Genomic DNA, 144,179 nt, shown 5'->3' with positions numbered 1-144,179 from the left:
CGCATGCGCCAACTATTTCTGATTGCAGATTTTTGTTGTAGTAGACTTGACGTCTCCATTATATAATTTTGTATTAAATAACTTTCCGGGCCGAATAGTTCAACATTCAACCAATATTAAAGACCTAGTAAAACATAACGAATAAATATAAAACACCGAGTTGATTGATGCAAAAATTTTCTATAAGAATTTTTTTTGAGATTTTAGAGATGAAGAGAGATTAAGAGATTTTATGATTTGATTTTATTGATTTCAGTAATACATCCGTAGAATATCATGGTTCTAGCCAAGAAAAAACAATCAAATAACGAATTTGATCTCATGATTTAGTTGCGGTAAGAGAACAAATGTTTTTTGCAAGGAACCGGACAAGCAGTCACAGTTTTCAAGTTCTAACTCTCTGACTTCGACTTGATTGTTGTTGCACAAAATGCCGCGGGGGAAGAGTGAATGAGCACTTCTTGAATAAAGCATGAAGATTGTTTCGGCAGATGGGATAAACCTACCTGCCCAGAACTGTTCCGAGTAAAAATAAATGAAAAATTGGGCTAATCAGTCAAAACGCGTGAGGGATAAAGAGTTCACGGGGAAACAACCGTTCGACAAGTAGTTTTGACCTCCGCAAAATATACAGGATACACCTGAAACATCTGTGTCAAAAGTCACATTCCACGTGGAGCCATTTTGATTGTGGAGTCAGACAATGTCATTGATTATCATCCTTGGCTGGTTTTTGTCGCTCAATTTTGGCCCACTTAAAAGCCTACGGAAATACTCATACAGAAACCTTTTCGAAAAAGAAAATTTCAGAGACATGTCAATGACGAGAGCTTGGTATGTTTTAGACTGAACGCACCGAGAGACAAGACATGCGTAGATTAGCCCGAAATCCTTTTCAATTTGTCCTTTTGTGTCCACGAACTGGACTGTTCAAAAAAGTAGATAGATATCATTTTTGACAAATTCCTAGCCCGTTGATGCTGTCGGGAAACAACAATCTGGTGCAATTGGTGGTTCAACGTTTTGAGCATCAAATCTTCGGCAAACGAAATATTTAACTTTGATGCCTGAAATGGTCGTCCATACTCGAGGAAGCTAATATGCAGTTGCTCTTTCTTGCTCTTTTTATGCAACTCAAAAACTTTGAAATTCACGTTGCTTTATTATCAAAATGGCCAACCAAGAGAACTTTACTACAGGAAACATTTCCGAACTGAAGAAAATTATTGAAAAACTAACAAATACTGTAACAAAGCAAAACCTAGTCATAAAACCTCTGAAGAATTAGTTACTGAAATTTATTCAGTTTCACATTGGCTACAACAAAATAAATTGGATATAAACGAGTCAAAATCTTTTGTTATGAATTTTTTTGAAACTAAAGCAAACACAAACATTCAAAATTGCCCAGTTCAGAAGTGCAATACCTACAAATATCTAGGAGTAACTTTAGACTCGAATTTAACTTTCGAAAAACATGTGGAATCCATTTGTTTAAAACTAAAGAAGTGGATCGGAATAATTGCAAGGCTAAGGAGAACTTGCAGTCGCAACACCGTTTTGATGTTCTACAAAACTACAGTGGTACCAATTTTTGAATATGGACTTCTTATTTATGGTGCAACAACGTTGAATAAGCTTCAAAAAATTGAACGGTTACAAAAGAAAATTTTGAGAATTGTCTTTAGAAAGAAACCAAGTGACTGAATCTTTGATACTTTATTCGAGTTCAAAATTTTGACAATTTGTGAAATGTACATAAAACATCTGCTTTCATTCAGCCTTAAATCATACTTTGGGTTACATTCAAACAAAATGATGAATGAGATTTTGACCGCAAATCAAAATTTTTCGTACAATACTCGAAAACCACTCGCATTATACAAACAAAAGCGTCAAAAAGAATTTCAACTCGGAAATCTCTGGGTTATCGCGGTAGAATTTTGATAAATTTTCTACTGAAACAAAAAATACTACCTCAGCTTGAACAAGAGACCATGTCCTGTACAAAAGTTAAAAAACTAGTCAATGCACTTCAATATAGCTTGATCATTCAAAACGATACGTTAAAAAAACTTATCTTTAAATAAAATCTGGGCGCTTAATTAAGATACGTTAGTATTTGCAAGCGTCCACTCCTGATGAAACTTTTTATTTATGGATTTTTAATAGTGGATTCTGCTGTGTCCACAACTTCTGCGTGCTTTATAAATTAACATGAGAAATTCAAACTAAATTAAATTAAATTAAATATCACTGTTATACAAAAAAATTATATTCGCGAGATCAAATAACAGGGGAATGCAAGTGTTTTGAGCATGCTCAAGATGAAGCCTCAACATTTTCGAATTGCCATACAGTAAAATTGGGCACTTTACATTTTCGAGCATTTCTTGTGCATATTGCTATTGTCACATACGTGGAAGATATAATTTTTTGTCCAAAATTGATTTCCCTGTCAATCGTTTGATTTGGCGTCTAATGTAGAGCTACATTTCAGGGCTTGGAGATTTGGGAGGAAAAATTTCTTCTAAGACATTTTCATCAGAAGACTTATAGCAAGCACAATGTCGTCTGTTGTGTATTGTTGGCTTATTCTCGGCTGCTTCTTTTTCACCAAAAAGATGAAACTCAGTTGCTAAGATAAAACTTAATTCCGTCGAGATTAAATAACGTGTCGGTTCAATCGATTTTGCGAGTCGAATTTTCCGAGCAAAAGTCTCTGATTTTCATTTAAGTTCCTTCATGTGTCAGAAGGAAACTCAGCCGTTTCTCAAGGTTTTTAAAAGGGTCAGAATTACAAGTGTCCTGATCTGTGAGAGTTTACTTCTGTAGCGATGTGTTTCAACTGAGTTGCTTCAGTTCGGGCAAATATTCAGTTCAAGTCAAAGTCTATTGACTACAAAGCTGGGCTCTTTTTGGTGGAAATTCTCTATTAGTTCTGAGTGCCGTCGGTCGTTCAAAAAATATAGTAAAACAGAAACAGTTTATTTGATTAGTCTATTATATGTCTTGATAATCAATACCGCACAGCGATATTCCAATTAAGTTTACGCTTGGTGAATTTTTATTTTCTGTCTGTTTTTCAAGAGAAGTTATTTTCGGCACAAATTTAAGCTCGACACAAATACCCAATTGGAACGCTTCTAAAATATTAATTCAATAGAAGTTTTAAAAAAATGTAAACGAAGTTAGTTGAAGTAATCTGATTAATACAGCATGTTTTGATAGGCAGAAAATCGACTAAGTTGTTCGGACCACATTGTCTATTGGCAATGTCAATAAACAAAATTTGTAACCAATGAGTCTAAAAAGTCTCGAAACATTTTTGTGTAAACAGTACCTGTTTGGGTGAGCAGAGTTTTTTTTTTTTTAAAAAAGCAAATTCTGCAAGCCAAAAGTTCATTTGAGCTTAAAGTCTCAAAAGGCATTCGCCCTAATTTTTATTATTATCGCCGGTATTAATACTTTGTGCTTCGAAATACTCAAATAATTTTCAGAAAAACCATTTTCGAAAATATTTAAATTGAATTTGGCAGCTTTGTCTGGCTAATATTTTATCATATAAAAGGCATCTAATTGTCCAAATATTTTGCGTCCGTAACTTGGACTAAGGTATACCGTCCAACAAGAAGATTTTAATGTTTCTGAGTACGTTCCAATGATTTCGTATACATAGCTAGTTAGTGAATTTTTTCGTTATGACAAGGGAGTAATGTGTATTTTGTGACCTCCGCAACTTAGAGTCGCGATACGGTCACCATATTCACATTACTCTAATTCCTTTTATATATCCACTACCTTATATTCACTTCTTTTATATTTTAAATCTATCATTTCTTGTCTCACTTAGTGCAATCCACTAGTGTCGAGTTAAGCTGGTAATTATCCATTATCAGACGGATAGTTCAGGTTCTATCCCCACCGACTCCGGAGGACGCATCCCAGATACTAGAATAACACTAGTGAGACCGTTTAAAAGCACGTAGAACCAACTTGCGAAAATTGTTGTAACCACTTCATGGATAACTTGAATAAAAAACCAGCTTAACTCTTTTATAAATTTTAACTTTTTGCTAATATTTTATAAAATTTAATCGTAAAACCTGAATTCACCATTACTATCTCTAATACCTTTATCATCAAATGTATCAATAGCTATTTTATATTGTTCTTTAGTTTCTAAATGATGTTTATTACTATCAATAGTATAATTAGTTACATACTTAGTTTTACCTTCATAAATGACCTTAGTATAATCTTCAATTGTAATCTGTTTTTTAATAGTTGCTTTAGCTATACCTTTTAACTTTTTCTCTTCTTCTCCTTTAACTGTATTATAACAATATGCTTTAGCTTTAAGGAAGCAGGCTTCTATAATAGTATCATTAGGTAATTCATCCTTCATCTTACCTAACTCATTATTATTTAAAATATCTTTTATCTTATTCATTTCAGTTTCTATATTACTATCTAAAGGAACATTTATGTTTATGAAAAAAATTATCAGTATCTGTATAATGATAACTACAATCTAACTCTTTCTCAAAGTAATCATATATAGCTTTATACATGAATAGTTTAGCTTTCTCTAATATAACAAACCCAATAAAATTAAACTTTTCTAACTTAACATTTCCTCTTGTTTTATGTACAGCTACTGGGTCATCATCAAACTCTACAGCATATTTAAAACTAATATTTTCTACTAATTTAATATATCTATCTACTTCATTAACTAACTCTACATCTTGTCTATTATATACATTCTCTATTGTTTTTCCAAAGAAGGCATTATTCATTAACTTAAAAAATACATCCTCAAACTTATCAACCTTAGCTTTAGCTTCTTTTTTTTCTTAATATTAATTTCATTATAAGGTTTTAACCATTCACTCTTACTATATTCTAACTTTTGCTTAATTTTAATATCTTCCAATCTTAAACCATGATCTAAATACCAAACTAATATCTCTCCGTCAATTACAAAATCGTTTTTATCGGTCAACTTCAACATTAACTTCTCATTTGGTTTGTATCCTTTCTTTTTATTTTCATTTTGATAGTCTGTAAACTGATCAATGTTAGCCTTTGTCTTTTCTGGAAAGAATGGATACTTCTTTGTCTTTTGTTTCAACTCATCATTATACTTTACATCAATGGTGTAGATATAACCTTTTGTGGAGCTAGATTGTGTATAATCATTGCCGTAACATACTTTGATCTCACCAGTAGTTAAAGCTTGAACCATAGCAGAAGCGTATAATGAGTTGAAGTCTAAATATTTTAGATAATTCTCTTTACCAGTATACTCAGGATCTATACCTTTATTCATACATTTTACATGACAATCACCTAATACTGAAGCTAACCCACCTCTTATACCATGTTGTATTGTATCATAAATTTTAACTATATTTTCTTTACAATATTAAGGTCTAACATTAGTATATTTTAATCCACACAACCATGTTAATCCAGGAGTAGAATATGTGTAACAAGGATCTATTTCATAATATTCTAAACACTTATCTCTTAACCTTTCAAATACATCTATTGATAATAATACATCTGTTTTAAGATATAACATCATATAGTCTTTTATTGATTTACATCCAGTATTATTCCAACAATCTAACGCTTGATTATATTCTTTATCTGTAATACCGCTTTGTTTCAACTTAAAAAAGAATGCTTCCTTAGGTGGTAATGTTGTTTCATGTTGTTTATCTATACTATCAAACCATTCATATGGGCATATACCTTTACGTCTCTCTAACCCAAATTTGTTCAATGTTGTACACTCTTCATTACTCAATGCTTTACTTATAGGATCTAAGCTAAGTGGATGGAAGAACCTAAACATATCTAATGCTTTAGCATAACCCATATCAATACTAAATAAATTCTCATCAGTTTTAGTTAATACTTTAAGTCTAATCTTTTTTGCTAGTTTAGTTATAAAAAAGTGATTATCATAATTAGTAGAATTAAATGCATACATTGGTACGAATTTATTGGCATTGCCACCGCTTCGCGGATTCTTAGCTTGAGGGTTACACTTATTGCGAGCATATCCTCTAAATTTACCATTTAGATGATCATGATCTCTAACAATATCTGCGAGGCCAGTTCCTGGATCTTTACTCAAGTTTTCTCTACAATAGAAACACTCAGTAGTAAGTGGAATAATAGTATCTTCATTAAGTGGAATATTAATTTCAAATATATCTTTAAATAATTTATTATAATAACTTACTCTACTTATAAACCAATCAACTATATCTTCACCGGAATAACTTTCGTGATTATCTTCTAATATATCAGGATAGTCACTTTTTATATATAAACCACAAGCAATAGGTAAGTGTTTACTATCTTTTATTATACATTCAAAATCATAATATATAGCAAATGGTACTCTGTTTTTATAATGAAACTTATCAAACTTTAGATATTCATTTTTATGGAATGTTCTTCTTCCCACATGTTTCTGTGTATTACATAAATCCAAATGTTTATTTAATGCATCTTCTGTTCTAAATGATACACAACATTTTAGACATGGATCATATTTATGTTTTGATGATTTTCTTAATAAGAATGATTCATCGTTACATAGGAAGTAATGATTATCCCGGTATAATATATTACATTCTTTAGGATCATTATGATTAATTAATACAGGATTAATAGTTTTATTTTTATTTAGATTAAACACACTAAATAATATATAATCTTTATTCAGTTCTTGTATTTTCTTTAAGTGATAATAATCAAAAGGAGGTGTAACACCATTTGGTAATTTTATCTCATTAACATATTTTGGTTTCCTATAATTACTAACTCTACTGGGATTTTGTGGAGCAGGATGTAGATAAGCAATTAGACACCATCGTAAACATTTATTATCACTATTATGTATATAAAGTATATATATAGATGTGAATGGTAACTCAGTATCACATCCACCACTAGGATAAAACCTATGTAGATACATTGTTCTTTCAATAAATCGTTGCATACTCCATCCAGATTGATTCATTTCTTGTTCCTGCATTCTTGTCTATAGTTCCCCATTCAATAAATCCAAGTCATATGCACCATTATACTGCCTGGTCATTAACCTAAATGTAAGTTCATTTTCCTCTAACTTATCCTCTGTAGGTTTTGTATACTTAACTACATCATAGGTGTTAAACCTAATATGGGGATGTATGTTACGCAATGACGCCAGTATATTCAAGAATTTAGGATATTCATAATTACTACTAGTTATTATTATTTGATTATGCTTCATGTTATGATCCAATCCTAACTAATTAACTTTATCTCGCCATTTATTATCAACAAATTTTTTCTGATTATTATTTTCTTTATGTTCTTCTGATTCATTGTGTTCATTTTTATTATTATATCTGGTATTACATATATTGCAATAATTTGAAGCATCCTTAGTTATATCCTTATCAGTGAAACTGCTTTGCAGATTGGTGTAACCACTTTGTGAATCCTTATCCTTATCAGTTAAACTGCTTCGCAGATCCTTTCCCTCTACATTATCTAGATGCATCTTTGTTTTCAAATGTTGATCCACACTATATTGACTTAGAGAAGTCTTACATGTTACACAATCAAATCTACTTCCATTCTTTATTATTTCCCCATTAACTAGTCTTACTTTATTCCTATGTTTTAATGTTGTCACTTGATTATTATGAGCGGTATTATCATTTAGATATATCTCACAACTATCACAATACTTTATTCATTCTTCTAGATACTGCTCATCTAACTTTTGTTCTATATCTTTATTAGTAACTTTTGTTCCCTCATCCTTAGCTTCCTCAATAAATTTGTTTCTATTATATAATCGCTCATTCTTTTTATGTTTAAGTGATTGAATGTGACGGTTATAATTCTTTAGAGTTATTTCTTCATTACATTCTTCACACTTAAACTTATTTGTTTTAGGCTTTTGGACATATACCAAATCATCAGATGAAGATGATTCTCTATCTGAGTCTAAATCTTAATCCTTCTCCTTATCAGAATCTACATCCTTATCCTTATCAGAACCTAACTCCTTATCCTTATCGGAACCTAAATCCTTATCTAAATCTGGATAATATTTTGCTTCAACCTTTCGCAATGACTCACGCATATCTTCTTCTCGTTGCTTTAATTTAGTAACCTTTTTATCATGCGACTCTTTTATTTCTTCATTTATTTGATTAAACCTTCTGATTGATTCTAAAGATTTTTCTAATTCTACCTTTTGTCTTTCCTTATCTACTGGTTTGATTTCTTCTCTTACTTTGTTTTTATTTTTTAACATTTGGTCCGCCATGCTAGTAAAACTAGATGGAGCTTGTCCATGAGATTGAGCTTGTCCATGAGATTGAGCTCGCTCACTTGCAGATTGGATTTGTCCATGATATTGGGCTTGACCTCTTCCAGTTAGAATGTTCCCGTTGTTTTCCTGCAAATTCATTTTTATATGCCAATTTTTGAAAAAATATTATTTATATACCTTTTCAATACTATAAAATGATTAGTACCAAATGCGATAAATGTAAAAATAAAGCTTGGTGTTGAAGTTGTGATGAATGCCGAAGTAAACCTTTATCATGTTTTGTGTGTGATGAAATTATAACATATAGAGAAAGACATAATCACATGAGTAAGCATTATAATGATCCAGATCAATATTTAGTATGTAAAAAGTGCAATGTAAATAAACATATCTCTCACTATAGAATCAAACATTACACCTAAAGATATGCTTTTATCTCAATAGATATAGATTTGGTCACACTAAAGGAAGATTTAAAGAACATGCAAAGAAATATAATATCCATGAAGGTGGTTCCCAGATCAGCGAAGCTGGTTTCCAGATCAAAGTTTAATCCTATCAAAATGTTACTTGCGTTCCTGTTATTTATTATATTGCTATTTATTATTTTAATTGCTTATTGGAATTATGATAAATATTCTGATTTAAGGAAGAGACTCAAAGGATAAAGGAATGTTTTACCAGAACCATTTGAATTTAAAAAACATAACTTTATTATTTATGGTCCATCTAATTCTGGTAAAAACAACTTTTATAAAAGATTATTGCGGTTTGTATGATACTGTTAATGTATTCTGTGTTGATGGTAGTGAGTGGAAGGGATATAATGTATACGGCGTTGATGATTTAAAATTATTAGATAATTTAGATAGTTTTGCTAATAGTCTTATTATATTTGATGGTATGGGAGAAAACATTAGATTACCAGCTATAGACTCATTGTATTCTAAAGGTAGACATCACAATATTAATATAATATTTGTAGGTCATACTGTAACAGATTTAAATACAAAAGCAAGAGATAACACCCCAGCTATATATATATATATATATATATATATATATATATATATATATATATAGATTACTTTAAATAGTTCACAACAATTCTTTGAAAGAGTACAAGAGAAGTGTATAATTTATTCTAATCTATATAGATTTTAACATTTTAACTATGGTGTAATAAATTATAAAACTATTAGCGACTATTATATTGTATTAGATAAAGATAAAAATGTTGTATATGATTCTAGAATAGGTGATCTTGATATTGAGAAATATGTTGATTATACAGACTTTAAGGAAAAGGAACGTAATATACTAAGTAATTATTTGACAGATAGAATGATAGAAAAATCACATATTAAACCAAAGGAGTGAATGTTCTATTTTGAAGAATATTTAGAATTTAAGGGAATACATAAATCAATTAATTTATATAAATTATATACAAATATAAAGAGTGTACTTAGTGAGATACATATTGGATATATAGTTTTGGGTGGTGCAATTAGTTTGTTTGGAATTGGATATAGTTACTTTCAAACTAATGGTAATAATAAGGATAAAAATATTAATGGTTTAGATATAATGAATATAGATAAGGCAAAAATTAAATTAAAAAATGGTAAGAATATGTTAATTGGTTATGGTAAGTCCGATAAAAAGAAAAATTGATCTCAATGATCAATTTACTATAGTAAGTGCTTTAGCTAGTTTTCTTGTAGGTGTTTATGCAACTCATAATCTTATTAATTTTAAATCTAGAAATGAGGGTTATATGTAGAGAATGTAATAATAAAATTGATACTAGTAGTGATTATCCAGAACATGAACTAATGGATCATTATAATATTTTTCATAAAAATATAATGGGAAGATGTATGAAATGTATTTATAAAACATATAGTGTTTATCACTTTTTCGATAGTTGTAAAGTTAATAGAACAGGCTTTATATCATCAGTACATAGTTATATTGACTATACTGATATTAATGATAGTGATAGTGATGATAATATTGATAACAATAAAGATAAAGATAAGAATTAAATAAGGTTTTAAATGAATCAGAAGATAATATTAAAGAAGATTTAAAAGAATATATTTTGACTAATTTAAAACAAGAGATCATTAATGAATTAAAACTAGAGATTAAAAATGAAATAAAAAAGAACTTAAAAATGAAATAGAAGGAGGCGCTATAATTAATTTAAAGGATGATGTTAAAATTAAGAATCCATCTAAAGAAATTAAATCAACTAGGACTTGTTGTTTTTGCAAAGTTGAAAAGAATAAAGATAGTTTTTATAAGACTGGAGGTTTATGTAAAGAGTGTTCCTCTGAAAAGGTTCCATGTCCAATGTGTAACATTTTTCTAAATAGGTCTTCCATTAGAAAACATATGAAGAGACCACATATAAAATAGAAATATAATTCTTAATAAAAAAAATTAATTATAAGCCACATATTTATGAGATAATTCTCTCATTATACCTTTTACTTTGTTAATTACAAATTACACAGAATAACACAGAATAACAGGGATAACTAGAGTTATGGATTAAATTAGAATCTTAGTAATTCCGCACGAGTGAGAAGGTTTTAAACTATTAGTACTAGGTTTTGAAAATTAGATTATGACGGTTTATTGATTTATTTTTAGCCAGATCACCTACCGAATTGGCAATAATTGCGTACCCTACTACAAAGCGAGGTTTTCAGATTGAACGTTTGGGCGCTGTTTTTAAAAAAATCTGTTTCCCGGCTTTGGTTTATCTTGAATGAAAAAAATGAATAACCTGCCTTCGCATAAAATGGAGCAGTACATAGAACAAACAACGCATAGCATAAATTAAATTAAAATGAGCAAGAAAACTTCTTTAAGCAATTCTTTGATTATCCGAGTTATTGTTCTTTGGTTTTCTCTTTAAATTCTCATTTGGTCATGTGTGTTCTCCAGAATTTTTTTGAAAGTAATACATGCAATATAATGGCTTCATTGATCCTATCTGAAATATTAGTTAGGGAGCTATAATGTACTGTCTTTTATTTGTTTTCGAAACAAAACAATTATTTTTAGACATAACTCATTTCTTAGCCCTAATTTATCTCTAATTTAGCCCTTTTATTTTTTAGCCCTAATTCATTGTTTTTATTGTTCGGCCTGAGAACTATTAATGACATGTCTGTTTTTTAGACCATATCTTATTTATTTCCTTTTGCACCAGCATGGTTCTGATGATACGTCATTTAATGTTTTTTGTAAAGATTTCAAATGATTCATTGAAATATGAATAAACGACACCTCAGGGTTTTCCAATGCTATGTGTTTGGTGCATGTGAAAAAAATTTTAATTGCTTTTGACTCCAAAAATATAGTTTAAGTAATTATTCAACATTTAATTTTTGTTTTACGATTGTTGGCATTTGCGTTTTGAACTCTATTAAACAACCATTTTCTTCCGAGTCCTTAGGCGTTTTGTTTTACGAAATGGGTTTTGAACCATCGTGTATTTAGCTGTTGATTGACCATTTTGTGAAAACACTTGCTTTCAGAACGATTTTGAGTCTGGGAATAAAACTTTCAATTGTTGTCTGTTTTTAAATTTCATCCCGATTAGTTTTGTCAAATTTTGATAACCTTTCTGAAAATTAAATCATCAGTTAAAATTATTCAATGTGTAGTAGTGCTACAAAATAAATTTGGAACTTCTTGCCAATGAGAAAATTAAATTTGTGAGATTCTCTAGCAGCTTTTTCTCTTCATTTTACTTGGTTCCAGCGTCTATTTACTGTCAAGTCACTTGTCTTTGAAAAAAAAATGATTGAAAATGGACCTCAGATTTCTAGAGTATTCATTTTTTCATTAGTCAATGTTTTATTGTAACTTTGAAACTTTCATTCTGAAACAAGGTTTTCACAACTATTTTTTATCAGTTTCGCAAAACAATTGTGAACCTGATAAGAAATGTGTATCATTTCTTTTCGTGTCTCTTGTCACATACATTTGCTAGATCTTAATGTTTCTGTTAAAAAGCAATTAAACTTGTAGTTGGACCATCAGGCAATATAGCGTAGTTTCTTTCGCGCCTCGTCTTATTTGTTTTTTTTTTATTTGTTTTTGTATGTTTTTCTTTCAAAAAAATGACAAAATGAACATGTTAAACAGGTAATTTTTTAAGAATGTCTCCAACATACTTTCAAAACAATTATTGATTTTGAATGTTTTTTCCACTTGGCTGTTTTTTTTGTTTGTTAGTTGGTTGTTTATGGGAGTTTTTTGCAGCATGCTGAATTTGTTCGATTTCCTGGCATCAGTTTTAAGACCGACAGAAGCCCTTCTTTGTACTTTTTTAGAAACGAATACCAACAGTTACGTTCATAATTGACAAAAACGGACGCTAAGTTTTTAAATTCGACAAAAACGACGTTCCTTTGGTTCTAATTCGAAGAAAACAGAAAAAAAACAAAAGGGCTCTAATCCGTTTCGCCGCAAAAAAACCGACAACTTCTTAAATTTACTTTGACCCAAAAAAATCTCTGTATTTTTTTGATAGCCTTTTAATCCTGGGTTTAATTCGCATGCGCGAACTATTTCTGATTGCAGATTTTTGTTGTAGTAGACTTGACGTCTCCATTGTATAATTTTGTATTAAATAATTTTTCGGACCGAATAGTTAAACAAACATTCAACCAATATTAAAGACCTAGTAAAACATAACGAATCAACATAAAACACCGACTTGATTGATGCAAAATTTTTCTATAAAATTTTATTTTCGAGATTGCACGCAATAGAAATGAATGTTCATGATCAAGTGTTATAAAAGTGAAAGGGAACTCAATCTGTCAGTCAAAATGTAAAAGCCACGATAGAACTGTTTTGGCAGAGATTTAATGATGAATGATTTTATTGATTTCAGTAATACATCCGTAGAATATCATGGTTCTAGCCAGGAAGAAACAATCAAATAACCAATTTGATCTCATAATTTAGTTGTGGTAAGAGAACAAATGTTTTTTTTTTGCGAGGAACCGGACAAGCAGTCACAGTTTTCAAGTTTTAACTCTCTGACTTCGACTTGATCGTTGTTGCACAAAATGCCGCGGGGGGAAGAGTGAATGAGCACTTCTTGAAAAAAGCATGAAGATTGTTTCGGCAGATGGGATAAACCTACCTGCCCAGAACTGTTCCGAGTAAAAATAAATGAAAAATTGGGCTAATCAGTCAAAACGCGTTAGGGAAAAAGAGTTCACGGGGAAACAACCGTTCGACAAGTAGTTTTGACCTCCGCAAAATATACAGGATACACCTGAAACATCTGTGTCAAAAGTCACATTCCACGTGGAGCCATTTTGATTGTGGAGTCAGACAATGTCATTGATTATCATCCTTGGCTGGTTGTTGTCGCTCAATTTTGGCCAACTTAAAAGCCTACGGAAATACTCATTCAGAAACCTTTTCGAAAAAGAAAATTTCAGAGACATGTCAATGACGAGAGCTTGGTATATTTTAAACTGAACGCACCGAGAGACAAGACATGCGTAGATTAGCCCGAAATCCTTTTCAATTTGTCCTTTTGTGTCCACGAACTGGACTGTTCAAAAAAGTAGATATCATTTTTGACAAATTCCTAGCCCGTTGAGGCTGTCGGGAAACAACAATCTGGTGCAATTGGTGGTTCAACGTTTTGAGCATCAAATCTTCGGCAAACGAAATATTTAACTTTGATGCCTGAAATGGTCGTCGATACTCGAGGAAGCTAATATGCAGTTGCTCTTTCTTGCTCTTTTTATGCAACTCAAAAACTTTGAAATTCACGTTGCTTTATTATCAAAATGGCCAACCAAGAGAACTTTACTACAGGAAACATTTCCGAACTGAAGAAAATTTTTGAAAAACTTACAAATACTGTAACAAAGCAAAACCTAGTCATACAAAATCTTACGGATCGTCTCGAAAAACTTGAGAATAACCAAATTACTTCAGAAAACAACATTTATCAGTTAGAAAAACGATTAACAGCATTAGAAAGATATCAAAACAGACCGTTTCTTATTTTTACTAACATCGACATCCCAGCTGATGGTAATGTACTCGCACCAAATTTACAAATAGTAAACAACATCTTACAGGTTAGTTTGAATCCCGACGAAATCTCGATTGCCCACCCACTAAAAAATGGAAACATTGCGCCTATTATTGTTCAATTTTTGTATTTGCAACAAAGGGACATAATTCTGAAAAGTGCTTCATGGTTAAGAGGTCTGAGAAATTTGATGGGGAATCCTATTTTCATTCATGAACGACTGGCGAAAAAGGATGTTGTCATTGAGAAAAAAGCTCGAGAACTGGATATTCACTATAAGATTAAGAAATCACACTTATGGGCTTTTGATGGTGAAAGATATCAACCAGTTGATGACATCAGCGAGCTCCCGGATTATCAAAGGAGACAACAAAAGAGTTTGCAAACTGTACAAAATGGTACTCCATTCATGAATAACAAAAGAACCTGTGCTTTGTCGCCTGATATGGACGCAACAAACAATGGAAATGATATACCAATGAACAAAAAACAAAATATGTACGGTGTTTCATTTCAGCAAAACAAAAGTTATGCATCAAAACACTAACAATCACAGACTTGCTTGTCAATATCCAGTCTCTAAACAAACACCTTGAGGAACTTCAGTTTTTTTGCAAGCATTTGAGTCCCTACCAACTGTGATTTGTCTTGTTGAAATTTGGATACAAGAGGGTTCTCATGAAGAACACTTCAGTATATCAGGTTATCAGAAAATAATTGCTAACAACAGGGTGGGAATTGGTGGAGGAGTAGCCATGTTTTGCAGGGAGGATATTCTTCTGTTAGATCGCTTTCCAACGAACTATGATGAGAGCCTAGGTATAAAAATTAGAAGAAATAACAAAAACTATACTTTGATTACTTACTATGTTCCCCCTGGGTTCAATAAAAATCAGTTCTTGACTGAATTTGACAGCTATCTTGAGACTATGGTGGATGCGAACCAAAATCTTATTATATGTGGAGACTTCAATTTAGATTAGCTATCTCTGACTCCAATAAAAAAAAGAGATTTGAAGATGTTATCTCTAGTAACGGTATAAACCTAATGGATTCGGGTATAACTAGAGAAACGTCGACAACAAAGTCATCCCTCGATTTATTTCTGACAAATATCAACAAAAATCAATGCATAGTAGATTCTATCAGTTACGCCAACACAGATCATTATCAAGTGTTTTTCAGTCTAACAAAAAGTATGATTAATCCCAAGATAAAAGCATCTAAACGTCGCAGTATGTCTGCCTTCAACAACAAAATACCGTTTGAAAAATACAAAAAGGAACTGGAAAACAATTCAATCATATTTCAGAACAACAATACGGATCAATCTTTCAACGAATTTTGTAACTGTTTACTTTTTGTAGTCGACAAACAGCAGCCTTTGGTTGAAATAAAACAAAAGAAAAATAGGAATCAATGGGTCACAAATCGACTAAAAAATCTTTTTGCGAAGAGAAACAATGCAAGAACAAAATGGTTGAGAACAGAAAACAACATCGATAAAAATAGATATATTCAACTGAAAAGCAAGAGCACTCAAATCATGAACGACACAAAAAAATTTTTCATACAAAACAAAATTCAAAATTGTGGTAGGGACTCGAGGAAAATGTACAAAATCATAAACAAATTGATAGATAGGAACAGAAGAAGTGATGTGAGTTATATCCTTGTTTTACATAATATTAGAACTGATGACCCCAGTAGCATAGCTGATTATTTCAATGAACATTTTGTAATTGTTGCAGATGAAATAGTAAGCAAATTACCTCAAATAAGCTTTCCTTCATCTAATTGTTCTGAAGAACAATCTATGATGCCACATGAAAAAAATGTAGTAGAAGTGCTTTCACAAATAGCCAGCCTACAAAATTCTTTTGTGCATGGTGTAGATCTGATCACTAACACCTTCATTAAGAGATTTGACAGAACTTTAGCCCCATTTTTAGTTAATTATATCAACGAATCTTTTTTGAGCAGAGTTTTCCCAAATAGCCTAAAACGAGCAACTATCCAGCCGCATTTCAAAACGGGATCAAAAACTGATGCCAATAGCTACCGACCAAATTTCGATTTTGACGTCTTTTGGAAAAGTATTTGAAAAAATGATGAAAATAAAAATTCTCATTTACAAAGAGAAATTCAAAATTCTTGGTGAAAATCAGTTTGGTTTCCGTAATCGGAGATCAACAGTTGATGCACTCGTAAATGTAGTGGAAAACATAAGGTTGGAAAAATAAAAAGGGAACAATAGCACCACGGTCTTCCTAGATTTGAAAAAGGCATTCGACACTGTTAATCACTCGCCGCTGTTGAAAAAATTAGAAAACTTTGGAATAAGGGGACAAGCTTTAAGCTGGTTTTCTTCATATCTCAAATCAAGAACACAGTGTGTTATTTGGAAAAAAGAATATCGAAAGAACTAATAGTAAAAAATGGAGTTCCTCAAGGTTCTGTTCTGGGTCCTGTATTATTTATACTGTACTTTAATGACTTTGTGGACGCTCGTAAATTTTCCACCCCGTATTTTTTTGCCGATGATACAAGCCTCCTTTTCAAAAACAAACCAACTTCTGAAGAAGTAATTAGTGAAATCAATTCAGTTTCACATTGGCTACATCAAAATAATTGGATTTAAACGAGTCAAAAACTTTTGTAATGAATTTTTTTGAAACTAAAGCAAACACAAACATTCAAAATTGCCCAGTTCAGAAGTGCAATACCTACAAATATCTAGGAGTAACTTTAGACTCGAATTTAACTTTCGAAAAACATGTGGAATCCATTTGTTTAAAACTAAAGAAGTGGATCGGAATAATTGCAAGGCTAAGGAGAACTTGCAGTCGCAACACCGTTTTGATGTTCTACAAAACTACAGTGGTACCAATTTTTGAATATGGACTTCTTATTTATGGTGCAACAACGTTGAATAAGCTTCAAAAAATTGAACGGTTACAAAAGAAAATTTTGAGAATTGTCTTTAGAAAGAAACCAAGTGACTGAATCTTTGATACTTTATTCGAGTTCAAAATTTTGACAATTTGTGAAATGTACATAAAACATCTGCTTTCATTCAGCCTTAAATCATACTTTGGGTTACATTCAAACAAAATGATGAATGAGATTTTGACCGCAAATCAAAATTTTTCGTACAATACTCGAAAATCACTCGCATTATACAAACAAAAGCGTCAAAAAGAATTTCAACTCGGACATCTCTGGGTTATCGCGGTAGAATTTTGATAAATTTTCTACTGAAACAAAAAATACTACCTCAGCTTGAACAAGAGACCATGTCCTGTACCAAAGTTAAAAAACTAAACAATGCACTTCAATATAGCTTGATCATTCAAAACGATACGTTAAAAAAACTTATCTTTAAATAAAATCTGGGCGCTTAATTAAGATACGTTAGTATTTGCAAGCGTCCACTCCTGATGAAATTTTGGATTTATGGATTTTTAATAGTGGATTCTGCTGTGTCCACAACTTCTGCGTGCTTTATATTCGCGAGATCAAATAACAGGTGAATGCAAGTGTTTTGAGCATGCTCAAGATGAAGCCTCGACATTTTCGAATTTCCATACAGTAAAATTGGGCACGTTACATTTTCGAGCATTTCTTGTGCATATTGCTATTGTCACATACCTGGAAGATATAATTTTTGTCCAAAATTGATTTCCCTGTCGATCGTTTGATTTGGCGTCTAATGTAGAGCTACATTTCAGGGCTTGGAGATTTGGGAGGAAAAATTTCTTCTAAGACATTTTCATCAGAAGAGTTATAGCAAGCACAATGTCGTCTGTTGTATATTGTTGGCCTTTTGGCGGCTGGTTTTTTTTCCACTAAAAAGATGAAACTCAGTTGCTACGATAAAACTTAATTCCGTCGAGATTAAATAACGTGTCGGTTCAATCGATGTTGCTACGGGTTTAAAATTCTGAGGTCGAATTTTCCGAGCAAAATATCTGATTTTCATTTAAGTTCCTTCATGTGTCAGAAGGAAACTCAGCCCTTTCTCAAGGTTTTTAAAAGGGTCAGAATTACGTGTGTCCTGATCAGTGAGAGTTTACTTCTGTAGCGATGTGTTTCAACTGAGTTGCTTCAGTTCGGGCAAATATTCAGTTCAAGTCAAAGTCTATTGACTACAAAGCTGGGCTCTTTTTGGTGGAAATTCTCTATTAGTTCTGAGTGCCGTCGGTCGTTCAAAAAATATAGTAAAACAGAAACAATTTATTAGATTAGTCTATTCTATGCATTGATAATCAATACTGCACAGCGATATTCCAATTAAGTTTACGCTTGGTGAATTTTTATTTTCTGTCTGTTTTTCAAGAGAAGTTATTTTCGGCACAAATTTAAGCTCGACACAAATACCCAATTGGAACGCTTCTAAAATATTAATTCAATAGAAGTTTTTAAAAAAATGTAAACGAAGTTAGTTGAAGTAATCTGATTAATAAATACAGCATGTTTTGATAGGCAGAAAATCGACTAAGTTGTTCAGACCATATTGTCTATTGGCAATGTCAATAAACAAAATTTGTAACCAATGAGTCTAAAAAGTCTCAAAACATTTTTGTGTAAACAGTACTTGTTTGGGTGAGCAGAGTTTTTTTTTAAAAAAAAAGCAAATTCTGCAAGCCAAAAGCTGATTTGAGCTTAAAGTCTCAAAAGGCATTCGCCCTAATTTTTATTATTATCGCCGGTATTAATACTTTGTGCTTCGAAATACTCAAATCATTTTCAGAAAAACCATTTTCGAAAATGTTTAAATTGAATTTGGCAGCTTTGTCTGGCTAATATTTTATCATATAAAAGGCATCTAATTGTCCAAATATTTTGCGTCCGTAACTTGGACTAAGGTATACCGTCCAACAAGAAGATTTTAATGTTTCTGAGTACGTTCCAATGATTTCGTATACATAGCTAGTTAGTGAATTTTTTCGTTATGACAAGGGAGTAATATGTATTTTGTGACCTCCGCAACTTAGAGTCGCGATACGGTCACCATATTCACATTACTCTAATTCCTTTTATATATCCACTACCTTATATTCACTTCTTTTATATTTTAAATCTATCATTTCTTGTCTCACTTAGTGCAATCCACTAGTGTCGAGTTAAGCTGGTAATTATCCATTATCAGACGGATAGTTCAGGTTCTATCCCCACCGACTCCGGAGGACGCATCCCAGATACTAGTATAAAACTAGTGAGACCGTTTAAAAGCACGTAGAACCAACTTGCGAAAATTGTTGTAACCACTTCATGGATAACTTGAATAAATTTACGGGAATATCATTTACATTTTTGTAACCTATATCGCTTAATTAAAAAATTTGAGAAGACTGTCTGAAATCATCTCGAGTTCAGCGAACCGTGGTAAAAACTTGATGAAAGTTTTTTTTTCTGCTTTGTTGTTGTTCTGCATGGCTTTCATTGCCGCCAACAATAAAAATCAACACAATTTTGTCGTTTCGTCTCCCAAAAAGACAAAATTTTTAAATTTTTACCATCAAATTGAGCTTTTTTGTCCGGGACCATTTTGTGGAATTTTTTCTCTTGCTAGTTCAATTTGACAATCTTTTGTTTCGGCCATTTTTTTTAGCTCAGCAACTTTAGTTAGGGGCAAACCAATAGTGCTAAAGAATATCCATTTTGAATCTCGGATTTTTATAATATCTGGGCCAGTTTATATTTCTCCCACTTATCATGACAGCTGTCGACCCAATTTCTTTTTAGGATACGTTGTGTTGTTTAAAGATTGCAATTCATCTCCAAAAATCATTCCAAAAAATAAAGTTGATAATGTCAACATATTGTGAAATAGTCAGATGATCCAGATTATATAAGATATACGGCATCAAGAGAAAAACGTAAAGCAAAGAAAACGAGTCTGCTTAGTTAAGGGAAAAACAAGAGGCATTGTTGAGAGTTTTTGAGTTTTTAAGAAGTCAAAATCAAAACTTTATTATTTTTAATAAGATCTGCTGCTTTTAGAAGCCCAAGATTTTTATGTATACTTTTTACCGATGCACTGATTGGACTGCAAAATGAGATTAAAAACATCCAAGAAAAAATTACAGAGGTTGAAAGATATACTTGGAAAGTTACTATTTTTGTTTGCACTTTACCCAAATTGTTAAATAAGGATGTAACGGGAACGTTGTTTAGTTCATAAGAAATGAGTAGGTTACATCAGGGGCCACAGGAGCTCAAAACGCAAACAAACAGTAGTCAACTGCAAAATTTGATAAAAGATGGTGAAATACTACGACGGATTAAACTGAATAGTGAAAAAGATGACGATGATTCCCAGATAGAAAACAGAAGTATCCTCAGAACAGAGAAAACAAATCTGCAAAGCAAAAAAGCTACTTAGGTTTTCTGGGAGCTACATGTCACTGGCGCGACAGCCAGAAAACAGACAAGAGGCTGAAAAATTCCGGTTTTGAGTACTGATATTAATAAACATTTTTGCCTGTTGTTTGGTGACAAAATAAAAAGGAACGGATTGATTCAAGTCCTATTAAACTCATTGGAATAAACTGCAACATAATTCAACGAAATGAAGTTAAATATTATTTCTAATACTCACACAGATGACAAGAGATGAGGTTGCAGCCATCAATATAAATCAACACAATTTTGTCGTTTCGTCTCCTAAAGAAAAAATTTTAAAAATTTTACCATCAATTTAAGCTTTTTTGTCCGGGACCATTTTGTGGAACTTTTTCTCTTGCTATTTCAATTTGACAATCTTTTGTTTCGGCCATTTTTTTAGCTCAGCAACGTTAGTTAGGGGCAAACCAATAGTTCTAAAGAATATCCATTTCTAATCTCGGATTTTTATAATGTCTGGGCCAGTTTACTTTTCTCCCACTTATCATGGCAGCTCTCGGCCCAATTTCATTTTAGGATACGTTGGGTTGTTTAAAGATTGCAATTCATCTCCAAAAATCATTCCAAAAAAAAGTTGATAATCTCAGCATATTGCGAAATAGTCAGATAATCCAGATTATAAAAAACATCCGGCATCAAGAGAAAAACGTAAAGCAAAGAAAACGAGTCTGCTTAGTTAAGGGAAAAACAAGAGGCTTTGTTGAGAGTTTTTGAGTTTTTAACAAGTCCAAATCAAAACTTTATTATTTTTAATAAGATCTGCTGCTTTTAGAAGCCCATGATTTTTATGTATACTTTTTACCGATGCACCGATGCAAAATGAGATTAAAAACATCAAAGAAAAAATTACAGAGGTTGAAAGATATACTTCAAAAGTTACTTTTTTGTTTGCACTTTACCTAAATTGTTAAATTAGAATGAAACGGGAACGTTGTTTAGTTCATACGAAATGAGTAGGTTACATCAGGGGCCACAGGAGCTCAAAACGCAAACAAACAGTAGTCAACTGCAAAATTTGATAAAAGATGGTGAAAAACTACGACGGATTAAACTGAATAGTGAAAAAGACGACGATGATTCCCAGATAGTAAACAAAAGTATCCTCAGAACAGAAAAAGCAAATCTGCAACGCAGAAAAGCTACTTAGGTTTTCTGGGAGCTACATGTCACTGGCGCGACAGCCAGAAAACAGACAAGAGGCTGAAAAATTCCGGTTTTGAGTACTGATATTAATAAATATTTTTGCCTGTTGTTTGGTGACAAAATAAAAAGGAACGGATTGATTCAAGTCCTATTAAACTCATTGGAATAAACTGCAACATAATTCAACGAAATGAAGTTAAATATGATTTCTAATACTCACACAGATGACAAGAGATGAGATTGCCGCCATCAATATAAATCAACACAATTTTGTCGCTTCGTCTCCTAAAGAAACAATTTTTAAGTTTTTACTATCAAATTGAGCTTTTTTGACCGGGACCATTTTGTGGAACTTTTTCTCTTGCTATTTCAATTTGACAATCTTTTGTTTCGGCCATTTTTTTTAGCTCAGCAACTTTAGTTAGGGGCAAACCAATAGTGCTAAAGAATATCGATTTCTAATCTCGGATTTTTATAATATCAGAGCCGGTTTATTTTTCTCCCACTTATCATGGCAGCTCTCGACCCAATTTCATTTTAGGATACGTTGGGTTGTTTAAAGATTGCAATTCATCCCCAAAAATCTTTCCGAAAAAATAAAGTTGATAATCTCAACATATTGTGAAATAGTCAGATGATCCAGATTATAAAAAAACATCCGGCATCAAGAGAAAATTGTAAAGCAAAGAAAACGAGTCTGCTTAGTTAAAGGAAAAACAAGAAGCACTGTTGAGAGTTTTTGGGTTTTTAAGAAGTCAAAATCAAAATTTTATTATTTTAGTAAAATCTGCTGCCTTTAGAAGCACATGATTTTTATGCATACTTTTTACTTATGCTCTGATTCGACTGCAAAATGAGATTAAAAACATCCAAGAAAAATTCACAGAGGTTGAAAGATATACTTCGAAAATTATTATTTTTGCTTGCACTTTACCTAAATTGTCAAATTAGGATGTAACAGGAACGTTGTTTAGTTCATACGAAAAGAGTAGGTTACATCAGGGGCCCCAGGAAATCAAAACAAAAACAAACAGTAGTCAACTGTAAAATTTGATAAAAGGTGGTGAAATAATACGACCGATTAAACTGAATAGTAGATAAGATGAAGATGACTCCCAGATATTAAACAAAAGTATCCTCAGAACAGATAAAGGAAATCTGCAACGCAAAAAAGCTACTTTGGTTTTCTGGGAGCTACATATCACTGGCGCGACAATCAGAAAACAGAAAAGAAGAGGCTGAAAAATTCCGGTTTTGGGTACTAATATTAATAAACAATTTTGCCTTTTGTCGGGTGATGAAATAAAAAGGAACGGATTGATTGAAGTCCTATTAAACTCATTGGAATAATTCAACAAAATGAAGGTCAACATGATTTCTAATACTCAAAAAGATGAAAAGAGATGAGAGATACCTGAATCTGTTAACAACAAATCCTATTTGTGAGAAAAGTTCTCTTCGCACGTTCATAATCTTATATACGTATAATGAGGTATATATGGAGTAGATCGAATCAGAAGAACTCATTGAAGCTGTTTTTCGGTTTTTTGGATATCAGAACGCTGCGACGACCTCCGGACTAGTTGAAATGTTTTTTTAGAAAGACTCTCGGCCAAGCCTTTAGTATTTCCATTATTGCATTCTGTGAGACAAGAGTGACGGATATTGACCCCACCACATTTTGCAAACTATTATTTTTTTAAAAAGTAACGAACAATAGTAGCAGGTATTGCCAGGGGGATAAGTTTCATGTTATAAAAATTTTCATTTACTACTCAGCTAATTTTGGCATGACAAGTTTTCTGGAACAAACTGAAAATCATTTGGCTACTGTCGATCTTCTCAAAAGTAATGGTTTTGTTTGACGAGATTTGGTTATTAATTTTTAGGGTTCTCTTACTAATCGATGCTATAGTTTTGTATACTCTAAAATTGAATCACCAGAGAAACTTTAAAACTAGCATATACTAACAGTGAAATTGATTTGATTAGATCTTCAGTAATAAATTTGTTAGACGGAACTCAATTAGATCTGGCATTTCAAACACTTATGCTCAATTGATCAGTGCTAAGAAAGATGTTAAAAAACTGTATTTCAAAATTGTTCTGCAAAAAAATTAACTAATTTTTAAAAACTAAACATTTTTAATAAATTGTTTGTTTTCAATTAAAAATTGAAATGAAAATTAGCGACAATGATCTAGGTAGCTGAACAGGTTAGGTTTTCAACAAAACAATTCTTTGAAAATTTTTTCAAAAAAAATTGCATTTCGGAGATGTTTGAGAATAAAACAAAAATGTCAACGAATGACCAATCGAAAGCAAAAAGTAAAAAGAGAAATGATTGTTTAAAGAACTGGTTGAAAAAAATCCTCAGAGCAAAAACATAGAAGTTACTGGCAACAGCGCAATCTTGAGATGAAAGCTAACAAAAACGCAGTTCTAAGTTATTCCAAAAACTTCACTCAGAAAAAAGAGAAAACGACCCAAATCCTTTTTGCTACGTCCAGTAACTTCCCGCTGACACTACAATCGTCAAGTTAAACACCAATCCAGAGACTAAGACCCAAAACTTTTTGGTGGCATATGCAAAATTTTATATTCTCGATTCAAGGGAACTAATGCTGCCCCTAAGAGGTTAAGTGTCAATAGCTCTGTTTATAGTTTTTGCGACCTGTTAAGGAAAAATGAGTTCCAGACACTATCACGATATTGCAAATTTAATAATCGCCTGGTCATGAGGGCCTTGGTAACAAATTTTCTTTCTCAGTAATTCCACATCCATTAACAACCTTATTTAATGAATTGATTACACTTGTTTATTTTCATTCAACATCACAATTGATCATCAGTCTCTTATGCTCGCTATCAAATGTTTTGGTGAAATGAAAATTCAATCGAATGATGTATTTCATTCAGAAAGTTTAAACAAGTCGATATAAATCAGTTTGGTTTTCGGTAATATGCGAATATTTGATCTCTCTTAACGAATTTTTTTTCGCAGCCAGTAGATGGAAGATTAACGGGCTAATTTTATCCTCTTTCCTCAATCTGCAAAAACACTTTGATGATATGTCAAAAAAAATATTAAAAAATAAAAAAAGTACGGCTTCCGGTGAACTTTCCGGTGAACAAACAAATTTTTGTTGAAAAATTTTCAAAATTGCCACCAGTAGGTTGAATAAAACAATTCTATCCAAAATTGAACTATGGCGCTCAACAAGTGTCTGCGCTTGGTCCACTTTCACACTTCACACAAAAAATGTCACGCAAAATTTTGTAATTTAACTAGAATTAGGTCTGTTTGCACATATACTATAATTTATTCGGCTACAAAGCTGAACACTGGTTTTCTCTTACGAAATTAACCAGGCAAATAGATGTTGTGACAAATTAGATGTTGTGACAAATTAGGACAAAAGTTTTTGGGACTTCACAAATCGTGAATATATGAACAAAATTATTTTAGATGCAAATATTAAAAAAATAAGTTACGTTCCTAAGCATTGATATAGACGACCGGAAAAGGGGATTACAAATCTCATGTGAAAAAAACCAAGTGTGGAAGAGCAGATTCTGTGGAGTTTTGCGCAAAGCGAGGTCTTACTTTATAACAGATCAATTAATAGTTTTCTTTGGAATCCATGCCATGTCTGCAATAACATATGGTCTCATTGCTTAGCATTTAAAGAAAAAAAATTGAACGAAATTTCTAATTTTCAAACGAAAACTTCGAACAATTTTTTCAATTGGAGTTTTATTCCGTTCTATCAATAATGAGAAACTTCAAATTGCGCAACTTGTTTGATCTCTATTGGCTCATAATTATGCAGCTGAAACCAACCTTCGCCGGAAAAAATTGCTAAAATAAACCGCCACCAGTTAAATATTTTTTACTGAAAACATTACTTGTCTATACAGTATTGAAAATCAAAACTTATTAGATTGATTTTTTGACATGTGATAGGTCTCTTTCAATAAACTTCTGAGCTACATACACGACAAGACTGAAGTCTTTTTGGGATTCTTGGCAGGCGGTAATATCTTATTTTTTCTACAACTTTTGTTGCTGTTGTGGTGAAATTCAAAATTTAAAATCAAAATGAACAGGTTGAGAACTCTAAAAATACTACTCGGCAAAAAGTCTTTTGTCAGTCAAGTCGCATTTTTTGACAGGCTTTACCAAGCAAGTTTGTTAAGCTGGCATTTTTGCAATTGCTAACACAGGCAGCTATGAAATACAAAAAATTTTTGCAGCAGTAGGATCCTACTGCTGCCAAAACTTTTGTATTTCTTAGCTGCTGGTGTTTGAAATAGCAAAAATACCAGCCTAATAAACTTGGTTATGCCTGTCAAAAAATGCGACTAGTAGTATTTTAAGAGTTCTCAACTTGTTCATTTTGAATTTAAAATTTGAATTTCACCGGAACAGCAACAGATCAGGAGATGCAATCCGTTCCGATGAAATCATTCCTATTAACTTTGCGCACTTTGAAACAAAATGACTGACTATACAAGGAAAGTTAAAATCGTATACTTGAGATACGAAGCACTTCCGAAGATGGTCGCCAAAATCGGAGCCTGAAAAGAATTAATTCAACTCGGCTGAAAAAATGCTCTGAATCGTTCAAACTTCCCCGAGCAAGCACAATTATTTCAAGGGGCAGTGAATTCCGCTCCCATTGAACTATTCGTTAACTTTAGTTTAAGCTTTAAATTCAGATGTAATTGAAATTAATATCTGTACGTGTAAAGAGAAGCATACCTATGCTCAGAGATTTTGTTAGGAATGTTGCATTGGTCAGGGCATGCTGAAAATACAACGAGGTAAATCACGTTTCAAACCGATATTTGGTTGCAGAAAGCTAAGTCAATGCTGGCTACTTCTCTATTTTGCCTCCGTCATGACAAGAAGTGTAATATTAGAATTGATTCACATACAAAAAGTGAGACCTCCAATTTTTCAGACAAATTTGCCTTTAAAGCATTAGACACAAAAACGAAAGCATTCTATCTTCATATCGCTAGCTTGTTTTATCTAATAAAAACGCCCACTGTTTTGTTTAGAAAAGAAAGCAAACAATTAAATAAGGAACAGTAGTCTGAGATTTGATGGAGAACAATGCAAAAGCTTATTTCTTCTGACTCTTTGTCTTCAATCTATGAGATCAGAGCAATCCTCACAAAAAAGCTGCAGAATAGCTGTACGAAATATAACAGAAATATGACAAAATTTCTAAACTAAGGAAACGTCTAAATAAACAAAGCGCTCTGAGGTCTTGAACCCCGCGAACCGACTCAATTTCCCCAATAATGTCTCCCTGATACCGGATTCCCTACACAAGAAGGATCAATGCGTTAATATTGGTCCTAGAGAAAATCTGGGGAGTAGACATTTCCTATTATCTCTGTCATGGAGATTTGGAACAACGCACATTTTCAATTAAAAGAATTGACAAAATTGGTAAATTTGCAATCGAACTAAAATCATCATAAATCAATATACGAACAAAAATTACAAAATAACTTCCAAATCACATTATGCAACAGTAAGTTTTGATTGTACTAAGATAGTAGCTTAGAAATGAAAATTAGGACATTTACATTTTAGCATATTGATGAATATTGGCTGTAAATTAGCTTCCTTAGCAGCACGCAGGATTACACTTGAGCAACTCGGCTTTCATGGACAGAGGAATCTGCTGATTTTGCACCTTTAATTACATGTTTTGAATTCCCATTAGTATGACGCTCAAGACTGCTCTTTACGTCTTTGCACAGATCTGGAGCGTCCAGATTTTGATTAGCCACTTGGCGATTGCCACCATTCAAGGTCCCGTTATTTGGTCCACGAAACGAGTTGTCATTTGGAAGGTTCCAGCGCTCATGGCCCGCCAAAGGTGGAACCAGAACCTGGGTACCGGGGGGTCTGGAAGCTGTATTAGGGAGGTTTTTAGGGTGTTCGGGATCTCGAGGTCGAGGGGGGACTTCGGGCGAGATGTCGTCTGTCTCGCTGAAGGTGGAGTTGACGGGCGATGGTTGTTTTTGTTGCTTCATAGGGCTGGATGGACTCACATTGGAACTCGGGGCGGGTGGTTTGCCGATGTGAAGCAAGCCAGGCGCTGGTCGACCTGGATCACACGCAGATTTGGTAAGAGTTCTTAGTGTTAGGTGTGATTAGTGATTATGTGGCTATAAGCTTTGTTACACTAAATTGAAATCGTTTTTGATTGGAACACGGTGCAGGCAGAGATTGTTGTTAAAACACTGACGTCAATAAGTACAAGAACAAGTTATGAGGTACTCCGACAAATGAAACCAATCAGGGACAAGTTTGATCATCACTAGGTGGTGTTTTAAATTTGTGTTGTTTAATTAATAGGAAATCAACAAATCAACTCAAAAGCATCACTTCAAAAACACTACTCTACATGTATGTATTGTATCATAACTTAATCATATCAGTAGTCGTTGACTCACATCACATACCCGCTCATGTAACTGTCTCCTCGTGTCATACTCGCCAGAGCAGGACACGGAGGACAGACAGACAGACAGACAGACTTATACTGAAATATGGAACACTCACACAGACACGGCATGTACAAATTGTAATTGTGAACAATGATGGTAAGAGTGAGGGAAATTGCATTGAAGTTTCTACTCGTTGACTGTTTTTCATTATTTTGAATTGATTTATAATCGAAAACATAGCGAGAACATCCACACTCTGACAAATTTATCAATTTTCGATCTCTTTTGAAACTCGAACAAACTACTCAACAACTGCTCAAAAGTATAACTGGAGCTGCTCAGCTTATCTGTGACAAATTGAAAATTTTTATTTGATTTTTCTGGACTAAAATGGGACTCAATTGGCATTGGAATTTCGGATCTGTTTTGTTTCGGCCCCGTGTTTTTACGCCCCCAGTTACAAATTATATGATGTTATATAGCACATTACTATGTAAACAATAGCACGTGCGCCAGGTCTAAAACCAACATTTCATGGTAAATCATGATAACATCTTGGTAAGATTTTACCAAGATAAACCAAAAAAATTTCTTGACAGCTCTTGATAAAATCTTTTTGGTCCAGTTGGGTCCAGTTGATGACAACTAATCTTTTTGAAAATTCAACTTTTCGAAAATTGGATATTTTTATTTTTTGTTGCTCTTTGTAATTCCACCAGCTGTAACAAATGCATGAATTGTGATTTATTAAAATTTCGGTCGGAATTAAAAAATTGCGAAAAAAGTTGTAAAATTTTTAAGGTAAAACCGTTTTTGAATAAAAATACTTTTCGTCAGTTTAGTGTACTGTACTTGCTATAAAAGCTTAATTGTTCCTCAAAAAGGGATTCGAAACAATATTTTAGTGATTTTGTAATTTTCTGTGATGTTGATATATTTTGTAGATTTTTAAAGGTTTTTCATGGGACCTTATTGAGTACTTCCCGGTGGCGGTCCTGTATAAGGTGTGTACTATGTACATACCGAGTCTGCACCCACTTAAAAATTTTATTTTACTGAAAAAAAGAAGGTTAATTATTCTTTAATAAAATAACAGTAGCTGAATTTTCCGACGATTCTAGATCATTTTTGATAAATCTTGATATTTCGTGCTTATTCATATGAATTTGTGCTAAATCTTGTTTAAAGATGCTTTTTAATTTTTACAACTTGATATGTCTTGTCATGGTTAATCTTTCTAAGTTATCTTGCAAAGATCTTGTTTCTTGATACTCATGAAAAGATCTAGCAAGCTCTTACAAAAATTGATATTTTCATGGCAAGTGCCATGTCAAGATTCACCATTTTTTGGCATTTTGCTATCAGGGTTTATCCAGTTTCGGTTCGCTGGGGATAAAAACTGCGTGCAAAAATGTTTTCAGAACTTTGTTTTATATTGACAAATGTAACATCTGCATTTTCTCTGCTTGAACGTTACGAGGAAAACGTACACGACGAATGTTGAAAAAGCTGTTGGTTATAACAATTATCCCACTAAATGTTTAATTGCAACTAATTGATCTCAAAATTCATGGAAACAAAATTTTTAATACATTTAATTCAATTTTGGCATCGCACCGATGTTGAATTTTACCTAAATGTTGGAGAAAAGCATGTTGCTTACTTCATTAATTGATGAGCACTTATTCACTTTGAATCAATAAATTGGTCAAAAGCAATAATTTTTACAATTCTCTAAAGCAAGTCTCCCTCTTAGGTTCCCTGGCTCTCTACCTCTCACTCTATCACAGACAAAAGGCCAAGGTTGTAACTGTCACACGCTTGTTTATCTATTGTTGTTTACAAAACAAAGCCCCGCGCATTTTATGCACCTTCAACAGACGCTTGGCTTGGACTAAGTAGATTTTTGTGGAATTGGTATTGGTGGTGGTGGTACACATATATACACATACACACCTTGGGGCGAGTTGTCATCTATGTGATTGTTGGTCCACTTATTGTGCTTATTTGCATTGGCGTTGTTGTTGCTGTTACGGCCTGCAGTCCCGTACATATTCTGCATTGCATGATCTCCATCTGATAGACTCCTATTCGGGTGGAAGGTCTGAAAAAAGAGCATCATTCCTTGCATTTCTCCCAAATCTAGCGATACGTATGCTAAGAATATTAGATAAGGCAATTAAAGGATTTGTTAACCTGGGTAACTCCATCAAGCCACACAATGGACAGCAACTTTGTGAAAAACGGGACCTCTTTGCATATAAAATTCACGGTTTTTACTAACCGAAAAACTCTGAATCGGTCCAACTAAACTTCCTGCTCAGAAATATTTTCAAAAACTCTGTCATTACACCAAAAGAGAAAATCAAACTGATTGCAACTCCACAATTGAAAACATTTTCTAAAATAATTACTTGAAGAATGTCGCTGATGTTATATTTCTCACAAAAAAGCCAACAAGGTCGTTAAAGTATTTTTTATCGATAATGCTACCCTAACGACCTATCAATAATGATAATTTCTACGCTGGGAGCAAATGAGAAAATGACTAAAGGAACTGGTCAAAATATCTCAAGAATGGAAATGAAATGAATATCTTCAGTTGAAGCTCCAAAAAGTACATTTTCTGCACCTATTTATTTCGGGAATGATGATAGCAAAGGAAGTTTCATAGTAACGTGCTCAGTTGGTTTACAAAAGGAAAGAAATGAAAATGTTAAGCAAAACTTCTACTTTCGGATTCTTCACCTAAGAAACGTTGGCAACCAGTTTTTGAACAATGAGAATAGCATTTCATATACCACAAAAAATGCAGGCACAACCCAAACTCTAATTAATTTTATTCACAGTTTGTGGCAATAAAAGCATTGCATAAATGCATTACATAAATGCATTTCATAAATTCAATACATAAGAATTCCTGAAAAACTATTGGGAAAAAGCTCAAAGCATCTAAAATCTATTTTTTTAGTAATTAAAATGCTTTGGCAGGCTGCAATAGCAATCAGCGCCGACTTAGTGTAATTTTTATGGAGGATATCAACTACAGGGAAAAAAAACTTCTGTTTCAGTTTTTTGCTTATATCTGTTTTCGCAAAAAATTTTTAGTTTCCGAAAAAAGTTGATTGAAAATGAGAAAATGGAAAATGTTCGGGGTACCGAATCATTCAAGTAAGTTGCAACTGTTCCATCTGGCTACAACTTTAAATTTGATCCAAAAAACTTTTTGATGCGGGGGAGAATATTCAAAAGAGCATCCCCGCCACTCCCCCACCATGTTTTCATCATGTTTTTACCCACCATGTTTTCAAAACATCTTTCCATTGAGAGAATACAGTTTTGCACCTGGTCGTCGGGTTTTGAGATATTTACAAAAAACAGAGAAAAAGCAATTTGGTAGGGCATTGCAAACATTTGGGGGGATGGGGGCTTCAACTACTGTTATTATGTTTCACGAAATGGGTTCAGGAATTCCACCCTAAGCAAAATACTGTGGTTGAATCAACTTTGGACGATTGATAACTCTTTCGGGAAAAACAATTGGGTACAATTAACAAAACCACAAGATACCGAACCAAAATTTGATGAGCACTTCTCAAACAATTGTTGGTCACTCGAAGAAAATTATAAGCTTGAAGAGATGCACTAAGGACACATTAACTGATCTGCTTGAGAGTTAATGTTGCAAGTAAAGACTTCAGTAAAGATTTTTTCTCCAAAAATACACAAGCTTGCTAATGATGGACTTATAACCCCCCTCGACACTATATACGACGAAAAATTGCTTGGCAAAAAATTGGGTGTACTATGCAATTTTATTGCAAGAAAAGAAAGCTGAAACGTGAAAAACGTGATGAAAAGATGAAATAGTCCTTGCAATCTTTTCAATCTAACGTCTTTAATCTGGCTTTAATCTAACTTCGGATGAACTGCTTTCGAACGACAAGCGCGGGGGGGGGGGGGGTGGAAATCATTTAGGGGTCTAGTTTATAAATTTTGGATGTTTCCTATTATAGTCTCCCCATTATGGTATAATTACCATGATTGGGAGGCGGGGGGTAGGTTCTGACCACTAATCTGGTGGGGCTTAAACGGGAAAGACCTGAATTTTTGTATGGGCAAATTCTCTGACCACATTGGGTTTCGAACTCAGGACCTCCAGGATAGCAGTACGACATCAGAACCACTTCGCTACATGGGCTTTGATAATAAAGGGTTTTGAGAATCAACAGCTAAAAAGGCTTTCTATACTAGTGACAAACTTCAATTCAGAATGAGAACAATTGAAATTACTCAAAATGAAGAACTGAAGACTGAAACAGTCACTCATAAATTAAAAAATATTCTAGAACAAAAGCGTCAAGCTAAGACTTTGCATAAAAACATAGCCAGTAGAATACCGGAAACGACTCGAAGTCTCGTGCAACAACACTCAAGGCGGGGTTAGGATGTGGATGTGAGGGTTTAGTTGGGGTGGAGTCTGTAATTTAGATAGGATGGAGGGACGTATATTGGATCAAAACTTCTAAAAATGACCTTTTCATCTGGAATATTATCAACCGTTCCTAATTGCTACATTACAAACTAAGCTACTGTTAATGTGCAATGTTCGTAAACAGAAGTCAACTTTCAAAAAGAAGAACATGTTTGAAAAGCAAGAAGTCAAACCTCAAGTCAGGAACAAACTTGCTTCAACTAAAATACATAGCAGTTCAAGTCCTTACACAACTCAGGGAATTTTTATTGCTTAAACAAAAGACCTAGAATGGACAATAAATGGATTGCAAATATCACTGCAACAAAATCCGATCAAAAAATTGGAAAAATAGAGCAACAATCAAAGTCAGATTACCGCATGTCAATTAAAACTACAATCGAGACAGCGAACTTTTGTTCAAACATTTGTCATTCTACTTTGAAATTGGACAAAAAAATTCACACTGTAAAACGACTTGCATTTTTGCTCCGCTTCCTGTTTCGGCGTGACCAAAATCACGTTTTTGATTTGGCATCAAATATCGTGAAAATTTCTGAACAGATCTTAGAAACAGATAGCGCCCCAATGCAATTCAAATTCTTCTAATTGTAAAAACCTGTAGAATATCAACATTCCTCTTCGAGTTATAAAAACCTGTAGAATATCAATACTCCTCTTCGAGTTGTAAAAAAGACACACACGTTTACAATAATTGCTTCAAACTAAGCTCGGGAGCAAATAAGAAGCCAGAAAAAATATGCATAGAACTCGCACACCAAAAATACACTGGCTTCAATCTGTCCAATTGGGTTTTTAACTACTAATGGTGGCATGTCCCATTTCGCATACGGCCGATTTGGACTGAATGACGCGCTTCACACAATTTTTGTTGACGACGACCATCCCAAGTCCAGATATACCATAGATTTGGTAGACTATGCAAATGTCTGCTCCTGGTAGCAATCTCAATTTATTTGAGTATTTGCTTGAACATTAATTGAATAAAACAGTTTCAACATTTAAGAGAATAATCTAAAGTTGGTAATTTCCCTCTTGCAATTCCTCTTTTTATAAGTGCCCATATATTTGACTAGAACAATAAAAGTTTCCCAAAAATTAGAAGTATAGTAAGCCCAATAGTGAATTATATGCGCACTCCAAAATTGCAAATAGCGCTATGCTAAATCCAGAAGATTTAATCTACAGACACAATTCAAAATAGTGTTCACACATTTTTGGCTGTGGGTCAGAATTTGCGTGTGTTAAGAAAAGGGTATATTTGCAAATAGCTGATAGGGTTGTTGATTATTATTGGGTTTTTGTTTGCTTTCTGATTAAGTGCATTAGAAGACAAGAAGAAGCCTTGGAAGAGAGAAATGAATCATGAACTCACAGAGAACACTCCTGCTAGATCTGTCTCGGGGGGCTAAACACAACCAACCATATATGCTAAAGGCGTCAGGACAAAATATCCAATGCCAAAATATTCAAAGGGGCGAAAATACCCAATGTACAAAAATCCCCGATACACTAAAATGCCCAATGAGCGAAAAAAACCGAAGGTTGCTTAGTATTTGACCCAATAGCCAAAACTATCAGGAAGGCAATTAACCTACACTAGATTACTTATAGTGCATCGCCACGGCTATGACTCTGAGGCTCGTGTAACTTGATATGAAACTATCACAACGGAATATAAGATCCGCGTAAATATGATGAGTATGATAAAAACATGCTTCTAATACCACCATAAATAACATGATGTCTACTACGCGAGACTACCATCTGTTTAGTCAATCAATATGACAGTTTAGCCATAGCATATACTTTTCAAGATCCCAGTTTCAATATCCCTGTCCGTCATAGTGAAACCGCAGTGGATGGATGGGTGGTTTTGGGCAAACATTCCAGTCTTTTAAAGAGGAAATTTGCAAACATATCTCTCATATTTAACACGCCTTTACACACATAAATTTCTCTTTTCTAAAATGGAATAATGATGGTGAAAGCTTTAAGAACATACAAAAAGGTTAAAGTACTTACAGCGTGGTTATTGCGCACAGGTGTCTGTGGATCGTAAGATTGGGGGATGCTGGAAGGTGGGTGTCTGCTGTAGTCATACGGGGCACCAACTCCCCCTCCAATCGCATACCTGTTTTGAAATGCAGAGAGGTCCTCCCCTAAAACATGAAGAATTGAGCGATCAGCGCAATTAACAAATCAATTTCAATATCATCAAGAAAATTTTGAACAATGAAAACACTTCGAACTCGTCAAACTTAAAAGGGGATTATGAACTTATGCTAGTCTAATTTTTACAGTCACTTTGACGTGTCGATAACTCGATCGACAAAAAGAGTGGAGAGACATACAAAAGTGACATTGAAAAGCTCTTAAAAATCCGATTCAAACCTTGAAGAGAATTTTTCAGGGAATTTTTTGTTAATCGAAGAACCGCGAGTCCTGAATTTTGTTAATTTTTTTTCACGACACATTCAGTTATGCACTTAAAAAAATGTACTTATGTATAAACTATACGCAATACTATATGCATGATCAAATTGATAACATACTTTTCAGAAGGAATAATATTCAGTATCTTGAACTGGCAAAACAAAATGGTTACAAAAGTTGCGCAAAATAGCTTTTTTTTCATTTTGACGTCAGAACAAAATAATTGTCAAACAAGATTCGAAAGTTCCAAGAGAACGTATCAAAGAACAGAAATTCTTTAGATTTAATATGAGGACGTTAAACAGTAGTTCAAAAACAAATTTTTTGGGGTTAATAAACCGTTTTTCCCCAACCTTCGAGCTTCAAAAAATCAGCCAAAAATACGAATCGCGACCGATTGCTTATGTAAAGCAGGAGCCGTATCCATATAGGTGTCTGATATTATACAAAACGAATTCGACTGACAAATTTAAAAAATTGCCAAATGGTTCTTCCTTTAATAATTTGGTCTCTACAAAACTAGCTGCCAAAGAAAAAACAGAACACGTGAATTCCTGAAATGACATATAAAATACATCATGCAGGTAGTTTATGTAATCAGTGCTTATTTTTAATCAAAGTTATTAATCAATGCTTATGTTGGCCATAAGAAATGCGGAATGTGACAAATCTTAACAAGGGCAAAGCTTCATTATTTTTTCTCAACTTTGGTATTTTAAGCATTGGAACCTAAATTAAATATCGATCGGTATAATAAAAATTGTTTCTCGGAGTCTATTATTTACTTCTTTACTATAGTTACAGACACGCAGGCAGTAGCACCAAAGAGAGCACCATTAGATCAATTTGTTGCATTTCCAAGCGACTCACTGATCAACAGAAAAATAGAGAACAATTTCCTTGCACAAACAATAAACATCTGTATAGTAAATACATTAGAAAAAACTGGGGGCCATGTTAAGAGCATAGACAGACGGAAACCTAATTTAGGCCATATATTGACTCTATTAAGGTAATCATATCGATGCAAGTAGCTACTTAATTTTTTGTGCACAAAAGTGTTTAACTGATTTCTTATTAGTCTTTTAACCTCATCAACGAAATTGGAATCAGGAATAACAAAAATATTTCTAAATTTGCTGGCCGTACTCGCTGTACTGTTTTGGGAAATCTGGCGTTGAATGGTAGGCTTCATATCCATTTTTAGTAGAATAAATTAGAAACTTCAAATTGGGTCTAAAATAAAATTCCAATCATTTAAGCATTTCTTAAGTAGCTTAAAACGCAGAGGTGAAGCTCCTGGGCTGAAAATATTGTGTAGCAATGGAGAGCTGACAGAGTCAAATTTTGTTTTCAGAAAATTGTTCTCAAAATTCTTGTAATTTTTTTGTTTGATTTCTGGTGACCTGTTGGTAGCTCCGTAGAACAAAACGCCATATTGCACCACTGGTTTAACATCTGATCAACTGTTTACTAGTTATCATTTTTCATAGTTTGGACGAGCTTTTTTTCTACACATGCAGTATATTCAATGAAACTCCACTTCTCATCGATTGTTATACCAAGATAATTAATAAAACTTTTGTTTTCGGGAGGTTTTTCCTTCATAAAGTATTGCACTTCAGGCTTCATGGCAGTTTTGAATAATATCGTTTTACTTTCATCAGTGTTTCTTTCATCAATAATGTGTTTTACTTTCATCAATAATGACATCTAGAATGATATCTTTATATGACAACTAGTAGCAACTTTTCGTTTAAAATTTTCATCAGCCTTTTAAAAAATAGGGTCTAAATCATACGTGAAATACCAATTTATCGCCAAATTCAAAAAAAAAAAATAAGACCACATTTTCTAATATCAGCTGTCTTTTTGCATACTTTTTTTTCTCGCCTTCGAGTTGATCTGACAGTATGCAAGCACAAACTGTTTTTAGCTTTATACTCGAGAAGCAACGAAAAATGAAAAAGAAATTATAAATGGGCAAAAGAATTTTGGTTTGGATATTGCCTTCAGAGACGCAAAAATGACCAAAAACTAGACCTTAAATCAATAAATGCACCCTGAGATTTACTTATTTATCCCCAATCCTTATGGGGGGAAAGTCAAATTTATCCGACAAAAATGCTTCATTCTAAAAACCACATGAAAAAGGGCAGCAAGGTCTCATTAAAGGCATACAAATGACTAGAATGTTGAAATTTCTTTATTTATAAATTTACTCAGTTCAGCTCTCGTTTTCGCAGAAGATTTTAAAAACCAGCTACGACACCACTTCACATTAAATTTTTAATAAAATAATTGACACTACATATCGATCTGTATCATCAAGTCTATCAAAATAATTTTTAATAATTTCAACCTCGGAAACAGTTACGAAAAGATTCATTCAAGTAAATTCAAGAAAAAATATCCGCTCAACTGCTTTATGAACAGATCAAAAGGCATGATTTGCTGACAGAATTTGTTGAAAGAAAAATATGTAGTAAAATAATTTCAATAACCGTTACACAAAAGGAGCAAAGTATAATTTTTGTAAATTCGTCTTAAATGCATGCTAAACCCAAACATGCAAATTCGTCTACATTCCGCTTATCGCTGAGACCCATACGCAGCTGAAAAAGCTTACGCAATCTTGAGAAGCAATAACAAATTTATGAATCATATTATTTTGATAGATCCAAAGGTGGACGTAGCACTATTATTACAAAGAACAGTGTTGTATATCACAAACGCAATTACACAGGACCGATGTACAGAAAGACCTTTTATCCGATCATAAATTAATCCAAGGGCACCCCTCTGTTTATGACTATTGACAAAATAGTGATGGAAAGCTGAGACAATGGGCTGAAAAGAGACACTTCCTTTTTGCATCAAAAGAAGACAACGAGAAAAGAAAAATCGAATCGTATCCTTCGCACACTTTCATCGTATCACATTTCATTCATTATTTGACTTGATTATTATCGGGTTATTGAACCACTAAAACTTTAAATCTCAACCATATCATAATAAAACCAAAAATGCACTTCAAATGAAGATAAACCCAACGTTAAACCACTAAAAATCGAAGTAGGTTTAAATTTATTGCTACGACCCCTCTTGAGGGGGGGGGGGATCTATATACTCAAATGGGCTTTTTTGTTCAGCCAATTTTCGCCGATCGATATATTCATCGTAGAGAGTTGAGACTGGTATCATTAGAAAGCTCGTCCAGCGTAGAATCTGGAATTAAAAAGATTTTTTAATTTTCGTTTTCTACAGGGAGTTATCGAGTGAATTCGTCAACTTTGCTAAAATTTGTTAAAACTTTTAGAAATAGTATTGTTGATTTTATTTTTAAAGACAAACAAGCATTGTTAATTATTCTGATTTAATTTTTGATCAAAAAAACTCTGGATAAATATTTCAAAATTCAGCCTTTTTCATCAAGAACAGCACGAAATAAGCTACTTCAGTCCCCTTTAATTAAATTTGCCTGCAGTACACCCCCAAACAACACTAATAAGATCTTTGTTGACTAAGAAGGGGGCTATTCCTACTTCAACTTCCGCTGAGAGTGCTCTGTAATTAAAACTTTGCCGTTTTTTGCTAACTTTACTCGCTGATTATCAAAAACGCAGAATTTATTTTTGAGTTTTTAACTAACAAATTATCCATATCTACAATATTCGAAAAATCAATTGTTCCTAACGGACAAAAAGCAATAGGAGGGCTAGTTTTTGGCCGATGTTGGACTGTTACAATCTACAAAGAATTCGGATTGTATTCAGTCGGTCTCTTTTTGAAAAAAGACCTTTTTTAATGATAAAGAACAGAACATATCAAATCAAAGCTCAGGAGAGAGAGGTCCAGTTGCATTTCTAAGCAGCTCCAAGCTAATGCATTTAGTTTTTCACTTAAAAGTTTCTGATCGTTTCCACTTTTAAAAATAATTGATTTCTAAATAAAAGAAGGGCTTAATGAACATTTCCTCTATTTTTTTCTTAATTTGGTCAACTTGTAGCTTAGTGTCAGTTTTTTTAATTTTGTCTTTAACTGTCATTTTTACTTTGTCGTTTCGGTCGTATGAAATTTCTTGTATAGTAATAGGTTTCACTGGCACTCCATGGAAGAATAGATGAGCCGATATTCTGATATTAAAAGATAGCTGATGACTCTAATGACTTTGAAAACAATCGTTTTCCAAAACTGAAAAAAAACTTAACTTCGCAAGTTTCTTCTTTTTATTTTTCTTTTTGTTACCTAGTCTGGTTAATTACAGGTAAAATATGACATTATGGGTGTCAAGTGAACGCTTCGAAAGGAATTTATGTCCCAAAATCTATTTTTTTTAAAGAATGCGTCATGACCTTACTGACTTCGACAACGGTTTTTCATAAAAAAGTAAATTATTTTGATTTTTTCATATTTGACGTTCTTGTTGTAGACGCAAGACATATTCCGGATAATTGCAGTTCTCGAAGGCTTCCATTGGATGAATAAACGACCCTATTTAAATATTTTATTTTGTAATTAATGTCTTTCATGTCTTTGGATATAATTTTGTTTCGAAAAAAAAATCAAAATGATTACATACTTTTGCCCTTTCCTCCTTTTTCTCTATTTGTTACCTAGTCTCACTACTAATTGGTCACACACTACATTATCGGAGTTTGAAGAAGGCGTAATCGAATATATTTTGAGGGCCAAAATATGGGTTGACGGTTCTGAGAGCGTTTTCTGGCAAGTTTCAATTGAATTTATTATTGTTGTTTTTTGTTGTTCTTTTTAGCCGCCTAAAAAAATGAATGAGGACAGGTACTAATGCCCTTCTATAGAAACATTGGTATTTGTAAATCTTTGGGATATTTTACTTGAAATCAAATGGTTTTCATTACTTTGAAGTTAATTGTTCTAAAAAAAATAAGCGAATTTTTTAACTTTACTGTTTTTGTTCTTTTTTCTCTAATTGTTACCAAACCTTCTTATGGACTGGTCCATATCTTATCTGGTGATTTTTGAAGTTATTTTGTTTAGTTTTAGGTTTATCTGACGGTTTGTTGACTTTGTTATTAAATTTTGTTTTTTAAAACGGACATAAAGTTTTTGATGTAATTAATGTTTGTTGTTGTTGTTGTTTGATTTTGCTGTTCGTCTTGACCCGCTTTCTTAACATCGGCATATCACAGCAATCTATTGCTTCATTATTTACTCCACTGAGTTATTTGCTTTGGAGGAAATAATCTTATTGGGAATCTTATTGTTCACACACAATTTTTTTGAAAAATACTTGGGCTTTTTTTGGGTTTTTTTGGGATTCCCAAAAAATAATTTTTGGGTTTTTTACTATCTCTTCCTCATTTGGTAGACAATTATGTCAAAATTGTGGATGGGTGGGGTCGGAACTTTATGTGCTATCGCACATTACCGAGCCGCCTTGTATTGTTTGAAGTTTCAAAATAAACAGGCAATCTCGCTAGCTGAGCTCTCCCTCTTAAATGATTCTTACATGCAATGATACCTTGTTGAAATCACTTTTAAAACTAACTCTTAAACTAACATTTTAGAGAATGAAAAGTATTAAGAATCTAAATTTTCATCTAAGCCAATTTTAAAAGTTTTTAAAACCAATTACAAAAACTATTTATTGTGTAGATTATATGGATTCACTTTTATAGGAACTTATCAAAGCTATCATATCTAACAGATAAATGCCTTTCACCTAAAAACAATGTTCAGAATTGACCAGTTTATAGAACTTTCGTGTGACATTACTGAGGCAGCTAAAAATTAAAAAAACTGTAGCCTCTCTCGTTCAATGGCTAATCCAGGATTAAACGGCGGCTTCACTTTCTAAGAAAAAATGTCGAACGGATAGCTTGCTGTCTTGAAATTGTTATAGGCTTTGTTTAATAATACATATCTCAACTTAGACATTGCATCACTAGCAGTCGCACTATCATTTACCTTCATTTTGCGCATTTTGACCATCCTGTAAAGGACGCCTGCGTCAACACGATGTCAAAGAATCATTCAAGCCCGATACTACATTAGGGTGTTTTTGTTGACATTTAATTTGTGAGGAATATGGACAGACTTTGAGTCAGAATGGTCTTTGTTCAACAATTTGAGTGACACTTTGGCATTGAGTGGACCATGACACAAGAGACCACAGCGATTAGCCATTTTTGACTGTTTTATTCAATCTATTCCCATAAATCTATCATGTGTACAAATTTTCCCATATTTAGGGGGCTATTTTATCCACTTAAGCCGAGATCGCGCATTAATTACGCTATAAAAAGGTCGATATTTTTGTGTGACTATTTCTTTTAAAAAGGGGGAAATTTGTAATGAGATGGGTTAAATATTAACTACGTGGTTAACTTTTTGTTCTCGTGATATCATTAACAGCCTTTTCAGAGAGAAAACTCTTCTTTTGAAGAGCTCATTTTCGGGATAATTTAATGCATTTCACAAAAATATCAGAGTGGATTGTTTTGAGACGATTCTTAATTTGTGATGGCCTACTTTTAACCACATACTGCGAAATAACAATGCTAGCTGCAGCTATTCAGTGCATGACTTGGGATCATAATCATCAATTTAGCGTGACTTATGGAGAAAAGCATTTTATGGGAAAAAGAGAGAAAATGTGGCCATGTACATTGACAGGAGCATAGGATGGTAGTCAATCTACGGATAATGTCCGGGAGAGTTAAGCTGATAATTTAATGTATCTGTGTGGAGGATAGAAGATGATTATGATGAAGTATATATCAATATCCGGGTTGTTCCTGCACTAAACCCTCTCTCTCTTTCCCCCTTTCTATGGCCTACCATCCCAGGAACCTTTCAATTGCATTGAGCTCATTCAATTTATTGTAATATCTTTTTGAATATAAAACTCGGGAAATGAGATTTTCAAGAAGAACAACTGATTATAATTTCATGGCAACTTAATTTTCTCATTTTGACACTGAAATGTCACAAACTGCATAAGTCCATCACAAGCGCTCATTGCCTCATCTAATATTAAAACGATCCCTACCTACTTAGGTTTGTTTTCCTGATTGGGAACTGTTTGTTTTGCAGATTAAAAAACTAAGCCGTCCTGGTTAGAACCACCGGGCTGTGAAGCACATCCTACTAAGAAAAAGTGCAGTGAAGACGTAGGAACTCTAATAGTGTCCATTTCACAGGTAAAACAAACAACTATCATTATGGAAAGCGTGAACATTGATATAAAGTTAGCGCATATATATAAATATAACAAACAGTGAGATGTTTGTCAATAATTTTGTTTATGATGCATATTGTAGTAACTTGGCGAGGAGAGAGCAGTTGAGTACAATTACAGTCCCCTCCCCTTTCCCAAGTGCCTTGCATCCAAAAAGTAGGCAATAAATCTCAATTTGAGCTCTGGGAATTCTGTCGTAATAAAGGCTTTCACGCATCATGGGGGATTTCAGCCACCTGAACCAACAACTACATTGGCAAGATAAAGAGGCACAACCTACACAATAGGATATGAAGGAAGAGATTGTGGGCTGCTAGCAAAACAAAAACAATGAGGCAAACAGCTCACGATATCAACTGAAAATCTGGGATTGAAATTAATGCTATTTTAATTTCGCGTTTAGAACACAAAAAGAAACTCATGTTGATAAATAAGTTGTTCTATCTTAAGAATAATTAGAACCAAAAAAACAGTAATCTATAACCACAGGCATTGGTATGAAGTATAGTCACTACTCGGCAACGGGCACTTCTCAAAAAAGTGTAGCATTGCACATTATTATAGTATTAAGCATACTTCTAAGCACTAGTAAAAGTTAGGCATACTAATATAAACCGAGATCAATTAAACTCTAAATCTTTAAAACAAAAAAAAATTTAAGCCACAAAATGTTTCAACCATTATTCGATTAGAAAACGTAGCCAATTAAAAACTGATTGAGATCAAAATTTTACGGATTATCGAAGCACTATCGAACTCCTGTAAAATTTAAATACCAATGAAGTGACGAGCCAATGAAGATAAAGTGGATAAAAAATTATCCGATCATATGCCAAGGTGATAGCACTGTATGCCCACGCTATTGAGTGAAAATTTACAAAGCAGATGTGTTCCGACAGAAGCACTCTCCGTAGTTGCTACAAATTTACCGATTTTCAATTAATTTCAACTTAGTCTTACCGCCTATTTTTCTCGATTTTTTAACCTTAAGAACATAAATAAAAGAAAACAATTCGTCTGCACTATTATCACAAACAAATTTTAAGGGAATCTTCAAAGAATTGAAAACTTACATTTAAGAAGGTATTTTGAACATAGTTTTCAAAGCCGGCATAGTTTTCAAAGCAAGATGCTGAATCAGTTACTTTAAAAGATAGAACTTCAAAAAGTGAAGCTTTATGTTTTCGACTCAATCAAAGTCAAGTATGGGCCTGCAAAAAACATACGTGATAAACAAGCGTTCAGGTAAAGATTTTGAAATTTCGAAATTATTTCAAAAAAATTACTCGGAAATAAAAAATTTCACGAGTATCAGTAAAAAGTTTCACCACAGATTAAATTGACTTTTAGCGGTAGATTTCAAGCTTTTTGAGAGTTTGATTGACCTTGGAATTTTTCAGTCCTTTTGGTTGATTTAGGTTTAACTTTTTGATTAAAAATTACTTGTTTTAAAACCTTCGATGCCATCAGTTGAATCAAACGGACACCAGACCCATTGCGGGATCTTTTCCAGCAGCGCCCCCATCCATTTAAGTACGTTAGGCACCCTGCTATTTATATGTTTAAACATCATGCAGGGTTTGAGTTAAAATGTGTATAGCAATAAGTCACTACATGTAATGTAAACATTCTTCAAAAACATATTCGTATTACATTCTTAGGAATTACGTGCTTTGCAAAGGAGTCTACTAAAATGATTTTGCCCAAAAATATTGCAAAAAATGGTTGTTTATGAATTAATCAGGAACGTATTTATGAAAACAATTAGCTTTAAGGAAGCAAAACGTTATTGATTGGGGGGTGCCTTAATTTCAGCTATATAAGACCGAGGGCTAGGTAAAAATATCAACAGTTACATGACAGAATACCCAAATTGCCCCAATATCACATGCCAAAAAAGAACACAAAATAAAGCCAAGTAAAATTACTAAGTAAGCCAACTCAAAAATTACGTTTTATTAATTTTGTAGTCTTTCAAAGTCAATGCATTGTCCGCCATTACAATCAAGACAACACATAACATTTGCAATTAATATTGTATTCCAATGCACCAAAAGAACAAAATACGTAATTTTTAGGACATCAAGAGCAAGCCTAACCGGACCATCGTGCATGGCCATACCTCTCATCCGCTGTGGGGTGTAATCCGAAACCTGTGGGGCGGTTACCGCGGCGACGCCACGAATATTGCGAAACACGAACATTGGCGCACCAAAGACAACTTATAATACGTAATACCGTTATTTCCCTGGTGTTCCTTTTACTTGACCGACTCAATGTTGAAAACCTAGTTTATTCTCTTTGATCCTTATTTTGATAAATCGATAAATTGCGATTGGTATCACAGGACTGTTTTGTTATACTTAACTGGGTAATTTTATCACGTGCTCGGTAATGATTATTTGGGTCTTTCCCATTATAGCCACCCCCAGCTTAGAGGTCAGATACCCTATAGACCCCAGTCATGGTAAACATACCATAATGGGGGGCTATAATTTCGTGGGGGACTATAATGGGAAAGACCCGATTATTTTATACCGAGTCCCGCGGGCCCCTGAGGCATGTCCAAAAAGCTCATACTATTAAAACTTGAGCTGCCTTTGTCCTACTGTTAAAATTGAATACCTGACGTAACCAAGTTCAAAAATATCTTAAGAATGGTTCAAAAATATCTTATATATAACCCGACTTCTCAAAACAATTTCAAAACTTTGTTACAAAATAGAGTGCTATAGTTTAATTATGAGCAATTGTGTTTGACCGAAAGACAAGACAATTTTACAAAAAAAGCGTAGCCTAATTTCTATGGTAAGAGAAACTTCTCTGAACAAGGCATCAGCGAAAATCACACTAGAAATGCTATTTTTAATCAAGAACTGAGACAACATGACCTCAGACTAACGTCGAAGCAATTGGATCTCGAGATCGGTCAATTAGGTAATGCGTCCCGTTGGCAGCGACAGCCGCCTCATGGAAGAATCATGAAAGAAACTTCAGTTCCTTCTACATCAAACCCTTTGAATAAATTTTAAGATGATACTTTTCTTATTCTATTTTTGGTTGCGGCACGTATCATCAGCAAATGATGCGCCGCTGATCATGATCTAAACTGTGATAGAGTAGACATAAAGCGGGAAACAATGCTTTCTTTCTTTCTCTCTAAGATTCAGTTTGATAGTTTCAATATTTCAAAAATTTAAGTTAGTGAAGTTTCTAGTACCTTGATGGTATGCGTGCGTGGTCGTATTTATATTTTAGACATAGCCTTTGTAGTCTGGCTGTTGCCGCTATTCTATTAGAACAATTCAATATTTTTGCCTTTATGGGCGTGCATTCAATTTTTCAACAGAGCCAGCATTCCGGCATTTGTTTGTCTTATTGCGCTTTATAATATTTCACTCCCCGTCTTAACAAAGCAGCACAGAATTGAACAAAGCCGATTGCTTAAGACGTTTTCCCTTCTTTGAAGTAGCAATTTTCCGCACACATTTAAATGAGAATCCATGCATTTGATCTGAACAAATATGTCTACAACTCAAATGATGGTGAACTTCTTTTCATTCTGTAGTTATGAATATGCAAGTAAATCGCACGTGGATTTGACCCAAAATGGGCAATATTAAAACAAGGCAAGATGATAGCGTGTAGTTATGAATTTTAATTTGCTTTGTTCAGCTAAAAAGCATTAGTAATAGTAACGAGGGCTTAGTTGGAGGTGGTAGCGGTTTTATGTAGCGGCATTTTCTTTTGACATAAATGTCATCTATTTAGAGTAAGAGAGAAAAAGAGAGGTAAAGATAGAAGAAAGTAGGGGGCTAGGCCGGCTCAAGTTGGGTCTTAGGGCTTTTTCTCGAGCTACTACAGCAGCCCTGTTAGTGACGTTAGGAAAAGAGAGAGACAGAGAGAGAAAGACAGGCGGAAACGCATATTCAGCCTTGATTGACACATAATCCACATAAAGAGAGGAAGCACGTGAAAAGATGCTGCTCAACTAATTTATTCACGCAATTTCACCCTCCAGCACACCTCCTTCCATCTCTTTGTTCAACTGTTGTAAAACACACTTAGCCCATTGTAATCCACAATCCCCACCCTCCAACCCACACCAACACATATAACCACACCCCTCCCCCATCACCCTCCCTTTGCCCCTCCCCAACTAAAATTACCCCTCAATACTGCCCTTCTTATTATATCGCTAAACAGAGACAAATGGTGATTATTCAATACAACACAAACTATTTCTAATTGTGTCTATTCTCTATTAACAACCACAGGTCACATCTTTAATTCAGCAAGAGTTGTGTAAAAAGTTGCAGTGAATTCAGGCGTCTCTAACTACAATCAGCATTTGCGATAAACCGACACACTGAACACTTTATCACCACAATTTTTCCAGAGGCATTCCACGCTCAATTTTTTTCAATTTCTTTCCCCAAATTTGCCCTCCGCCTATCTAACACACCTGTTTGATAAGTAAACAACAGGCCCTTGTCGATCAACTGGGATGGGAGAATATCGAGGGAGAAAGAAAGACCCGGTCAAAATTTCAATCATTTAAGTGGGACACTTTACTTCTCTTTGTACACAAGGAAATCTAACTTATTCCTGGCCACAAGTCATCTCAACTGTCATTCAGCCACCAACCAGACCCAGTAAATATGGTCACACCAAATATCCGGACAGGATTAGATTAGTGGGTGAAGTTTAACAGACATTACAGGATCACCAAAAGGGACCCGTACTGTGCACAGCTTCAGAAAACTGTTTTTATTCGAGCTAGAGCTGAAATTGTTGGATGTAAAATATAACTCAGAAAAAAATGCCACCCGAGTATTCCAACCGGTTTAGAAATCAAGTCCTTCAGCATGATTTGCAAGACGATGATTTCATAGCAGATATTGAAATTGCACTGAGCTCTTATATTGAGAAAACAACACAACAATACACGAATTTATGTATATGACACTGCATGTAAAACATAGATTGAGAAACTAAAACGCTCTCAAATCATATAGCACGAGTTTTTTTGAACAACGAAATTTCGAAAAAAAAGAAATAATCAAAAAAAGAATATTAATTAGGAATTAAAGAAATTTTAACTAGTAAAGAACCTCATCTTAGGAACTCAAAGCTTGCCAAAATTCAAGCAGATAGTCAGTAAAAAACTGTTAAAATTGTGTCATAAATCAATTTAAAATTGACACACTGAAGAAGAGTTGCAGAATAAAACTGAAAAAAAATTGTGTATAATTTTTGCTCGATTTATGGAAACTGAAACCACTTAATTCCCTCTTCATTTTAATCAATGTTCAATATTGAAGTGTTTTCCTCCCATGATAACTGAGATGAATAAGTTATCTGTAGCAATATACACGTCAAAAATTGGAAAGTTTCCAGTTTCAACACTAATAAGGGTGCGAAAAACAAGATTGCGGCCCTCACAACAGAGCAACAAATTTTTCTCAGAGCGGTCGAAACGTTTATGAAAATTGTTAGCTAGCATCACATTGTCAAGGTATTGAACACATTCATGTTGATTCAATAAAGAAAAATAATCCGAGCCAAAGTAATGCGTTATCTTTTTCGTGGAAATAAAAAGTGATCGAACAATTCGTGAGCATTAATGCGAGATGCAACCATTCATGGTGCAAAAAATTTTCAGCCTGAAGCCCAATGAATTGCTCTCGAACAAGTGGTAAATGTCTGCCTTTCGTAGTCACTAGCTAAGCTCAGGGAGTCTCTCTTCACTCAATGAGGTATTATAAATGTACAGGGGAGCAAAAAATGGGGGCGGATGTAAGAAGGACTCCGGAACTCTAAAAAATTACCCTTCACTAAATGAATTTATGTTTCTTCAGCTGTTTCGGTGAAACACATACATAACGACCACCGAGGCTCTTCAGTATCACAAAATAACGATATTTGGACAAAGGAAAACAAGACGAGCAGTACAAAAATGCTATTAACTACATTTGAATCTACGCACAACAAACGTTGCCACAAAAAAGTAAACCTGCTTAGTATATAAAAACACGGCAAAACTTTTGAAAAAATTTGTCCTAAATATTGTTCCAATTTGAACACAAGCACAGGTTCATTAGCTCTATAAATCACAAAAAAACCTTGAATTTCCTACACATATTCTTTCACAGATTGGAAGTTTTTTATTTCAAGTGAGTCAGTTTGATCCACAGTCTGCCAACTATGAAGCTACATAATAACTCAAGTAAATTCCTAAATTTTGTTCTGATAATCTGTGGATTTTCTGTGAACATTTTATTTCAAAAACGTACTTTTTTTCGTAAAACTATTGCAGAGCTGCCAAAAAATAGGCAAATATTCCTTGCAATTTAAATACCTGTTAACACTTTGCTCATATATTTGATATTGGGCATATTGTCTGAAATTTTAATTCTGGAAAAAAACATGCAACACCATTTCACAATTGATCGCATTTCTGTCTCCGTGTAACTAACTTCTCTAAACAAAAATGAATTATATCACACACAATAAATCAACAAGGGTTTCAAAATACTTCAAGAATATTTCCACAAAAACCAAAAGTCGAGAAAAAAAAATTGAGAAAAAGCGACCGTCAAAAATCCGCCCTTCCAAAGCATAATATCAAACAAAACGCTTGAAAATAGTTAAATCAGATCAAGAAACAAACAAACAAACCGTGATTCATGTTAAAAGATATCGAAGTAGTGAAAATTGATTCTCTTACTCTGAAACATTTTGGTTGAAACTTTACCTTAACTTTACCTTATTAACTGTTTACCTTAAATCTGTTAAGGTAAAAAATACCTTAACTTTATTTAGTGTGTAAATGGTTAATTCCAATTATATCTTGGCGATGCTAAAGAAATCCCCCTTGAAGATGCAGCAGAATTCTTCATCCATCAAAAAATTACTTTTCCATCCAAATCCCAAATGTTGAAGTTCAGCACCACTGATCGAATGGGGCTGACTTTCGAAAACGGTAGAATATTATAGAATTAGTCATTTCAGAAATCAATTCAAAAGTTTGTTTTCAATGCCAAAGTTAGCTTGAGATGTTAATTCAACACATACTAGAAAACACGATCACCATTACTTAAAAGGGAAAAGAAAAATAACAATCGGTAAATAAACTATTTCAAAGGCGCTTTTCATCTTCTTTTTGAGAGCAACTTTGAGAAGTGGAGAAAATTGAGGGCCTTTGATTGTGATTTCATTATGATTATTGTTATTTTCATCTTTCATAACCTCTTTTCGCCTTTCAGACATGAATATCATTCAGGCCATTTCAATCAATTAAATCTACCTGAACCAAAATTTTATGGGCTGAAAATATTTTTTAGGTTTTATGGTGACTTCAAGTAAGAGCATGCAGCAATATTGGGATAGCATAAATTAAGAATTTTTTAGGAGAACAAACAAGACTGATGAAAAATGAGTAAAAAAGAATAAAGAAAGTTGTTTAACGGCGTGTAAGCCCCATGATTTAAAGACTGACCGCATGTGGCAATGGTCTTTGTGGCTTTTTATTTCCCATTTTATGTGGGTTTCTTGCTTTCTCATTCTTAATTTTAGCCTGTGGGCGGAAATGCACACACACAGAGAATAAACAAGGTGAAAAACGGAGAAATCAAAAGAACAAACAATTTAGAAGCAGAGCAATGCGACCTGGAAATAGCCCTGCAAAGAATAATTAAAAAGTATTATAAACCAAATAGTAAGGCTACAACCTGAATGTTGTTTATGATGGTGAATTGATTCAACTCAGTCATAGATGAAATTAAAAGTGGGTCACCTAAACAGCACGCAGTGCAACAAAAATAGAGCGTGTCTGTGTTTCACTCAAATTACACATCCGCTGTTCTTAAACGTTGTTTGTTCAGCCCAGTTTTTTTCCACTCGCATGTGGAGAAGTCTATAATTACAGATCTCTGTAGAGAATGGAAGCAGGGCGAAATAGTAATCAAGAGAGCAACATCAACCCTAAAATTAGCGGTAAAGATCCAGGTGCTGAGGCAATGATTTCAAATTTGCCGATATCATCATCAAATAACGAATAGAAACCAAAAGAAGTACCAATATTGACCAATTTCAACAGAGCCAATTCGCTTTAAATCATGAAAACGTTACATCATGTTGCCTCTATAGCTTAGCCAGACAAACTTTTTTAAACTAAGAAGTATAAAAATTTAGTTATTAAAAGCAAAAAGTGATGAAAGCACAAAACTTATCAACCGAGAGAAGAAAATAATAACCATAAGCAAAAAAAACGTCAAGCAAGTTGCTTTCGGACGACCAACGGGTGTCTCATTTCAATTCTAGACTGCTTTGGCGGTCGAATACAAGACTAAGTTGACTTATGAGTTTCAAAAAAGATTAATTTTAGAGCACTAATACCTATTGTTGATAATGATAGAGCAATTTAATCAACTCTCGTTAAAATAACCCCAATTGCAAAATTCAACGATAAAATAATACGTTACCATTAAATTAACACTGAAATCTGAATCGGCATTAGACTACGAGTTCATTGCACCATTTTATCACCACTATTACTATATAAAAAGTGGCGATATAAGAGTGATAAACTTGTAGTCTGATCGTGGCACCAGTGTGATAACGCTATACAACTGTTGTATTTCGCCACGCTTGTTGATTAAAAAGTTGATTAAAAACATAACAACACGGTTGTTCTCGCCCTCTCCAAGTAATTCAATAACTCGGCTTCACCTCGTAGGTTGACAACTTCTCGCTAGCAATAACCAGTTGAACAAAAAATTCATCAAGCCAGCCAGAGAGTATTCTGCAAAATTGGCCATGATTGAAGAGACTACAAACATTGCTTCAAACGTTGACTCAGACAAAGCCTCGCGAAATTATATAAATCATTTCAGACGACATCAGTGCGACAGGTTGGTCGACCTACTAGATTTGCACACCAAATGGGCACTTTTGACTAGAAAGGATCCCACATCTAAAAGAAGACTGCTAGATATACATTTGAAGAAAACGGCTCTCAAAATTTTAAAACAAGAAAACACAACGCATCCAAAATGGAACAAAAATGTAGATTTCGTTTATTCAAAATGTTAGGGTTAACTATTTATCTGAAGCATGAGAAAAAATCAAGAAAAATAAAACCACAGAAGTTTTGAATTTATAATGAGATTGGGGAACTAAACAAATTTCAAAGAAAACCTGCGAAAAAAGGGGAAAGCTGCTGTTTACAGCAAAAAACTGTTTCTCTTCAGGTCTGCCAGTATTCAGCAGAAAATGAAAATGGGTAATACATTTTCTACATATTCTATACATAATACCGCCCATCATTAAATAAGTCACGCCGATTTTTTTCCGTATTGTCATCATCACGTGAGCGAAAAATTTATTCTGATTATCCATTTTCGACTACTTTTTAAATGAAAAAAAATTTTCATCAAATTTGTAGTTTCTTGAGTATTTTCTGGTAGCTAATTTGAGTTTTAAAAAATTTGCGGTACGGATATGTAGTTTTAAAAAACCGATAAATTCTAGCTTAAATCATCAGCTCTATCTCTCAATTGATTCAAAAAGTATAAAATGGGTGCGCTACAAACTGAACATAAGCCGACTAACGTTAGATGAGCTGCTCTCGAAAAATAGGCGGGGCAATTCAATTCATAGAGGGTTGTAGAAGATGTGTTAGAAAACTTTTATCTGCGCAAAAAATATGCCCCAAAGGGGTTCGAAACCCAGACGTCCAAGATGTCAGTGCGACATCTTAACCACTAAAACTACAATGTCTTTCCATCTCTTTCAATCACAATAGCATTTATTTTAGCAACAAACTTTATTTCAGAATGAGGGTAACTCAAAAATGAAGCACTCAAGAGTAAAAAAGGTCACTAAAGAAGTCACAGAGTGTTTTACAACAAAAACGCAAAAACGGTCAAGCAACTCTTTTGCATAAAAAGGACGCACAGCTCTACATTAACACCAAACTTTGTTCGAGAGCAATTTATTAAGTTAATAGATTTGAATAGTATTGAAACTACATCCACTGTAGTCGATTGAGTTTGAGATCATTTTTTAAAATGCTGAATAACTGAGTTTTCTTCAGTTTCGGTAAGAAAGACCAAATCGCGACCAGTTGGAACACCATTAAAAGAACAAGTAGGACTCAGCATTACGTTCGTGACGTCGTACGGATATTCTATCAAAACAGCTTTTTGAATACGAAGTACCGCCATCTATCTATCTATCAATTTTCAATACCGAAGAATGACATGACATATAATAAGTTGGATATGGAATTGGCGCCAATCATTTCAACTTGACAGCAGAACGAAGACTTACTTAGAGTACTTAGAGACATATATTTATTGGTAAATATGAAAGCCTATAATATTAAGAGTCCATATTCAGGACAAGTTAATTAACTGTAATTTACACAAAAAATATTAATTTTTGATTCTTGGAACACTGACTCAAAGGTGTTACTGATTCTCAAAGTTCCAAAGACAAGAATTTAATTGAAAGCAGTAGATACTGTATGGGAGTACAACAAATCTTAACAAAACGCAATCATTTGCTTCTTGATGCGTTAATTAAGCGGGAAAAGGATCTAGATTTAAAACAGTGTTTGCAAAGATATTGGCCAGATCGGAAATAAACAAGGCAATACTCAAAATGAGAGCAATCAATCTCATCTCCACGGGCTTTTTATCTTTTCACCCATAATTTGCTGTCAGTCTAAACTCGTATTGGGAAACATTTCCCAATCAATCAATCATCACAAGAACTTTTCAGGTAAATGGTTACATGATTTGTGTGATAAAACGCAATTTGAGGAGTTCAAGTTACAGGTGTTGTTAGTCAATTCAACATAACTTGCAAAACTAGACTGTTTTACTATGCGCATCTCGATAAAGTTCCAAACAATAGCATCTGTTTATCAACAACAGCTGTTTTGCCATAAATCTTTTCACCAGCATTTTTCATTGTAGGTGTGTTTTTACAGTTACAGACACATGTTACAGTTTATAGCATGGATGAGGAACAATAATATTTAAGCTATGGTCATTACCATCCACAGTTAAATGAGGTGCCGATTGATTTCTTCTTTCAATTTGTGTTTAAAACCGTAGAAGTTTACAACACGGATGTTTTTTTAGAAAAGCATAAAAACCAGACATGTTAAAGTAATACAACATACCCTAAGTATAGAGTGCAAATTGCTTCTTAACTTGCTACTTCTCTTGCAGATGATAAGTAGTTCTAAATGTTGCTTTAAAGGGGGAAGGGAGGGGGAGGGTAAGTGTTACAAAAGAGCCTTAATGCAGGCCTGTCAATTAGAAGAGAAACAGTAGCGTGTTTAATCTCCAAATCCGGACATCTTTGTCTGATTAGAACGAGAGAAGAGTGGAAGCAAAAGTAACAGAGCGAGGAAAAGTTAGCAAGAAGAGGTCAATTTTGGACAATTTGTCTTTTCATTATCACTATCAGTGAAACTAACCGCAGTAAATATCCGCGCCGCAAATATTCAAATTCTTGCCGGATCTACTCTGTCCGTCACCCCCCCCCCCCCCCCCCCCGTGTACGACCCCAACTTTCAGATCATAATGAGTTGTTATATAGCACATTACTATGTAAAAAATCCACGTGAGCCAGGGGCGTAAAATTTATATGCCCAGAAAGCTTGGGGGGGGGGGGTTTTTAAGAAACGCAATACTCGGTTTCATAGGAAGACTACACGTTTCATTTGCTCAAACAAGCTGAACATATCAGTTAGCGTGATTATTTGAGGCCTTTGCACTACAGTTAGATACCACAGGTATGACCGCTAGAGGGAAACAGTTTCCTAATTGATGTTTGATTTAAGAATATGAAGAAAATAAACAAGAAGCGTGCTTCTGATTGTACAACTGCACTAGCGCCACTGGCCAAAAAAGAATGCAATATTCTGTTCATTTAAAATCAAGTAGAAAAGAGAATAAAATGGCATATAAAGAATAAAAATATGATGAGGCTTAAATTGTGGTACCTCCTCAGGTTGCGCGAGGCTTTATTCACGCCTTTTCTATCAAAAAGTGTACTCAAGTGAAGCGTCGGCCTGTGCGTCTGTGTTCACACACTTAAAAATGCAGTAGCTACTCTCATTCAAAATTCATTGATTTAGATCTGAACAATAGATCATAAAAAACAGGTGGTTCCAATATTCAACAAATAACACGTTCAAACGTACCATCCACAATGTAGAATGGCTGCTCCAGTCTTTCATCAAAGGAAGCGTTGTGCTTTACGACGTGCAATTATGACACAAGGGGATGAAAAGTGTTATATTTGATGGCAAACATTGACAAATTCTAGTGTTTTACAATTCAGCCTCCCTACAGGATGAAAAGGTTCCTTTCTGTTTATTGTTCACTGCTCTTTCTCTAGCGTCAATATTCACTTTGGTTGTCAAGGTGTGACAATCTACGCACAGCAAAAACAATACTTGAAAATTATATTTAGCAAAAAAATTTCTCAAAGCTCACTTCATTAAAAAAACAAACCAGGATAATTTACTGTCATGGAAAATTTAAAATTGTCATGCAGAGCGTGAATAATTTTTTTTAATGCATAGTCATGTTGATACAATGACGTCAATTAGGATCTTTTTAACAGCCACATTTTCGTGGAAACTTAATTCTCGTCTCCGATTGGACGCTAATTTGCTCGCTTGAATTCCATTGAAGAATACCCTGCCTTTCACAAAACGGGTGGATATACTTGAAAAAAAACTCAAGCGAGCGATTTATCAAAAAAACTAATATCAACCCGTGATTTCTTCATTGCATCCCACTGTGCTCGAAACTCGTGGCCAGGAACAACTGTCCGCTGCTGCGCTTGCATTGATAGTTTGAGAACTGTAAATTATGTGTTAATGTTTAAAATGGTATTGGGGAAGGGAACACGTGAAAGTGAGGGAATGGTCTACTAGGTATCACGGGGCTAACAAGGTTTAAAATTACAAAATCCAAGCAAAACTGCCCCAAAACTGCCGGAAAGTAGCACGTCGGTTTCGTTAAGATTAATTAAGATTGAAAGGAAAACATAACCGACTGCCGTCGGATTAATTGCTCTCCAACGACAAGCTAGGAGTTGTCTTTGGTTGTAGGTAGCTTAATCACGGGGAGGCTAGCCACAGATGGCGAGAAAAAAAGTGCGGGGGGGGGGGTTCAGAATCGACCTTCATTTATCTAATTTCTTTCAACGAAAATTGAATTCACGCAAGTAGAACAAAACGGTCGGGCAAAAAACAGCACGAAAAAAGACACACACATGCTCACAATAATTGCTTAAAAATTCGTTCGAGAGCAATTAAAAAAATAATAATTAACATAGGTACTTCCATCAAGGCTCTTAGTCCTGCTATTTTGCAAAAAATGAAGAAGTGTTTCTGATGCCAAGTAGCAAACTTTAAGGAAACTAGATTACAACTGCTCGTCAAACTAATTTTCACGTAATGAAAAAAAATTTTCCTAAGCACGTAACCTAAAACAAGAAAGTGTAGTCTTCGCAAACAAATCCAATCTCCTTTTCAAGTAATTTAAAATTACTTGAAAATTCGGCCTAGTTTCAAAAAGAGTAGCCACTAAAAGTACAGTTCGCTTTCTAACTCTGTCTGCTGCAGAAGTATTGTAAGAAAGCCCACTTTTTAGGTTCACTTCAATTTATGGCTAGACCAAAAATACCCACTCCACAATCACTCCAATATATCTAGATCTCATCAGTTGTCATTGGTTTTATGTTTTTCTTAATAGCCGATTCTCTTACTGTTTAGAAAGATAAACTCTTTGCCTACGCGATATTTAAATGCAGGAGAAAAAACATGGGTTAAGCAGTTCTAGTAATCCAAGAAATTAACAGTATATCCACCTACCAATATACACCAATCAATGAACAGTATGTCATCCATGTCTCCTTAATTTAAAAGGACAAAAATTCTCTGTACTTAAATTCTTATCGAATTATTAAAACTACTCTAATTATGAACAATAAAACCGTAAAATCCCAATTAAAAGGAAAAAGTTTTCACTGATCTTCTTTACATGATTGAGTCCGTATAAAATTTGGGGAAACTTAAGATCTATAAATATGACCATAAAGGAAAAGAGCGTATATAATTTAGACCCCAATTTATATCTAATGAGTTCTAGTTTACCGGGGTAATTTATTGCCTGTTACAGTTTAATCTTAATTTCGAAGTTTGAGGTGCGTTTGGGTTTCGGCTGCTGGATTTCCTTTTTGTAGGAAATTTGGATGGAAATAAATCTGATAAGTTCAATTCATTCAGTTCGCAACAAGCTATGTTTGTTCATGAGCCATAAATTAAATGAAGTAAGTGGTAGTTCTTTGTCATGTTATGTCCTCAAAGGCCATAAATTCTCCTTGTGACCAAGTTTGTCTTATAGCACGTGGTAACAGGCCCAAAAACAGTTGGGAACTGTTTACACGGTTCGGGATAATAAGGAAAGAGTGGAGAGCGAGTGAAATGTGATAGAGCTGTTGCGTATTGTTTCAATTTGGAAGGCACTTCACCAAACACTTGGTTTGAACAGCGGTTTGTGTGAAATTTGGGACGGTGTTTGATTTGGGCCAATTCACACAGTAAAGCGTAGGCTTATGTTAACGGGAGCGGGAGGCAGGAAATTGTTTATAAATAGAGTAATTACACGGGTCACAGCTTTAAGCCCCACTTGCAAATCCCGAAGGGCTAGCTATCTTCCTTCACAAACCACCATGCATGCATTCACCCTTGCACAAGGACCAAACCCCCCTCCCCCACCTACACCTCGGCCGCCTCCTTTTCGAAGACCAGCAATCACTCGCTCCTTCCCGTGATCGCTTTCCTCTCGTGCGCCAGATCTTGTCCACCAGCAAGTCAAAACGCACACACTCGTATAAACAACCCAAAACGCATGAACAACCCACATTTGCTTCCAATTGAAAGCACAACAGGCTGGCTCTATTGAAATGGCCTTATGGCTAGAAACATTTAACCGGGTCTCAAATAAGCTAGTTTTCTCTGCGGGCAAAATAAAAACACGCCAAGGGAGAGAGGGCCACAAAGAGCCTAACTCACTTCAATATGTTGGCTCTAACTACCTAGAACCCAACGGAAATTAGGTGCGCGAGTTCGGTAAACATTCGTTTCCGACTTTTGTTGGGCATAAAAAGTTGAAAACACTTTAGTATCTGGCCAATAATGGGAAGACTGTTTAGCGTAATCAGGATTGATATTTTGGAAAAGGCAGTAGCGGGTTTGCTTAAGCCGCAGGTATTCCAACAATTTAGTTGCCAAAGTTGGTTCCAATTCAGACCCATTGAGGAACCAACTTTGATAGCAAATCTCAAAACTCATTTATAGCTACACTTTTTATAGTCTGTAGCTTTAATCCAACAAAATGGCCGTTCCGCGTTGGCGGTAATCCCAAAATGTTTATACCCTTACTATCAAAACTACAATTTCAAGACTCATTGGAGACTGAGCACCTATGTCTAATGTATCAACTAACGAAACGTAAAGAAAATAAATCCGTGTCTCCAATCGACTTTCGAAGAATTAAACTCTTCAAGAAGTTTTTATTGCGGGTAACTCAAAAGATGGGAAAACATATTATTGTGTCCACCAAATTCTCAACGAGCACACTTTTAACTCTGATTTTTTGAAAAGAAGAAGTTTTAAAAATTTACTAATGCGACCACAAAAACGATCTGATTACGTGATTGGGTTTTAATATCTTAATGGTCTTAAGATCCTATGATCCTAAGATCCCATATCAAATTGAGTCCCCTGTATACTTTCTCGTGAATCTGAACTAAAATTTGCTTTTTATTACAATAACACACCAAGCTCCGGGAGTATAGAAAAGCGGGTCAAATCTTGAAAAACAAAACATTGATCCACAAAAACTTGACATTTAATTGTTTTTCCAAAACTCATTGCGTGTTAAGAGACGAGACACTGAACAACAAAAAGGTTCTTAATATAGCCTAGAGACTGCCGGAAAACAGCCGGGATTGAAATCTTCGACCTTCATCGGGATTGAAACAAGAAAAGAACAAAAATATTAAAAACTGAAAGCCTATTTCTTCGATTAATCAAAAGGCGACAAATTTGGTGTAAGGTTTTGACATGATCTAAAATATGATCAAGTTTTCAGATTACGGAGATACTGATAAACATTAAGTTTATAGAAAACTAATTAAGAAATAAGAATAAAACTAATTACTGAGTAACGTATAATAAACATAAACACCCTAGCGTCAGATGAATTGCTCCCGAACGACAGACGCGGGCAACTTAATTTAGAGGGAAGGTAGTTTAGAAATGTTTTATGGGTATTAAATATCTACCCCAACGAAGTTCGAACCCTGACCTCCAGGTTGGCAGCCTGACATCTTAACCACGTAGCTTTAAGGGCTTTGGTTTTCTTCCACTCACAATCAGTTGAAGCAGGAAACTTTATTGCAGTATCACTCAAAAATAAAACTAAAGTAAAAAATCACTCGAAAAGTCAAAGATTATTATAAGAATATTTTAGAACAAAAAACGCAAAAGTGTCAAAGAAGATTCCCCTCCTCGCTTACACGAAAAAGCACCTCTAGAAATCACAACGACTAGCAAGAAACAGATCATGCATTATGTTAAACCAAGTGTTACGAACAACTATTAAATCTCTTTCACCAATAAACATCTTTCACCAACTGTTCACAAAAACTGGGATGAAAACAATTTTACTCAACACAGCTCTTCAGTTATATAACAAGAACCAAGAAAAAAAGAAACAAGAAAAAGAGACTATAATTTAAAGTTAAAAACACTGAACTTAAAAATTGAAAACGTTTAAACAAACTTTCGATAACAAATTTATTATCAACTCCATAATTTTGTATTACTCTGAAGGCTCAACTATAAGAAATATTTACAAAAAGCTTAAACAAAAACAGAAAAAAAAGACAAAAGATCCTCAAATCGGTCAATTATACTTACAATACTATGCCGAAAACTGTTTTGAAAACCCCTCCCGCCGGCAAAATTTTGCAAAACCTGCCTTTTACTCAATTTCACTTTTAACTCAAATTTTCACCTGAACATAAAGTAATTCCAGTTGGAATCCAACACTTCTTTTTGGCAAAGAGATCAATGAAATCTTCAGCAAATATTTCGTGGCTACTAATAATGCCCAAAAAGTTTTAAAACATAAAATCAAAGGAGAGGGAATCAATTTGGAAGGGTTATAGGCTAGAGAAACTTTCAGGATGCAAAATCTTCTAACTAAGGAGGGGGTTCGCATCTGTGACCGACGGGATGAGTCCTGGACAGTAACCACTAAGTGGAAAACCAATAATCAAGTTTGTGTACTTCCTGCAAAAGCAACAAGCCTGTGGGACTCAAATGTCCTGATTCAGAGTGGGATCATAAAAGATGAAAACTTTGTTTAAAACTAAAAAAAAGCTAAGAACGATGGTAAAACCAAAACCAGAAAATTCAATTTTGATTATATACAACCATGTATAGCTACAACTGATTTATTGCTTAGCGTTAGATTTGACAATTCGCCAAAAGAGGACACGTTTGAGAGAATTAAAAGTCAGTAACCGCTTCGAGAGCACTCAGTTAAAATTTTCTGCCAGCCATAATTTTTCTAGCCTTCGCTAGCAATTCAGAATTAATAAACCAATATAAAGATTAATATTTGGATGCTAAAATACCATGCCTGCGAAGAAACCAGCCTCATTAGAAGAATGAACCAAAGACAGTGGGTAGTCAGATTGTATGACTTACCGTATGGAGACTGGAAGCCAGGATGTGGAGCTCCAGGTGGAGGGTAGTGGTATCCAATCTGTGGACTGGCGGGTGAGGAGCCCACTGGCATGGGGGCTGATGATGATATTGTATTGGTGCCAGCACTGGTAGGAGGTGACAATGGGTGACAGGAGCGGGCTGGGTAGTGGATCATTGGGGGTGCACCGGGTCCTCCACCAGAGTAGGGATTGGTTTGATGTGGGTTTGCATGACTACGTCTCCGATCAATGGTGCCTCCTCCGTCTATCCCTGGAACATAGTCGAAAACTGTAATTGAAGGCATCAATCAATTAAGAGCAATCATACAATCTTCACCGATTGCGACAACAGCACTAAAAGCTAATATATACTTAGAAACCATAGCAAAAAACCGTGCTGAAATTTAGTTTTACTAAACATAGTAATCTCAAACATTTGACGTTTAATTGGGTTCTTTAGCAACCACTTCTTTTTGTACACGTTGCAACTTTTTAAAAAAAATTCGTGGCAAGATTTTTCAAACTATTCATAAGCGACATGTCAGATTTTTTGAACTACATTTTTATGTTAGCATAAATGATTAGTTTACAGAAATGAAAAGTTGCGTAATTGCGGTTTGTCGATGAATAAAACGTCCTTTTTGTATTGTACTTAATCAAAAACATCAATCAAAATCCTGCAAATTTATTCAGAAATCATTACAACATCAAAAAATTTTCCATTGTTTAACCGCAAAAGTGGCTTTCATTCACCAACACAAAAACTCATTCATCAAATTTTACTGAAGACAGGTTTCAACAATAACGGCTCCGCAATTGTCATCACATCGAAGCATTAGAATTGCACAAGAGACATCAAACGAATTTGAGCTTTAATGAGCGGAAAAATATAACTGGTACATTATGCGCCATTAAACAGAGCATAATGGTGCAGCATACAAATAGCAAACAGTCTGAAACGAAACCTGCTTATCTCTCTCTAATAGACAGGACATCTTATGATCAATCAGCCGCATAGAAGGTTGATAAACAGGATCAGACACAAACAAACGCTTTTTATCTCTCTATCTAATTCACCATGCAAAGTTAGTACAAACAAACAAAGGTCTCTTTAGCTCTTTATCAGCTACGCAGGGGCTCAATTCCAAAGCTTTTCTTTGTACCAATTAGTACAAATTAGCCCCTGTTTTAATTCAGAAATCATGTTTGAATTCTCGTTTTAGCTCAAACGCTCCCTGCCGCTTTTACAGGGCAAACGAACAACCCAAACGAGTGCAATGTTGTTGACTCATTTTAACCACAAGTCAATTAAGCTCGTGTTTGCTTATGTACGTCATTTGAAACTCGGTCACACAAAACAGCAGATCACGAAAAGTAAACATCAAATTCAATTATTAGTACAGTCCAGCCTTTCCTCGAGATATATTCTGGTACGATCAAACAAAATATGGTTCCGACTGCTGAAACCAACAAAATTTTAAATTATTGGCAAAAATATACTACGCTCTTTGCAAAATTGACCTGATCATTTCCGGATCAACGAATATAATTCGATGTTGCATTAAAACGATCTGCTCGATATCCTGAACGTTTGCATTACAACTCGCATGAAGCCCCTCACTTTAATCAAAATGGGTGGGCCTGCCTATCAAATAGGGCGGGCGTAGTCATTATCAGAACTGGGTTTAAAATCTGCAAGCTTAGTTAGATTCGGCACTGCTCCGGCTTCAAATCTCCATAACTCTAAGATATGAAATGATCAATTTTGATCACGCAGCAGGTGTTTCTCTGCAAATATCCTCGTCACTTTGATCCTCGTAACAGACCCCACAACCATTGACAAAATGCCTCAAAAATCACTTAATCATGGTAGTACTCATTACGAACTTTTGAAACCAAAAATAGACTATTTTAAAACCATCCGACTCTTTACAACAACAGTGTTTAGAGACAAGGCTTCATTCCGTGAAAGAAATTTAATCAGTCACAAAAAGATTTTCAAGAATAATTAAAAAGAGGGATTGTATTTTCGATTTAACAGAGCCTATCGGGTAAAACCGCTGTTTCGTTTTTCTTCGACCGCATACATACTCTCGAAAAAACGACAAACAAATTCTCTTATGAATAAGACAAACAATTAAACAGCAATTTCGATTTTTCTTTATAGTTAGATTTAAAACTTCAAAGCTAAGGTGATAATATTTTTCGTCTTAATATGTAACTAACTATTAGCAGCAGTTCTTATTAAACAAATTTTTGTACTTATGGAAATACTTACTGCAATAAACTAATCTTTCATGTTTTTAATAATCTTTCATGCGCTATTGCAACAAATTAATCGTTCATTTTAATCTTTAATTTTTCATGGTAATTGCTTTCTAACTTCTCGGCCATTGCGATTTTAAGCGTCCAATTTTTATGAACAAATAGCAAAAGCAGCTCAACTCAAAATCAAGATTTAGCACAAACGATTAAAAAAACAATAAGAAAAAAGTAACTGTCAAGGCGTCTCCAGCGATGAAATTCTGTCAGCTCTTCAAATAAATGGAACAAGATTTCTTGAAGAAATCTCATTCGGAAAAGCGATCACACGTTTCGAGGTACAATACAATGGACCAAAACTGCTTAGGAGATGTTCAAGTAAGCTGAGGGATCTAACTTATAGCGAATTTTTTCATAAAAAATGACGACCAAAAGTTACAATTTCAAAAGTTTATTTTTGAACAAGATGATGCTCCTGTGCACATTAGAAAAATTGTCATCATTTTGAAAGATTGTCGTCAACATGGTCACAGTAAGGTAGCGGGAAAAACTGGAATGGTCTGCAAACTGTCCTGCTCTGAATCCAATTGATAATTGATGGGCAATTTTGAATTAGCAATCACGAAAACAAACAGTTCCTTAAAAAATTAGTTAGAAAGTGTCAAAAATTTGACCTGAACGTCGTTAGAAAACAAAAAATCTGTACAAACTGTGTACTAGAAAATGACAGCTCAAAACTTAATAACACCTACGAGTGAACTGATTAAGGGGTTATTAAGCAAATCAGCCAGAAAAAAAACACGTTTATTAGCATCACCAAATTCAAATATAAAGAACTGACTAGACCCCGATTTCCCCCACCGGTTTTAACTCAGTTGTATCGTTTGATGTTTGTAAGGCGCTTTTAAAAAAATGTACGGTGTACGTAACTTTTTGGTGACATAGTGCATCACCACAAATTAATCAAGAGAATAATAAAATTTTGCAGTTATTGAAAATTATGTTTTGCAGATATGCAGAGATCTCGGAAATTGCAGCTAATCGCAAATATTGATTGCGACTATTAACCAAGTAAAATTACGAGTAACAGCAAATCAACAAGAAAAAAACACGTTTATTAGCATCACCAAATTCAAATACTGAAGAACTGACAAGACCCCAATTTCCACCACCGTTTTCAAATCAGTTGCATACCCACTAAAAAAAGGCAGACGTGCCATTTTACCGGACCAAAATAAAGTTCGGAGAACTGTAGTTTAGTAAAATATATAATCGCTACTTTTACATTCGCAACCTGTTTGAGGTTGGCGCTCCCTTTCTTCAAGTTTTTGCAGAAGTTGGGTCAATGAATAACCGTATTAAGTGAGAATCACATCTCTTGTAATACAAAAAGAAGATAAATGAAAAAACGATGAAAAACGGAAAAACAATCGTTGTTGAGCGTTTGCACTTAATAGTTAGATACTTCAACTGATATACAATGTTTACAATTTAAGAAAATGAAACCCTTTTCTGGTGAGTTGAACGTAAACTTTATATTAATTCGACGGTCTGCATGGTCCTAGAATGATTGCAGTGGCCTATTTTCAAATATAACTTGACGACCACTTCCAATTAATTTGCAACTCATTCTGGAAATATCTTTTGCTGCAAACTATATCACAAAACTCAGGTTTAAAAAACTTTGCGATTTTTGGCGGCGCTGTTAATACTAAATTATTAAAATTGTCACTAAACCTATTTCTGGTAAGCTAATGGAAGAATGAAAAAATTTCGCGCCAATCGGTTCGATTTCGTAGCTAGGCCCATGCCCGTTTTAAAAAGAGCTTATAAGAATTAGTATCATTAGCGACAATCATCAGACCGATTACTAAGACCGAATTTCAGGAAAGTTCAGACACTAGGCATAAACTGTGGTTTATGGATTTCATTCTTAATTCTCTATTTGATCGCAATTTTCTTTCGATTACTCTGTTCATTTCAGTGGCTTCGCTAAGCGACTGCCCTTTAAACACTGAGCAGAATTAACGAACAAGGGAACAAGCCTAGAGAAAACAAAAAGCCGCGCAAAATGTGAAAAAACCAACAAAACTATTAAATTAAAACGACGAAGTAAAAAACTGCAGGACAAGTGCTGAAGTACAATTTTAAAAAAACGAAAAACAATCAAAACCCCACGGGATCAGCAGATTAATTGAAAATCATGAGCTAAAAAGATAAAGAATTATTTTCACAAAATTAGAAAAATAATAATTTTAAAATATTTTTTGGTGCTCATGTCTCTAAAGAAAATTATTATGTCTATATTCAACCAAGAAGACAAACAAGCTCAAAAGAGGTCTTAATGAACTACATGAACTACACAAAACACCAAAAATTGAAACAACGGGAAAAAATTGAACCAATTTAGTTATTTAAACTTTTATACTCAGCCAAACTTTGACCACTGATGTTTACGCATTAATCTTCAGCAAAACTTATGGTTTTTAAGGGCCCCCTTCTTAAAGTTGAAAAACGTTATAAAATATTTATTTGAAAAAAAATTATTGCAACGTTTTGACTGAAGTTGGCATTACGAAAATATGCACCTGAAAATACTTCAGTCATGAAAATTCTGGCTTGAAAAAGGTGTCTACAGACTGTGAATAACGTCAAGTTTAAGAAAAAAACTTAAAGAATTTAGCGAAAAAAACACTACAATTAATGCTCATTTTTGCTTATTCATTTTAGGCATTCCCATTAACCTCATTGCACTAAGCATTTGCAAGACTACTCAATCCACCTAAGGGAGTGTAATGAAAAATAATATTCACTATGATCTCCTTGTTTATCCAGTTTTAAAAGCTGAAAGTCGTGGAAAAAATTTGTGGACACATCACATCTTACAAAAAAGCACTAATACAATCCCACTACTTTTGATTGAAAAACTTTTAACGCGCAAAATTAGCTCGCTGCGACTGCTGTTTGGAAAAATGTACACAAAATGCTTATAAACTCTGCATAAGAAGCGTGAAAAACTGAAGAATGTGAAAAGCTGATAGCGCTTTGAGCTTCAATTTATCTTCGTGAACCGAAAAAAAATTTGAATTATCTTCATCAATTGAGTCAATTTTTCAAGAGTTTTTCAGTGATACCACTTTTTTAATTCTCCACAAAAGATATTGGTCGGTCGAAACTGCCTAAAAAAGTGGGGCTGGTAAAAAAAAGTTCCTAACCGCCATTTCATACGGGGTCGGAACAAAAATGTCGGAAAATTAGAAAGAGTTAAAAAACTTATATTTGCTTGCTGTAATTAGGGACCTAAAATCAATGATTTTTTCAACATCTTGAGAAAAGTGGAAAGGCTATTGGACCAAATTATCCGCAAATTGTACTCAAAGCTATTGGATCAAATTGTCCTCAAATTGTGTACTATATAACCTCTATAATATAACCAATAGCAACATCGGACATCTTTTGCAGCTTGAAAACCGAAAGAAACAATCAACGAATGTAAGAACCTAGAGCTATAACAAGGTTAGACATTTTGTGCCGCATTGTCTGATGTCATAATCCAACGTTTGCTATTTACAATACAAAATGTTTACAAAAAGCTTACTCACAAACAAAAAGAGTCCACATGGTATGCAAGCAAAAATGCAAACTTGAGGTACGCCACGTCTGGGCCAAAACATTTTCAAAGGATAAAAATTGTTTTCTAATTTAATCAGGAAGTTCATACTCTTTGCTAATGATATTATTTCTCAATGATCAAAAACGATGACGTATTGTCAACTTTTTATACGCCTCAACATATTATCTACATTCACTGTATTATAAAAGTGCAAACTTTTTGTCGCATTACTTTTTTGTCTCTCTTTACGCTATTAGTATTAAATAACGCGTATCATTATGGACGTTCTACATGGATATTTCAACATCGGAACCTTTCAACTATTAAATTTCAACAAATCCAGCAAATTTGATTAAAAATGTGCAAAATGTGCTCCTTCGAAAATGGGCTTCAAATTAAATTTTACTGTATTCACGTGAACACCTATCTGATTCAAATACGTACTATCTTCAACTAATTTTCAAATTGAAGAGCAACATTTACTGATTACTTCTTCAACTGAAGTCGATTTACTGTCTCAAGGAGCAAAATGGAAAAAATGAAGGGGCGCATTAGATATTAGATGAGATACCAATTTGAATATGTGATTCGTGTTACAGCTGCGTTATCTTATCTGACGCCAAAACTAAAATCACGGTTTAGACTTTTGAAATGATGATTTACAAGCATGAAGCACGCGTGCGTCACTATTTGTTGTTTTTATCACTCAATTGCAACAAGACAAAACAAATTAAATTGGGATGGATTTTGAAAAGAGTGTGCGCGCGCGCGTTTGTATGTGGTACTCTTGTCTGATTGTGTGTGTGTACGTGTGGTGATGGCACCTCGGTTGCCAAGAAGGCCTTCAGATACAGACAATTAGATCGCAGATTAGGCGTCTCACTTGAGTGATCGTCAAAAACAACAAACAATTCTATTATCCATCACACACACCTACAGAAGACTACAGAAGTAGAACACGTTCAAATACAATCAGAGAAAGGAAATGAAAGCGGAGCGCGGTGTTCACGCACGGCAGCTAATAAGCAACAACAACATGTGATAATCTGGTTTGGTTATTTCATCGCATCATGATATAACAGAGCACGCGGGGTGTCATCTTTAATGATTCCCTATTTCACCCGTCCACTGAAATTCCTGCCGGCTTCGGGTTGCTAAGTTTAAAAGAGTAGGCGGTAACATTTTGGTAAATTATACATATTCCCAGGCGCGAATTCTTTGTTTGATCACGGCCACTCTTTTAAATAAAATACGTTTGTGCACGCTTCAAGGAAAAATCACGCCCTTATCCGCTCAGTCTGAGATGATCAAAAGAAGCAAATATTTGCCAAGTGAAAATAGGGAAAACTAATGGTCAGTGGATGGAGTATGTTAAATGTAAACAAGTAAACAAAGGTGTGGGATCGTAAGTGAAGCGTACACGAGGGTAGTACAAGGACTAAGATGTTCTTAAGTTTAATTAAACCTCGTTGTAAAGAGGCAATGCGGAAGAATAGAGGAAAGGTCTTCCTGATGGCTTTCGGAGGGAGGGAGAGGACTAGAGAGGGAATGACACTTCAGTCCAAGACAGCTGACGTCAGTTAAATTAATCTCCCCAAACACGTTCACTCTTTAGACATCTTAGTTAACCGGAACAAGGTCGCTACATAATGACATATGCTTTCATGCATTTAGTGCAAAATTTAGGCCAAAATAAAGACTGAATTGAGTGTCATTGACTCATTTCAACTTTCATTCTCTTCGATGTCTCAAAAGCATTGTTCTAGGTATTGGAAATGTTCGGAAGACATCGGGGTTTTATCTTTCGTTAGCAGTCGAATTACCTTGCGTTGCTAAAAAATGGTTACAACACAACTGCCCCCCACCCTTGAGAACACAATTTAAGCTTTATCACTGTTTAACAAATTAACTCGTGGTTTTGCAATAATAATAACGGTTTCTAAAGCCTCAAGGGGTAGCTCGAGCCATAACGACCGTGATATCCCATTATAATAGCACAAAGTATTAAAAGATAGTCACACTTTAACGGGTGAAACAGGAAACAATTACTCAAGTTTATATCTGCGTCAAAAGATGCACATTATGATTCTCCGCAATAAGTATCTTTGGGTATTTTACCTCCTCGCCCTTCGAGGGTGCTGTTGGTGGAGTATTTGCCCCCTCCACCCGGATGGGGACTGAGCCTTCCTCCCCTCTCATTGAAAGTGCTCAGCTGACTGCTATGCAAAGAGCCTCCGCTGGCTACAGTTCCAGTGCCACCTTGGTTACGACTGCTATCGTCCGGACTAGGTGTGCCTCGGGAAATAGTATCCCCGCCGCCACCACCCATGGCCACACATGCGTCTGGGGAGGGATAGGTCTTCATGAATGCGCCCTGATTTGAGCTGTTCATACTTCCACCTTTAAAAAGAAGTAGGAATTTTTCAGATATTTGAGTGTTAATCAGACGCAAGAAATATAGGTTAAACTGGTCTACGCAGTTTCTCGATTCGGAACTTTGATTCAACAAAAGCTCCATGAGTTCAACAAGATCAGTGTAACATACACAAATTTACGATTGTCTGAATGCTATTACCCAGTGGGGATTGGCTCCTTCCAAGGGTGCCATTGAGGGTGTACTGATTGTGGTGAGCCGAATTGTGCCTGTGGATCTGGGCTTCTCCCGCCACTGCACTGTACTGTGCCTTCACAGATGAGGCCAGAGAGGCCCTGGATGAGCGCAGTCGGATCAGCAACACTAGCCAGATGACTATTATGAGAACTACTATCGCTCCAATTGTACATACTGCGTAGATCTAAACGAAGCACTTTAATTCAGGAGGCAATTAGCTAGCGAAGAAAAATAATTTTTTGTACAATTTTTGCGTTGTGTTTGAGAAAAATGTACTTAAAAGCATTCTTTTACTATTAACACAGTAAATTTTTGACACTCCTATTGCTATGAAGTTTGGTCGTAGTCTCCCATATGATTTTAAAATATTCTCCTTGAAGAGCTGAAAATATGGAATTTTTTTTATTATTTAGTTTCATCTATGAGAAAAAATACAACAATAAAAATAACTAAACATAAACAGAGTAAGCGTCGGATGAATTGCTCTCAAACCACAGGCGGGGGCAATTTAATAAAGGAGAGTAGCTTAGAAATTTTTATGAGTTCAAAAAATCCGTCCTCATAGGGGTGCGTACCCGAGACTTCCAGAATAGCCGCCTGATATCTTACCCACTAAGCTACAACGGCGTTGATCCTCAACCACTCACAATCGTTTATATTACCAATAAACAATGAGAGCAATTGAGTTTACTCAAAAATGAAGAGCAATGAACTGCGTTAGAGAGCAATTAAAAATTTTTACAAGACTGCTTTAAATTTAAGTAAAATGTGGGCATTAAAATCTTGGCTATGCGAGTACTCCATAACTATCGCACTAGATCTTGCCACAACTGATTTGATTAGCTTGCTGTCATTTGAAATTAAAAACTAGTGTATAAGTTAAAGAAACCATAACCGGTAAATGATTCATCATCACTCCTTTCTTAATAAGTCTTGTGATAATGAGTTATCGAGTCTTCTTTTTAGTTTATGTTCTCATATACACCTAAATTACTCTTATATCTTTCTCAAGGGACTGTCCTGTTGTCCTTAAAATTTTAATAACAATTTTAAAAAACTTTAGGCTCTTGATTTCTTACAAAAAAATTATCGGAAGTTTAAAATCTGATTGTCAAAACAAAATGAAAGCAATCGTACACAGAATTCTTTCTTGAAATCAGCTGACTTTTTGAGAAATTAATAGCTTAAAGAGGGCTTGATAAAACAATGATTGCTAGTAACGTTGTGTAAAATAACTGCTGCATGAGGCAACCCTATATTTTTTTTACTTGAAATTGAAATACTTCTGTTCTAACTTGCATTTTGGAAAAAAACTTTTGTTAAAACGACAACATCTAATATTCTTAAAAAGGTGGAATTATTTTCAATTTGAGCTATTTGAATTCGTAACCTGTAGAATAATTCGCTACGACGGCACCATCAACCATTAGGTTTCAAAAAATGTCAACAAAATTTTTTTCAGGCGGTTTTTGGACTCGCTCAAATCTTCCTACAACTTCAGGTAGTCTACAATTCGCAATTCTTTAATTGATTGGTTCACGTCACTGATTTTTACTCCAGCTATCATATAAACGTAAAACAATGTCCTCATCTGAACTAACTTTCAGCATAAATAGCACTCCATTAAACTTCATGTAGCTCTGCAACAAGCTTTGTTTTCACTAAAAAGGGAAGTAGATGGTAGGAACTAGCAATGACTAGTCTATAAAAATAGTCACAAGATTCTCTAATCAATGAGCACTTGAAGACTTTTTCGGAAAGAACCATAGAGCTTTCACCTAGCTGCGGAGCAAAAACTAACCACCACGCTTTTCGAATTACAGATTTGAAATAAATGATTTCGGAAATCGTTGAAACAATTTGACTGTTAATTGTTTTCAGCTCAAAAGTTAGTAGAAACACAAGGCTGAAACTTTATATGCGGTTTTGCGTGTTTCGTTTTGCATTAAGATCAAACTTAAACTCAATCTCAATATGTTGCACCAACATAGGTCTGTTATGATTGAATGACCGATTTTTAGCTCTCATCTGTAGATCAACTCAATCAACTCAAAGGAAATTCTGAACACCTAGTTACAGCAAAAACGTAGTTATAAATAGTGCAAAAAATTATTTAAAAATTGCTTTATATTGAAAAAAACTCAATTTAATTCCAATCTCAGATAGAGGATAGAAATAGTTAAAGCAAGAATTATAAAAAAGCTATAAGTTAGGAATTATTTTTACCCTGCAATGAAAGTTGTCTCTTGACTTCTTAAGTTTTCAACATCGCTAAAAGATATGAAAAAAAGCAAAACATTCTAGGCCGCTTTTTTCACAGTGTTCACATAGTGGTGGCTGAGGCATCTTTTTTCGTTAAAATAAAAGATGAAGGAAAACTTAAACTTAGAGATAATATCAAAATTTATCACACAAGAAACTGGGTCACATCGGATGGCTGCTGCTTAATAAAAAAATATCGCCAATTCATCAAAAAAAAATAATATAGAAAATGGTAAAAAAAGAGGTATATTTGAACCGCTAAAGCTTGCGACAGGGTGTACTTTTTACAGTTTCGCGTCCCATTGGGTTGTTAAAAAACAGATAGAATGGGTCAGAACTTTCGCATCAAGCGTATTCGCATCAAACGGATCCTTGCTTGAACAACTGGTTTATTTAGTTCTATTCAAAAGATGCTTGCTGAGAGTACTTTTTTGAGTCCCGAAAGAAATCAATATAGGGGACGGAAAATTATCTCAAGCAGATCCGTATTCAAGACAATCTCTTCATAAAACACCTTTAGCGCAATTTTTGTTTGATTCGTCTACATTATAGGCGCTACAAATATTGACAATTAAAACAATTGTTCAAAATCAAAAGACAAAAATTTTACTCTCAAAATATTGTCTGAAAACACAGCACAATTTGAAAAGATAGATAACAACATCGAATGTCTTTATTGTTCTCATTTCAGGGTTTCATTACAAAATTGCATTCACTTGGGGGATAATTTAGTCACCTTGCCTTTTGTTCATTTTTCTAAAACCTTTGACTATTTTTATAAATTTTATAACAAACGATGCGTTTTGCCTTCCTTTTTGTTTTCATTTCACATTTTAATGCAAAATAGTCCCTCCCTTCTCCTCCCAACTACAAAGCTCAATTTAATAGCCAAGTTTTAGTCATATTTGTGCACGTTTTGTCCCCAGCACTTGCTGCACATTGTTCAACACTAATCCGCGATTAATCAAGCCACAATGTAAAGTTGGGGGAAATAAATTAAATGTGTATAATCTTCAATCAACCTCTCAAATGCACTCCATACATCTAGGATTGCTTTGCCCTGCTTCCCATTTAATACCCTACCCGGTGTCTCTCGTTCTCCGCTAACCCCCTCTGTATATAACAGCAGTGTTTGTGTGCCCCGAGTCCAAGGAGGAAAAATTAAAGCGATACTCGGGGATACTAATAAGCATTGGAGGCCCCTCACTGTAATCTTAAAGGATATATTATCCAAAGATAATTTCCTATGAAGTCAAATTGAACAGGAATGTATAAAAACCTCTCCGGAGTAAAACCCTTATTAAAAGCCGCTTTATCCCCACACGCAACTTATTCAAGAGAAGAAATATAAGTTTGAGATAAATTAAAGTAGCTGTAAGCACTCGAAATACACGAGAAAAGTTTGGCAACAGATAACTTTTAGCCACCAACAGTTTTTCTTCAAAAGATATACTTCCTATTCGTAAAGCTTGTTGCATGAAAAACAACATGTTCATGCTATTAGTCGGAAATGAAACACTTACGTTTCCTCTGCATCAAAATCAAAACTAACATATATAAAATAGGTGGAAATAGAATTTATTGTTCCGAACCCACTTTTTCGAAAGTTTTTTTTTAACATTAACCGATATTAAACTTATTTTTTTCCATGAACAGTAAACCAGTCTCAGTAATGGCAGGTCCCCCTTCCTTATATTGAAACCAAAATTAATCTGGTAAGCGCTTTCTTTATGCTAGCTATTGGTTTTATGACTTCGACAGCACGAGTTTTCATAATTTCAAAAAAAATTGAGATTTTTTTGTATTTTTGGTTCCTTTTGAAATCTTATCTCATTATCCTAATATTGATAGTTCCCATTGGCTTAGAAAAGACGTCAATGGATAATAGATAAGTTCTCAGAGAAAAGATTATGGGTTAAATGGCTTCGACACTTTCTTGCACTTTTCTACTGACTTCCCGGTATTTGCCTGCTTTTGTTTTTGTTTTCATAATCATAGGACTAATTGTGATGTCCTATTGATGACTTAGGAATGACAAACATCCTTAGCTTCCCATTGAGGCATAACCTTGCGTATGTATTGACTTCCATTCAGAGCTCTTGAATTTAGTGGATGTTAAGACTTTTTTTAAAAAAAATTGAATTTTTTTATTACTAACAACAATTAAACTTACTTTCAAGAACTGAAGTCAGTCTCCGTAATAAGAGGACTAAACTCCTTTTTACTGCAACCAAAATTAATCAGTTAAGCTGTTTTATCAGCTAATAATTGCTTTTATGACTTCGATGCCACGAGTTTTCATAATTTCAAAAAAATTAAGATTTTTTTTGTAATTTTGGTTTCTTTTGAAATCGTATCGCATTATCCCAATATTGATAGTTGCCATTGGCTTCCAATAGATCACAGATAAGTTTTCAGAATAACATGTTTGGTTAGAATGGCTTGACTTTTTCTTCTCGCACTTTTCTATTGAATTTTTGGTTTCTGCATGTATTTGCTGTTGTTTTCATTATCATGACTAATCGTGTTGTCCTGTTAATGACTTATGATTGACAAACATCCTTGCCTTCCCATTGAGACATAGCTTAGCGTACTAAGACTTCCGTCGAAAGCTATTGAGTTTAATGACGTTGATATAACGGGTTTTCTCCAAAATTTATTATATTTGTTCATACTTGTTGATTTTTTGAAGTCATATTCTTAAAAAAAGAAGAACCCCATTAATGTTAAAAAACCATATGAGGTTAGAAATATTTTTACCAAAAATTTCTTTTCTCACTTGTTTCGACACTTTTCCCGCTCAATTTTTTTTTGAATTTGCCGTTTTTGCTTTTTTTTCTTCTTGAGTCGTAAAATGCTGACTGGTCTTATAGGCTTTTAATCGAGGATTAAATGAATGATGTTACTCAATGCAGTCAGTTTATAGCCAATATTATTACAGTTTATGATATTGTTCTTTTTCAAAGATTTTCTATACTTTTCAAATTTTGTTCTTTTGGTCAACTTGTAACTTATTCTCATCATTGAGAGGTCCCATCCAATTCCATGTCATTCAAAAACTATTTTTCAATTGATATCATGTCGTAACTGATGTTTTCTTTGTTGGACAATATGCGTTTCCATAAAAATTTTGTGAGTTGTCAAAATTTGTGTTTCTTTTTCTCTTCTTTTATAGCACATTCGTTTTTTTTGTTTTTGCTTATTTTGTTGTTTGTTGTTTCCCTCGTAATCAATCTACTGGCAAATCTTTTGAGCGCTGTAATGAGGCATGGTATTATGTAATTCAATTAGTAATTCGGTTGTGTAACGATTTTTTTAAACTCAAATATTTATTTTTAATTATCTCATCATTAGGTTTAAAATTAAGTCAAAAACGTAGATGAGCTCGGGTCGGAACATCATGTGCAAACGCACATTAACGAGCATCCCTGTTAAAACGAGTGTCGATATAGAACGTTTTAGATTAATTAAATCTTAAATAAGAACGGTGGTAGAAACTCGTCCTCCCATATTAAGAATTCGTCCTCCCATATTTTGCAGATAAATAGGACGTAGCTACATGACGTTAGAACATGCATTATTTAGTCACCTCTGCTAATACTCCGCACGGATAGGATTGAACTGAAAATCTGAACGAATTGCTCAGTCCATTCTACAGTATCTTTATTGAGCAAGGGCAGCTAGCTAGTTAAGGCAGTTAGTTTCTAGTAGTGTATTATACGCGTCTAGTTACTTGTTTCTCTCCGGGTCTCCAGCAGAGGATAGGTGGGAGGGTGGGTGAATGGGTGGATATCGTGGATACAAAGAGGGAACTGCTGGATGGGGCTAGAACTGCCCATCCCTATTAAATTCCCAACTGAATACAGATTTATCAACTTAAAACAACACACAAGAGATATAATATCATTCACTTTGTTTCCACTAATCCAATAAAACAATTGCTCACTCTAAAAAGACACCCTTTCTCCTTCTTAGCCCCATTCCACCCCTTCCCACTAATACCGTTTATCCTGTATCCTACACCCTCGGATGTGTTAGTACTATACACTAAGGGACAACCTTTTATTACTTTGAATAAAAACCTACACATTCAAAGTTGTAAAACGGACACGCGCATATGGGAAAATTTTTCAACTAATTGGACGCTTATTAGCATATAAAAAGGTTAATTTCATATTAAAATTAAGACCTCTTTCTCACTCTTATCCGCACCTTAGAGCCAATACAATTAACTGGGAAAATTTTGATTTCAATTGGAAAATTTTATTGGAAGTGAGTTAAAGCGGCCAATATTTGTTCTTAATAAGGTTAAGCTGTGCTTGACCCAAAGTAAATATGATAATGATTTCTAAACATTGCAAGAGGAAGGGGTAATCCTCAAAAAAAATAAATACAGCCCCAGAACAGATTGATTAGTCATGCGCAGTTATGCGTTTTGTACTAAAATAATATTTTCACATCTTTTCATTTTTGACTAGATCTCTGGCACTGTCTGAATTAGATGAATAAAAAGGTCGTTCATCCGAGCACTTTGTGGACATAGTATGTTTAATGAAGATAAATTATGCACTATTTCAATTACTCATAACACCTTTCCTTCACCTCAACAACCTTTCCAGTCTAATAGATTATTTAAATTCAGGAACTTACACACTCCTCCCACCGAAGTTATAATTAGAATCAAAGAACTCAGCATAGCTGAGAATACAACTTCTTCTGAATAAACATTCTTCTGAGTAAATTTTGCAAAAAAAACGATTCAATATTATATATTAATCTGTAAAATATGTGTAAACAAAGCACTTTTAGAAAACGAAACCCAATAGAAATAAAAAGATACCAAGTCTAGACGAAAAGAAAGACGCTGCTAACATTTCTCTAAAAAGTTGTTTCTTTCTGAGAACCTGCACGTTAAAACCTTGACATCCATAAAGAAACTTAAGTAGATAATTTTTTCGACCCCACTTAATTTTTTAAAGTGCTCAAAAGCTTTTAGCACAATTAGCACTTTTGTACAAAAATTGGACAAAAATACTGGATAAAAACAGCATTTAATCTCGAATCAGTTATTCCAAAAAACAACCATTTCGACGTCGTTTGTCGGATTGCTTTTAACGTCGTTTGTCAAAAAACGTCTTATTTTGTTTGTCTGCAACACACTTTTCCAGTGATTTACCGGACAATAAACTGATAACAAAAATTTTGATCAAAAAATTCTTATGTCCGAAAGACACAGAAAAAGAACAGACCTAAAAACAAAGCAAATGTCGCTGCAAATTCAAGTAAATTCTGAAAATTAACTGAAAAAAACTATTGTGACAAGGTTGAAATTGTTGACGCAAATGAGCTCCAATTCTTCAAATAAAATAGGCAAATTGTTTTTCGGACTGTTTGAAAGTTACGCAATAACGTGAAGAATAGAAAATCATACAAAAATTTATGGACAAGTATGATAGTTCAGCACAATTTTGAAATAAGCGATTAAAAGCACGAATAAAATAAGGAGGCTCACGCGTCCGTGCTTTCGCAACTGCTTATCCCAACCATCAACTGGAAAGAATAACCAGCTTCCTGGAAAGAATAACCAGCTTCCTCTCCTTGGCCATTTATTTATCTAAATCCGGCTAATAATGACTGAATTTACGATTTTTTTCAACCATCTGTTGGTTCCGGTCCTATTTCTAAATAGCGTGTTCAATAAGAAGACAAAAGAAAACTCTGGTGCAAAAATAGTAAATTTTCATTTCTAAAAAAATCATATTACATTTTAAAGCAGTTCTTTCTGAGAGAACCTGGGTAGCCAGCCTACCATGAACACTAATTCCGCCAGGAAAAAAATCAACATTGTTCTGATCAATTTTATTCTTTAACAACTTACATGGATGTTTGCTATCCAAAAAATCCTATTGTGACTTCTTTATTGACTTGTCCCTTTAAAAAAACTCCGGCAAAATTTGAAGTCAAAATATTTTGAAGCTGATTATAAGTTAATTTAGAAAAAAAATAGTTTTTCATTTTTCGGTGATAATGTAAGAGATTTACTTTTTTATTAATTAAATAAACAGCTCAGAGAGCTTATTGATGACAAAACTGGAGATTCATGAAATATTAAAACTGTGTTCAAATGCTCAATTGAACTGCCATTTCGGTCAGATCTCACAAAAACAAAAAAAATCCCCTTTGCTACAATATTCCACAACTTAAGGGTTTCCAAATCACAACAAAATCACGCTCGAGCCCCTTCAACACTACAAAAAGTCGGAAGATAACCAACTAGCCCGTCTAATTGCTCTCAAACGACAAGCGCGGAGTCAATTGTAACATGCTTTAACCGGGGAGGGGCAAAAATTTTTTAGGGTTCTAGAACGATGGTATTAAACTATTCATAGACAAATACTGAGATTTATAATGAAAACATAATGAAAACTAACGTCGAAAAAATAACCAGATATTTTTAGGGGTGAAAAAAAGGAAAAATACGTCCAATTAGGGTTTGCTCTCCCGACCTCCGGTGTAATAGGCTGCAGCATTAACCAATCAGACTGTAAGCTAACTTATCTTGCAATCACTTTTATTTTTAGCAAGACATAATTTCTTAATGAGAGCAATTTACGTCCCTAAAAATCGAGGAGACAAACTTGAAAGAGTCACTCAAGAAGTAAAATTGAAAGAATGTCCTAGAACAAACCAGACAAGCAAAATCTTGCATAAAAGAGACACGCCTTTACAAAATTTACTTCAAACTTCGTTCGAGAGCAATTAAATCTTTAAGTAGTAAAATGTCGCCAATTAAGTTACCAGCTTAATTTTTGCATGAGAGCAAATTGGATGAAGCAACAATTTAGAAATCAAGCGTGAAAAAGTGACTTGAAAAGTCAAGACGTCAGACGAAAAATCGATTACGCTGGAAATTTCTATTCTAACTGACAAACTGCAGTTTTTCTTCTAATTAACGATAAAGTCTAGGAGAAAAATATAAAATATATTATCATAATCAAAATAGACATCACTTAGAGATTATCAACGTAGTTGAAAACCTTAACTTAAAGTTCCATGTTTTGATGAGCTATACTGTCCATATATATAATTTCAAACAAGGCGAATAGGAAATTCGATTTTTTCAACAATTTTGCAGTGTCCACCGAAAAACTAATCAGCGAGTTTAAACTTTTGCCCTTCTGAGCAAAATAAAACATTCTGTAGAATTAATCATGCAATGAATACAAAATGATGAGCGAATTGATTCTTCTGGCACAATTTAATCGTACCGTCCACGTGACTTCATGCCTGTTTTTCTTTTGTAATAAATCTCTATTTCCAACAACTTATGTCATTTCAAACAACCTTTTAGACATCCGGTGACAGATATTATAGCGTCAGAGCTCTGCTTAATTCGCAAAAATATCATCACTGTGACGGCGGTCACCCTAAACTGGCATTTCTTAACATGTCCACAATATCATAATAAACAAATTCAAAGCGAAACAGGTCACCTAGACAGCACACAAGCTCATCACTGATCCAGGTGACAGGCCTTGTTGACACATGACACAGGAATACGAGTAGCAAATATTTCCTACTAATCGATTAAGAATTATTTGCCAAACTCTAGTACAATAAAATCACATTCCAATTGCAATTACCAATCAGAACCTATTTCAACCCAAACTTAACTGACAAAGGAAACATTACAAAGTTGTCATACCTTACTATAGTAAAAATAGTAAAAGGTAAAATGTGTTAGCATGGTCATAAATTACAATTGAAGGCTAAATTAAAGCTGGGGTACCATTTTGTCGCCAAATAACTTGACAACCAAATCGTCGTTTTAATACAATATGACTAATTAAAGATAAATGAACGTAATTTGTTTCAGTGATTAGTCGTCACTAACCATGAATTTTGGCACCTTAGGCAGAAAAGGAACCCTAGGTTGATCTTGCAAAGTATGGTTGAACAAAGTATCGTTCCCATCCAGATAGATAAAGTTAGTCTGAGTCAAACTCAGCATAGGTTGCGGTCCGTTGTCAGTTGCCCAGATGACAATTTTCACCCGTCTGTCTCGATTCTGGTATATGTCGTGATTCTTTACAAAGATCTCACCCCTCTCAGCGTCTACTCCAAAAATGTTGTCGGTGTCTTCAATGTGATATGTGAGTTTGGCGTTTCGCCCGAAGTCAATGTCTGTTGCTTCAATTCGGAACACGAAGTAGCTAGGGTTGGCATCCCAGGGGATGGGGAATTCTTGCAAGGGATCAGGACTCAAAATTCTCGGACTAAAATTTAAAATATGCTTTACAAATGACAACAATGGAAAACGGAGAATTATCGACATGAAAGATCACCGGAACCTCACGAAGCAGTCGGTTAAAAATGTGAGGCTAAAAATTGACATTGAAGTCCCCCGAACACTAGTTTCTTCCTAAGAATGATACTTTTTGTTGGATGATTCTGTACGATATTTAAAAAGTCTCAAATTCTGATTTAAGCAAGCAGATGATAATTTTGTGTACACGTGATCAATTTTCTTTTGCTTTTGAGCAGAAATCTCAACGTGAAATGCTATCTTTCTTTGTGATCACTGTCGATATTTTAGCGAAATATGATTATAGTCAATACGGAACTAAGATTATAGCAAAAAAAGGTTTTTCATAGTCTGAAGAGGAACTCACCCGTTATCGTTGTCATCAATTAACTGGATGTTGGCTCTGACCAAGTCTTCCTGTTCCGGCTTCTTACAAGAGGCTGCGTACACCTCGAAGTAGAACTCCTTCTGTTCTTCTGTCTCGAAGTCGAAGTCTTTCAGTGTACGAATGATGCCGGTAGTCTCACCCACTTCAAATATGCCCTTGTACTTGTCAGAGTCTGAGGTGTGATAAATGACACAGCCGTCAGTGTCGGGGTCTGTCGCAACTACTTGGCCGACGGTATGTCCAATACCGCAGTTCTCAATGACTGTGAAGGTATAACTCGACTGGTTAAACTTGGGCTCATTGTCATCGATGTCGATTAGAAGAATTTCGAAAACTTTGTACGTCATTCTGGCAGGTGATCCCAAATCATAAGCCTACAAAAAAGATTCTCAGTACAATTCAATTCCATCACATCATATGACATTGATAGAAGCTCAGTTGTATAAGATTTTCAGATCGGAGATAAAAAGCTTTGGTTGAACTTTTGTACAGAGTCATGCAGTTCAACTCGTGTTTCGCCATCGAAACACAGTATCGTGATTAGTACACAAAAGATGAGAGTAGCACTACGAATCAAGAGAATTTGGAGTTAATATCAATCAGTTTATCACTAGACAGGATTGCAGAAAAGTTTCTCAAGGGAACATACATCACACGCAAATTATTCTCAATTGAAACCCAACTTTTGTGATACCTTTACAGTGACGTTGACTCTGGAGCCAAGGACCTCGCGGTCTAGTTTGCGGAGTATCTTGAATACTCCTGTGTCTGGGTCAATGTGGAACCATTTCTCGTGCTGGAGTGAGTGGATGCTGAACTTGACTGTTCCATTGTCCCCATAGTCTTCATCCTCCACCACTATCTTGTCCAATATACGCGGCTCTGTCTCCTCTACAATCGTGTAGTTGTAACGAAATCTGCACAAAAATAACACAAATACCAACTTGACGTAACACCTCAGCAAGGACGACAGCTTTTGAAATTAGTTCGCCTTGATATATAAAAACCGATTCCAAAGGCCGGAAAATCTCGCTTAGAACGCAAACAAATAATCATATTGCTCATCAAAACTCCAACTTGAGTTTTTGTTCATCCACACCAAAGGAACAAGATAAAAATATTTAACAACACGAAAATAAATTTTAAAAAGACTCACGATTTAACGTCCATTTTCTAATCATAGGACAAAGCGATTTCTTTATGTTTAATTTTTTTAAAGATAGAGACTAGACTATCATTGAAGTACGGGGGTACATCCAACACAGTTGCTAACAATTTGTCATCATTTTTGGGAAACTGAAAAGCTTTATGTAAGACACTCCGCTGTTATGCAATTTGATATAAAGGCTAAAAAAATGTGCTAAATCTATCAATTGCAAATTTGTAAAGCAAATAATATTGAACTTTAAAAATAACAGCGTTAGAATCATTCTTTTAAACATAATGAAACGCAACGCTACGAGAAAGCAGTGGCCAATATTTCCCAAAAAACTGAAAAACATAACCGACTAACATGGGACAAATTCCTCTCGAAGGGCAGGCGAGGCAATTCAATTCAGATTAAGAATTTAATATAAATTTTATGGGTGCAAAAAATTCCGTTAAAGGAGGGTTTGCTCCCCAACCTCAGTCGTATAATAGACTGGAACATTAACCACTCTGCTATCAGACCTCGCGCTAGTTTATCTTACAATCGCTTTTGTTTCAGCAACAGACATAATTACTTAATAAGAGCAATTTACGTCCCACGAAAATCCAGATCACATGCGTAAAAAGTCACTCGAGAGGTGAAAAGTCACTCGAGAGGTGAGAGAATGTCCTAGAGCAAATCAGTCAAGCAAAAATTTTTAAGAAAAAAGTTACACACGTGTACAACAACTTCAAACTTCGTTCGAGATCAATTAAAAACAGAAGTACAGAGTTTCTATAACAGTTTTATGTCAGCAATACATTACACCTCCACTCAAACTCAACAGAAAAAAGGTTATGTAAAGCGAACACTAATCCATGTGCAAAAAATGTTTGCATCAACGAACTAAATAAATAGCATTTTGAGGCATTGAGTTAGTAAACAACTTCAGATAAACTAGACTGAAACGAAACACTTGAAACGGTTGCTGGTAGCTGAACGCAGCTATCGCCTTCTTATCAATTGCAAAAAAACTTACAATAGTAGCAAAGCAAAAATCATTCAAATACTTACAACACAAACTATTTGAAGAGGATACTCTGCGTTTACCTGCAAAAAACTTGGTTAAACCGAACAAATAGCTCTGAAAGTTGGAAATGCAATAACACAATTTTGAAAAACGGCTCTGGTACGAAGCATTTTTAATAGAACTCAATTGTATGAGAACATTCAGACAATCAAATTGTTCAAGAATACGCAAAAAAATGGAATCAGAAAATGATCCATTCTCCATTCGGCAGTTGAGAAGAGTTTCAATTCGAATTACGAAAATTTTAAGCTAGGTAACGTTAAAAATTTTTCTTGCAGCAATTAACTGAAATTTGCTCCTAAAAATTTATTCAACAATAACAGATATCTTATAGCAGACATTTTGAACACTGTGATTGCGTGTTATCTACATACACGCAAACCCACGCATACGCACAACAACAACACACACATCCGAAGTTAATAGGTCATGAATTTTACCAACAGAATTCGACATTGTAGCTTGCTGAACCTGAATAATGTTTTGACTTTCAAGCATACGCAAATTTCATCTAACAAATTTGCAAAAATTGAAACAAAGCACTAAAAACCGAACGACGGTGTCAATAAATATTGCTTTTTACACTATGCATTTATACTTCTAGAAGTTTAACTGTGCTTTTTGGATCAGGAATGTTTGCACCTCAAAAAAAATTGCACCTCAACTTTTTGGCATTCTCGAGCTTTGAACATGTCTCTCATTTCTTTAGACCAAAGACTATTTATTGACCAGATAAGAAAATTGCACAACAAATCGATTAAGATAAGGAGAGATCCAAGAAAGAAAAAAACCTGAATCCAGCTTTGTTTGGAAGCAATCAATTAACCGCAATTTTAAGGATATACGTAAAATGATTAAGGATGAAGCTTTTTTTCCCAATATGTCAACCACGCTTTTCAAACGATTTCTAATTACTAGCAGCATTTTCAATAGACGAAATTGATCAAGAAATTTGTTACTGCTCAGATACTTATATACATTACCATGAACAACTAAATGCTCCATTAAAAAATCGTCGAAAAAGTTAATTTTTTTAAAAAAAGTAAGTTACCGCTCTAACGTTCTTGCATGGCGACATGCATTGTTATGATGATCTGGTGAATCATAAAACTTGATTTTTAACTCACTTTTCGAATTGCGGGATGAAGTCATTGATATCTCCGACGTTAAACCTGAACACCTCGGATGTTTTTAGTGGTTTACACTCCTTTGCAATATCTTCAAACGAGCTTCCTGATGACGTATCGGCACAATCGGAGGCCTCAAATTGAACCCAATATGCAGCCTGCTTTTCTCTGTCAAATATTTTTAACGTAGAGAAGGAGTACATATCAGGACCAATTTTTACCAATGAAAATAAATCAGTCGCGTTAATTTGATCCAATCTAGTTTTGCCAGAATTTCCTGGGTCATCATCCGTAACCTTGAAGAAACCAATCATACGTGGTTCCTCTTTTTCTGAAAAATAAATTGGTTGCCCGTCTACTTCCCATGACGTGCGAGGGTTGAACACAATTGTTGGTTTGTTGTCGTTCACATCTTTGATGACAAACTCGGTTGTGATCAAATCTGCCAAAGGATGCTCACCTCCATCACGTGCCTCAATCTGAACTGATAAAATTTGGCCACCTTGACTTTTGAGCGATTTGACCAAAACTATCTCACCAGATGTTTCGTTGATCTTAAAGTACTCCAAAATTTCAGGCAGAGTTTCTTCAGCAAAACGATAAAATACCTGTCCATTTTTGCCTGAATCTTCATCTTTTGCCTCAACCTTGAGCACAACTTTCCCGATCGGGTCATTTTCTAAAATTTCTACCGTCTGTTCTGACTGTTCGAAGACAGGAGCGTTATCGTTGATATCTATGATATCGACGGAGATATCCATGGATCCTTCGTTCTCTGGATCTCGAGCGATGATTGTCAACATGTATGTAGACTGATCTTCAAAGTTCAACTCCTGGTCCACCAGAAGCTTTGGAATCAAAACTCCGTCTGACCTCTCGGAAACTTTAAGTGAGAAATGAGAACTGTCCTTTGGATCCAAAGTATAGCTTTGAATAGCAAACTGAGCAGAATCGGCATCAGTTGCATATGGTATGCTGAAAGCACTATTACTCGGATCTGTGTTCTCCGGGATCTTGATAACAATTTCAGTTTCGTCAAATGTAGGTTTGTTGTCGTTCCGATCCTCAACCGCAATCTCGACCCTGTGACTTGATGGGGTTCCGTCGTTCATAATTACCGCATCCAATTCTACCAAACATTTAAAATCATTCTGTCTCGTCAACTTGCACAAATCTTTGTTCTCGCGATCGATTGGTTGACCAGTGACAATGAAAAACTGCCCAGATGGTTCTTGAGCGATCTCAAATGGCACCGCGGGGCTAAGGATGATATCGTCCTTGGAACGAGCTGATATTCCCAGAGCCGAGAGTGATGTAACTTTGTAACCAACTGCAACATTTTCTGGCAGACTCACCACCACTTTAGGTGAATTATTTTGACTGGTGATCGGTTGAAAAATTATTGCTGCTAAAATTGTGGCTACTTGTGTCAACACCACTATGTCAAAGTGGCGTTTGCGCGACATTTTGAAATTGACTACTTCGATTTGTTCGAAAAAGTTTGCTTAACAGAGTTACTTAATTAGTTTGCAGCCAGTCAAGTAAAGTTTAGGACGACTTTGTGGCAAAATACAGACAGACAATTTAGCATGATTTTATATGGAATATGGAAAAGTTTAGGCAGCTATATTAAGTATAAAAGGAAAAACAAATTAAGTAGCGAAAAGGGAGTGGATTGGCGAGGAAAGATGTCTTGTATAATTGCTATGGCATTTGGCTTGAATAGATGTTTTGGTGGTGAAAAGAGGGAACAAGGAGAAAGTAAAAACGGGGGGCTCTTCTCAACAATGACAGTAGCAGTTCTTGTGGAGTGAATGAAGGAGAATAACGGAAAGATAACTTTTCAAGGGGGGATTAATTTGAGAGATAAACGGAGCAGAGAAAGGATAATAATTGGCTTTTTAAACAATAGAAAAACTCAATCTTGTTCCATTCATTTCTTCATTTCAATTCATTCAGTCCCAATTTTGTGTTCACTCAAACAGACACAGAGAGCACGCTGATTGTCACAAACGAAGCAATATGCGAGAACAGCAACATAATAATATTGCATATAAAAAATCAAGAGATTAACTACAATGAATTTTTACCAGGGTGTACACACACAACACTTATAGTCGCAACAGGAGTAATGGTGATTATAATGACGTTTCAAATGTGTTCCTATTGTTGAAAAATTGATACCACACACTGAATTGAGCAGCCAGTAGGTAAACACTACTACTTAGTATAACATAATGCAAATCCATTTATAATAAGAACATTTATTAGATTTTTACCAATTGAACGAGCCACCCCAAATATTATTCAAGACAATGATAAGCCGCAATAAAGGTAAAGAGAGTAACAAAAACAGGACAGATGAAATGAATTGCTCAAAAATAGAAGAGTGGATATACAAAAGATATTACCCGCAAACCTCCTCAAGGTATTTCCTCAATCAATCTAGTTATCATATATTTGGTTATATTTAGTTATTACAAATCTCGCCAAATTTCAATCGAGTAAAGAAAGGGGCAGAAACTATTATACAAGTTCACCCGCGTCGCGCTTATTATCCACAGCACAGATTGTAAGTGCCCTAAATTTGAAAAACAATTCAGCCTAGGTTGAGGGAAGGGGAGAGAAAGAATTCCTTATGAGCCCCTACTAACTAACAGAAGGAAGGAACAGTTGAAGATAATTTAAATTCGGTGGCTACAATTTAACATTTATTTTCATTTTATTCTAAGTCCAACTGCATTAAGGTAAAGCACACGTACGCACAATTGCGCCGGCTGAACGAATTATCGACCAATAGAAGTCTTAGAAAAATTAGAGAGGGGGAGATATTTATGGCTACTGATACTAGTACTAGTGCCGCTGATTTGCTCAATACCTTGGCCATAGCCATGCCACAGCTACAGAGCGGACGGACACTCGATTACAGCACATGTGAACCATAAGCCTCACAGTGAATTAGAATTGGAATCAAACCGTAATATCTAAGCCAAGTTATATGTGCTCAGCTTAATATTGGGTGACATTCAAAACCAACCACGCATATGTACTCTTCAAAATCTCGTGCCCCCAAAGTTACGACTTAAAATTTGCGTAATTTCATTTATAAATCATATAAATCTACCAATTTGCAAGCGTGTAGTCATAATGGTATAATGGGTAGTTATTTAACTAGCGAAATAAACAGGAAACCATACAGGAACAGTGAAACCTTAAATCATTGCAGGGTTCCTTTTTGTCTAACCACAAGCCACAAATTGGAATAGTTTATTGTTTATTGTTTATGTCTCAAGCATTATTTCTCTCCAGTCTAAAACCTGGATGTTGCGCACAAATAATAAAAGCCCTCTTTAATCTTACAGATTCTGCACTCTTTTCCTTCGCTACTCTGGAACTCAAATTGCGCAATGGAGGGAGTTATTCTTGACAATAAAACTGAACGTGAAACTGAAGGAAACATTATCAAGTTAGATTTAGAATAGCTCAAAAATGACCGTGGCTTAAGACTTGTCATATGCTCAAACGATACCACACGATTGTCGATCACATAGTGGTGCCCAGTACTGAAAGAAAACCGCCAACATTATCAGCTCATAAAAGTACACTTTTGACAAAAACAGGTACAGGCAGACAATACTATGCACGTATAATTCGAAGGCAATGACAATCTTACACAAAAACTAGCATTAAATTCATATCTAACTGACAAAACTAAATCCTAATGGATTTGAATGAACGCAAATGTTAAAATCAAGTGCACTGTCAGCACTCTTCGCCCTAATTTATATAAAAAAGACGCAAATGGGAAAGATTTCAATGAATGCAAAGTACAAAGCAGCTTGTTAATGCTCTTCGGCCTTAGTGTTGCACACCAAGATAAAGTTTTTAACACTTAAATTATCTGGGTTTCCCAAATTAGAGTTTCAAACTGATCAGCATTCATACGATTAAATTTGCGCCATTTTGGTTACAATTGTGGAACAAGACAATTATCGTGAAACTTTCGTGCAATTTACATACAAATTGTGGTTCAAATCGAAAAAAAATCCAAGCTATCAATAATATACGAGCAATGAAGTCAAACATTGGATGACTTATGAAAATGAATTTAGTGACGTCTTGAGTGAAATTAACAAATAAAGGTGTAGGTTGGGCGATACAAATATAAAGGAACTCGGTTCCTTAAAATATCTTGTGGAAAAAACTGCGGTAATAAAAGCACTTGGGTGAAGTGACTGAAACAGATTTATAGAACTAACGAGACAGAGTTCTGTAAAGTAGCCTTAATTCTTTCCTACGTCATTTCAGCTCCACACTAAGCTTGCGACAACCCTACTTCTATTCTGGCATTTTATTATGCTTTCTTGTAACAGCGATTAATTATTGATGTACTGCAATAAATGCTCGGAAACATGCAACTTAAAGCAATCTTAAGTATGCGCGTACTCCTCCTCTGAATTATTTTAAAGTTTTTCAGCTAACTTCAATTCACTTTTAACATTTCTAAGCTATTGCAGGATTTAAGATAGCAGAAAAAGTATCATCAAAAAAGAAGCCAAACAAAACAGAAAATGGAGTACTTTGAGTGGTCTCACTCGGAAAAAAAAACAAAAATAGCGAGATAAAACCAGAACATGCCGCTGAAAACTTTGTCCGTAATCTTTTCAACTGCAGAGCTACAAGCATCTTCGTTACCCATTAGATGGATAGGTAAACAATTTTAGTAAAACAAAAAAATTTTCATAAAAAGCATCCAAAATCGCAAAAATATTCTGAATTTTCACAGCGGAAAGGTTCACAACTAATTGTTGAACAGTGAGTTGAACAAAACACACAACAAGTAAGTACATATGATAAAATATTTGGTTAGAGCAAAAGCAACTAAAAATGAATAAATATTTTAGAAATACAATTTAAGTGAAATATTTCCTTTTCACCTCGGGTGTATCACCAGAAAAATATATCTATTTATATAATACAATCATAAAGATTATTATAAAACAAATATAAAAAAATAAAAATCGAAAACAAAACTATATTTGATACCGACAACAGAACTGTTGATTCTTCTTCTCAAAATCGAAGTTTTGAAAGTTGAAAACAAACTTTCAAAAATTTGAGATTAATTTTCAGTTCTTTACGACGGAAAGTGAGAACTAATTTTTAGGCGATGAGCATCATAAAATTTAATTTTGTCTGACCAGAAAACGCTTATTATTTTTGAGAGAAAACATGAGAAAAACGACAATCATTGATAAAAATTTCAATAATGGAATATTCTTTTCTACATTTGAAACAGTAAAAAGTGTCAGCCATTGTCTTACTGGATTGTTGTTCAGGCAAAAGTCTTAAGTATCTCAATTTTTGTTATAGGAATGAAGGAAAATTTTTATTTTTACGGGCGTATAAGATTTTGAATAAGTTGCAAGTGCGGTTAACTGATTCTCTGTCAAAAAAGTGAATGCAATTAATTGATGGTGGCAGAAAAATGCACAAAATGTTTTTCGCCTTCACGCGTACTGTTATGCCATAATTTTGTGGCTTCAAAATTGTTTTAGCGGCCAAGCTTATCAGTTTTGATTTTATTCCGTAACTGTAATATAACCCTTATATAATACCAATCAACTACACATGTCGTTCAGGATCTAAAAACTGAGAACTTAATAGCTGAAACTATTCATGGTAGTAACATAGCAAACAATGCTTTAAAATCTGCTGCCCCACAGACCAAAAAATGGTAGCAACAGAAAATCGGCACATTTTCTATTTAGTTATTTAATTTGGTTCCTGCAAGCATTGGGGAAAACGACGATGGTATTAGCGCTATCTATCAGCTGAACAACTAGAATATTTCTGCTACCGGTTACATTTGGATCCCTTACATTGTCAAAAATGTACATGTCTATACTATAACAATACATTGCAGCTCATGCTGTGCGATTATCGAAAATGGTCCAGCATGTGCGTCAAAGAGTGCCAATCGTTTTGCAAAATAATAGTTTCGCAAAATATTTTTTCATTAAGCAAAATGTTTTAATAATCCTAAACCTTTTGAAACAAGTTCCTTAAACAATTGTCATTGATTACAATTGTCATTGATTCCTATGAATGAAGCCCAAAAAACACCCATATTGATTCTATTGTTATCAAAGCTGTAATGCCTATTCACTGTTCCTTTAAGTTGAAATACCAACAATATGAACAACTGACTTGGTTGCACAAAAATTTTTAAAAAGATTGGAAGAATTCAGAGACCTGCAAAACACACCAAACGTATACTTAAAGCCCATAAACTTCACACTGACTATTATACGATCTCGTCTTCTATGTCAACATTTAGTTGCAGCTTATACTAAAAACACAAAAACTGTTTTCTCCAATTTTACAAAAAGTTACCAATACATACAATCATTAACAATCTTCTGCTTCAGAGCCGACTAATAGGAATAAAGCAAAATCAACTTCTCCAATCAAAACGCTAATAAGAACTGAGAGCCAGATTTGAATGCCAAGAGATTCAAAAAGACAAGAGTGCAAATTGGCTTGATTTGTTCAATTTTTGGTTAAGTCAAAAAGCGAATGCAACAAGTTAATTTTGCATAAAATATGGTGCATGGATAAGTTTTTAAAAACGAAGCATTTAGCCATTCCGAATGAGCCATCTGCCTCTGAATCCATGGTTTTGAGTAACAAAAAGCAAGAAAGTATCTGATTCATTCTAAGATTCTATATTAATACAAGGAGGCTCGGTAATGTGCGTTCGCACATAAAGTTCCGACCCAGCTCATCCACATATTTGGCATAAATGTCAACCAAATGAGGAACAGATAGAAAACCCCCAAAAAATCAAGTATTTTTCAAAAAAAAATGTGCATGAACAAAAAGATCACCTCCAGCTGAAATATCTCAGTGGAGTAAAAAAAATGCATTAGACTGATGAGATCAGCCACTATTAAGAAATCAAGTCAAGACGAACAACAAAATCGAACACCAATAACAACAAACATTAATTACATTTAAAACTTTATGTTCATTTGAAAAAAAAACTTATTAACAAGGTTAAAAAAGCATCAGATAAAACTGAAACTACACAAAATAAATTTCACTTCACTAGAAAAGATATGAGACACCTCCATAATAAGTCTCGGGAACAACTATACAAAAAAGTTGCAAAAAGAACAACAAATAGAGACAAACAAAAAATCAATTAAAACTTGCGAGAAAACACTGAAGCCAAATTTTGCCCCTCAAAATATATTCAATTGAGTCTTCCTCGATCGCCAAAGAAGTATTATGCGGCCTCTCATTAATGAGCAGAGGTAACAAGCAGATTAAAAAGAGAAAGGCAAAATTAAGCAGTACTTTCGTATTTTTTGAAAACGATTATTTTCAAAGTCATGAAAGCCATTAGCTACAAAAAGAAATAATAAAATAGGTTCGTTCATTCGTCCAGAGGAAGCGCTTGAGAACTGTAATTATGCAGAATATGTCTTACGTCTACAAAAAGAACGTCAAATATAGACAAAAATCAAAAATCAGTTTACTTTTTGCGAAAAGCCCGTGTCGAAGTAAGTAAATTCATGACGAATTCTTTAAAAACATTAGATTTTGTACACTTGCTTTTTCCCTGGACGACAGCGAATGTCAAATTTGCTGAAATTAACGAGTCTAGGTAACAAATAGACATAAAGGAACAAAAATGCTAAGTTAAAAAGTGTTTTTTTTTATTTTTGAAAACAATTGTTGCCAAAGTGATGATGAAAGCCAACATCTATCTACCCAAATCAGATTAACGACTCATTTATCCCCTCAAAAACAACCAGGGAGGCGAGTCATTATCTAGGAAATCTCATACGACTACAAAGACAAAGTAAAAATGACAGTTAAAGACCTTTGTAAAAATTTCAATTAAATTCTTCGAGAAAAGGGTGTCCAAGCCGTTAAAACCCTTATCAATGCCATTAAAGACTTTTATGTGTTCAACTGTGCCTTATTTTGAACGCCAATAATGTAGTATGGGAACTTTGAATAATGTGGCAATGTGACAAAATGCGAAAAACGTGAAAAATGCGCGAATGACTTAAAATCAAAAAAAAATTGTGAAATCTAGTAGTATCAAAGACAGAAAATCCTAACTTAACGCGTAAGGCCGCAAAAAAGATTTAATTTGAATTCAGTAGAAAGAAGAGGAGGAAGAAGAAGCATTCTTCCTTTTCTGACACTAAGCTACAAATAGATCAAAATGAGAGAAAAAAAAGGTGGCAAATTTCAATAAGCCATTGTTTATTTAAAAATCAAACATTTTTAAAAGTCTAAACGCCCATAATCCTTCGAGTAAAGAACCTTTATACAATAATTTGGAACTGGCTAGGAAGCCATTTAAACCTATCAACAGTGACTTTTGATTTGAAATGTTCTGTTCTCTAACTAAAAGAAAGATCGACATTTTTTTTTGAAAAGACCAACTGATTAGAACCCGATCTATTTTTGATTGTAAGAGTACGAGAGTAGACCAAAACGAGCCTTGCTATTGCTGCTCTTCCACTAAAAACACTCAATTGTTTGGAATGTTAGACATCTAGATAAATTGTTAGTTAAAAGATAAAATAAATGCAGCGTTTTTGATAATCATAGAGTACAGTTGGCAAAAAAACGGCGAAATTTTAATTCCAGACTACTTTCAAGAAAAGTAGAAGTAGGACTAGCTCCCTTTGTAGTTTGCAAAGATTGTGTTCGTTGTTTTTGAGTGTGTACTACTGGCAAATTAAATCAAGCGGATCTAAAGAAGCTTATTTCGGGCAATTTTTGATGAAAAAGGCTGAATTTTGAAATATTTAGCCAACACTTTAGCCAAAAAACTAAATCAAAATAGTCAACAATACTAGCTCGTCTTTAAAAAAAACCAGCAGTACTATTCTTAACAATTTTTACATATTTTCAGCAAAATTGACAAAAATTTAGGCAAAAATTCCGGAAAATGTGAACAAAAATGACGCAAATCGGTCTAACATTCACAAAAATTTCAACCGCGATAACTCGCTGTAGAAAACGAAATTCAAAAAAGTCATTTTTTATATTCTACGCTGGACGGGCATTTTAATGATACCACTTACAACTCTCTACGATCAAAATATCGATAGGCCAAAATTGTCTGAACAAAAAAAACCCATTTGAGTATATAGTTCCTCCCCCTCAAGAGGGGTCGGAACAATTAATACAAGGCTCGCTAATATGCGATGGCACATCATGTTAGCCCCTGATAGTCCACAATAGTTTCTCAATTGTCTGTCAAGTGAAGCAAAAATAGACAGACTCCAAAAAGTAGTTCAAATGTTATTTTAACTTTGGCAGATTCTTAAAAAGACAGACGTCTCTCCAAAAAAGGTTCATACCAGTGAGGTCATTTTTTTTAATTCATTAGAATGAACACTCGGAGAACACAAGATTGGAAACTCATTCCTTGAATGAACACATTCAGGATTTTCAAGTCACGTTCTTGATAAAAAAACATTGAACTTGCCAGCAATCAAAATAGTCGAGATGTATAATTGCTAAGAACTCAATTGACTAAAAAACAAACTTGAAAAACTTAAGAGAAAAAAATCAAAGCTTCTCCAAACTTCCATAAATTATAACGGCGTCAATTTTCAATCAGCGATTAGCCAACAATTGTGGGGGAGATTAACATTCATTAAAAACATGATCATTGTTGAATGATGAAACTTTAATCAATGAGATTGAAGGGCAATGAAAACCCTCAGATCACAAAAACCACAAATCTTTCAAGAAAAAGTGTAAGTCATAAAAATTAATAGCCATTGACTTCAGCTTTTCATCAGCTTCTTTTATGCCACTGCTGCCATCAACAAAATCTTTCACCGTTCAGATTTTAAAAAAAACTACACAAACGAATCTACAGATCTATAGTCGAAACGTAGTATTACTAAATTCTTTTTAAAACAAACAGTTTCGAAGTAATCGATACCTTTAACTATAAAAAAAGAGACATTAGGTAGCCTAATTATATATCAGTATTCCTAGTAGCAATAAAATAAAAGCACTAAAAATGGACAAAATCTTGAGAACAAGTACAGTCAAAATCATTAGTTGACCAGAGACCCATTCAAACAACAGCAGCTACTCACCATTCAGACACAAACATCACCATTGCTAGGCTCAGTACTTCATATTTTGCGAGTAACACTTCGATATAATCACAAAAACGGGCATACATCTAAACGAAAAAAGGTCAATTTAGATGTATGTGAGTTAAGATTTCTTAAAGAAATGACCTCTGCCCATACTTCAAAATCAAAACAGAGAAAGCAAATTCAAATAGAGGTCACCCAAGCTAAAAAATCAAAGTCTAAGTTATGAGGTATTTCAGATTTGACCTTGGCACTTGCCAAGCGTTCTTTCTTGCAACAAAATTATCAGTTCATATAAACGCACAAACGATAACAGAAAGAAAAAAAGAAAAAGTCCTAAGCAGTACTCCAATTTCTCAGAGTTTTATTGTTAAAATGTGAAAATCGAATAAGACTTCAGAAAAAAAACTCAAAAACTAAATTAACTTAATACAAGCACACTTGTTTGAGTATGAAGCAGCAAGAAACTCCTTTTAATGAGAATAATTTACAGGGCCACAAAATAAGTTTAGGGGAAATTTCCGTAAGGCTATCATTCTCAAAAACCACATTAACTAATTTTAAAACCATATGCTGTTAAAGGGAAACATTCAGAAGCTTCAATTATGCTTCTAAATCTGGGAACATTGCATTTATTATACTTAGCCAGAAAGTCAATAAAAAACAAAAGACGTCAAATGGCAGCAAAAATATTCTCAATATTCTCATTTCACAAAATATTCTTACTAATATATCTAAAGGTTTTTTTTTCACAAATAAGCGTAGAAAAGGCGTGGAAAGGTCAAAAGCCAAAAAAGTTACCAAATTTGAAGCCTGAATTATTCCGTAAGAAAAGAACAAATTCAGTTTTTGAGGGCTTCCATATTGGGCTATCTTTACCGCTCCACAAAAGATAACCATCAACAAAAACCGACCAACAAATAACCAGGGTAGGATAAAGTTCCTTGCCCTAAAATTTGAGGGTTGGAACAATTGAAAACAACTTAAGTTACTGGCATTCACCATTCGGCTTCATCCGTTTTTCATTTCGGTTTTTCAAATTTGTTTTCTAAACTTTGTTTTCCATTGACTGCACTCAAACTAAGTAGGTTTGCTATGCAAGTCATCTTTCCAAGCGGCTGAAGCAGGCAACAAATTCGAAAGCGAAAATACAAAGCTCACTACTTACCAGTTCTTGATATAACTCAAAATCAACTTCTTCCGGCCAACAAAGCACTACAAACTAAATAACCTGCAGGCCAACAGAAACCTGGCTAAAAAACTTTGAAAGACAATAAGTTTCTACTAATATACCCGAAGGTTTTAAAACGAAGCGTAGAGAAAAAGTGAGAATATCAAAAGATGTAAAAAAAACCTTGACAACTTTAAGCCTGAATTATTCCCCTAGAAATGAACAAAATTTAAAACCATATGCTGTTAAATGGAAACATTTAGAAGCTTCAAAAATGCTTCTAAATCTGGGAACATTGCATTTATTATACTTAGCCAGAAATTTAACAAAACAAAAGACGTCAAATGGCAGCAAAAATATTCTCAATATTCTCATTTCTCAAAATATTCTTACAAATATATCTAAAAGTTTTTTCACAAATAAGCGTAGAAAAGGCGTGAAAAGGTCAAAAGCCAAAAAAGCTACCAAATTTAAAGTCTGAATTATTCCGTAAGAAAAGAACAAATTCAGTTTTTTGAGGGCTTATAAATTGGGCTATCTTTATCGCTCCACAAAAGATAACCATCAACAAAAACCGACCAACAAATAACCAGGGTAGGATAAAGTTCCTTGCCCTAAAATTTGAGGGTTGGAACAATTGAAAACAACTTAAGTTACTGGCATTCACCATTCGGCTTCATCCATTTTTCATTTCGGTTTTTCAAATTTGTTTTCTAAACTTTGTTTTCCATTGACTGCACTCAAATTAAGTAGGTTTGCTATGCAAGTCATCTTTCCAAGCGGCTGAAGCAGGCAACAAATTCGAAAGCGAAAATACAAAGCTCACTACTTACCAGTTCTTGATATAACTCAAAATCAACTTCTTCCGGCCAACAAAGCACTACAAACTAAATAACCTGCAGGCCAACAGACACCTGGCTAAAAAACTTTGAAAGACAATAAGTTTCTACTAATATACCCGAGGGTTTTAAAACGAAGCGTAGAGGAAGAAGTGAGAATATCAAAAGATGTAAAAAAACCTTGACAACTTTAAGCCTGAATTATTCCCCTAGAAATGAACAAAATTTACAACCATATGCTGTTAAATGGAAACATTAAGAAGCTTCAAAAATGCTTCTAAATCTGGGAACATTGCATTTATTATACTTAGCCAGAAATTCAACAAAAAAACAAAAGACGTCAAATGGCAGCAAAAATATTCTCAATATTCTCATTTCACAAAATATTCTTACTAATATATCGAAAAGTTTTTTCACAAATAAGCGTAGAAAAGGCGTGAAAAGGTCAAAAGCCAAAAAAGCTACCAAATTTGAAGCCTGAATTATTCCGTAAGAAAAGAACAAATTCAGTTTTTTGAGGGCTTATAAATTGGGCTATCTTTATCGCTCCACAAAAGATAACCATCAACAAAAACCGACCAACAAATAACCAGGGTAGGATAAAGTTCCTTGCCCTAAAATTTGAGGGTTGGAACAATTGAAAACAACTTAAGTTACTGGCATTTACCATTCGGCTTCATCCGTTTTTCATTTCGGTTTTTCAAATTTGTTTTCTAAATTTTGTTTTCCATTGACTGCACTCAAATTAAGTAGGTTTGCTATGCAAGTCATCTTTCCAAGTGGCTGAAGCAGGCAACAGATTCGAAAGCGAAAATACAAAGCTCACCACTTACCAGTTCTTGATATAACTCAAAATCAACTTCTTCCGGCCAACAAAGCACTACAAACTAAATAACCTGCAGGCCAACAGAAACCTGGCTAAAAAACTTTGAAAGACAATTATAAGTTTCTACTAATATACCCGAAGGTTTTAAAACGAAGCGTAGAGAAAACGTGAGAAGATCAAAAGATGTAAAAAAAAACCTTGACAACTTTAAGCCTGAATTTTTCCTCTAGAAATGAACAAAATTTAAAACTTCTCTTCAAAAACAGATTGTTTCATAAGTGCTCTTAAGTAGTGCCACATTTATCTCTCCGCATAAGAGATCAATCAACCAAAATTGATAGAACAAAAAAGCCAGGGTAGGATAAAGTTCCTAGCCCACAAATAAATTTTCAGGGCCGGATCAATAAAAACAACTTAACTTACAGGCATTTAAAATTGGGCTTTGTAGCTTTATTATTTTTGAATTTCTTTCTTCAACATTTTGACTGCACTCAAATTAGGTACTTTTGCTGAGCAAATCATCTTCTTAAGCGGATTGAGCAGTCAAAGATAATTGAAATTTGCTCACAACTAAGCAGTTTTCAATCAATATTGCTCTCATATTTTGGCCAATTTAGCACTACAATTAAATAACCTGCACGCTAATAGAAATTTTGCAAGAGAAGCTTTGAAAGACGGGTAGACGTCAGAGGCAAGCGAGTCATACAGAAAATTACGAAAAAAAATTGTTGACAAGTCCTCAAAATTCTGTGTGAATGTGTTCAAAAGTACTTTTTGTATTGCTTAAATTCAACCAATAGAACACCTAAAAGTATAGATACATTTGTTCATAAATTTAAAAGTTAAATGAAAGTGGGGTGATGGAATAATTTCACAAAAATTGCTACATACTTCGCAGATTTGATCAGCACAAAATTTTCTAGTTGAATTCAGATTTACACCACTGTTAAATTGAAGCCACAAACAAAATCTCTTCGTTCTCATCTCCCTCTATTCATTTACTTCTAAAGAGTTCTCCAACACTTCAGAACTTTCAAAATTCTACTCCACGATCTACAAATTCATGGTGCTGTTTTCTTTTACAAAGCTTATAAATATTGACTGAAAAGCCAAGCTGTCATATTTATCAACCCATTTTCAGAAATGTTGGAACAAAATTTGTTAATTGATAATGCTAAAAGAGTAACCATGCTGAGGCCAACTCTTAACTTTTTGACAAATAATTTCAGCAAGTCATGGTCTGAGTTAGTTAGTTGTGCAGAATATTGTTTAATTGATCCACCTTTTTTTCAGGTTTCAAAAAGTTCCTCCGTCAAGGACAACCGAATGTAACTTTTCGTCAAATCCCAGTACTTTTCCATTGAATAATAATCCCCGAACTCTTTAAAAAGCATGCTTCAAAGGCTTAAAATGACTACGAAACAATTGATTCATTTTACATGGTCGTCTTGCAGATACTGATTTTGTTTGAAGATAGCCTTCTATAGTTTTTTAGTACTGGAAAAGATGCTCAGTTCCTGTTCCATCGTTTAGTATTGGGAACATGGCGAGACGAAATGTACGTTTAAACTGAAAAATGGCCGGAAAACTAATCAGGTCACGAGTCACGAAATAAGCCCGAAAGGTATTCTCACTCAGCAATCAGAAAGATCCTCTGCTGATGGTATCCTTGCCCAGACTTCGTAAGCCATCTCTATGCCGTGCTTCCTGTTCGCATGTCATCGCAAGTAACTCCGAATGTATTCTTTGCTTCAACAGTATTTAGTTAAGTTTCAAAGAATTGATTACCCTTAAATTTAATCGAAATCTAAATGCTTTTGCTTCACAATAATTAACAACTCGAGACAATTTATCAAACAGTCAATCTTAACCTATATTCTGCAGTAAGGCGAAACGTCCAAATTCGTCATCTAATTCGTCAACATTGCCTTCGCTGCCGGCTCTAACAATCCATGAACTCCCATATAATGAACTTTCAGGTGGCGGTCAAGCAAGCCGATAGGCAAGCAAGCCGAATTTTGAAAATGAGGTCAAGTAAGCCGAAAACTTTTCGGATACCCGTATTTTAAGTTGCCCCTGGCGGGCCGGTTGGTACATTGGAATACATTATGCACTATAATACTACGCAGTATTGATTGTAACGGCTGACAATGTATTATTTCTGATAGATTACATAACTATTACATAACTTTCGGCTTGCTTTTCTGTCGGCTTGCTTGCCTATCGGCTTACTTTGCGTTCGCCGCTTTCAGATGCTGCTTTTGCCGAAATGTTGCGGTACATTGGAGACAATTAAGCGTAACTGTTTGTGGCAAGTTTTTCATTTCTACGTGTCGTTTTACTGTGCTCGAATGCGGAGTTTGATAGTTGCAGAAGGTGCACCGGAAAAGCTTTTTCTGATTCACGCAATCTTTAATGGTTCTAATCAGTCCGGAAACCTCCGGCTTCATCATTACCCCCACATTTAGTATACTGGTTACTGGTACAACTCTTACCTTTTGCATGAACTTGGCATTATCAACATTGGATTTCGAACATTTTCTTTTCAGATTACCAGTCTCTGCTTGCCCTGCGTAATGTTCTCTTATATCAAAAATGACATAACCGATTTCTTTCAAATTATAGAAAACTGAGGCCGGTATAGAAGCTTCACGGCTTGAATCGCTCGTTGCAAGCTCAATGAAGTCAAAGTCGAAGAAAAGCGACATGGATATGTAACTCGCAATATTCATCACCGTATCACCTGAAATCTTCCTTACCTTATAATTAATTGTCCGACGAACCTGTTGACACGAGGACATAAGCGACTAACGTCAGACGAATTGCTCTCAAACGACTGGTGAGCTGTTGGCTTCCTCAGTAGCTAGCTGCGGTTAATGGAGGCTAGCTTAAGCAAAATAAGGGAGTGGGCGTGCGGTGGGGGAGGGGGGCTGCACGATAGAGGGGGTTGGACGATGGCGTGAAAACTCAAACTCAAAGAACCATCCTTCACAACAAGACTTTGTCTGCTCAGCTATTTCAATTAATTGCATACTTAGAGACTAGTAAGACTCCGAGAGAACTGTTCAGCGGTATGTCATCTGGGCTTTACTTGTTTTTGAGATCGGTAGGAGTAATATAATTGCTACAAACTTCGCTGGAGAGCAGTTAAACAAACAATCGTTTCAAATTTTACGGTAGCATTTCACTTAAAACAAAATAGACAAAAAACAGCTCAAGAATTCGTCAACATTGCCTTCGCTGCCGGCTCTAACAATCCATGAACTCCCATATAATGAACTTTCAGGTGGCGGTCAAGCAAGCCGATAGGCAAGCAAGCCGAATTTTGAAAATGAGGTCAAGTAAGCCGAAAAATTTTCGGATACCCGTATTTTAAGTTGCCCCTGGCGGGCCGGTGGGCGCGCTTCGCCGCGATAACCGGCCCGCTATTTCCGGATTACATCCCACAGCGGATGAGAGGCATGGTCATGGACAGCGGTCTGCTGAGGTCCGTACCCACTAGATGTCTAAAAATTGACGCATTTTTGTTTCTTTGGTACATTGGAATACATTATGCACTATAATACTACGCAGTATTGATTGTAACGGCTGACAATGTATTATTTCTGATAGATTACACAACTATTACATAACTTTCGGCTTGCTTTTCTGTCGGCTTGCTTGCCTATCGGCTTACTTTGCGTTCGCCGCTTTCAGATGCTGCTTTTGCCGAAATGTTGCGGTACATTGGAGACAATTAAGCGTAACTGTTTGTGGCAAGTGTTTCATTTCTACGTGTCGTTTTACTGTGCTCGAATGCGGAGTTTGATAGTTGCAGAAGGTGCACCGGAAAAGCTTTTTCTGATTCACGCAATCTTTAATGGTTCTAATCAGTCCGGAAACCTCCGGCTTCATCATTACCCCCACATTTAGTATACTGGTTACTGGTACAACTCTTACCTTTTGCATGAACTTGGCATTATCAACATTGGATTTCGAACATTTTCTTTTCAGATTACCAGTCTCTGCTTGCCCTGCGTAATGTTCTCTTATATCAAAAATGACATAACCGATTTCTTTCAAATTATAGAAAACTGAGGCCGGTATAGAAGCTTCACGGCTTGAATCGCTCGTTGCAAGCTCAATGAAGTCAAAGTCGAAGAAAAGCGACATGGATATGTAACTCGCAATATTCATCACCGTATCACCTGAAATCTTCCTTACCTTATAATTAATTGTCCGACGAACCTGTTGACACGAGGACATAAGCGACTAAGGTCAGACGAATTGCTCTCAAACGACTGGTGAGCTGTTGGCTTCCTCAGTAGCTAGCTGCGGTTAATGGAGGCTAGCTTAAGCAAAATAAAGGAGTGGGCGTGCGGTGGGGGAGGGGGGCTGCACGATAGAGGGGGTTGGACGATGGCGTGAAAACTCAAACTCAAAGAACCACCCTTCACAACAAGACTTTGTCTGCTCAGCTATTTCAATTAATTGCATACTTAGAGACTAGTAAGACTCCGAGAGAACTGTTCAGCGGTATGTCATCTGGGCTTTACTTGTTTTTGAGATCGGTAGGAGTAATATAATTGCTACAAACTTCGCTGGAGAGCAGTTAAACAAACAATCGTTTCAAATTTTACGGTAGCATTTCACTTAAAACAAAATAGACAAAAAACAGCTCAAGATTTCTCGCAGCGTGTCCTGAACTACTTCCAGAAATAATAATGAAAAATCCCACTCTTTTCTCCACTCTTTGAATTTTCTCACCTAAGCACTTTTTTATCCCTTATTTGCTGCTTAGACTTCTAGTTTCATGCTTCGATTACTGATAAAAAAAGAAAACCGTAGAACCTAATCGAGTCATTACTAATAACTAAGATTTCAAGAAACTGTATAACTGATGTGTTGTTTCTATCCTCAAATAACCTTGATTCAGAGTGGCATATTTTTTTCACACCTAGAAGTGGCCAGATCTTTTACAATTTTAGTTATCGAGAACCGGAAATCAATTCCAGAGAGAGAGAGAGAGAGAGAGAGAGAGAGAGAGAGAGGTCATTTTTTGAGAGTGAGGCAAGTCACATGTCACCGCCAAAAACTTAATAAAGCTATTGAAAAAACAACGACAAAAAATAAGAGTAAAAAACGACGTCACTCACACAATTCAGTCAACAATGCATGAATGAATCAACAAAAAGCAGATTTGAAGTGAAATTGCCGTCATATGGTCGTCATAAAAACCATAGCAGGACACGTCCTGAAACATAATTTGAAATAATTTTATTGACTAAACAAAAAAACTACATCTAGAAACTGCTAGGCATTCATCTGGAAAAACAGCCGAACAAAAAAAACTCAAACTGTTAAAAATAGAAGTCAGATTGCAGCATAAAACCACTATTAAGGAAGCAAATTTTTACCGTTTTCTCACTGTATTCTAAAATTAGAGTGAAAAACTATCACGCCGAAAACCAGCTCGCATTTTGGCTCAACTTCAAGCATCGGCGAGAGCAAAATCACCACAAGAAGTTGACTCCAAAATCCATGATAATGCGTGAATAGATTTTAACAACACAGCCGTAACAATTCCAGATGCGAATCAGAGCGTCCGACCTTCCCGAACAACCTAACCGTAATTACCTCCGTCACAATTAATTTCCGTCTCGCCACAATAGTTCTTTTCATCAATAAAATTAACTAAATTACCACATTAAAATTGCGATAACATTTGCATCATTTAAGGAAGCAAAGAACAAAAATAATGATGGCATTAGAATAATACCAAGACAAAGACAGCAGAAAAAACACAAAAACATAACCAACTAACGTCGGGCGAACTGCTCTCAATGAATCACCAAATGGCTGGCTTCGCTTTCAATTTATTGAAAGCTTTAAGGCAAAAAAATAAAAAAAAACGCAACTGAATTAAAAAAAACGTTGAAAAACAGATAGCAGCATCTCAAAGCAATATATATTTAGTATTTACATTTCAAAATACTCAACATATACTCTTTCTTATTTGAGATATCCGTTGCAAAACTAAAAGTATTCAGAAAAAAGACAGACCAAGGAAACAGATTTTGACTCAATGACAACAAATTTCGGGTCTTTCCCATTATAGCCCCCCCTTACGGTATAATTACCATGATTGGGGGGCTTTAGGTTATCTGACCACAAAGATGGGGGGTTATAATGGGAAAGACCCCACATTTCTTCAACAAAACCTAACTCAAAGATTTTTAGAAAACAAAATATCGTTCTATTAATTCGTAAAAATCAATTACTAAAACTGCATAATTAATTCCGACAAAACCTATAAACTGCATTATAATAAAAGAAGTTAACAGCAGACAAAACACAAAAACATAACTGACTAACGTCGGGCTAACTGCTCTCAGACAATCAGCAAACGGCTGGCTTCGCTTAAATTTTACTGAAAGCGTTAAGGAAAAAACATTTAAAAAACACAACTGAATTTTAAAAAAAACTTTGAAAAACAGATAGCAGCATCTCAATGCAATATATATTTAGTGTTGACACTTCAAAACACTCAACAGATACTCTCCCTTATTTGAGATATCCGTTGCAAAACTAAAACTATTCAGAAAAAAACAGACAAAGGAAACAGATTTTAACTCAATGACAACAAATTTCTTCAACAAAACCTAGCTCAAATTTTTTTAATCAAATTTTTCGATTAATTTGTCAAAAAAAATTATTAAAATTGCATAATTAATTCTGACAAAATCTATAAACTGCATTATATTAAATGAAGCCAGCAGCAGACAAACCACAAATACATAACCGACTAAAGTTGGGTGAACTGCTCTCAAACAATCAGCGAACGGCTGGCTTCGCTTTAATTTTATTGAAAGCGTTATGAAAGAGTTAAGGCAAAAAAATTTAAAAACCGCAACTGAGTTCAAAAACGCTGAAAAACAGGTAGCAGCTTTTCGAAGCAATATATATTTAGCGTTGACATTTCAAATAATTCAACAGATGATCTCCCTTATTTGAGATATCCGTTGCAAAACTAAACGTATTCAGGAAAAAACCAGACCACGGAAACAGAATTCAACTCAATGACGACAAATTTCTTCAACAAAACCAAGCTGAAATATTTTTTTAGAAAACAAAAGATCAATCTATTAATTCGTGAAAATGAATTATTAAAATAGCATAATTAATTCCGACAAAATCTATAAACTGCATTATACTAAATGAATTTAACAGCAGACAAAACACAAAAATATAACCGACTAACGTCGGGCTAACTGATCTCAAACAATCAGCAAACGGCTGGCTTCGCTTAAATTCTACTGAAAGCGTTAAGGAAAAAACATTTAAAAAACGCACCTGAATTTTAAAAAAACTTTGAAAAACAGATAGCAGCATCTCAAAGCAATATATATTTAGTGTTGACACTTCAAAACACTCAACAGATACTCTCCCTTATTTGAGATATCCGTTGCAAAACTAAAACTATTCAGAAAAAAACAGACAAAGGAAACAGATTTTAACTCAATGACAACAAATTTCTTCAACAGAACCTAGCTCAAATTTTTTTAATCAAATTTTTCGATTAATTTGTCAAAAAAAATTATTAAAATTGCATAATTAATTCTGACAAAATCTATAAACTGCATTATATTAAATGAAGCCAACAGCAGACAAACCACAAATACATAACCGACTAAAGTTGGGTGAACTGCTCTCAAACAATCAGCGAACGGCTGGCTTCGCTTTAATTTTATTGAAAGCGTTATGAAAGAGTTAAGGCAAAAAAATTTAAAAACCGCAACTGAGTTCAAAAACGCTGAAAAACAGGTAGCAGCTTTTCGAAGCAATATATATTTAGCGTTGACATTTCAAATAATTCAACAGATGATCTCCCTTATTTGAGATATCCGTTGCAAAACTAAAAGTATTCAGAAAAAAACAGACTAAGGAAACAGATTTTAACTCAATGACAACAAATTTCTTCAACAGAACCAAGTTGAAATATTTTTTAGAAAACAAAAGATCAATCTATTAATTCGTAAAAATGAATTATTAAAATAGCATAATTAATTCCGACAAAATCTATAAACTGCATTATATTAAATGATTTTAACAGCAGACAAAACTCAAAAACATAACCGACTAACGTCGAGTGACCTGCTCTGGAACAATCAGCAAACGGCTGGCTTCGTCAGAAGCTAACCACGATTTAGTGCGGCAAGCTTTAGCTTAATGGAAGGGGCGTGAGAGGAGCACAGAAGGTGGGTGGTGCATGGGGGAATTGATGGGGGTGGGGCAAGTGGGGGGGACGGGACGGTGGGAGGGGGTCATCATTGGCTTCACGGGGACCTTACGGCCTGAACGATGGCAGGGGTGGGGATTGGGGGGATCGGTCAAGCAAAAAATCGCATAAAAGCAGACCAACTGGACTAATATAATAGTTAAACTTCGTTTCAGAGCAAGAGCAATTAAAAATTTGGAAAAAAGGTTAAAATCTCTTATAGAACTCAAAAGCAGAATAGTTCAAAAACCTGTTCCAGATACTAGAATGAAAAGCGCAGACAAATTGAAAAGCATTAAATATTCACCCTCAAAGTTTCCGTAAAAATTACTCCATAGCTTCACTTTGAAAAGCAATAAAACCTAATTTCAAATATTCATAACATTGAAATACTTTGCCAAAATTGTTCCACAATGTTAATAACGAAGTTCAAATCAACTTTCATTCAATTACAAACACATAATGCCCAATAATAAGAGCAATATCAACAACACAAAATTCAAATACCTGATGATAAATAAAAAGATTATTTTAAAACAAATCAAAATGAAATGAAGAAAATAAAGGGAAATTAAGAAACAAATCGGACAAAAACCACCAAAATCTATTTTGGGGTGTGCACAAACCTATAAAAAGACATCTCACAAGAAATTGAGAAAATAAATCCTTGGATTAATAAAAGGCTATTACTATATGCATTGCTAACAAAAAGTCCGTCTACAGGTCCAAAAAACCAAAAATTTTTGAATAAGTTAATGATTCAACAAAAATTGAGAGAATTGACGCAATTTGAACTGGAAAGTCTTTATTAGGCTCTCAAAACACTGTATTGTCAATTGCAGATGTCATATTGAAGCACCTTCGGTAGAAGTAAGCTTTCACAGAAAAAAAACTAAAGCAAGACAAATGAACAAAATCGACTAAAGACCACTAAAACGTTTAGTTTTAAAAGACTCCTGAAACAAAAAAGCATCAACAAAAAAGCTCTCGATCAGTAACAATCCGTTCACAAGCAATTTCGCTTTTTTCGCTTTTAGATCAAAATGACACCTGAACAAATAGTACTCTACATAAAAAACAGCCAGAAGAATTCCGGAAGTGACTCAAAGCGTCAGAACTTTACGAACAGAACTTCAACTGCAGCCGAAACCTTCATCTTTTGATTTAAACAATTTTACAATTCCAGATTTGATTTTAAAATTTGCTTTAAAACCGCTACTGTCATAACGAGACAGATTTAAGCGTTGACATGAATGGAACAAGCTAACAAAAACAATTACGATATCATTCAAAAATCATACAAAACTTCCACACATATATGTCTTAAAATATAATTATTACCGAAAGAGCTCAATATGAATTATTGATAGTTCAAAATTTCTTATTATTAGAAACATCTGTCGACGTTAAAAAAGTCAATACTCTTAGGACGGACAAACACTGATTAGACCAAATATTCAACAGATTAAAAATTGTTATGCAAAAACTTGTCTCAATGATCTTAATAATAAGGCACTCCACAATTAAGTCAGCGACCAAAGAAAAAACACATGAAAAGCATAAGGAACCTTATTCTTAGAAACTGTACTGAATAATCTTCGAAAGGAAAACAAAATTTAGGACTGCATAAAAAGTTCTTCGTTCTGGCGTCACTGCAATTAAGACAAAATAAGATACAATTCTATCTTGTTGGAGATATCAACGACAGAGGTGGTATTCTCAATGCTGCGTTATATTAAATGAGATCAATTGCAACCAAGAAAACGAAAAAAAAACAGAAAAAGACTGAGATCATTAACTTTATTTAACAACTAACAAGATCAGAGCAAATAAAACTATACGGCTCAGGAGAATACTACATGCTATGTAGAGATAAACAAAACCAAAAACGTGGAAACAAAGACGGCGTATTTTTTGAAAGTTGAACTCAAATTGAAAACAGAAGTAGAAGCAAAAATTCTCATTATTTATCATTCAAGACTCAAAAAATTACATATTGATTCTCCTCTCAAGTTAAAGTGAAAACAGTTCCAGCATTATTAGCTTGATTCGATTCTGCAACTTTTAGTTTTCTAGCCTTGTTAGTAAAAAAATCAAATAAAAAACTGATATTTCAAAAATTTGCAAAATATTACAGAAGTTAAAAGAAAAGCTACCAGACTTCGCTGTGAAAATATTCAAACTATTTTTGTCTCTGGAGTTATGTCAAGTAACTCCAGAGACAAAAGTAACTCTGGAGTTATGTCAAGTAACTCTGCAAGAGTTGAAAAACTTCGTTGGCCAGTAATGATCGTTAAACTCAGAAAAGGACAAAAATATTCAAAAATTGTGAAAACAGAAAATTTTTTTAAAAAATCTTGCTAAACTTGCTAAAATTTCAGATATTAAAATCTTCAACACCATTTCACTGTCTCAAGACACTATCCAGTGTCTCCATTTCAAGCTTTAAATAGTTTTATCGGCTCAAAACTTGAAACATATAAAATTTCCCGAATTTTTGAAAAAAAAATTCTTAAAGTTGGAGTCATTAAAATACTGATGACCATTCCATTAACTCTAGAAAGTACATAGAAAGTATGCGACAGCTTATCATCAAACCTTCGAGAAGGTCCCTAGGACCCTGGTGCCGGAAAAATGATAAAAAAAATTCAAAAAGATTCAAAAACTTGAAAAATTTTTTAAAAATTGCTGATACTAAAATCCTGATAATTACATCTAGGAGCTATTCAGTAACCTATAATCAAACCCAAGAGTACGTTATGTGGTCCTTGAGGCTGGAGAGAATTAAAACGACAAAAAATTGCAAGTTGCATAACAAACTGTTAAAATTTGTGATATAAAAATTTTAAACGTAATCCATGTCCAATAAACATTTTCAAGTAACTTATTATCAAATCCTAACGGAGATTTTCTGTTAGACTAAAAAATCGGAAAAATGACAATAAATGTCAAAAAATTGAAAAAAATTGCAAAATTTGTAAAAAAAAAATGCTAAAATTCGTGGTGTTGAATCTTAAAAACATTCCATCACAATTAGAAACTATACAGTAACCTATTGTCAAACCCTAGAGGAGGTTCCTTGACTCTTGAGGCTGGAGAAACCTAAAAACCGACAAAAATTATCAAAAAACTTGAAAAAATGCAAGTTTTATCAGAAAAATTGCAAAAATGTGTCATATCAAAAAATTAAAAGCTATTCCATGGCAAATGAAATTTTTTCAGTTATTTATTATCAAACCCGTAAGGACGTTTCCTGGCCACAGCGTCTGGAAAGACGTGAATAATGAAATATAAAAATCAAAAAAAAATTGGACAAATGTGCATGTTTTGTCAAAAAATGCCAAAATTCGTGATGGTAAAATGTTGAAACACTTCCACTACCACTAGAAACTATGCAGTAACATACTATAAAACCATAGGAGGTTCCTTGACACCAAGAGCTGGAAAAACTCAAAAAATGGCAAACATTTTCAAAAAGCTTGAAAAGAAATTGTGAAAATTAGTAAAAATTGCGTGTTTTTAGCGATCGGTTGTTCGAAAGTAGCCACAGGAGGGGGGAGGGGCGGAATGCAACGGGGAGGGGGTGCATCAATGTGGTGCGGGGCAATAGCGCGGTGAGGGGGTTGGGGCAATTGTGGGGGCGGGGTTCAACATTGGGAGTGTTTTCAACCTCGCAAGAACCGCCCTTCTCACCATAAGAATAAATATCCAAAACAGTTTTGAGCTGAAAGCCTCAGAGAGCACTTAATGCCCGCTGGGTTCTACCTGTTCATCCCGTTTTTGGGACGAAAAGTCAAAAGCGTCAGACGAAAAATCGGTCAAGCAAAAAATCGCATAAAAAAGACAGACAGGACAAATATAATTGCTGAACTTCACTTGAGAGCAATTGATAGCGCAAAACTAAAACAACAGGCGTTTCTCAGACGGTCCTTTTCAAGTAAATAAACACAAAATACAAACAAAATCTAGGCTAAGATTATGACGAAGACGCAAAAGTTAGATTATTATGAGTAAAACTTTATAAAACAAAAATAACGCACACAAAAAGGTGGCGTTCAATGCATGCATTATGACAAGGACTATACACACAAATTTTTGAGCATAGCCGGCAGATTAACGAAAATTGCCGCGATAGACGCTTGTGGCCTACCATGAATTGAAACAACTAAAGAAATAATATTGGCAGATCGACCACCAGCTTTTTAATAGACCACTAGACTTTTTGGGTTAGATTCGGACTGTCAATTTTATGAGACACATTTATTCTACATGGAAAAAAAACCAAAATAGAGCTCTTTCAAAATTAATATTTGTTATTAAAACTCAAGACTCTATTACTCAAAAATTAGGGCATATAAGTTTTGCGCTACTTAGACGCACACTATTGACCTTTAGTGAACGTTCATAAAATTTAAAGTTCCATACGTGATTTCAGAAGTCATTTTTTAGTGCGTTAAGTCAAGTAATTGACACAAAATGCAGGAATAACGTCACGAACACAAATTTTAACTGCAAAGCAGTAGAAACCACTGAAGCCATTGAAAAAATCAATTCCAAGAAGTCAGGGTATGACGAAACAAAATTCTGTTAGACGAAGTAAAAAAAACATAGCAGGACAAGTCCTGACGTACAATTCAAAGAATTTTCATCGACTTAACGAAAAACTACACCCAGAACCGACTAGGGGTGAATTGGGAAAACTATTTCTAAAAAAACAGATAACAAAAAAAAACCGAAAATCAATTTCAAAATTCAGCTAGCGAGAACAAAAGCATTAGCGAGAAATATAAATTTGATTCCAACAAAAAACTAGGCCTAGAATGAACAAGGAATCAATTGAGAAAACCATTTAGAAAAAAAATCGATCAAATTTGAAAAAACAGTAAAAACCAATATTAAATTGCCGCATGTGAACAAAAACCATTAGTGAGAAAGCGAACTTTTGTTCCAACGCCGTTTTCTCACTCTTTTGAAAAAATAGTGTTAAAAAATTTTACGCCGCAAAACCACTCGCTTTTTCGCTCGCTCTTCCTGTTTCGGCGTGAAGAAAATCACTACTCCAATTTGTCATCAAAAATCATGAAAAAGTGTGAACAGATCTCAAAAACTTCGCCGGAAGAATTCCGGAAACGACTCAAAGTTTAAATCCACTTAAACACCATCCAACTACTCATAAGACAAAACGTGCTTCCACTAATTTATTATTATCTTCAAGCAAAAAACAAAAAAGTAAAAAAAATAAAATCAAATCAGTTAAAATTATCAAATCAAACTGTTAAAAAACCTGATCAAGTTTTGTTGATAGCTATCGCTGACAAAATTACTTCATCAAAGCAACTAGTACTTACTAAAACCAGTTACATGATTTTATTTTAAAATACTTCAGGCCAAATTCTGAAAAAAAAGCTCGCACTAAAAAAGATTAAAAACAACTCGCACTAAAAAACTGGAGAAAGTTTTAAAAAATTTAATATAACAAAAGCATATATATCCATAGAAAAATTTCTTTCAACCAATAGGGTATCCAGATGCTCGCAAATCAATAGGCAGGTCATAACAGGCTAAGAAATTTGTCTAAAAAGAAGAAAAAAGCGAAAAACTGGAAAAAATTAAGAAAAAGAAATCCAGTTTTCGCCATTTTTTGTCATATTTCTAAAAATTCATATCCACAAAACTGTAATTAATTGTAATCTAGAATTTGCTGAATTAGAGGGGGTCTTTTCGATACAAATTTGAGCCAGTAAAACAAAACAATCATAAAAAAAAACACTAAAATTATCCCGAAAATCAGTAATATGCATGAAAAACCTCCGAGTTAGCGTAAAATTCATATGAATTTCCAGAAACCTTCAAACCACTACCAAAACCAGTCTAAAATTAAAACAAAATCATAGCCAAACCTATTAACCAAAAAAATGGAAAAAACTGCTTTAAAATGCCGCACGTGAACAAAAATTTTGCTTACAGAATTTTTTTCTCACCTCAATTTCTCGCTCTCCAGAAAATAGCGATATGAACAAAAAGCCACTCTCTTTTCGCTCCACTCTTCATTTTGTTCAGCAACCAAATCACTCCAAAATTTTTCACGCGTTTCAGTTCCCGCTTCAAAATTCATTCCAATAAAATTGAAAAAAAAAGGACTTCTCAAATACTCCTCTTCGAGTCGTAAAAAGACAGTGCCCCAGTACAATTCAAATTCCTTGAATTGTAAAAAATTAGGAGCGCAATAATAGCTGCCAAGAATATCTGACGCGGCTATTAAAAATAGATTGAAATTTAGATCACGCAAAACGGAAAAGTCAACGGCGTAAAAGTCACTCGAAAACATAAAACGGTCAAGCAAAAATTTTGCACAAAAAAGGCCATCACGTTTACAACAATTGCTTCAAACTTCGTCCAACAGCAGTTAAGCACAAACCGAAGACAAACTGTACAACTGGGGAAATATTCACGACGCTTTGTTTTAATTTCGCCAGCTTTGTATTCTAGCTCATCGTAGACTTTGCGGTGACAATTGGTGCACAAAAAAGCACCACCCATTTCTATCTTCTACGTACTGACTGTCTCCCAATTAGCCACGGAGACACTTAAAGAAATGAGATTTTAACGACAATAAATTAATTCTAACATTGACTGACTTTCAAAGTCACGGAAATAAACGAAATATTTGTGTTGTTTACAGTACTTAACAGACACTTCAGAGAGTATCGCACGATTGTTATTGATACGTTTATTCCAAACAGCTCAGCTGTTAACAAAAACGCAAATAATTTTCAAATTGCAACAAGTAGTTCCTTCATTAGTTTTGAATCTGCAGTCATTGCATCAGTTATTTTACAAATTAAAAGTTACAATAAAGCTACTGATTTTCCATTGAATTCGGAGTAGTCGTGGTCAGGGGCGAATCGGTTCTCAACTCGGTGCTGATAGAATTGACACTATTGTTTGATGTCATCATCGGTGACTTGGTCGGTGTCGTTTCTATATTAGACATCTGGGGTGTTCTCGTTACACTAGGTGGTTGCTGTACCATCACAATCTGTGCTGCCGGCTGCTGCATTTGATTGCTAGTTTGTTGGATCTCAAAATTGGATGCCGTCATGGTCTGTTGGTTTGGGGGTGTAGCAACGTTGTCTAATACTGCAGAGGATGCGCTGTTCTGACTGGCCACGGAGTGTTGCTGCTGCGGATGTTGCATGTGCTGCTCTTGAGATGATCGCTGTTCAGTTATGGATCCCATTTGCGTTTTTAGTCGCTCTACTTCGCTCATGATAGTAATAAGCTGTGTACGCCAATACTCTGGGTTACTGTTCGAATCACTCTCTTGGTTCCCGTCTGGGGTACTCTGGTCACCCTTCATTGCAGCATTGTTGTTGCTGTTGGTACTTGATGTCGTTGCGTCATTGGCACCCACTGTTAGCGCAGGTGCCGGTGTTGCAGCAATAGGTGTACCAGGTCCAGGTACTGGTTGACCATCACTGGACACAGACAATGGCTGCTGGCCCATTTTTCCAGGTGATTGATCTTCAGAAAAACTTCCAGAGTCTGAAACAAACCAGGCGTTGTTAGATAAATGCTGGACTAAAGAAGAATTTTCCTTAAAGCAACAGAAAAAAATTTGAAAGATAAAACTGTCCTTATTTATACCACAATACCCGAGTCCAAAAACTCCTATTGTGGGAAAAGACGTATAACATTACCGACTGAATTCGAACAAATTGCCATCATTGGAAAAGCAATTAAACTTTAAAAAATGAATCGCTCAATTGAATAGAACACAATTAACGACCTGGAACTACTGGCTTATGACGTTTTTGATTTTACTCTTTTCACTTTGTCCTTCTCCAATTCATTCAATGTGAAAATCTAACTCCATTCATTAGAAAAAAATTAGTGGGGAGACATGTCAGAGGTTAGATAGAGGATCAACCTCTATTAACCGCCCTTCACACCATAAGTATAAGTCTCCAAAGCAGTTTGAGCTGAAAGGCTCAAAGAGAACTTAATGCCCGATGGGCGCTACCTGTTCATCCCGTTTTTGAGAACGGAAAGTCAAATGGGTCCGACAAAAAATCGGTCAAACGAAAAGTCGCATAAAAAAAGACCAACAGGACAAAAATAATTGCTACCAACTTCGTTTGAGAGCAATTAATGATAGTTTAAGTACTGTTACACGCCGCGAAGTCCATGGAATCTAGCCTCATTGGATGATGAAAGGCGGCTCTAATTATTCTTTCCTGGCTGCTACTGGTTTTAATTTGAAGATAGAACTTAAGGGAATACAAGTTAAATACCGACTAATGGTTTAAACTGAACAATTCTATTCTTTGTTATTTCAAATTGTGATTTGGCTCCAACCAATAGATCAAGTGAGAGCAATCAAAAAGTTATCTGGAAAAACTGTTGCTACCAGAAGTCAAGCCGTTTTTACCAAAAGACAAAAAACGACAGAAAGTAATGAAAAAAAGAATTTGTTGCTTACATTTCCAGAAAAAACAGAAAAAAATTGCAAGTGAATAGCTGCCGAAAAAAGGGAGATAAAAATATCGAACTTGTAATGTAAAGCTTGCCTCAAATAACATTCAGTCATATTCAGTTATCCTAAATTGACCTGAACTCCTTCAATTGAAAATAGCAAATCAATTTCACAGAGGAAAACTATTTTGAGTGAAGTCACGTTTGAAAGAACAAAACACTTTGAAAAATAACCGACTAAACGTCGGACGAATTGCTCTCGAACGACTAGTGGGAGCTCCAATCAATTGCAGCCTGCTTCACTCGGTGGGGTGGGCAGCCTAAATGGGACTAAGAAGTTCAAAAGTGGGCTTCAAATAACCACATTAGAGGTTAACATATACCACTATTTAAAGTAAAAATGGCACCAGTTCTGGCGCACTTTTCATTTGACTTTTAGCATTAAATTGAGTTCAGTTTCTTGAAATTGTGATTGAGAGAGGTTTTTAGATAACGCGAAACGCAAAAATTAAAAGTCGTAAAAGTCACTCAAAAAGTCAAAATCCTCAAGCAAAAATTTTGCATAAAAAAGACACACATGTTTACAATAATTGCTTCTCTACGAGATCAATTAAAAACAAAAGCTAAACTGAAATAATTGTGACGCCATATGGTACTAATAAATAAAAAACAGCAGGGCAAGTACTAAATTATAATTAATAAATAAATGACCTAAAGACCTGATTATGAGCCTCAATAGAAGAACTTAGCTGGCAGATTGTCAGAAAATAGCCGCAATAGCCATGTAGATCTGCAATCTCAAAAAGATAGTAAAAAAGACAAAATAATTTTTTCATTAATAGCTGAAATGTTATATTTTGATTAAGAATCTGTACAACTTAGTGCTGCTTCTATTAGCTGCTATTAAATAACGTTCAATCAGAGTGACACACACTCAATTGACCTTTTCTCTTTGAATTAAATTTAAAAAGCTCAACTCAATTTCAGAGTGAGGAAGTCATTTTTGAGAGTGAGGTAAGTCACGTGTGACCATAAAATTAATCACACGAATGAACACAAAACTCGCTGCATTAACAGTGAAAAATGACGTCACGCACAAAATTCAGTTGAAATTGCATGAACGAATGAACAAAAAGCAGATTTGAAGTGGTTGTGACGTCATATGGTCGTAACAAAAATCTTGACGACGAAATCAAAAACATAGCATGACGAGTCCTGACGGCAATTCAAAGAATTCTCATTGACTACAAAAAAAAAATTACACCTAGAACTGACTATGAGCGAATTGGAAAAACCATTTTTAAAAAATCAGATCGAAAAAATAATTTAAAAAATGTCAAAATGCAGCATGTGAACAAAAAACCAGAAAACTACGCCTAGAATGAACAATGAAAGGATTGGTAACACCAAGAAATCGAAAACAGTAAAAATCAAATTTAAATTGCAGCATGCGAACAGAAAACCACAAGCGAGAAAGCCACTAAGTCGAAATAATAGCTCTCGAACAAATAGTTGGAGCTCGAATCTGTTGCAGCCTGCTTCAATGTGGAGAGGCTAAATTTACAAAGAGTTGCTTCAATTGACATCACTAAAGGAGATTGTGTAACACAATAACCATTTTAAAAATTTAAAGCAATAAATTACAGCATTTTTGGCGCGCTTCTCATTTGACATTTAGTAGGCCGCCACTTGAGTTCAGTTTTTCACACTTGTGAACGAGAGAGAGAGAGAGAGAGAGAGAGAGAGAGAGAGAGAGAGATAGAGATAGAGAGAGAGGGCGAATTTGGATTAAGCACAACGAAAATGTCAAGGGCATAAAAAATCGAAAAGTCAAAGCCGTCAGGCAAAAAAAGTTGCAAAAAAAGATCAAAACGTTATAAAAAAGATCAAAAAGATCATTAATTGCTAACTTCCTCGAGAGTAGCTAAAAACGTGCAACACTCGTCTCAATTGTATTTATTGAAAAGTGTCGGAGATTTAAAGAACGTTTGTCGTGAAATCAAGAATGAAACAGCTTCAATTATGCCTCATTAGAGGCCCAAAGAGATTTGTCATGAAAGAAACCAAGTGACAGGATTAACAAAGAACTGTTGAAATCTGTATAACTCAAAAATCACTGCCTTTTGAAAACATGTTAGGTCAAAGTTGTTGAAACCTTGAGATCTCTATTGACATTTTAAAAGTAGCTTCAACTGACCTTCATTAGGTGGCCAATCATCCATTAATCATTTAGACTAAGAGAAAGGACAAAATGCGCAATAAAATACAAAACGGGAAAAACTTTAAAAAAAGAACATTTCATAGAAACAGTGTCTAATTAACAACATAGCCAGCAATTGCCACAATAGCTGCAAAACAAGCTTACGCGCCGTATATTAGAGATAGAAACATGTACAGATCTAAGTTGAAAAACAAACGACGCCACTGAAAAAGCTATGTTAAAACCATTCAGCGATAAATTAATACAGCTTGTAAAAATTCATTACGCAAAAGCTTTTTTACTGAACTTTATTACGTATATAAATCATTTGACGTATATAATTTAATTCAAATTAAACTTCAGTTTAAAAAGACAAAGTCACTTTATCGAGTGAGGTTAAGTCATGTATGATCAAAATGTAATCACGCAAATGACTTAAAAACTTTTGCCAGAGAGAGAGAGAGAGAGAGAGAGAGAGAGAGATAGAGTGAAAAATGACGTCACGTGAGCAGAAGCCGTTAGTGAGAATCAGAAGGCATTCAAAAATTTGACCTTTTCAGCTTTGCTGTGTGAACAAATGTAAAACGACAAAAAACAGACGACAAAACAAAAAACAAGAGCATCACAATATAACTTCGCTCAGCTTACAGCTCTACAGCTATTATAAACCATTGGGGGCTTTGATGAATTGAAAAACACAACTATGCAACACAAGAATGCAAGTGTCACCTTTCAACAATACTCAAACCCAGTAAAGATTAATTAAAAAAACACTGAAAATGGTAGTAAATTACAGAATGCAAAATTAAAAACAAAAAAAAGTTGCAACAAAGTTTTCTGAGTCCACTTTAAAAGCGGTTTTGAAAATTCACGCGTTAAAACTTCTCAATTACTCTCTTTTCGCTACATCAGCGTGACTAAAATCACTACTCTAATGTGACTTCTCATTGACAAAAAAAGTCGAAAACAGTGTGAAAAAGACAGGAGTGTCCTATTATAGTTCAAAATCTTTGAATAGTAAAATCCAAGAAAAGGACACCTCCACTCAGCTATTTCTATCACAGCTATTAATAGCTATCTTTTAAATCATTTTTGCAAAAAAGATAAACTAGAAAACATTTTTGATAATTTCCTCACTACGTTTTTCTAGAAAAAACGGTTCAATTTTTCTGAAACTTTTGCTAAAAAATTTCAAATTCCGCCCGTGATTACAAAAAACAGCTTCAGCAGTTATTCAACTTAAGCAACACTGAATCATTTTTTGAGTGTAAGTATAACGCATTCCGTAGTTCTGCAGACTAAATCTTAATCTGCTTAAAATTTAAAAATAGAGAAACTAAATTTAAATTAGCAACCTGTGAATTGCATACTTGGAGACTAGCAAGCTGAAGAGCTGCAAGAGAACTTAATGCCCACTGGGCGCGACCTATTTATCCCGTTTTTGAGGACGAAAATTCAAATGGGTCAGACGAAAAATCGGTCAAGCGAAAAATCGCATTAAAGACCAACAGGACCAATATAATTGCTACAAACTTTGTTTGAGAGCAATTAATTAGAGGAAAATTGCGAAAATTTGGGGACTTCGACAGCTTTTGGTTCTTATTTAGTAACCTGTAGCTTGACAAAACTTTCTCCTAGCATCAGAAACAAGCAAATTCGATGACAAAAAAACACATTTGATGACCAAAGAGTTTTTTTTGTCATCGAAAAAAAACTCTTTGGTCCTAAAAATGGCGTCACTTATGGCCCTAAAAATGGCGTCACTTCTCAATCCAATGACTTTATTATGATCCAAAACGCGGCTGATTGATACAAGCTCTAGTTGAACGCATATTACCGAAATCAGCAGAACAGGCGGCTTTTAACAAAAAAATCGGATTTAATGAGAGCGATGAACATCTACGAACCGTCTTTCATCCGTTTCTTGAGAGGAATGATATGGTCGATTGGGGTGTTCATAGACACTAGCCTTCCTGTCTTTACAGATCCATCTGGGGTTTGTTGTTGAATGATGAGCCTTGTGGTGGTCGTAGTTGTACAAGTCTCGTCTAGTGCAGAGTCACTCAATTCATTCGCACTGTTATCTAGGCAATTTGGGTGACCCTGAGAATGCAAGGCGAGATCACCCGAATGGTGGGCATTCATCTGCTGACTAGATCGTGAGTCTTGTTTACCCGATTGTGTCTGGACAAGTGCGTTCAGTGGCACAACACTGCAACCTGAAGGCAGATAAACAAATGACGTCCCATTCTTTGATTGCTGAACAGAGCCAATTTGGTTAGTGGCCACTGGGGTACCAGTCAAGCCAGACAGTTGGTGAATGGGTACTAAAATGGAGTTATTAGATGAATGTCCTGTTGCTGAAAGTTGGCGAGAGCCCTGCCCAGAGCGGTGCATTACAGATTGCTGTATAATAGATCCAGTCGGATGAGGCAGGATTGAACTGGATGTACCCTGGTCAATGGTGAAGGGGTGCGATGATATCTGTTGATTGAATTGCGACCCAGGGTCTGATTGTATTCTACCTACAGCATGGTTTCCTCTGATAGATGGTTCTGGGTCAATTTCGATCTGTTCAACAGCTGATGGAAATTTTGAAGGCCTAGAAGGAGGATTTTGTATGTAAAATACAGCTGGATTTTGCGACGATCTGCTTGAAAGTTTCGTCTTTGGTCGCTCAATGTCAAATGATGAACTCTGTTGTATGATTGGAGTGCTTGACATCTTCTGCAGTTCATTTTCGTTCTCAAGAAACTGAATTTTGTCGTGCGCTTCCGCTAATGTCTTTTTCAAATGTTTGTTTTCATCGGTTAACTTCTCATTCAGCTGTTGTAATATTGACACTCTGCTCTCTAATGCAGCATCGTTGTTACGTCGCTTTTCCCGAGACCTCTTTGCAGCTTCGTTGTTCTTTCTACGCTTGATCCAATAGCCCTCATCTTTCAAGTTTTCAGGAATGAAGTCTCGGGTTTTGCGATACTAAAATGTTCACCAAACTTTACGCAAAACCATAACTGAATTCAATGACTATACGCCTTCATGTATACCTCGTAGATTTTGTTAGCTCCCGTTGTTCAATAATCAAATAAATTTTTATCTTAAAAATGCTGCTGCACAGCCTCCATACCAAACAAAAAACGACAAAATGTCTCCTAATTTTTTGGAAACTGGTGGTATTTTACAATTTCAAAAAATTGTCTTGAATATTTAGTAGGTGGATTTTCACAATCTTCAGCGCAGTGAGTTTACACAATCACAAGATTCCAAAGTTTCTATAAAACAGAGCCAGCAGATTGTCAGAATAGTTGCGAAATAGACATGCGCGCCGTATAATAGAGGTACGGATACAGATCTAAGTTAAAAACAAAAGACGCCGCTCAAAAAAACTACGTTAAAAACATTCAGCGATAAATAAAAACAGCTTGCTAAAACTCATTCCGCAGAAGACTTTTTGTAAGGGACCTCTATTACACATATGAGTTCCTTTGACCTTAATTTAATACAAATTTAACTTGCAAGTTTAAAAGCGCAAAAGTCATTTTATTGAATGAGGTAAGTCACGTATCATCACAATCTAAGCACGCAAATGATTCAAAACTTTCGCTATAGTGAGTGAGAAAAGACGCCACTCGCGCAAAAGCCGTCAGTGAGAATAAGAAGTCATTCAGAAAATTTCACTTTTCAGCTTTGCTGTGTGAAAAAAAAAGAAAAAAGCGTCAGACGAATAAACAAAAAAACATAGCAGGACAAATCCTGGCCTACAATTCAAAGAAATATCATTGACTAAACAGAAAACTAGACATTTAATGAACTTTGAATCGATTGGAAAAGCAATGGAGAAAAAAATACGATCACAATAACGAAAAAAAACATTAAAAATCAAGGTCGACATGCCGCACGTGCACAAAAAACTACTTGCGAGAAAGCGAGTTTTTCTTCAAACACCGTTTTTTCAATGTACTTTCAAATTCAAGTGAAAAAAATTCACGCCGCAAAACCACTCCCTTTTTCGCTCCATTTCCTGTTCTGTTTTGGTCGGACCATAATCCCTACTCAAATTTGACTTCAAAATCGTGAAAATATGTGAAAATCTAGAAAAGACAGCGCCCCAATACAATTCAAACTCTTTGAATTGCAAAAAAACCAAAAGCACCGCAATGTAGCTCCGCTCAGCTTACAGTTTCGCAGCTATTAAAGAAGCTAACTCAAAGTATTAATAAAAAATTTTGAAAATGGCGTCATTAGTGATATTCAGAAGACATCATCGAGATTCAATCCATTTTGTCACAGCATCAAATAGCAATAAATAAGCAATGTTAAAACAAGAAAACCATTTACTGCGAAAATCATTAGCAGTCAACTTAACAATTACTAACAAAATTAAGAGTTTTTCTGGAATGAAAACACTTACTCCACTAAGAACAAAACTACGAACAAAACTGTCGAGAAAGCGATACTTCAGGATTACTGTTAATAGCCGACATGCTCCCTTGTATCAACTAATTCTTTTGAATATTTCCAAACAAGTAAATCACCCATATGATACTTATACCTACTAACGTGTGATGAATTGCTCTTGAACGACAACCAGAGGACAATTTTGAATTTAGGGACATCTAGAAATTTTTATGGGTGCAAAAAACTCAGATCTCATAGGGCGTCAAACCCTCGATCTCCGGGATAGCACTCGGACATTAATGACTAAGCTACAACGGCTTTGATCATCAACCGCTCATAATCACTTTTATATTAGCAAAACAATGAGAGCAATTGAGATCAATCAGAAATGAAGAAGTGAAGGGTGAGAAAGATACTTGAGAAGTCAAGGAATGCTCTGGAACAAAAGCGCAGAAAAGGTCAAGAAAAAATTTGCATAAAGAAGCGTTTCCAAAAGTTGCCTCAAATTTCGTTTTAGAGCAAGTAAATAACTAACCGTTCGCAGCTATTAAAGAAGCATAACTCAAAGTATGAATATAAATTTTTGAAAATGGCGTCATTAGTCAGATTCAAAAGACATCAGCGAGATTCAATCGATTTTGTTATAGAATCAAATAGCAATAAGAAAAACATTTACTGCGAAAAACATTAGCAGTCAACTTAACAATTACTGTAACAAAATTAACAGTTTTTCTGGAATGAAAACACTAACTCCACTGAGAACAAAACTACGAACAAAACTGTCGAGAAAGCGATACTTCATAATTACTGTTTATAGCCAACATGCTCCCTTTTCCAACTATTTCTTTTGAATATTTCCAAACAAGTAAATAACCCATACGATACATATACCGACTAACGTGTGTTGAATTGCTCCGAACGACAAGCAGCGGACAATTTTAATTTAGGGACATCTTAGAAAAATTTTAGTGTGCAAAAACTCCGATCTCATAGGGCGTCAAACCCTCGATCTCCAGGATAGCACTCGGACATTAAAAACTAAACTACAACGGCTTTGATCCTCAGCAGCTCATAATCACTTTTATATCAGCAAAATAATGAGAGCAGTTGAGATCACTCAAAAATGAAGAAGTGAAGGGTGAGAAAAACACTTGAGAAGTCCAAGAATCCTCTGGAACAAAAGCGCAGACAAGGTCAAGAAAAAATTTGCAAAAAAGCGTTTACAATAGTTGCCTCAAATTTCGTTTTACAGCAAGTAAATAACTAACCGTTTGCAGCTATTAAAGAAGCATAACTCAAAGTATGATTATAAATTTTTGAAAATGGCGTCATTTGTGAGATTCAGAAGACATCAGCGAGATTCTATCGATTTTGTTATAGAATCAAATAGCAATAAATCAGCGATGTTAAAACAAGAAAAACATTTACTTCGAAAATCATTAGCAGTCAACTTAACAATTACTAACAAAATTAAGAGTTTTTCTGGAATGAAAACACTAACTCCACTGAGAAGAAAACTACGAACAAAACTGTCGAGAAAGCGATACTTCATAATTACTGTTTATAGCCAACATGCTCCCTTTTCCAACTATTTCTTTTGAATATTTCCAAACAAGTAAATAACCCATACGATACATATACCGACTAACGTGTGTTGAATTGCTCCGAACGACAAGCAGAGGACAATTTTAATTTAGGGACATCTTAGAAAAATTTAAGTGTGCAAAAACTCAGATCTCATAGGACGTCAAACCCTCGATCTCCAGGATAGCACTCGGACATTAAAGACTAAACTACAACGGCTTTGATCCTCAGCAGCTCATAATCACTTTTATATCAGCAAAATAATGAGAGCAGTTGAGATCACTCAAAAATGAAGAAGTGAAGGGTGAGAAAAATACTTGAGAAGTCCAGGAATCCTCTGGAACAAAAGCGCAGACAAGGTCAAGAAAAAATTTGCAAAAAAAGCGTTTACAAGAGTTGCCTCAAATTTCGCTTTACAGCAAGTAAATAACTAACCGTTTGCAGCTATTAAAGAAGCATAACTCGGGGGCAGATGTGTATGGTGGGGGGGGCTTCAGTTTCAAATTAATAAAACCAAAAATGGATCCATAGATTTTTTTTTATAGATTTTGCCAAAAATCCACTATTCAGTTACCCCAGACAACTTCACGACTCAGTTGACATCCAAATCCAATGGTTCAAGAAGATTACTACTCACGTAAGTTTTCAAAAAAAACGTTGTTAATACAAAATGTGTTAATACAAAAAACCCACACTAAGTTGCTTTTCGATCCGTAATCAATAAATTAAAGCTTTCTATTTAAACTTGGAGCAGCTGATCTAAATCATCATTAAAGTATGAATATAAATTTTTGAAAATGGCCTCATTAGTGAGATTCAGAAGACATCAGCGAGATTCTATCGATTTTGTTATAGAATCAAATAGCAATAAATCAGCGATGTTAAAACAAGAAAAACATTTACTTCCAAAAACATTAGCAGTCAACTTAACAATTACAGTAACAAAATTAACAGTTTTTCTTGAATGAAAACACTAACTCCACTGAGAACAAAACTACGAACAAAACTGTCGAGAAACCGATACTTCACAATTACTGTTTATAGCCAACATGCTCCCTTTTCCAACTATTTCTTTTGAATATTTCCAAACAAGTAAATAACCCATACGATACATATACCAACTAACGTGTGATGAATTGCTCATGAACAAGCAGAGGACAATTTTAATTCAGGGACGTCTGAGAAAAAATTAAAGGTGCAAAAACTCCGATCTCATAGGGCGTCAAACACTCAATCTCCAGGATAGCGCTCGGACATTAATGACTAAGCTACAACGCCTTTGATCATCAACCGCTCATAATCACTTTTATATTAGCAAAACAATGAGAGCAATTGAGATCAATCAGAAATGAAGAAGTGAAGGGTGAGAAAGATACTTGAGAAGTCAAGGAATGCTCTGGAACAAAAACGCAGACAAGGTCAAGAAAAAATTTGCATAAAAAGCGTTTACAATAGTTGCCTCAAATTTCGTTTTAGAGCAAGTAAATAACTAACCGTTCGCAGCTATTAAAGAAGCATAACTCAAAGCATAAAATAAATTTTTGAAAATGGCGCCATTAGTGAGATTCAGAAGACATCAGCGAGATTCAATCGATTTTGTTACAGAATCAAATAGCTATAAGAAAAACATTTACTGCGAAAAACATTAGCAGTCAACTTAACAATTAATGTAACAAAATTAACAGTTTTTCTGGAATGAAAACACTAACTCCACTGAGAACAAAACTACGAACAAAACTGTCGAGAAAGCGATACTTCATAATTACTATTTATAGCCAACAGGATCCCTTTTCCAATTATTTCTTTTGAATATTTCCAAACAAGTAAATAACCCATACGATACATATACCAACTAACGTGTGTTGAATTGCTCCGAAAGACAAGCAAGGACAATTTTAACTTAGGGACATCTTAGAAAAATTTAAGTGTGCAAAAACTCCGATCTCATAGGGCGTCAAACCCTCGATCTCCGGGATAGCGCTCGGACATTAATAACTAAGCTACAACGCCTTTGATCCTCAACCGCTCATAATCACTTTTATATTAGCAAAACAATGAGGGCAATTGAGATCAATCAGAAATGAAGAATTGAAGGGTGAGAAAGATACTTGAGAAGTCAAGGAATTCTCTGGAACAAAAGCGCAGACAAGGTCAAGAAAAAATTTGCATGAAAAGCGTTTACAATAGTTGCCTCAAATTTCGTTTTAGAGCAAGTAAATAACTAACCGTTCGCAGCTATTAAAGAAGCATAACTCAAAGTATAATATAAATTTTTGAAAATGGCGTCATTAGTGAGATTCAGAAGACATCAGCGAGATTCAATCGATCTTGTTACAGAATCAAATAGCAATAAGAAAAACATTTACTGCGAAAAACATTAGCAGTCAACTTAACAATTAATGTAACAAAACTTACAGTTTTTCTGGAATGAAAACACTAACTCCACTGAGAACAAAACTACGAACAAAACTGTCGAGAAAGCGATACTTCAGAATTACTGTTTATAGCCGACATGCTCCCTTTTCCAACTATTTCTTTTGAATATTTCCAAACAAGTAAATAACCCATACGATACATATACCGACTAACGTTGTGTTGAATTGCTCCGAACAAGCAGAGGACAATTTTAATTTAGGGACATCTTAGAAAAATTTAAGTGTGCAAAAACTCCGATCTCATAGGGCGTCAAACTCTCGATCTCCAGGATAGCACTCGGACATTAAAGACTAAACTACAACGGCTTTGATCCTCAGCAGCTCATAATCATTTTTATATCAGCAAAATAATGAGAGCAGTTGAGATCACTCAAAAATGAAGAAGTGAAGGGTGAGAAAAATACTTAAGAATTCAAGGAATGCTCTGGAACAAAAGCGCAGACAAGGTCAAGAAAAAATTTGCAAAAAAGCGTTTACAATAGTTGCCTCAAATTTCGTTTTAGAGCAAGTAAATAACTAACCGTTCGCAGCTATTAAAGAAGCATAACTCAAAGTATATAAATTTTTGAAAATGGCGTCATTAGTGAGATTCAGAAGACATCAGCGAGATTCAATAGATTTTGTTACAGAATCAAATAGCAATAAGAAAAACATTTACTGCGAAAAACATTAGCAGTCAATTTAACAATTAATGTAACAAAATTAAGTTTTTCTGGAATGAGAACACTAACTCCACTGAGAACAAAACTACGAACAAAACTGTCGAGAAAGCGATACTTCATAATTACTGTTTATAGCCAACATGCTCCCTTTTCCAACTATTTCTTTTGAATATTTCCAAACAAGTAAATAACCCATACGATACACATACCGACTAACATTGTGTTGAATTGCTCCGAACAAGCAGAGGACAATTTTAATTTAGGGAGGGACATCTTAGAAAAATTTAAGTGTGCAAAAACTCCGATCTCATAGGGCGTCAAACCCTCGATCTCCAGGATAGCACTCGGACATTTAAGACTAAACTACAACGGCTTTGATCCTCAGCAGCTCATAATCACTTTTATATCAGCAAAATAATGAGAGCAGTTGAGATCACTCAAAAATGAAGAAGTGAAGGGTGAGAAAAATACTTGAGAATTCAAGGAAAGCTCTGGAACAAAAGCGCTGACAAGGTCAAGAAAAAATTTGCAAAAAAGCGTTTACAATAGTTGCCTCAAATTTCGTTCGAGAGCAATTAAATAACTAACCGCTACAGTATTAAAATGGCCTGAACCAATAACGTCGGGCCAGTTGGCTTCGGTAGCAGTTACCTGATTTAAGGAGCCAGGTAAAAATTTCATTACGGTGGGAAAGGGTTTATGGGTGGACGAAACGGCAACTGGATTTCCGGTGCAATGAAACGGGGGATGGACGCCTCCGTCAAACAATGCAGCTCATGTCCCTTAAAATCTCAATCTGTCTTCTCAGCAGCTTCAGTGGTTTGTATACTAACAGACCAGTAAACCTCTAAGAAACCTATTCCGCACTTAATGTCCTCCGGCCTTCTTTACCTGTTTCATCCTTTTCTTGAGGACAAAATATCAAATAAAAGTCAGATGAAAATCATATCAAACAAGACCAACAGAGCTCTAATTATAGCTATAAACTTTATTTGAGCGCAGGAGACTAAAGAATTGAATGAGGAAGTTTTACAGTTTCACTCCTGCCAAATAGCAATCGCTTCAATGAACTCTGATAACCTTCTGCACTGACTTAATGACCGGCCTTTATGTTTATCATGTTTGTTTTGATCTTTTGATTTTGCTCTTTTAACATTGACCGTATTCACTCCATTGCGTAATTAAATGCCAAAAAGAAAATAAAATCCATTCACTTGAAACAGTGAGTGAGGTAAATCAGGAAAAAAACGTGAAAATCGTGACTTATGTAAAACGGAATATAGCAGGACAAGTCCTGACGTACTATTCGAAGAAATTTCATTGACTAGAGAACTAAACTTAGAACGGACTACGAATGGATTGGGAAGACCATTTAGAAAAAAATCCGATCCAAAAAATCGAAAAAACATTAACAATCAAAATGAAACTGCCGCATGTGAACAAAAAACCACTAGCGAGAAAGCAAATTTTTGCTCAAACACCGTTTTCTCACTATATTTTAAGTTTAGAGCGAAAAAATTTCAAGCCACAAAACCACTCGCTTTTTCGCTCCACTTCTTGTTTCGGCGAGACCAAAGTCACTACATCAATTTGACTTCCAAAATCATGAAAATGTGTGAACAGATCTTAAAAAATAAAGACAGCGCCCCAATACAATTCAAATCTTTGAACTGCAAAAAATAACAAAACAAGTCCTGAAATACAATCCAGAGAATTGAATGAAAACCCGAGAAACGCAGTACGTGACAAGCAGATCAATTGATCAATACAGGCCAAAAAAAAAACCAACTATTTCAACAGTTGAGAAACTAAAATAATCAAACAAACTGCACAATAAATTATCATTGCTAAAACTCTTGAAGCTCCTACCCTTAAAGCCAGTTTAATCAATTTAAATATACCATTAGAAACCGCCAAGAAGACTATTGTGGCCACTAAAGACAGAAAAAAAAAACAGAAAAATGACAAATGCTTAAGAAAAATTAAAAATTGCAAATTTTAAGAAAGTGTCTAATTTCGCAATAATAACAATATGCTCAAAACTATTACTTTTCATTTAATAAATCGGTCAAGAATCCCATCTGCAAGACCTAAAAACTTTCATTTGAACGTAAAGATTGTCAAACACAGAAAATGAATTTTAAAATCGAAAATTTTTTTTAAAAAATTGCAAATTTTAATGAAATGTTGCTAAATTTGTGATATTAATACCTTTAGAACCGTTTAACTGTCTCCAAAGACCATTTAGTAACCTAATTCTAAGCATGTTTCACCAGCTCACAAAGATCGATGAACACGTAATGGCAAAAAAATTTAACGAAAGTTCAAAAAAATAAAGCACGAAAATTCCAGCATTGGTACTCGTTTTACATGCATTTCCAATGTATCAGACCTGTAAAAAACTTGTTCTATTCAAGCTGTATGAATCATTTCTGATATTCACTGCGAGCACACTCCGGGTATATGATGTGACATTCTGCTATTTCACCAAGGAAGAGCAGCACAAAAACAATCAATTTAAGATACTCTATTTCCCTCCTAGCATGATAAAATAAAAGAGTGATTTTCTTGCAGTCATGCGGCTGCAGAAAAACTATTTTTTTTCTTGAAGGCGATTGTTTCGCAGCTATTAAAGAAGCATAACCGAGTTTGAATATAATTTTAAGAAAATGGCGTCATTAGTGAGATTCAGAAGACATCCGCGAGACTCATTTGATTTTCTCACAGCATCAAATGGCAATAAAATAGCAATGTTAAAACAAGAAAAAAAATTACTGCGGAAAACATTAGCACTCAACTTTACAATTACTGTATTAAAATTAACAGTTTTTGTAGAATGAAAACTCCACTGAGAATAAAACTACGAACAAAACTGTCGGGAAAGCGATACTTCAGAATTACTGTTTATAGCCGACATGCTCTCTTGTATCAACTAATTCTTTTGAATATTTCCAAACAAGTAAATAACTCATACGATACATATACAGACTAACGTGCGATGAATTCCTCCTGAACGACAAGCAGCGGACAATTTTAATCTAGGGACATCTTAGAAAAATTTATGGGTGCAAAAACTCCGATCTCATATGGCGTCAAACCCTCAATCTCCGGAATAGCACTCGGACAATAATGACTAAGCTACAAAGGCTTTGATCCTCAACCGCTCATAATCACTTTTATATTAGCAAAAAAATATTGATCAAAACAGGCCAAAAAATTATTTCAACAGTTGAGAAATTAAAATAATAAACCGCCAAGATGATCATTAGACACTAAAGATAGAAAAATCGAGAAATATGACAATGCTTAAAAAAATTACAAATCGCAAAGTTAAAGAAAGTGACTAATTTCGCAATAATAATAATATGTTCAAAACAATTACTTTTTATTTATTAAATCGGTCAAAAATCCCGTCTGCAAGACCTAAAAACTTTCAATTGAATGTAAAGATTGTCAAACACAGAAAATGAATTTTAAAAAGCGAAAAAAATTAAAATTGCAAATTTTAATGAAATGTTGCTAAAATTTTGGATATTAATACCTTTAGAACCGTTTAATTGTCTCCAAAGACCATTCAGTAGCCTAACTCCAAACCTGAAAACTTTCACCGGCTCACAAAGATCGATAAACACGTAATGGCATAAAAACTTACGAAAAATTGAAAAAAAATCAAAATTAATCAAAAATTTCCAAAAATTAGTGATATTCAAAATTTTGAAATCTTTTAATTTATACGACTACTGAGAATTGGAGCAAAAGAACTCGAAAATCCAAATGTCACTAACGCGAGCGAAAGAAGAATTAGTCTAAAATAAAATGCCGAAACGTTCAAGCGATGTCGAACATGACAATAATTGCTTTAAACTTCGTTCGAGAGCAATCAGATAACGTTAACATTTCTTTGAAACAAGTAAATTACTCAGATATAACCCTAAGGTTAGATATCTACATGCTTTCAAATGTTAAATAAATTAATCAGCTTTGTTATTAATATAAAAATCTTCAAATTGTGGCTGTTCGTTCTCATAGGTAAAAACAGGATTTGAAGGCTCCTATTTATTTTTTAACGGGTACTTTGTGTTGATCGAGCAAAAACTCTCTTAAAACATTTTTAAAGCAAATTTTACTATTAAAAGTTCTTATTGAGGACAGCAATTTGTTCCATTTTTGAACGCTTTTCAAGATTAAAGATCTGTTACTCCACTTCGTTTTCTTTTTTCTAATAATTTGATTTGTTCACTTGTTCTGTCTAGCGTTATGGCAACTAGTAAACATTAAAATTTTCGGATGTTTCTCACTGTCTTATATCTGTTTGTAGCTTCATTAGGCTGACTTTTGAGATAAACAATTTGGCTGGCAGGATACGATCCTTAAGGATAAGATCAATGGAGTGGTCAAATTTCTGCCGAAAATAACAAACTTTTATTCCCCAGTTAATTTGCCTGTTTATGCGGTTTATCTTTTTTGCTGTGAGAGTTTGAAGGAATACTCCACTGAAAGAGAGATGAGAGAGTACAACTGACTTGAAAACATCAATTCTTACTTTCAAAGGAATTTGATTTCTTACAAGATACAAAGAACGAATTGCATCAGCCATTTTGCTTAAATCTGAGTTCAGGTGATTTTCAAAGGTTAGGTTTGAATAAATTCGTACTCCCAGATAACGACAAGCATGAGCTGGTTTGGTAACTTCGCCTTTAAATGAAAACTCTGGATCTGAATTGGTATGATTTGTAAAGAATAACATCTCTGTTTTATCGGAATTTAAAGTGAGTTTATTCTCTGTCATATAGTTGGTTTGTTGTGATATTTTTCAATTTTTTGTGGAATGTTTTCATTACGTTCAAATTTGCATATAATACTAGTGTCATCCGCAAATTGAACATCATTTTAACCTTCCAGTTTTTCGGGAAAATCGTTGACATAGAACAGAAAAATAAGAGGTCCTAACACAGTTCCTTGTGAAACACCATGATTAACAGTTATTTTATCTGATAAGTCAATGCCCAGTTTTAAGCATTGTGTTCGATTTGCGAGAAAAGATTTGGAAAGTAAAATTGTTGATTGAGAGAAATTGAAACTTTCAGCTGTCTTGAGAAAGATTTCTTGTGAAATTGAATTGAAAGCTTTTGCAAGATCTAAGAACACAGCACCTGTCCTTGTTATCTTCCAAATTTCCAATAATTTTTTTCAACAAAGTAAAGCACAGCATCAGTAGACATATTTCTGAATTGGAAAACAAATTGATTTTTGTTCAAAAGCGCAAACTTTTTAAGATATTCTACTACCTGATTAAGAAACATTCTCTCAAAAGCTTTCGGTGTTACTAAAATTTGGCGATAATTAGTTAAAACATAAGCATCTCTTTTTTTTGAAAATTGGTGTGATATGTGCATCCTTAAGAATTGTTGGAAAAACTTTCTCTTAAATACAATCGTTAAATATAATCTGAAGATGTATCCCAATAGCATATTTTCCGGATTTCAACGCGCAAGCATTAATGTATCCCGGCCCTGGTGCTTTGTTGTTGTCTAGATCGTCAATAACTTTATAGATTTCCCTCAAGGTAAAAGGTCTAAAGTTAAACTCTTGAAATTTCCGCTCTATTTTTTCGACGTTAAATGGAACAATCTGCCATCTGTAGATGCCCATTTTGCTGAAAACTCTGTTAAAAGCGTTGCAAATTGATTTTTTGTCTTTCGTTTTTTTAACCATTTTCATCAATTTCAGTGATGTTTGGATTGTTGTTTTTCCTTCCAATTTTTTAAATGAATTTCCATTTCTCTTTCGAGGTTTCAATTTTCTTAAAAAATCCTCTGAAAATTGATTTTGTGCTTCTTTTAGCTTTCGATTTACAAGGTTGCGATACTTTTTAAAAGACACAAATGATTCAGCACTTTGTGTCACTTTGCAGTCATTGAAGTAACGATGTTTCGCAGCAACTAGCAACTAACTGTTTAATTTCTTTTGTCACCCAAGGTTTACCTGAAGTAGTCTTTTTATATTGGAAACTAAATTCTTCTCTGTCGGTGAGTTTTTCTCGAGTGTTCTCAAAAAATTCTGTTAAACTCTGCAAATCGACTAAAGGCGGGGGAAATGTTCTCAAAGGACTAGCGAGCAGTTGGCTTCGCCAGTAGTTAGCTTTGGCTTATGGATGCGAGCTTAGGAGGGTGCGCTGGAGCGGTGTGTAGAGGGAGTGAGCGGAGTGGGGGGGTGGTCAAGCGTGTGGGTTCACGGTTGAAATGAGGTGGGGAGGGTGCACGCGGGAGGGGGATGAGAGGGGGGTCAAACTCTAAATATACCCGGCAGATTGCCGGAAAATAGCCGCCGTTGATTCCAATAAGCATGACTGGGATTGAAATAACAGAAGATATTGAAAAAAAAAAGATTTTCGTACAAAAACATTTTTTAAGTCCGATTTATTTTGATGGCATTTCGTAGTTGAACATACTTCTGTTTCTTAGAGAGAGGCTACAGGGGCTACTATCAATAACAATCAGCATTAGAGAGAGGTAACTAATACTTATAGGACCGACGTTCAAATAGCGGGCATCTAAAATTGGGCTTTATGGGTTTATCCCGTTTCTATTTCTGACTTCAATTTTTTATACCGACTGTTCATTTTGAATTGCTTTGCTGAGCAACTGATGTTCAAAATCACTTTTAGCAGAATGAGAGAAGAGAGAAACTAGCCTAGAGAAGTCAAAAAGATTTCACGCAAAATGTTGAAAAGGCGGCAAAATGAGGTAAAGCGAAACATTTTTTTATTCGACGAAGTAAAAAAAAACATAGCAGGACAAGTCCTGACGTACAATTCAAAGAATTTTCATTGACTAAACAGAAAAACTAGACCTGCAATGGACTATGATTGAATTGAGAAAACAATTTCAAAAAAAATCAGATAAAAAAAATAAGAAAAAAAAAACAGAAAATCAGTGTCAAAATGCCGCATGTGAACAAAAAAACCACTAGCGAGAAATGAAAATTTAATTCAAACAAAAAATATCCCTAGAATGAGCTGTGAATGGATTGGTAAAACCATTTAGAAAAAAATCCGATCCAAAAAATCGAAACAACAGTAAAAATTAGAGTGAAATTGCCGCATGTGAACAAAAAACCACTACCGAGAAAACGAATTTTTGTTCAAACACCGTTTTCTCACTCTACTTTAAAATTAGAGCGAAAAAATTCACGCCGCAAAACCACTCGCTTTTTCGCTCCACTTCCTGTTTCGGCGTGACCAAAATCACTACTCCAATTTGACTTCAAAAATCATGAAAATGTGTGAACAGATCTTAAAAAAAAAACATAGCCGGAAGAATTCCGGAAACGACTCGAAGTGAAAATCCATTTAAACGCCATCCAACTACTCATCAAACAAAACGTGCCTTTACTAATTTATGATTATCCTGAAAAGTCATGAAACAAAAAGTAAAAACAATAAAATCAAATCTGTTAAAATATGATAAAAAATCTGATCAAATTTTGTTATAAATTGAGATACCAAAAAAACTATCTCTGCCAAAATAACCTCATCAAAACAACTATTACCTAAAAAAACCACTTATGCGAATTCTGAAAAAACACTTTAGGCTAAAATTATGAAAAAAAAGCTCTTAAAAACAACTTTCACTGAAAAACTGGAAAAAGTTACTAAATTTTTTAATATTTCAAAAACATATAAATCCAAAAAAAACATCCTCTCAGCCAATAGGGTATCCAGATGCTCGCAAAACAATAGGCAAGTCATAATAGGCAAAGAAAGTTTGCTAAAAACAGAAAAAAAACGAAAAACTGCAAAAAATTAAGAAAAACAGTTCCAATTTTCGCCTTTTTTGGTCATATTTCTCAACAAAAAAGTGATTCGTACCCACAAAAACTGTAACCAATTGTTATCATAAAATTGCTCAAGTAGAAGGGGTTTCCTCAATACCCATTTGAGCCCGTAAAACAAAATAATCGTAATAAAAAACGCAAAAATTAGCCCGAAAATAAGCAAAATACATTAAAAACCTCCGAATTATCATAAAATTCATATTAATTTCCAGAAACCTTCAAACCACTACCAAAACCAGCCTAAAATTAAAACAAAATCATAACCAAACCTCTTAATCAAAACAAACGAAAAAAACTGCTTTAAAATGCCGCACGTGAACAGAAAAATTTCGCTCGCTTAGAGAAAATTTTTTCACGCCTCAATTTCTCGCTCTCTCAAAAACAGCGGTATGAACAAAAACCACTCTCTTTTCGCTCCGCTCTTCACTTTTGTTCAGCGCCAAAATCACTCCAAATTTTTTCGCGCGTTTCATTTCCCGCCTCAAAAATCACTCCAATAAAATTGATTAAAAAAAAAAAAGGACTTCTCCAATACTCCTCTTCGAGTCGTAAAAAAGACAGCGCCCCAATACAATTCAAATTCTTTGAATTGTAAAAAAAATAGGAGCGCTATAATAGCCGGCTGAGAAGATGAGGGCGGCTATTAATAACCATCCTTTAAGAAAACACAGTTCATATTTGTTTCCGCTACAGTAGTTTCCGTTAATCACATACTAAGCGACCTAAGAGACTAGTAAGGCATAAGGCTCTAAGAGGACTGCTCGTCCACTTGTGGTCTCCGGTCGTTACCTGCTTATCCCATTTTTGAGGCCGAAAAGTCAAATGGTCAGACAAAAAAATCAGTCGGAAAGTTGGTAGTATAAAAAAATCGCGCAATACTAGCAGGATTAACGAAATTGCTACAAATTCGATTGAGAGCAATTAATCAGGTCAAGATAATCCCGCTGACTTCTTTTTTGCATCTACCACCCTCTCCGCCACTCTCGGAAACTGAAGATGCTTAAAATTGATCATATGTTGTTACAATCCAAGTAATAGGGCACCACTCGTCTCCTAGGATGCGTAAAAAATTTCAAATTTGGTCTGAAGAAAAAGGGCCGACCTCTATTCTTAATTTCTATAGAAATATTGAAACAACAAATGGCATAGAATTGTAAATTGTATCAAAATACACTATTAGTTGAATGAAAAATTAGTCGAAATTTGAGATGTTAGGAATTTTTGATGTTGTTTTTGAAACTGTTATAAAGCACTTGCAAACCTGTTGTGGAAACGTGGGAGATTTCTGCTCGGTATTAAGGATCAGGGTGTCGCTAAAATAAATAATAATAACTTGTCTTGCCTGCGAGTGTCAGTTTAAAACTGCAACCAAAATAGCCATACTAACGTTGTTTGGAACGAATCGGTGTAAATTTCAGATGGCACACTGTTGTTTATTTCACGAATCGTTCCCTGAAGCATACAATTTTCTCATTGAGAACGAAATTCAACCAAAATTTAGTTCAGTACATACTTCAATGTTTCCCGGTACGGTTTCAGCTTTGACGCAATTAACAAATGTGATGTTGCCACACTGATTCTGCATTCGATTCAGGAAAAGGCCACCATTGGTTGGGACTGCTCTAGCTTGCTCGGTTTCGACAACTTTTGGAGCACCACCACCCGATAAGAGCATCACATAGTTACCACTATCATTGGGTAATGTCCTTTTGTGCACTCTGTCTCTCTGATTACGAACATGCGGTCGATCGTGTAGGGCAACGTGACAAAGCTGCTCAAGGGAGCTGTGACTCGGTTCATCGGAACTATCGTGTTGATATTCAATGGATCCTGAGTGACTCATTATTTCTTTTCGATGTAGTTCTCAAATCAATTACGTAATAGAAGAAGGCCATCATAAAAAAAAACAAACTCCTTAAGTCAGCGATCACGATAGCTTAAAGCATTTCACATTCTAAAAACGAAAAAGCGGATTAAGTAAAATATAAAATTGGTATAAAAAATTGACTCTTGCACGCCACTGAATAAGATCCAAAAACAGAATCCCGAATTCAATGCTGAAAACTCAATGATATTGTTGTATTTGTTGTTGGGGATTTACAGCTGTGCTGAAGGGTCTAAGCTCCCAGTCTTAAAATATTGTCCAATTATTTCTACAGTTTTGACAATCGCAGAACAATTTCCAAGTGCAAATGTTTCGCTCACAAAATTTCTTCTCGAAAAATTCCACATTGTACGTAATTATCGGTTTTTCAGTCCAACTGGTTCTCCTAAGTTTCTCATTTGTTTATTAAATTTTCTAGGCGGTTTGCAATTTGACAGGTTGTAAAGGTGAATTCGCTGAGCGCTTACCCTGTTCCAGTTTTCGTCATTTTGAAAATTTCGTTGTTCCTTGTTTCTTTCGTATGTAATTCTGGTTGTCCGATGCCGCTATTCTCTTCATTTAAAGCATTTAAAACAAGTGATAGGTCGTTAAGCTGGATAAACAATGGTAGTGACAATATGTTTAATAGTCGAAGCTGGCATTTGTATTCTGTAACCTTTATTTCGCATTATCCATTAGACTACCTCTTTTCTGAAACTTTTCCAGAATTTCAATTTCAGTTTTTCCAGCAGTCAAGCACGTGAAACTGTACAGCAGTACCGGTAAATTTAAAGACTTATATAATCCGAATTTCACAAACGTGTTTACTTATACTGCAACACTTCGCTTAAGTATGTGCAAAATTTCATATGCTTTCTTCATTCTATCTTCAATATGCTCTTTCCACGATATATCAGCCACCACGCGAATTCTGAGATCTTTGAAAGTTGTACAGTTTGCCAAATCCTTTCCCATCAATTTGCACTGTTGGTCTCTACCTCTGAATTTCAGATATCCACTTTTGTCTATTGCCAGCTCCATTTCATTTTGGATTACCCAGTTCTCAATCCCATGTAGATCATCTGGATCTTCTCAATAATTTCTTTGCACAGCCAAAATTTCAAGATCATCGTAAAAGATACAGGGCGCAGAAAACATCAGGACATCCAAAATATCATTTTTAAATATACGAAACACTAATGGGCCTAGGAGTGGCCCTACGGTACCCCGCTTGTTATATCGAGTATCTTTGAACTGGTATTGTCGACACACAAATAATGTCTTCGATCTTTTAAGTAGTCGTTTCGTCTTTCAAGCAAACATCCACCAATTCCAATGTGAAACAATTTTTGAATTAATTCGTAATGTGGTACCTTGTCGAAGCTTTTGAGAAGTCGATATAGAAAGCTATTATCTCTGAGTGAATGTCGAGATCAAGATCTTCACTTATTCTTTTGAGAAACAGCAGCTGATTTGATTGAGAAACAGCATCTTCTCCTGACAAAACCATAAAGGTTTTTAGTCAAGACCTTTCGAAAGTGATTGTACAATGCAATATTTATGTATATTATTCTCGAAGCTTATTATACAAACTCAATAATGAAACAGACCGCTAGTTTAAATGTTTTCTTCGGTCTCCCTTTTTGAAAAATGGCGTTATGGCAGTAACTTTCAAGCTGTCGGGTATCTTTTTGAAGCCTCTCTTTATTCCGAAAAGCTGACTGCATGATGTTGCAGAGATCCTTGCTAACCCTTTAGAAAAAACCCAGAGGTAAAGCGTTTGGCCCTCGGGATTTTGTGGCATCACTATTATCAATTATATTTCTGATAATATTCCTCGAGATATCAAAATTTGTCGGTGAACGTTTCTTTACTTCGAAATCTCTCAAACTGAAATTGATTTTTGCGTAGAGTACGGAGTGAAAGAATTCATTCAACATACTTCTTTAGACTCATCGAAGCGAACTTTGCTCGGTATCTTTTATCAGCATTTTGGGCAAGCAAGCAGATTTGTGTAGGTTTTTCAGATTTTTAAAAAATCAGTCTGTAATCGTTGATCCTGAATTTTTTTTCATGGTACACAACTCTGTCTTCTTCAATTTAATCAGTGGACTGGTTTTCCATTTTAAATACCAATTGTTTTTTGTTTAATGTTGGTTTATTCTCCAATAAAATCTTCTGTGCCTTTTGTTTAATAATCATGTTTGAAATACCGCAGGAAATCAAAAGTAGCAGTGATTGTCTATGCCTTGTTCTTTTTGGGACATAAAAACTGATCTTTGCTTAAAGATATCTTGTGATTTTTTTTCCCATTTTTCTGGTGTTGGTATATTAAATTGCTTGAAACTGTTCTCCAACAAGATGTCAGTTTATAGCGGCATAGGTAGCATTTCCAACACTTCTAAAATTCTGTTTTAATGGTTTTGATTCCGTAACTAGGTTTTCTAAGGATAGGCGAAAGGCTTCATGGTCAGTTAGATTATAGATAGATGGGAAAGTTTTGTAAATTACAGCGGATAGATTACAGTTTTGACAATAGACGGTATCCAAGATGTTGTATCTACATGTCGGGCAGTCAATAATTTGGCGAAAAAATTTTTCTTGAAACTTTTCGAAGACTTTGTCTTCAGTCTTTTTGGGACTATACAGTGTCTTCCAGTTTGCTTCTGGGAGATTAAGTTCTCCACAGATGAGAATTGGTTTGTTTTCAGAAATGTTTCTCAGGAGTAATTAAAAATCCTCTATCGTGAATCGATTTGAGCTTGATATGTGTGGATTGTAGAACGCATGTAGAAATACGTGAGTATCCTTAAGCGAAACTTTATACGCTACACATGAGTTTGGAAGAGTGCATTTCATTTGTTGCAATATCCGAGTGTTTTTCACAGCAATGAGGGTAGCTATGAATTTTGTAATTATTAAAAAAGATGTCGGAGTCATTAATATTATCGTTCAACCAGGTTTCGCAAACACATAGTACATTATAATCTGAGTCAATAACCGCAATTTAAGAATTTTGATCCTCTTTTGGTGTTTAGTAAGTTTATTTTATTTGGTTGAAGGACATAGAGAAAGCCTAGTCGGTGGACCGGGGCATTCTGTATATACAACCATCAATTGACTTTGTCATTATAAAGCTCTAGACTTTGAATTTGCAATTTCCCCTTAGATACATCTCCCTTAAGCAGTTCCTTTTTCTTTTTTAGCATTTTTTAAGTGCATCTTCCTTCATTAATATTGGCAGAATGCAAGTGTTTCTTTCAACCATATTCTTTTGGAATTCTCCACATTTTGCAAGAGTGTTTCTTGCTTCGTGTTTGTTTGCCAAGATTTTAGAACCACTCCTGGATTTTACTATCATATCGAAACTTTCTAAGTCTTTGTATTTTTGTGACATGTGCATTCGCACTTTTCGTATTGAGCAGACCGTTAATCTCATCGATTGTTTGGACAAGATTTTCCCCTTTCGTTTTATTAGGATTATCAGGTATCCCTTGTATTTTTCCTAGGCTTTTATTGATAAGATGAGTTTTCATGTTTTCATCTTGTTTCCGTACTTTATGTTGTCTAGTTGTAGTTTCAACGGCAACAAGAGCAGCATATGTTTTTTCTGGTTTGTCACACGTTGTTTTTGTTTGTAGCACTCCCAATTTTCCTATCCATTAAGTCCGCTTGTCGCCTTTCCATTTTCTTCAGTTTTTCCCCAACATCGAAGCTATCGATTTTTCAGCAAATTTGCAAATTTTCCCAGCGTTCAACATAAAAAAAATGTCTTTTTCATTTTGTTCAACACAATTATTGCAAAGTAGCATAGCATTCATACCAAGCTGTTTAATGCCAGGGTGTGGTTTCACTAGGCCACTTAAGGCTTATTCAGACCTCTAGTAAGATTTAAAGTTGAAAACTGTAACCCAATTTGTTGCCCTCTAGACTTCAATTTCAATAGTTAACTGCCGGGGATCGATCAACAGGACAATACTGTATTTCAACTGGACGACCAGTGCATTCACTTTCTTTGTAAATTACTTCCAAAACATCGCTAATCTGTTTTTAATCACCAGTAGTGTGGTCAGAGGCATCCACTTCTGTTTTTAAACAGGTAAATTATAGGCACCCGTATAAAAACAGACACAACAGAGATAAAACAGATTTGATGAGAACGGTTTTTAAATAGAACGCATGAGCGTACTTACTCTTGTTTTTGGTTGATGCTGCAACGTTTGTCTACATTGAAAAGTCATATAATGAAAATACTGATCAACGTTTATTAGACAAAATAGGAAATAACCAAGGCAACATCAAGCAAAACATGCGTACCCCAACATCATGCGAACTTGTAAAAATAAATTTTATATAATAAAATGGCAAAAACGGGAACAATTAATTAATCTTTGAAATTTTTAAATGTCAGATACTGATTGAGCTGTTGATAGGAATTAAATTCCAGTCAAGATCATATGGGCACACGAGTCATGAAATCAGCGATTAAGGCAACTACTTGACAAAATTTTTTTAACGATAGATCATAAGGGATACAATACGGGAAGATGATCTACATTAAAAATTTTAAAAAGACCTCTCTGATTCAAATTTGTGGTAAACAGTAAAATGCGACAATCAAAGTGAAAATTTGAATACTGACAGCGCTACTGCAACCGTTGACTCAGTACAGGAAAATAAACGCTACAAATAGAAAACCTCGTCAAAAAATGTTTTGTCATTCGCTGTTTCCAACATGCTCGCTGCGTTTGAAATCTGGACCGCCAAGGAGATTCTCTGCATTAAGAAAAGCGCAGCTCAAGGTTCGTTATTTATATTGCTGAGCCTTTTGCAAAAATCTGCAAAAAATGCGATGGAGGACCCGGCAGGTCCTTGCACCTCAAAATCAATAGGCTGGATCAAATAACCTTTCCTAGCAACTTTTCTAAATTTTGTACTCCAGTGACGCGGTTTTAATGGCTCTGACCTCAGCTATGAAGAGCCTTTTGGGACTAGCTAAAACGAATGTTCACATTAGGTGTAATAAAATGTGGTACACTCAACCGGATGGGTTAACCGTGGGTGCTTCACTGGCGGTAAATTCTGGATGAAATCTTTTGCTTACAGAAACCAAATGTGAGAAGGGAAAACAAGTGAATGGAGTATGCGTTCACTGTAACTGACGCGTTACTTTCCGAGGGACAGGGGTCGAGTGCAAATCACGTAAACACAGGTTTTAAGCAAAATTCCAAGGCATTAATGACAAGGAGTATAAAAACATGCGGGAAAATTTATGGGTCTGGTCCTTTAAATCGGTGAAGTGGGTCAAGCTGGCATCAAGATAAGGCAAGAGGATATCATCGTGTGCCTCAGGGTTCCAGTTGCAATAAGAGCTCGTCCAGTAAGAGCAAATTTGTCAGTCTTGAGATAAAGTCTTCTGTTATGACTGCTCATGCTGGCTGGAAAATGTTGCGAAATCTGGCAGTAATGTCTATATCAATGATGATATAACCCTTCTACAAGCAAAAATTGCAAAGGCCTTACATGAGAAGTCCGATGTCAGTGAGTTAGCATGGTGATTGAGAAAATTGTGATATACGACAATAACCAGGATAAACGTGTGTTCGCAAATTTATTCGAACTACAACAACAAGCCTCAAAACTAGTGACCGCTGTCCGTAAAACAACTGTTAATTTCTGTAGATTGAGCATCTAAATACTGCAACAAAAACGATACCATTCAACTTCTGACAGGAAATGAGTGGATCGTACATCTGAATATAAGGTCAATACAGAAAGATATTGATGAACTAAAATCGTACATAGAAATTTTGCGGGAAATAAACCCTTGGTAATTTGTCTATCCGTGACATGGTTTAGCGAACAAATCGAAGAAAAATTGTTTGGTTTAAGGGAATATAGCCCAGAGTTTTATCACAACGGCAGCTCAAGAAATGACGGGGTTGGTATCTACAACCATCATTCTTTGAATGTTCAGCAATTGAATTTTTTGCATAAATCAATAAACCTAGTTGCTGTAAAATGTACAAATGTAATGAAAGTGTCCTAAAGAATAGTGTGTATTTATAGAGCTCAATCAATTGACAGAAAATTTTTTATTTATGATATGATTTTGCTTCCGAATAATCTGAAAAATATACTACACCAATTTTTATGCTCGGTGATATAAATATTGATCTAATGAAAAACAACTGTATCTAGCAAAAGGGCACATTTCTTTTTGTTTGTTTTACAGACAAATTTAAATTGTCCATTTGCCAGATATCGATTCACTCAACCTCTCCTTTGCATTTGATATGAAAAACGACAATCCTTAATGATAATCAACGCTTGAGAGAATTTTTGGCGGTGGCGGTTGCTGCCGAAAAATTAGAATTTGTGAACTCAACTGATGACCCATTTAATTTTTTTACTACATAACCGATTCAATAACTGACACAAACCACTTTTTCACATAAGTCCAGCGCGTAAAATCAAGGAATGACAATCTTTGTTTCATGGAAACTGTTCATAAAAGCGCTGTCAAGGTCACGAAGGTTTTGAATTGGTACAGACAAGCACCAACGCCTGAGAATAAGTCCAAGTTTTCAAGCCTGCGCAAGGACTATCAAACACAAACAAAAAATTCAAAAAAAAAGACTTTTACAAAAAATTTGAGGAAAACATCTCTAAACCAAAGATATTTTACTCATATCTCATCGAAATCACGAGACGCACAAAAAGAAATGATAAGATATCTTTAAAGGATGACAACGGTGATATAATAACAAATGAATAATCCCTTGTACACATGTTCAATAGCAAATTAATTTCATTGGGAGCAGACCTCTCCAAGTCCTTAATTTCAACCCTTTTCGGAAAATGTTTTTATTCAGAAAAGTGAAATAACCATTATTTTTCATTATTCTTCTTTGGTGCTACTGTTTTCGATGTATCCGGCGAGACAAAACTGTTGAATGAAAGTAAGGCATTAGGCATAGATAAAATTTCAGTAAAGATTTTAGAACTGAGGCATGTTGCAATCCTCCATCCTCTGGCATTCTTCATAACTAATTATAGGTTGATCCCAATTTTGCCATGCCTAAATAAAATCGTTGAAAGAATGGTTCTCCTCAGGTTTCTCTGAATAAAACCAACGTTTGGTATCCAAAACAGTTTGGAGTTGGACCAAATTACATCACAATAATTACACTTGCAGAAATAACAAAAAAACACAGGCATCATTAAGATCATTAATTCAGTCGCATGTTGATTGATCTCAGGAATGCCTCTGATACCATCAACAATAATTTCTTATTACGGAAATTGGAAAGATACGGAGTTCATGGTGTTTGACTGGACTGCTTTAAATCATTCCTCTCCAAAAGGAAACAAGCTGTCCAATTGGGTTGAACAACCTCGTCGTTTCAGTCAATTAACTGTGATGTATCTAAAGGCTCTATCTTAGGACCATTACTGTTCATCATTTCCATTAAACATTTACCTAATTTAATGGGAAGTTGATTTCCTATCTGTTCGCTGATGACACAATTTTTTGTATGAGCAGGATGAAGAAAGCAAGCAAACTTTTAACGCAGAAATTGAAAACAAACCAGACTTGTTAGAACAAATAAAGCCATACTTGAATGTTGAAAAAAACCAATTGGTCCATTTTCCGGGCTCCTGAAAAGAATGTTGTTACCTTCAATGGAAGTTTAAAAATTCCCTAGCGTCAGTAGAATACCATGGCATTGTTTCAAATGATAAATTGATTTTCAATGATCATATGAAATATGTTAGAAAAGAACTAAAAAAGCACTCATCAGTTGTACTATAACTTGGGTACTACTAGAGAAAAGTATATTATGGTGTTACTACAGAACATACACTCAATCCATCATTCAATATGGCATACATATATGAATGTACTTTACTTAAAAAACTGATAAGTAGTGGAGCCCTCCCTGTGGATTTCAAGCGGTCCCGTGCCAGCGAGCTCAAAAAAAATGTAAGGTGAGATCAAATATAGATTATAAAGACATAATCACCCTAATGTAGGTTGACACGTAACGAGGGCCCTCTCTGATTATTTAAATATAAGCTGTTGTTAACAATGTGTCACCATCAAAGAAGTTATTTTCTTCTTGTTCCTCTTTTTCCTCTTCTTCTTTTTCTATTGTGCAGAAAAAGGTACGAAAAACGACACACTAGAAATATAAGAGGTATATGGATGAAAATGTGTGCACTGTTAAGGAAAACCTCTCGAGTACCTTGAATTTGCAAACTTTCTTCACAAAAATCTACAATTCATTCTTCAGACATCCAACCCGGACGGAAAACTGGCGTTCTAAGATGTGATCATAAACGTAAACGATCAAGGACAAATTACTTGTCATTGGTATCAAAAATCCACTGATACCGGCATAATCTTAAGTTACCGTAGCTGTGCATAGTTAAAACAATTTAAAAATGTACTTCAAGGGAGTGTACATAAGAATTTAAATACAACCAGTGATCGGCAGTCCCTTGACGTAGGTCTTAAGAAAAAAATGGAGATCTTGACTAAAAATTTTTTTCCAAATGAGTGGTCTTCCAGTTCTGTCTTCCAATTTATTTTACGAGAATAAGTAGTCACAAAAAAAAGATTTCAATAAAACCCCCTGAAAACGATCAACATCTCAAGACAATCAAAAATTTTGACAAAAATGAGCCAAAACCAATTTTCTTTGTTCAATATAAAGGAAACATCACTCAAACGTGAGCAAGTAGCAGAAAGATTGTGTGATATTCATTTCATTTTCACAACGAGAAAATTAAGTTCTTGCTTGCGCACTCTGAAAAAACTTTTTGTTAAAAATATGAAATTGCGTCTGTTATATAAAGTTACCTTTAATGGATGCAATTCCATCTGTATAGGCTAAACCAGCCACCATGTTATCACTACAATTTTGGAACATCAAAAGAAAGTTTCTCCTGTGGGAAAGCACTTCGTTGAATGTTGTGGTTCAGCGAATAATGTTGAATGGTACATTCTCGATGCATGTCTTGGGGTTGAAAAGCTAATGACAATCAACGAAATCTAAATCAAAAAATGAAACTGCAACTGAATGTGCGCAAAGAGTACCAGGAGCAGGAATTGAAAATATTTGTTCAAATGTATTAGTTCATGTGCAAAAATTGACTTTCGAAATTTAAAAATTGTTCTGATACATATGAATTTGGATTTTCTTCAACCCTAACAAGAAAAAAACAACACATAGAAATAGAAGTAGCAACTGCTTTCAGGAATTAAAAACAAAAAATAACAACAAAAATTCAAAAAATAATGAAAAACTTGATTAATTCTTGATGTATTAATTGTATATAAAACGTTGTAAATGTGATTTTATTTATAAAAAACTTCAAAAATTTGTTGTTTTTTCAGACTCAAAGTTGATTTGATAAACTTTGTAAATCATTTTATTCAACGGTAAAATTAGTTCTAAGTATACATGACGATGATGGCAATGTCCTAACATGTTCTTTTTTTAAACCCAATTAGTTTTTAATTGATTTTTTTTGTCTCTGCAGCTAAATTTTGTTGATTTTAGTGTTTTTGCTTCTGCAGCTGCTGGCGTGGGTAGACAACCGGTCATGTCGAAGAGGTGTAAGCGAGTTCACTATTACAACGTCCATCAAAAGCATTTTATCTTTCATGCTTGTTAAGAGGTGAAGCCGATCGGGTCCACTGTTTTCTGTTCTGCAGAGACGACTCGGTTCTAGTACAGAGGGCATACGAAGTGAAAGCAGGTTTTGCTTAATCAATTGGTTAAAGTTAGCTTGACCAGAAAACTTACTTGCGCTCCTGGGACACGAAATACCGTGTCAGCCGTCTGACTCTACTATTTTACCAAATAGGAATTTGCTAAGTTCAGAGACCCTGGCTCCCATGCGCAGGGTTTCTGACTTTGTCCAAACGTTTGGCAAAACACTTGACTTCAAATTGAACAAGTTTGGAATTAAGTTTACGAATAATTTCTTTGATGTTCAATTTCAGGTGCTTCTTCAGACTGTGTCTTCTGATACCAGCCCTCTAAGCAGTGTTTGATGGTCCAGTCAACAATTTTTTCTCCAAGAAAGGACGGGGTTGGTATCTACAACCATCATTCTTTGAATGTTCAGCAATTGAATTTTTTGCATAACTCAATAAACCTAGTTGCTGTAAAATGTACAAATGTAATGAAAGTGTCCTAAAGAATAGTGTGTATTTATAGAGCTCAATCAATTGACAGAAAAT

General features: G+C 34.7%; 2 protein-coding genes across 5 annotated transcripts; both read right to left on the bottom strand.

Moving 5' to 3' along the window:
• Window positions 1-27,450: 27,450 nt before the first annotated feature.
• LOC142358738 (protocadherin-11 X-linked-like) lies at window positions 27,451-86,111 on the bottom strand. Of its 4 annotated transcripts, none has more exons than XR_012761842.1 (12): window positions 83,230-86,111; window positions 80,578-80,800; window positions 79,863-80,257; window positions 79,085-79,466; window positions 68,893-69,112; window positions 68,436-68,717; window positions 60,444-60,713; window positions 34,993-35,129; window positions 34,343-34,375; window positions 30,429-30,576; window positions 28,488-28,567; window positions 27,999-28,129 (listed from the first exon to the last, which is right to left on the bottom strand). XR_012761842.1 is itself a non-coding variant. In XM_075410284.1 (11 exons), exons 1-11 carry the CDS (start codon window positions 84,693-84,695, stop codon window positions 27,660-27,662), a joined length of 4,026 nt encoding a protein of 1,341 aa, XP_075266399.1. In that variant the 5' UTR covers window positions 84,696-86,107; the 3' UTR covers window positions 27,451-27,659. The 4 variants fall into 4 exon arrangements, 2 of the variants coding, with proteins under 2 accessions (XP_075266399.1, XP_075266400.1); XR_012761843.1 differs by having other exon boundaries at window positions 28,028-28,129; window positions 28,479-28,567; XM_075410284.1 differs by lacking the exon at window positions 28,488-28,567 and having other exon boundaries at window positions 27,451-28,129; window positions 83,230-86,107.
• Window positions 86,112-111,071: 24,960 nt separating this feature from the next.
• LOC142358737 (uncharacterized) lies at window positions 111,072-134,011 on the bottom strand. Its single transcript, XM_075410283.1, has 5 exons — window positions 133,574-134,011; window positions 133,448-133,512; window positions 133,322-133,373; window positions 117,053-118,124; window positions 111,072-112,015 (listed from the first exon to the last, which is right to left on the bottom strand). Exons 1-5 carry the CDS (start codon window positions 133,901-133,903, stop codon window positions 111,330-111,332), a joined length of 2,205 nt encoding a protein of 734 aa, XP_075266398.1. The 5' UTR covers window positions 133,904-134,011; the 3' UTR covers window positions 111,072-111,329.
• Between the last annotated feature and the right edge of the window lie 10,168 nt (window positions 134,012-144,179).

Source organism: Convolutriloba macropyga, chromosome 2 (genome assembly GCF_964194025.1).
Source record: "Convolutriloba macropyga chromosome 2, txConMacr16.3, whole genome shotgun sequence".
Taxonomy (NCBI): domain Eukaryota; kingdom Metazoa; phylum Xenacoelomorpha; order Acoela; family Convolutidae; genus Convolutriloba; species Convolutriloba macropyga.
Note: the sequence above shows the minus strand (reverse complement) of the source record. Positions and strands in the feature narration are given on the sequence as shown.

What these genes read in the sequence shown, in the direction of transcription:
- LOC142358738 (XM_075410284.1), bottom strand. Translation starts at nt 84,695, where the DNA reads ATGTCGCGCAAACGCCACTTTGACATAGTGGTGTTGACACAAGTAGCC. An exon ending in ATTGATGACAACGATAACGG is followed by an intron (nt 79,467 to 79,862) that starts GTGAGTTCCTCT and finishes TTTAAATTTTAG; the next exon opens with TCCGAGAATTTTGAGTCCTG. An exon ending in CTGTGCGCAATAACCACGCT is followed by an intron (nt 34,376 to 34,992) that starts GTAAGTACTTTA and finishes GGTTGTGTTTAG; the next exon opens with CCCCCCGAGACAGATCTAGC.
- LOC142358737 (XM_075410283.1), bottom strand. Translation starts at nt 133,903, where the DNA reads ATGAGTCACTCAGGATCCATTGAATATCAACACGATAGTTCCGATGAA. An exon ending in CCGTACCGGGAAACATTGAA is followed by an intron (nt 133,513 to 133,573) that starts GTATGTACTGAA and finishes TGTATGCTTCAG; the next exon opens with GGAACGATTCGTGAAATAAA. An exon ending in ACCGATTCGTTCCAAACAAC is followed by an intron (nt 133,374 to 133,447) that starts GTTAGTATGGCT and finishes TATTTATTTTAG; the next exon opens with CGACACCCTGATCCTTAATA.